This window comes from Danio rerio, chromosome 18 (assembly GCF_049306965.1).
Source record: "Danio rerio strain Tuebingen ecotype United States chromosome 18, GRCz12tu, whole genome shotgun sequence".
Lineage (NCBI taxonomy): Eukaryota > Metazoa > Chordata > Actinopteri > Cypriniformes > Danionidae > Danio > Danio rerio.
In genome coordinates, this window is record NC_133193.1 from 43,408,795 (window position 1) to 43,552,973 (window position 144,179).

Genomic DNA, 144,179 nt, shown 5'->3' on the forward strand with positions numbered 1-144,179 from the left:
AATTTTTTTACTTATTTTGACTTTTATTTTAAAATGCTTCCACGACAACCTTACCGTTTGACATGTGAAATTTAATTTAATTAAAGCAACAAATATATTAAATCGCAAGTACGACCCCAAATATGTAAAGTATGGTTTTACATATATTGATGACAAAAAAGCCTCAGTGTGCCATAAGTAGTGAGGTCCTCTCACAAGAGAGCAAGAAACCTTCTTAATTAAAAAGACATTTAGAAACCAGACAACATGCTTTATTAACTGTTTAGTTCTTGGTAACTGAACCTTTCCTTCCCCTATCCACTGTTTACAGTATTTGTCATTTTTACTTTGTAATATTTCTATAATTCGATAGATTTTGTTAAATGGCAGCAAAAATATCATTGGGGATGTTCTTATGATTTATCTGTCACTTCTTGTGTGTTAACAAATTAATACAAATGAATTATAATTCCTAAAATTGTATTATAGTTCCTAAAAATTTGAGTCACGGCTTAATGGCCATGTAAAAATGTGGGTCCCATGGCCAAACCAGTTGAGAACCCCTGCTAAAGAGTATGCATGTCAGTAGTATGAATGGAACGTGGACGTACTGCCAAAGTGCCGTTAAGGCAAGTCATTTCACTCACCGACCATCTTTGAAACGCCTCTCGGGTAGTATGCTTGGGCATTCTGTCTGAATGGGGAAACATCAAATTCTCCAAAACAGTTTGTCAAGCTTACGACTACATTACTGTACATTTTTGGAACCACCAATGAAATTAAACATCAACTGTCTCTTAAGTTTAGTTTCTAAATGTTCGAATCAAAGTAAATCTGCATATTTTCAGGTTGTCAAAGCTAATGCGCATGCGCACTTAAAAGCAATGAGATCACGACAACAATCTCATTTATGGTTCTACACATTATCATCCTCTGGATAACAATCGTCAGATCGCACTGGTCTTCTGAAGTAATTCACAACTTAGTGTTGATAAGGAATCTCCTCCAGAAATGACAATGACTCTTTGTTTACTAGTTTGTGGGCATTTCAGTAGTTGCTCCCATGTGGTGTGCTTTTGACAGGACGGACTGTACCTCGCGTTCGTTTCATACAGATTACAAAACTTTTTCAAGTGCACTTGGTTCATTTAAAAGTACAGATTTAAAGCTTTATGTGAATATATGTCTAATGTCTGTGAAGCAAGTATTCACTAAGATTCCAGTGCGTTTGTTGACCACTAAAAGTCTTTTGCTAACATTTTAGGGCAGCACAACCAATGATGAATTCAAAATTGCATATTTCCCTACCTTGTATGAAATGTAGAAAATGGTACAAGATCCAAGTAGTAGGCAATTTCAAAAAGTAGTAGCCAAGAATCTCCTGGCCTATTACTACTTACAAAATTCTTAAATGTACATTGGCAGAATGCATTTTAAAAAGCATCACATGATTAGCAGTTTCCTTTTGCTAGCTTAATGTGCTAGGTAGAGATGTGTTTTTATTTATTGTTTAAGAAAAAAATAATACAACTTTAAATACCAGACAAGTCAAATTTTCTTTTATACTTTAGATTTTTCAAAAGAAAAATCTCTGAGATACAAATGATCTTTTCACAAAGAACACTACATATTTTTATTGTAAACTTTAATATAATGAAATCAGCATACAACAGAGAATAGAATGCAGCATGTTACACCTTAAATGACAGCGCATGATTGCCACAATTTGCATAGATGTTTTGAAGACTACAGTAATAAATGCTATAATAATGCAAAAAAACTTTATTCAAGCCAAAAGGTTTGGAAGTGTATACATTCGTGTAGTTTAGCTAGTAATTTCAGCATAGCTGGGAACAATGATGCTGGCCCATTTATAGATAACAGGGATGAAAAGCAGAGCAGAGCCGAGTAGTGATACTAAGAGAAAGGCCCACAGGAAAACCCGGTCCAGAACCTGGGCCACAAACTTCCAGTCTTGAACAACCTGAAATGAGATATTACATTAGAATTTATTAGAAATTAAAGCTCATGCAGACATGCAGTTGAAGGCGAAATTATCAGCCGCCCAGGGAAATTTGAATTCGTTTTCAATTATTTCCAAAATTATGTTGCAAAATTATATGCAAGTGGTTTGATTTTGATTAAAAAAAAAAAAAAAACGATAGGCCATTTTTATCATTTGTGGCTAGCAAAACATACTTTACCTTCAAAATAAGTTGGGAAAATATCTTATTTTGGCTTCATAAGCTAGTGAATAACTAAAATAACAAAGTTATAACCAAGATATGTCACTATTTAGGTAATGTAGTGTTGCTATAAAGCATTACAATAGGTGAACAGAACACGAACAGTTTACGAGCAGTTTTTTTTTTTTTTTTGGATGTTTTAAAACACATCAGCAAATTGAAACTTTGCATGCATGATCATAACCCTAAATGTGAAGAAAGTTGCAATATATATATTTCAAGTGGACGATGGACGTGCAGTGCCCTCCAGCGCCTAGACTGCAGCTCTGCACAGGTAGTTTGGCCAGAGGAGAAATGGTTGTGCCCAGTTGAGCCTGGTTTTTCTCTAAGTTTTTCTCCTTCACTTCCGTCAATTGGTGAAGTTTTGTTCCTTGCCACTGTCGCCACTTGCTTGCTTTATTTGGCACTTGTGGAGCTTCGCATCGATGGATTTGCTCTTTAGTGTTTGGACTTTCAGCTGTGAAGTTAAACCTCACTAAACTGAACTTCAACTCTGACAATTGGACTGACACTGTTTCAATTTACTATACCTTCTAAGTTAAGCTGCTTTGACAAAATCTACATTGTAAAAGCGCTATAGAAATAAAGATAAATTGAATTGAATTTCAGCAATAAAACTGACATTAGAACAGAAGTTCAGATAAAAGGATGAGATCATCCACCTACTTTTTTTTCTGTCATGGTGTACATCCACTTGAAATGGTCCTGAATTTTGAAAAAATAATGTAGGGTTGTCTCGAATGAGGATGACAGAATTGTAATTTTAAGGAAATTGCTTTAGATCAACTTTAACTTTGACAACCTGTGAAAAAAAGCCTAAAAAGTCAAACTGCTGTGTAAAGTTTCAATAAACTAGTATTTTGACTTCTAAAGTGAGCGAAAGAATCTGCCACCCACAACAATTGCAGAATGACAATTAAAGTTGTTAAAATCTGCATGAAAATAAGTTGCTACAGACTTCTATTTCAACATGATAAAGTATTTTCCATTTAAATGGAACACTGAGTAGTGGGCGGGGTTTTATTTTTGCACTTCTTTCATCTTTCACTTATAGCAAATGGTTAATGGTTGGAAGGGGTGTGGCTAAGAAAATTTCACACAAACTGACATCATCAATAAAGAACTGCTATTCCAGAGTGGAAGCAAGTGGTAAGATTTTATAAAAAAAAAAAATTACCAAAACAAACATTGTTTTGATAAACTGTTAATTAATAAATAGACAATAACAATGTGTGCTAGCAAAATAAATGGGAACGCTTTAGGATAATGGTCCATTAGTTGTAGTTAATGTAATTACTTACATTAAGTATGAATTCTTGTAAAGCATTTATTAATCATATTTCAACATTAACTAAAGCACTATTAAAATCTAAAGTTGTGCTTGTTAAAGGCCCCATGAAATTAAAGTTTTTTAGATGTTAGTATCAGTATTATTCATTTTTAGGATATCTATAAGCTACAGTGGCTAAAAACAGCTCGGTAAAGTTGGTTTTAAGTTTGATACTTGCCAGACATTTGCAAACGCAATATTAGGGATCATTTGCAAATGACACAGACAGAACCAAAACACACAGTAATGCAAACCAGAAAAAAATATATTTCCAGAAGATTCTAGTAAATGGTTTGGTTCGAGGACAAATACATTCAAAGCATTCACCCAAAAAGCATTCCATGTGACCAGAAGTGAAGAAAAGTAATTATAGAGGGATTTTTCGAAGATTGTTTACTAAATAATAAAGTGCACATTCATTCATTTATTCATTTTCTTTTCGGCTTAGTCCCTTAATAAATCTGGTGTTGTCACAGCGGAATGAGCCGCCAACTTATTTAGCACGTTTTTATGCAGCGGATGCCCTTCTAGCCACAACCCATCTCTGGGAAACATCCATACACTCTCATAACTCTCATACACTACGGACAATTTAGCCTACCCAATTCACCTGTACCGCATGTCTTTGGACTGGGGTAAACTGGAGCACCCGGAGGAAACCCACGGGAACGCAGGGAGAACATACAATCTACACACGGAAACGCCAAATGACCCAGCCGAGGCTCAAACCAGCGATCTTCTTGCTGTGAGGCGACAGCACTACCTACTGCGTCACTCTGAAGTGCACATATACTCTACTATTTGGAAAGTAAAGTTGATTTCATTGAGGATTTTAAGATTTGTAAAAAATTTCTACTGGCTACAGTACTCTCCTAGTTACCCTAATGAACCTACTTAAGTATTTACTTTGCTCTTTAAACTGAATACTAGTATCTTGCAAACTAACTAGAAAAACAATATGTAATGTCAGCATAGCAAAGACAAAAGAAATTGAGTTATTACATGTTTTATTATTTAATAACTAGTTTATAATGTGTTAAATCTCCTCTCCGTTAAACATCACTTGGAAAACATTTGAAAAAGAATTCAAATTTCACAGTAGGGCAAATAATTTAGCCTTTCACTGTATATATCAAAGACATCAGCCTTACCTCTCTGACTTCATTCTCCTTCACCACATGACGTGTGATGTAGCGTATAGACTCTAAGGCCGCCTGCAGGTTGTGTTCTGCATCGAGCTGGTTGGTATCCTGACTCAAACTCTTCCCATAGCCCAGTCCTCCTGTTCGAGTCCCAGCGCTGGTGGCGTAACGGTCCACGTGGCTACGCATGCAGAGCAGTCTAGGCAAGTGGTGAAGAAAGATACGGCGGACCCAGGGAGCCATGCTATGATGGGTGGAAGAGGAGCGATGGTGGATGTTAATAGCAAAGACGGTGATGACAATGGAAAGTGTCACGAAGATCATAGTGAAGACCAAATATTCTCCAATCAGAGGAATTACCTGGGACAGGAAACAAGAGAAGCGCAAAACAACCATATGACAATGGAAATGCTTTTTGAAAAAGAATCTACAGTTGAAGCCAGAATAATTAAACACCCTGAATTATTAGCCTCCCTGTTTATTTTTTACCCCAATTTCTGTTTTTCAGAGAGCAATTTTTTTTCAACACATTTCTAAGCATAATAGTTTTTATAACTCATTTCTAATAACTGATTTATTTTATCTTTGCCATGATGACAGTAAACAATATTTTTACTAGATATTGTCCAAGACACTTCTATACAGGTTAAAGTGACATTTAAAGGCTTAATTAGGTTAAGGTTAGGGTAATTATGCAAGTTATAAGTGTATAATGATGGTTTGGTCTGTAAACTATCGAAAAAAATATAGCTTATAGGGGCTGATAATTTTGTCTTTAAAATGGCTTTTAAAAAAAATTAAGACTGCTTTTAATCTAGCCAAAATAAAATAAGACTTTCTCCAGAAGAAAAGATATTATCAGGCATACTGTGAAAATTTCCTTACTATGTTAAACATAATTTGGGAAATATTTAAAAAAGAAAAAACATTTCAAAGGAGGTTTAATAATTCAGATTTCAACTGTATTGTTACTTAAATTACACTAAGTGCAAAGAGACTGCCCTAATATTAAAGCTATTTATACTAACTCCGTCCACTTGTGTCTGGATGAGCCAGTCAGAATTACAAACATGTTTATCATTCTTGCTTATACTTTGTTTTTATTGCAAACATACAACACTGAGGTGCAAATTTCTGCCAATAAGTTTAAATGGGATCTACCATTATTACCAATTCTAACAAAGTGTAAAAATAATTTATCACTATTTACCATTTGCAAATGCTTTAATATTCATAATCATTACTGGAAATAATTTCAGTATGTGAAAAATATGCCAATTTATTGGTGCTCATTCATTTTTGGTGGGTGCTTCTACATTTTTTAAGTTAGGAACACCAGTGCTACCAAGTAAAAAAGTTAATTTTAAGCCCTGCATTAGACAAATACTATTTTTTTATTTATTCTTATTTTTATTTATTTATTAATTGTTTTTTAATTTATTTTCAATGTAAAATTATTACTTGTGTTTTTAATGTGAAAGATAATTTCACCTATTTTTAAGCACAAAGAGAGAAATGGACTATTGTTTGTTTTTTATTATTATTTTGTGCTGTATTAATTGGTTACTGAGCAGCAATTAACAGCACTAAAGTATGAGGAGTCTTTCTAAACTAATAAAAGCATTATAATCATGATAACCGTGAAACTGATTATTCCTCAGCCTAGAATCATACAACAAAAACCTATAATCGTTGCATCCCTATCCCAGAGTGGAAGCAAATAATTAGATTTTGATTAAAAATGACCACAATTTTACAGCTATTTTGATTAAATAGACAACAACAATGTGTGCCAGAAAAATAAATGGATAACAAATAGAATAATGATCCATTAGTGGATGTTAATGTATTTTTTAACATTAACTAAGTATGAATAGTCTTGTAAAGCATTTATTAATCATAATTCAGCATTAACTAATGGATTATTAAAATCTAAATTTGTGCTTGTTAAAGCACATGAAATTAAAGTACATTTTTTTATATGTTAGTATCAGTATTATTCGTTTTTTTTAGGATGTCTATAAGCTAGAGCGCCCAAAAACAGTGACAAAATTTGCATTTATAAGATATAACACTAATATAAACATGTAAAGCTTGTAGTTTCTCACCTCCGCCCAAATGGATCAACGTTTTTTTTTTTTTCACATCATCTCACACTACACTTTCTCATCACATCATAACAAATCATATGCTCTCTAGTATCTGACATGCCCCGCCCCCTTCAAGGCACTTCTTATTTGCTTTACATTTGATGCGCTTGAGCTCAACCACTTTCACTGGCAAAGCTGTGATAAAACGAAACACTATTGACTATGTTTCAGTTGAGATTACGTTAAACATTGAATAAAAATGCATATTTTCAAAGCATATCACCGTTAATATTAGTTAATGCACAATAAGTTAAGAACTAACATGAACTAATGTTATTAAACGTAAACTTATTGTTAACGAAGATGAATAAATACCATAATAAACGTATAACTAATTGTTTGTTGATGTTAATAAATACATTAACTGACCATTGTTTTAAAGTGTTACTAAATAAACATTGTACATTTTAACTAAATCTACTAGAATAATATAATTCAATAAACTTATATTTGATGTAAATCTTTATCGCACAGACAACCAACTGCTCACAAATTTACTCAAATAGTTTTCAACAATAATGTGAACTAATTCAGAATAGCGATGTGTGTGGCACACTGATGTACACTACAGATATCATTTAAATACATAAGTCACCTTTGAGGAGGAAGGGATGATCTCTTCTATCACCAGAAGGAAGACAGTAAGTGAGACGAGGACAGACGTGCAGAGGGAGATTTTTTCCCCTCCATTAGACGGAAGATAAAAGACAAGCACAGTCAGGAAAGACAACCCAATGCAGGGGATGATGAGGAAGAGTGTGTAGAAGAGAGGAAGACGTCGGATTATAAAGGAGTACGTGATGGATGGATAGAAAAAAGTCCCATCTCTTCTCAAACCCCGGTTACCAGTGGCCTTCACGATCTCCCATTCGCCATTGTCAAAATAGTCACGTTTGTCCACATGCACGTCTTCAAGGAGAATGTCGACCTTTAAAAGAAGAGGATTGTTCAATTGCTGCATAAATATTCATGTAATAACCATTATGTACGGCTGGGGATGTTTTCATCCACTCTGGGGTGATTTTGAGTCTTAATTTGGCCATAACATTTTTTTGTGTTTCAGCTAGCGGAAAGATTTTCGATGACACACCATATTTAGACAATTGTAAAAAAATTCAACGTGTCGCTCTGGGCAAATTTACTACCCTTTCATTATGTTTACTAAATTAAACTGCTGAAAAAATGTATCAGATAACAGTAATCAGATAAATGTATCAAATGTAACCAACCTAGGCTCATTCTGAAAACTTACAGCTATATATATATATATATATATATATATATATATATATATATATATATATATTTATGTATATATATATGTATGTATGTATGTATATATATATATATATATATATATATATATATATATATATATATATATATATATATATATATATATATTTATATATATATATATATATATATATGTGTATTTATATATATATATATATATATGTGTATATATATGTATGCCTGGAGAGAGTCAAATATGTCCCAGGAGCTAGTTTTTGTTTTGTTTTTTGTGCAGTTTTTGTTTTCACATATCCAAGAGAGGCTTTATGAGATCTCAAATTTCTCTCGCTAGTGCTATTTGCGCCCGCTGTTCTAGCGTAAATCCACCAGAGGTCACTGTCGACTGACTGACCGACCGATCAATTCTCCCCATCCTCCCCTTCCCTAAAACCAACCAATAGTGTTTCAAAAAACACAGATTGACCCGCCCACCCATGTCCCAAATTCCAACCGACAGTTTAAAAAAAGCAATCCAAAAAAGAAAAGCCCTCGTTAGATTTTTACAACATTTTCAGATTTTACCACATTTTCACCCTTTTATTTACTTGTTTATTTTATTTTTTGGCTTCTGTTTTTGTCTCACCCGCTTTCTAGAACCGTTCTTCAACTGTCAGTTCCTCTCTGCGTCTTAAGTCCATGGACGTACACGGCGAACTACTGGACAAACTGGTAACAGCGGGAAAGCCGTCCACATGAAGGTAAGCTGGTAACGGTGTTGGGCAGGTAGTGACGCTACTAGCTTAACTACATTTCTCAGTTAGGGTTGGCGGTAGCGTCGCTACTTTCTAAATCAAATAGCTTTTCAGTAGCAAAGCTTTTTTTTTTATCAGTTTTTTATCAGTTTTTTTCAGTTTTCTATCCACACAATCTACAATTACCGATTGCGGATCAATAAGTGATAGCACCAACATTCACGGAGCTGTAAGGCCGGCGTCTAGCCAATGAAAGTAAATCTATATGCGAGAATGACGATTTCTTCTTCTACCTGTTTTACGGTGGTCGACAACAAAAAATTTTGTGCGTTACTGACACACTGACACAATAGTGAAATACTCAAATTGATTTGTTGTGGTACTTTTTATTAAGTACTGTAGTAAATGCTAAAATATACTATGGTAATATTAGCTCATGATAGTCATGTAGTGTAATTCATTAATGAAGAGTTGTAAATAAATAGAAATAAATATACAATTTAATGCTCATTCCTAAATATTTCCATTTACTAAATTACTATGGTATTTTAAATGTGTAACACCTGGTTTTATTAGATTTTTAGTTTTAGCTGTTATATACTATAATGTGTTTCTGTTTAGTAAAGCATATTGTTTACAGTAAATAATTAAACTGAACAATTAAGCCTCATATGTTTCATTGACAGTTTTATTGATCACGAAAAGATATGACTGACTTGGTTTTAAGTTGCATTGATTAAAAATGAAAATTGCTAAAAATTGCTTAGATGTTGCTAAGTTAATTATGCTAAGTAGCTTTTAGCTTAGCTTGCTACATTTCTCAGAGGGTAGCTTTAAGTGTGGATAAGCCACATTATAGGTAGAGTAGCTAATAGCTTAGCTCACTACATTTTTCAAGTAGCTTTCCCAACACTGGCAGGTAAGCATGAAAAGAAACGGCGTCATACTGCCCCTTACCATTCGTTTTAAATATGAAGTGCAGCCATTTGTACTTCTGACTACATAACTCGCAATCTCCAGAAACATATATAGGCCTACAGTTGGACTATGTTTTCAGAATGAGCCTGTGTTGAATGTAACTGCATAAGGGCTAAAGAAACAGTCCATTTAAAAAAGGCTCATTTTACATTATAGTTTTCCTTTGGACGATTTATTTGTTTTATGTTTAATCGACTTAAATAAAAAAAAGGTAACAAACAATTTTTTTTTTTAGAAACAACATGAATTTGGCTTTTGGTGTCTAATAATAATTAAAAACATACCTGGGAGCCATCATAGGTCCAAGAACCGAACTTCATGGAGCAGTTTTGAAGGTCAAAGGGGAAGAAGGTCACATCAATGGTGCAGGCAGATTTATAGTTGGCAGGAGGAGTCCAGGAGATTGTGCCATCAAATCTCACCACTGCTTTTGTCACGGTGGCCTCGAAATTACCATCTGCACTGCAATCAATCAACCATGAGATATAGACAGGCTCCAAAATTAATACTGTGCTAAATTAACATGTCTGTCTTTTTCAGTGTAGCTTTTCAACATTGCAAAATGTAATGTTTTGTTTACATATACAAATGATTTGTTTATATTTTCTTCAAGGGAGCTGGAGTCAATAGTAAATAAAAACTGACCTATTAAAATGACAGTCTGAGCAATTATCTAATTATAATTGCAATGTTTTTAACATGTCTAAACTCTGAATATTATGAACATATACAAGATATAGGTAAGTCAGGGTAATTTGAAAATTCAGAACGATCATTTGTTCTGTAGACAATAGAAAAAAATAGCTTAATTGGGCTAATAATATTGACCTCAAAATAGTTTTTAAATATGTTTAAAAATTCAGAATAAAACAAATAAGACATTCTCCAGACATGAAAAAATATTATAGAAAATACAGTGAAAAGTTCCTTGCTCTGTTAAACGTCATATGTAAAATATTTGAAAAAAAAAATTTAATTTTAAATAATAATTTTGACTTCAACTGTATATTCCTCAATTTCCCCACAATTTTGTGTCTGAATTTTGCTGCTTAATATTATTATGTGCACTTACTGACAAATTGCAGTGTGACTTATAAACTTTCTAACACCACATACTTGTCATAGAGCACAATGTCAGGAATCCAGATGGAGTCTGAAGGCACCCTGATAGAGGTGATGCCCAGGTAATGATCCGGATCCCATCTGAGCTTCAAGTCTGTCCATTCCTGAATGTGAAAGAGATTGATTTGTCTCACACAAACAAAACTAAAGAAACTCTTTAACAAAATACTACCAGAACCACATAGAAAAAATATTACTGGATTATTAAGTACTGCTTTACCTGCTTCATCCACACATTGGTCGTCATCAGCTGGTTCTTCTCATCCTATTCAAGAAAATCTCAATTATTACTAGTAATTTACCTTTTTTTTTTTTTACCCTAACCATATTTCTATGTTACCCACAAACATGGCTAACACTAAATTTGGTTGCACTCTATTTTACTCTATTTCTTATGTTACAATGTATACTAGGTAGGTTAGTACCCAGTTTGTGTGGTGGGTGTGATTTTGCTAAGTAGGACACAATTGTGCATTTACATGTTGATTCTGGAACATCATTCCTTTTCAAAAATGTAATCCATACCTAATCTCTACCCCTTAACTTAACCCTAACTGTATATTATTCACAAAATCAGAGGGGGTTAATAGTTGCAAAGCAGTAGTCATGTTCCATCCAAAGGTGCATATTAAATTTATGCGCAAAACTGGAATATTGCATAAAACATTTGCAAATAAAGCCCTGTTTGAACCTCATCGTCCACCCAAACATAACTACCACTTTCAGCCAATTTCGTTGTCACATGATCTGCTGAAGCAAGATCACATGACTTTGATGCTGTAATTTCAGTAAATGCATTTGCATTATGCACATTGTTTCTTATCAGAAAAAAGGTTATCCTACTCATCATTTCCATCCAGTGTTTTGTTATTCAATACTCCAAACTGTGCATTAAATAGGTGGCTGGAAATGTGGCTAATGATGTAGAAGCATGTTATTCTAACTGTAAGCATAAGCTAAAACTGTAAACACATCTCTTAAATCTGATTTTTTTGATTGGAATATTGTTCTAGGATTACCATAGATGTTGATCCAGTAACATGTCCCATTTGTTAAAATCACACTAACCCAGTCTAAGTAATGATTATGATAAAAAGTAAAGTATGTACATGCGGAAATGGACTGTAAACAAAAATTCTCATTTAAAATATGTTCAAATATAATTATATTATGACGCTTTTGTATGAGAATGCTGTTTTAGGATCACTCACCACATCCACCAGCTGGGAAATTGCCAGGCCAAACTTTACTTGAATAGTTGTGTTTAGATCTTCGATTGGTCTCACCCATTTCTGGTAGTTGCTGAAGAGATGTTTAAACAGCTTGTCTTCAGTCTTGGCATAGGAGGACAGCATAGGAGGACCTTGAAGAAAACATTGACTTCATGTTAATCTCTTACATTCTGTTAAAACCGACAGGGACACTAAACAACAGTAATCAGACGGCAAAAGTCCCAGACACAAGAACCACAGGGCTTATAAAGGCATGACATTTCATCAATGAACATATTGATCGCACTCAAGACATATAGGTTTTGTAACAACCTTGCACCTGCCCCTTTTAGTGACGACAAACACAATTCAGATCAATATAATTAATCCTTATAAGGAGTATCAGGAAATCTTAGAGCTTGGGCTGCCTTGATGTAGGCATAGAATGAAGGCTGCAATAGTAACACTAAAGAGATCTCCCAACAATGACAATTTACTGTCTACTCACCCTCAAGTGGTCTCAAACCTTTATGAGGTTTTTTTCTTCTGTTGAAGACAAACAAAGTTATTTTGAAGAAAGCTGAAAATCTCTAACCTTTGACTTTCCCTGTATGGAATTCGAAATTTCTTCCTTTTTTTTTTTACAGAATAAAGAAATACATAAAGGTCTGAAAAAAGTAAATGATGACAGAATTTTCTCTTTAAATCTCTTTAAGTAACAATTCACACCATTTCCACCTCCAACTATTTCAGATGGAAATGATTTTTTTTTTCTTTTTTGCAGAATATAAAAGTTTTATGTCTATTTATGTATATTTTCTGTCTTTTGAAATTGTTCTACTCTGTAGCCTATTATACAAAACATTTGTTTCAGGGCACTGACAGCACAAGTAATAGGAAACTATATTACATTTTTGTGGATTGACCTAAAACTGTGGCCGTGTGAATGGGACCTTAGTCAGCATGCATCTAGTAGGGCTATTTTTTTAATTGGTTTTAATGGAAGTTGCCCTCCTATTTTGAAGGCTGGAACACTTCAGTCCTTGGAGGCAAGGAAGCACTGAGAGTGGTACTCCACTTAGTCTTCCAGGATAACAATTCCAGAACCTAATTGTGCCTCCTGGTATTACTACCTTTTGAAAGACAAGAATGTGCCTTAGTATTATTGAGGTTTGACAAATAGGACACAATGGATATTCTCCAGTCAACTGGTTTAGTGAATTCCTGCTCCTTAATATTTCCATCTGCCAAGCTAGCTTGCTGCAGTGATTATGTCACATGTATTTGGAAGTCATGAAATCTATGGAAATGAATTTAGGGATTTTAAAATTGTTGAGTTTAAATCAGGATTACGGCTGACAAAACACAGTAACACGACATTTTATGAATAGTAATTATTCTTAGTAATTTCTTACACTCTTACTGGAAATTGTAATATTATTACTGTAATATTTTATGAGTAAGACACTGCATGTGCGCGCACCATATAACAGAGTTTAATGAAGCCCAAACGGCGTTGTTATTGGATCTTCAGCAGCTGCTGCTATAATGCCAACTTCCTGATCAGATTTGCCGCTCAGGACCTCCACAGCCTGAGACACAAGGGAGAACTCAACGTGATTTGCTGGACACGTGCTCATCTCTTCGGGGGCGGCTAGACTTGAATGGAGATTTATGAATTTCTGTGTGAAATTGGTTTACATGGTCTGGGTAATGTTACCAGCGGTGGTAAGAAAGATGATCTTCACTGTGGTGTTTTATACTCTATAGCTTTGTTCCAATACTGCGCTACTGCCTACGTAGACAGCTGCATCCACACAAAGCATATTGGATTAAATGGGACCTCACAGGAGACTGATTTAAAATGCTTAACATATGCAGTACCTTTATGCATCCAATCCTTCTTTTCATGTGCTAATGAATGCTTAAGCACATTCGAGTTTGTCATACCCATGTTGTTAAATTTAACACCTTATGTGTGCACATTTTGAATAGACTGGCGTTTAATCTATTTTATTCACATTTTCCACAATATTAGGACATTGCTTTTTTATTTATTTATAAAGGAAGCCTCATTTTACAAGTCACCGAAAGTTACAGTTGAGCTTTTTTGAATTTGTTCAGCTGATCTCTTGGTCTGGCAGAAGCATTTTTAGCTTAGATATCATTGAATTGACCCCAACAAAAAAATATATTCTTTAGCTATATTGTGTTATAAGACCAACAGAAAATGAAAACTCGCTATTTTCTAGGCCAGTATGGCTATGAACCATACTAATATCATTGATTATTATTAAGTCCCTTGATTATTAAACCAAAATTTAGCCAAATCGACTTAGAAAAAGTTTCGTTTTTCAATTTCTTATTACACAATGTAACTACAGAAGGGTCAAGTTTTAAAGAGCTCCTATTATGCATTTTAAAAGGTCATATTTTGGTTTTGGGGGTCTCCAACAACAGGCTGATGTGCATGCAGGCTCAAAAACTCTTTCATTGTCTTATAATATGCATTTATTTGTACCTAGTTATCCCAGTGACTCCCGTATGATTTGTTCAGCGATTCATTTAATCCCAAACCCCTTCTTAGCGTGATGCTAATCTCCGCTGATTGGGTCGATGACCCAGTCTGTTGCGATTGGTCCACTGTGTTTAGCGCAAGAGAGATCCTGAGTGCATGCAGAGTATATGTGTGAGTCCAATGCAGTTAAACACCAGCCTATTGCTCTATTGTTACCAAAAGTAAAATCAGTGACACACATTCAGTATTAATCAACACAGTGACAAAAGCTGAACTATTCTGAAACTTGACCACCACACGTGTGTAGGAACAGCTAATGGTGGCCACAGCAATGACACGCTTCACGTTTTCAAAATGGCTTTAGATGCGATATGATAATATATAGAGTTAACTAGATACAATAAGAGTCGCGTGGAGTGATTGCAAGTAACAAAACAGTATTGAATACATAATTTGCAAGCATCGGTAACCATTTTAATCGCACTTACACTTGTGAACTGGAGGAAAAACCTGATCCATGAACTGTGTACTAAAAAAGATCCTGTCAAGCTCTGACAAAGTCCCATACATCAATAGTCTTTTCGGAGCCTTCCTTTAACAAATGGCAGACGAATCCCCCATTGCAGGGTAGATTATTGCATTAATCACCAGAATGTTCACTTATTAATGTTCACTCATCTTCAGTCCCGATCAGTCCTACACACCCATGCACTCTGCTAGAGATTAAAGGGAAAGGCGCGTTCACGTTTTACCGGATCCGGCACTTGATATTTGGAATTGTTTCATGTCGACGTCAATATGAACAGGCAAAAGATCCGGATGAACAATGAATCATTTAAACGAGACTGAGTCGAATCTTTTATTACAAAATCGATATTTCTAAACAAGGTGCACTTTTAGATTTAAACATCAGATGGATGTTTTCATTCACTTAGAGCTATGTTGCAGGTAATTTTAAGAACCCACAATAGAGGGCTCTATAAATAGAAAGTCTTTTGTTTTATTTTTTTGAGCAAGATATAAATAATCTAATGACCTATGCTAAGCTAAGCTAAATGTTCTTCCACCAGACAGAAGATCGGCTGAATGAATTTAAATATTGTCAAATTTAACTGTTTAACCCTATATGATGACTTGTAAAATTAGCCTTTTTACAATTATAATTTACTAAATTAGCTATGTAAAATTATCTATTTACATGTTTTAGAGCAGTGGTTCTCAAACTGTGATACACGTACCACTAGTGGTACACGGACCGGCTTTTGTCTTGTGGTACGCAGAGAAATCGCTGAATAATAAAAGAACAAAATGAACACACTTTTAACCCTTTGACACGTACAATAACACCGATGTGATCAGCACCGGCTGTTTTCTGGAGCGTACGATCACTGGTGTGCTTAGAATGTATAGTGCATCGCGTCTTATTATTGATTGTTTTAGTAAATTTTAGTAATTTTGTGTTTTTTTTTTTTTAGTCATGATGCATGTACTAGACCAGGGGCCTCATGTATCAACGCTGCGTACGCACAAAAACTTTGCGTACGCCAAGTTTCACGCTCAGAATCGCTCACGTTTGGATTTACTAACAATGAACTGAACGTGGGAATGTGCGCAGCTTCACGGCAGCTTTTTTTTACGCACATTTTTTGTGTGTGTCTGTTTTATTTCCATTGGCGACTCCTAGAGGCAGTTGTGTTAAATTCTTCTCTACAAAGTGTCTGAGCCTTGCAATGGCAGCTGTATGAGACGGGTTCATATAGTAGGTATGTAAGATTTCCATACCATACAGTTGACCAGCTAAACATTAAAGCACAATTTGCAGCAGTCGCCTGTTTTCCCAATGTAATCTGAGCAATCTACTGCACGCACATTGCTATAAAGACACTATCTGAAGATGAATTTGCATGCGTGAATCAGAAACATTTCCATTCAATAAATGTGCAAATAAAATATGATGCACAAACTTATTAATGATTCCTACTTGTCTTTCTTGTGATAAATAGTGGGCAAAATCTGATATGTAGCGGGGAAAAAAAGAAGAAAGAGTTCATCAGACGCTGGATTCGAGCCGAGTTAATGCTCGAACGTGTCAGTACATGATCACATGCTTCTTATGAGGTGCGCCACTGAGACTGCTAAGGGTACTGCAACATTTTACAGATATAAACCACACTATTTCTTTTTAATGCACTCAGTGCGATGTTCAGACCCAACTGTGTTAACCGTATCAGCTAAACTCTCCCACTCTATTTTTTTCTTTTGTTGTTAATTCCGGAGAACAAACTTGCAAATAACACCGCTTTTCTCCGGTCTACCTCCGAAAGCAGCACCTCCAATTCACATTCTGTTCAAAGCTTCTCTTTTTGCTTGATTTTGACATTGCTTTTTCGTTGGGTTTTTCCATTAGCACAGTCATTAGCATATTCATACGGGGGAGGAGGCAGGGAGGGTTTTGTGCTCGTGCATGTTGCGCTCAGTTTCACGTTCATTCAGATGTACAAAAGAATATGCGTGAGATTCGGCGTACGCAGTGTTTCATACATCTGAATTTTTTTCTGCGTACGCACATTTACAGCTTTGTGCGTACGCAATGTTTTAGTAAGATTTCCACGCAAGTCTTCGTACATGAGGCCCCAGGTGTGGGCAAACTTGATCCTGGAGGGCCAGTGTCCTGCACAGTTTAGCTCCAACCCTATTCAAACAGACCTCCCTATAGAGTTCAAGTGATCTTGAAGACACTGATTAGTTTGTTCAGGTGTGTTTGACTAGTGTTGGAACACATCTCTGCAGGGACACCGGCCCTCGAGGATCAAGTTTGCCCATCCCTGTACTAGACAGTCAAACCTGCTTTGAATCTAAACCAAATATAAACTTGTTTTAGGTGGATGTAATATAAGATAGAATCCATCATTTAGCTTCACTGACATTCAAGGGAATGATTTGACCCAGAAGCTATAAAACACTCCAAGAGTCTTTTTTCTCATTTCTGTCTAAAATGGAGGTTGTTGGCCACGGTACTGCATTTATCTTATAAAAAGTGTGGTAAGGCCTAAATGGCATTTATTGATTTATGTATTCAGTGCCTATTCTTTAGCGCTATATTTAGCTATTGATTGGTTTTTGCAATTTTATCCTCTCCCCAAAGCTCGGTTTCTGTGCTTATAAATCTTGATGTTCTTCGACTGGTCATTTCACAGACAACTGCAGATGGTTTTCCAGTTTCAGCCTGTTTCCCCATTGATCAATATCTGTGGTTTTGGTCTCCCTTAATCAATGCAGGACTGATTAGAACATGCATTAACCCGCCAGTCACACTGTTACATCTGACCTGGACTCTCTCATGAAGTGATAATCGGTGTGGGTGAACATAAAGATCATAGCTTAATAAAGGGATCTTTCACCCAAAATAAAAATCCTGTCATCGTTTACTCACCCTTTACTTGTTAAAAACCTGTTTTACTTGTTTTCGTCTGCTTATTCTCCCCGCCAGCCATTCCCACATGCATGTCACAGCCATAGATATCGCTGTTTTATCGCTAGATAAACATCACAGTGACAGACAAGAATGAAGCAGATCTCCCTTACTACAGAAAAAACTTTCCCAATGGTTATTTGATGTATTTGTTCTGGAGTTAATTCAAGCCTTTCTGCAATGACGAGTAACACACATTGTCGTTTTAAAGTACACAGCTTTGCACTGTTTTCGCACAGCAAATAGGACAGGATACACATTAATATACACTGCTTCATGGATATCCATTATGTTATTTACTAAATAAACCTGATTTAAGTCCACAAACAGATTTTCTTTTATAATCGTACTGACATGTAGCTCTGGGGATGAATTTACTGTCTTTGTTACAAACATGCACTGTTTTAAAATGTTTTAAACTTGAAAAACTCATTCTTGAAGTGCAAGTGATCACAGAGAGCTGAACAGATATTTTAATCCTGGTTACTTTGCGCACGTCCTGTCTTGTTGATATGATATCACATGTCTACAAAGACATGTTAATCAATTCAGTGGGCAGGAAAACCGTACTCCTACGTCACGTTGCGATGGGCCTCAAAATGGGATAAATTTGGATGCTATTTTTAACGCCAGGAACAAAAAAAAGAGAGACTTATTGTGTTTATATCACTCCAGTATCCCACTATACCACAGGTGTCAAACTCACTTCCAAAAGGGCCGCAGCTCTGCACAGTTTAGTTCCAACCCTAATTAAACACACCTGATCAAACTAATTGAGTCCTTCAGACTTGTTTAAAACCTACAGGTAAGTGTGTTGGAGCAGGGTTGGAACTAAACTGTGCAGGGCTGCGGCCCTTCAGGAATTGAGTTTGACACGCCTGCACTATACCTACACACAGTCCTGACTAAACAGCTTACAAAAGTTTATTTTCATTATAGACGCCCTGTAATTCAGTCTTGATTGAATTTTATTCAGATTAATTTGATTACTGATGACCATGAAAACATAGTCATTGTTTACTGCTTTCTTCAATATGTCTTCATTAATATTCAACATACGAAAGAAACTCGTAACGGTTTGGAACCACTTGAGGGTGAGTAGATAGTAAGTAAATGATCCTTTTTGGGTCAGCTCTCTATTTAAAATGATCTGAAACGGCTTTCTGCTGTTACAGTAGTCTTCAAAGAACACTTTTTCACATTTTTGTAGAATTACTTCTTAAAATGCAAAGTATAAATGCACAAACAAATGCCATATATATTGGTTTATCCAATATATATACCAATAAATAAAAAACACCATCTAACAGCACACATTTTTCACTTTTTTACAAATGTGACAATGCTATGACCCCAAGGGAGAAGACAAGATGAATTATTTCCTCAAGAGTGCTTTAAAATGTCATTTGAACTGGAATGGTCTGCTAGATATTACATCTTTGAGGTGAACTTTGTCCACAGATTGTAATCGAAAGTTTCACCTTAAAAAACGTATTTTATTCTCAGCTGTTACACATAAGTGCTCCGAAACAACATATTTTGGGAAACGACTAAATTCACAGGTGTGCTGTTTTGCACTTGATTTATAAATTGTGTTTTTGCGATCACTTATTAAATGTGCAGCATCCAGTTTGTAGCCTGATAGTACACTGTTAGACTTTTTTTTTTTCATGATAACTTACTGGCAGCATTGCTGTAAGCAACTGCTCCTTTACAGTAACTTACCTGTAAATGAGTTTTACAGTAGCAGGGACCTACCGCAATTAAATTTTACAGTAAAATAGCCCTACCACAACTTCCTTTTATAGTAAAATGCCCTTTACCATAACAATTTTTACAATACTTTTACTGTTATTTATTTTCATAAAAAAAATATTTATTTTATATAGAATAAAAAGTAAAATATTTATTTTTAGTATTTACTGTTGCATTTAATAAAATCCAAACATATGACAAGGTCATCTGCAACAGTATTCATTGTTATTATTTAGTTTTAAAAGGTTTACAAAAATAATTTTCATTCAACCCAGGCTTATTCTGATTACGTACCCATATATACATTTCTGGAGAGTGCCAAATACATCCCAGGAGGCGCGTATTTTTTTAATATTTGTTTTCGCAAATCCACCAGTGTTTGAGTTCTTAAATTTTTCTCATGAGTGCCTGGTCTTCTTTCATAAATCCACTTGATTGACTGACTGACTGACTGATCAACCGACTGACCGATCCCCCACCCAGCCCCTTCCCTAAACCCAACTAATAGTGTTTTCATAAGCATCGATTGACCAGCGCCCACCCACTTCCCTAAACCCAACAGACAGTGTTTTCGAAAGAAAATCTAGAAAAAGAAAAGTCCTCACGGCAGCCTGATTTTTACCACATTTGAAGATTTTACCATATTCTTACCCTGTGATATAGTTGTTTGTTTCCTTTTTTGTCTTTTGTTTTTGTCTTACCTGCTTTCTAGAACCGTTCTTCACCAGACTCAAACTCCGTCATCACGGTCAACTACGCTCTGCTTCCTAAATCCTCCGACGTATGCGACAAGCCACTCGACAAACTGCTAACAGTAGAAAAGCCGTTCATATAGAGGTAAGCAGACAGCTGATAAGTGCGAAAAGGTACGGTGTCAGACCGCCAAGTAGTGTTCGTTTTAAAGACGAAATGCTGATATATGTTCCTCTGGCTACATAATTTGTGATCTCCAGAAATGTAGGGGTACGTTTATAAAATGAGCCTTTGTTGTTTTTATTCATCAAACTATTTTAAATAAATTGAGTGATCAAAGATGTTAATTGAGGATTTTTGTCTTTACCTACAGTAGCAGTAGTCTACCTCATCACTTTGATTACACTAGAATACCGCAAACTCTTAAAATGCAGTAAATCACTATAAAAGTTTTTAAATCATCCACAGTGCAGTGCATATTACAGTAATTCACTGTAAAGTACGTATGTGGTAGTTTACTGCACATTGTTTCAGTAAATAACTGTAACTCTGCTGCAAAGTCTAACAGTGTATATAAAAAAAGATGTCTTTGTCCAGTCCGGATGATCTAGCCTCTCAGTGACTAAAATAGAGAAGACAATCCATTTTCTGAGTGTGATCTTTATCTCTCTGTCACTGTGATGGTCTCACAGAGAGGGACAGAAAAGGAAGCTGTTGTATAAACACTTAGTGAATCAGTCACATTTCATTTAAAAACTGACAATAAATTGATATTTAAATCAAAATAAAGTATTATATTATATAATATTATATAATATTATATTATATTATATTATATTATATTATATTATATTATATTATATTATACAGTATTATAAACAATGGCAATAATATGTGTGCAGCAATACCACACAAAAGTATCATATTCATAATGAAATTTTATCTTTTATGAATTGTTTTATATGCTTGGAAACTGCAGTGTTTACTCTAAGCTTTAAAATATAAAGATGTTATTAATAAATGGTGTTCACAAATGACTGTTGAGTAATCTCTATTGAAATGAGCATTATTTTTTTTGTAAATGTAAATATAAATGTCATAAAGCTGTTGACCTGTAATTTATTAACAATTTCAGCCAGTTACTAAACCATTCTATATTGGGAAAAGTGTAAAATATCTTTCCATGTGCAAGTTAAAAAACTTACATCATCATAATGTCGGAAATAGGAAATGCATCCCATCAGACTAGATAAAAAGTATCCCTTCAGGGGAAGAAATAGGAATAACTACTTAATGGTAACAAAAGCAGAGACACGGGAATCCACAGGCAAATGGCACCCTAATTAGTTATTATATTATATTATAATTTATTATATTATATTATATTATACTATATTATATTATATTATATTATATTATATTATATTATATTATATTATATTATATTATATTATATTATATACAACAATTAGAGTCCCAGCTGGGCCAGTTGACATTTCTGTGTGGAGTTTGCATGTTCTGTGGTCATGTGGGTTTACTTCTGGTGCTCCAGTTTCCCCCACAATCCAAACACATGCTTAATAGGTGAATTGGATGAACTAAATTGCCCGTAGTGTATGAGTGTGTGTGAATGAGAGTGTATGGGTGTTTACCAGTTCTGGGTTGCAGCTGTACGTGCGTAAAACATATACTGGAATAGCTGGCGGCTCATTCTGCTATGGCAACCCCTGATAAATAAGGGACTAAGTGGAAGAAAAATGAATGAAAATACAACAAACAGTGGTAATATCTTTTTTTTAATAAATTATTTCATATACCTAGAGACTTCAGTGTTTTCAATACATTTCTTAACTTATGTTATGAATGAATAGTGTTTACAAAGGCTGTTAGGAGAGTGTTGTTTAATGAAATAAGCAGTGTTTCATTAAATCAAAAAATATTATTAAACTTACACCTAATTACTAACCATTCTATTCATTAATTCATACGTTTTCTTTTCAGAGTCGCCCCAGCGGAATGAACCGCCAACTTATCCAGCATGTCACACTCATACACACGGACAATTTAGCCTATGCCCAATTTAACATGCAATCTCCACACAGAAATGGCAACTGACCCAGCTGAAGCTCGAATCAGCAACCTTCTTGCTGTGAGGCGACAGCACTACCTACTGCGCCACCAGGTTGCCCCTAACCATTCTATGTGAAGGAAAATTGTAAAATATCTTTTTATGTGCAATTTGGAAATCTGTCATTAACGTAACATCAGAAACAGGAAATACATCCTATTAGACTAGAAGAGATGAAAAGTATCCCTTCAGGGGATGAAATATGAATAACCAATTATTGATAACTAAAGCAGGACATGGAAATCCACACTGACAAACGGCACCCTAATTACTATTATATTATATTATATTATATTATATTATATTATATTATATTATATTATTATATTATATTATATTATATTATATTATATTATATTATATTATATTATATTATATTATATTATTATCCCTGCGTTCGAGTGGGTTTCCTCCGGGTGCGCCGGTTTTCTCTCATAGTCCAAAGACATACTGCATGCAGGTGAATTGGGTAGGCTAAATTGTCCATAGTGTATGAGTGTGAATGAGTGTGTGTGGATGTTTCCCAGAGATGGGTTGCTGCTGGAAGGGCATCTGCTGTGTACAAACGTGCTGGATAAGTTGGCGGTTCATTCAGCTATGGTGACCATGGATTAATAAAGGGTCTAAGTCGACAAGAAAATGAATGAATGAATTATTATATTATATTATATTATATTATATTATATTATATTATATTATATTATATTATATTATATGTTATATTTTACTATATTTTATTTTATATCGTTATATTTTAATATATTATATTTTATTATATTATATTATATTGCATTATGTTATGTTATATTATATTTTATGTAATATTTTATTATATTTTATTTTTATATTATGTTATATTTTATTATATTATATTTTACTATCTTATATTATATTATATTGCATTATGTTCTGTTATATTATATTTTATTATGTCATTATATTATATTTTATGTTATATTTTACTATATTTTATTTTTATATCATGTTATATTTTAATATATTTTATTATATTATATTGCATTATTTTCTGTTATAGTATATTTTATTATATTATATTATATTATATTATATTATATTATATTATATTATATTATATTATATTATATTATATTATATTGTTTTGTATTGTAGAGTTATCAGGAATCCTGTATTCTGAGTCATGCCATACAGCAGTAATCCTCCTATGTATCGATAAAATCAGCATTGTGAAAACTCTCATTGTTTCTAATTAAGTTGCCTTTTTTTTTTTTTTTTAATTCAACATGCTCCCATGTTATTTACTTTTTTACTTGAGCTCCCATTTTTTGTTCATAATTACTGGGCTGGTGTAAAGAACAGAAAACACCTTAATAAGATCCTTAATAATCCTTAGTAAGAAACTCTTTAATAATAAAAAAAAAATAATAATAATAACATATATATAAATAATAATAAAAAAACATATAAATGATGACTGGGAGATGACCAGCGAGGCTGGGAGCCCAGCCAAAACCAGCTATGTCCAGTTTAAACCAATCTGGTAAAACTGGATTTAGGTCCTTCCCCAGCCTGAACAGGTAAGACCAGGCTGGAAATGGCTGGAAACCAGCCTGGAAATGACCAAAATAACGAGCCTAGACTGGTTTAAGCTGTTTTTGGGGGAGTGCGGTTATAGGGATTTTCAAGGATTTATTATATTTTCTATATATTTTCCTTTATAAGGATTTTCTATATAATCTCTCCTTTCTTTCCATGAGTTGAAATATGACCCAGGCATGTTCTTGGCAGGTTTTGTAAGATCTCAGTCTCACCCAGGAACAGATGTTTGCTGTGGCGTTGAGCCAAGGTCAGAGTCACTCACCTATAGCGGAGCACAGGACAGCAGAGCAGACCAGCGGGAGGAGAGCTCTGACCAAGCTGAGAGCTGTTACCATGATACCATCAGCAGCAGCAGCAAAACCACAGAGAAGATCTGCAAACAGCCATAATAACACACTAATACATGCCAATCTGCTACTGATCTTTCACAAGCATGTTAAACATGTACATAGTAGCAGAGAAAATACTGCACATCCACCTGCATGCAGCATCCTCTGCACATTTTATCATGCGTGATCCCAAATACATAAACTATAATCACAGACAAGATTATCACTACATGTTCAGCATCATCCACACCTTTACACAAGCAGACAAAGCATGAATTTCTCCACCTGTCTGCTGAGATTACACACACATTCATCAGTCTGCAAACACCCATTGTCTCTCTCCAATTCTCTCCCTTGTTCCTTTCTTTTGATTTCCTTACCGGATTATGGACTGGAAGAGAGCAGAATCTTCAGAATGTCTGTTTTCCATTTGGTTGTCGTGTGTCCATGCCAATCAGCATGTGTGTGGCTGCTTACACACATACAACCGTCATGGTCTCCCGCTCCTCCTCCTCCTCCTCCTCCACCTCCTCCTCCTCCTCCAGAAAAGACAGATCCACCCCTCCTTGCATTTTCCCGCACAGAATAAAACAGCCAATCATAGCCATGAACCCCCTATTATCTTGTGAAGTCTGCCCTCTCCTGTTCAAAACATGCACACATGCTAATGAGCAAACAGCAGAGGTCTTCAACCTTTTTTTGACAGTGAACAGTTCCTTGATAAAGAACAAAGCGTAAATGACACAACATAAATTGTAAATCTGTCATAACAACATACAGTATATATTTATCATATTAAATTCATAATATTTATAATATTAAATCAACATGAAAATTGACCCTATTTGCTTAATGCGCTTGTCACAGTGTAAATGATTCATGTCTTGGTCTTTATTATTTTAATCAGAAAATAATAACTTTGCTTTTTCCATTATCACCACAGACTGTAAACATGTTTATTAATGTAAGTTCATATATCCACATGTGAAAGGTGTGTTATAAAATGTAACAAATTAATATAATTTAATTATTAAAGGGATAGTGGAAATTATGAATTATTACTCACCCTCATCTGAGTTTGGGAAGCTTTCTTGAGGCTGAAGATGAGGTTTTGGTTGATGAAGGGGAACTGTGCGGAACCAGTGGGGAAGGGAAAAGCAAAAACCTTTTGGTTGGACCTTTTTGGACCAGAAAACCAGTCAGTATCTGGTGTGACCACCATTTGCTTCATGCAGTGCATAACATCTCCTTCTCATGACTGGTGAGCAGGGTCGGAGTGGGACTCCTTTTCAGCCCTGGAGTTTCAAGCCTTAGACCGGCCCACCTCAGTTCACGACTGACTATTTTAAAATAACGTCATTTCCAATTCAGTTTTTAATGACACTATCACGTCTTTTTCAAGGAAACAGCTGCTTTAGAACTTCACATGCTTTTCATAATTATGAGAACATTAAAGGGTCGCTAAATCTCCAGCACTATTCTTTAAAACATCACTATATCTGGATATATGTTCTGTGCAAAATTCTTCATGGATATCCATTCCTTTGTAACGGTGATCGCACAAAAAATGAAAATAAAATATTTACACCTACCAAACAGTATTATACGTATTAACACACAAAAAACAAAATGATTCAAATGAGGTTTGAACACATGACGCTGGCGTTGCAACACAATGTGCTGACCACTGAACCACAATGGCATTATTATAATGATGTGTCTGGTAGTTATCAAGTTAAGTTAGATTTATTAATGTAATGAATCATCTAATTTTTATTGAGCAGGTGTAATATAACTTTACACTTGAAGGCCATGGATACTATAAAAAAAGAAAGCTTTAACATATGACATTCTCTCAGAAAGATGTCGACTAATAGGATCTCTGCCGTGTGATCCAAAAATTCTAATGACAATCACAACAAAAATTTCATATTTTAAATTAAATTACAAGGCCACTTGATACAACACTTGCTTGTTTGATATTCAGTGGCTCAGAATTGCAGAAACTTTTTCTTCAAGTTTCCACAGCTTGTTACAGCAAGCTAAAATAAATTGAATGTGGTTAGAGATGTTATATGAGCAGATGTAGAACTGGGCTGTTTATAGTTGCGTATCTTTTTATATGGCATCTGTATTATGTAAAAGCGTTAACCTCTTAGCCAGGTAAAGGAAGATGTTAAGGTTATGGTTAAATACAGCTTAGGTGTGTGTCACCGGTTCCCACAAAGGAAATAATCATTATTAATACTAGATGGGGTTTATCTAAAACTGTAAATATTTAGAAAGCTTTCTGGGAAGATTAGGATTAAAGTTTATGTTAGATCTGTATGAAAACACAGTATATGGCAGGTCACCACAAATGTATATGTACAAACGTTTTGAGTTCACTCAGAGACCAACTTTGATGATTTTATGTATGTTTGACCTGCAAATAACAACAACAACAAAAAAAATCCCATAATGTGTGCTAATACACCTAGCATACTGTACATTTGTAATAGCGGCAGAGACACTTTACAGTCAATTGCTTTGGCTAAAATCTTAAGTAAAATTTTTATTTTATTTACATTTTTTTATTTAGGTTTAGTTCTCTGAACAATTAGCTTATTGTTCACTTTAGAGTGGCGTTTCCTATTGATTTAAGCAAATTGCAAACGCTTTAGTGCATGTGTGCCAACAGTAAGAACAACTTTCTGCAGTTTGTACAAAAACTAATTGCGTATGGCTTGTTGATCAAAATTGATGAGTCGATTCTCATTTAAACTGTCAAACTCTTCACAACTTCTTGATAATTTTTCATCATGTAGGCCATCACACTCAAAACAGGCTATTCAGTCATCAAGCATTTGTAAAAGCACGTTTACACCATCAATATCTAATATTGACATTGTTTGTAATGTCTGAAAACTTTATAAATGACCTTTAATTGCTATACAATTTGCATCATCTGTTTGGAAGCATATATATATATATATATATATATATATATATATATATATATATATATATATATATATATATATATATATATATATATATATATATATGTAGTTGAAGTTAGAATTATTAATGATGTAGTAATGATTTTTTTTCTGTAGACTATAAAATATATAGCTTAAATGTGCTAATAATAAAATTTAAATTAAATTAATAAATTAATTAAATTAAAAAACTTAAATTATTTTTGTAAAAATTAAAAACTACTTTTATTCTAGTCAAAATAAAACAAATAAGACTTTATCCTGTATAAAAAAATATTATCAGACATACTGTGAAAATTTTCTTGCTCTGTTAAACATTATTTGGAAAATATTTGAAAAAGGAAAAAAAAAAAAAAAAGGGGGGGAAGCGAATAATTCTGACTGCAAATATATATATATATATATATATATATATATATATATATATATATATATATATATATATATATATATATATATATATATATATGTATATGTAAACTCTGCACAAAAATGTCCGCTGGCTTGGTAAGGAGGCTCTGAGGCAACAGTGCTAACCACTGGGCCACCGTGCCACCCATCTAGAAAAAGAGCAGTATTAGAGGTGGGGGATTCTTCAAAACGTAAATGACTGTGTTATGAAACCTATAGGGCACTTATAGTGGCCTAGGAATCGTCTGATTGGTGAAGAATAAATTGGATAACGCGGGGCAGCTGCAAGCAATCATAAGCACGTGATCCTCTCGAAATTGGTTTATAAATAAACTACACTTAAACAGTCTGCTGAAGTGAACACAGGATGAAAACCTTTTTTTTGTTCTAACTCTCATACAGAATATGAAACAAATAGATTAAACAATCTGCCTTACGATGTATATGTATTCAGTAGATATTAGAATAATCTTTACATTCAAATTATTCTGATGTATTCTTCAGTACATACAGAAATAACATGCTGTATTTATAATTGTTTTGACAATTCTATAATCACATTGTGTATTCTAAAACTGCACACTGTTTGTTGCTTTAACAAAATCTATAAGTAACCTTGTGTTATAAATCCTGAGAGCTGCTGAATGTTTCATTTACAACAGATATCGAATCCCTTTCGAATCACTGATTTTAAAACAAAATCAAATATGACAATAACAAATAGTATACAAATACAAAATGAAGCTTATAGAGCATACTATAATCAAACATGACAGTTAACAAATAATATTCCAATACAAAATGAAGCTTATTAAGCAAACTATGGTCAAACATGAGACCTAACAATGAATATTCCAAAACAAAATGAAGCAAATAAAGCATAGTATAATCAAACATGACAATTAACAAATAATAGTCCAATATAAAAGAAAGCTTATAAAGCATACTAAAATTGATCCACACACTAAAAACAAGTTTGCAAAACAGAAAGAGTCATGCTGCGATGAATGATGATATTGTACTACACATCACACTATTCATTGTACAGTACTAGGTTATCTGTGAAAAAAAAAAAAGTTTAATGCAGCTAGTCAGTGTAATTTTATATTGTATTATATATCTATTAAAGTGGAGAAATACATGATGATTATGTTTTTGTTTGTTTTTTCAAGATTGCATAAAATTCATCATTCATTAATCTTTTACAGAGCAAACTTACTGTAATCAGAGAAATCATTCTCTGAGGCAGCGCTGAGACATCATGGATGTTGATTTAGAGCAATAAAAAAAAGAAACAAAAATATAAACTTTATATAGGACATGATTAATGAAAGGCTTATACATTTATAAACTTGGAGTCAGTCAAAACATTTTTGTTGCTGTTGTTGTTGTTGTTGTTGTTGTTGTTGGCTTACCAGACAATGCTTCGTATTTCATCAGTACCAGCAGTATCAGGTTTGGGTGATACTAGAGTATAGATTTGTGGAAAAAAAAAAGGTTAAAATAAGAAAATACCCCTGAGTAACTTTGAGTACATTTCTTTGTAGTTAATTTTAAGGTACTTTACCCCTAAATGCTGACAAAAGTACCTTTTAGCAGATAAATATATAGAATAAGAGTTAAAGCCAAAAATGAAAATATGTCATAATTTACTCACCCTTTACTTGTTTTAAATATTGTTTACCTGTAACCAGGGCCGGACTGGGACGAAAATTCAGCCCTGGCACTGTTGCCACACCAGCCCACATTACCACACCGACACATCCCCATCCACGGACATGCACATTCATTATTTATTTTGGTGTAGAGATGGTGAAATTATATGAGATTCTTGCCAGATTTTGATTATGTCCGTGTAACCTTGGATTGGTTCGGCCCATGTTGAAAAGATGCGGCAGTTGCCGATTGGGCCAAGTTAACATTTATTATTATCATTTTTATTATTATCATCATAATATCACATCTAGCAAGAGATGAAAGGTGTCTGTACTTAAGAACAATACATACTAAAAAAAAACTGACCGGCCCAGATTTCAAAATTGGTCCGGCCCTTCTGGCATTTGCCAGAATTGCCAGATTGCCAGTCCGCCCCTGCTTGTAACTATTGACTTCCATAGTTTTTGTTTTTCAGAATTTGGAAGCTAATGGTTACAGGTTTTCAGCTTTCTTCAAAAATAGCAAAAAATAAATAAATTATATATATATATATATATATATATATATATATATATTAGGGTTGTAACGGTATGAATTTTTTACGGTATGATAATCGTCTAAAACAATACCACGGTTTGACGGTTTCGCGGTATACGGTATTAAATATTAATTCTCATAGCAAAGACCCTGAAAAGAATAAGAACACGTTTTCTGACTGAACAAAGGTTTTTCTATGGGGGGAAAAAATGCATTTACTTACTGACAATGTATTTGCCCAAAAGGTCTGGGAATGAACTAAACAGAAAAAAAGTGTTACAAAATAATAGAACAGTGAAGCAAATTTGACTTTTTCCAAATAATATATTTTCAGTTACTATAAACAACACCACTTACAATGAACAAATAAAAAAATAAGAAAATAATAAATAATGTGTCAAAGTCCAAATAAACATGGTGCAAATCCTCAGTAAAAAAATAGATATAAATATTTACTATACTATAAATAGTTACATAACGAAACTAGATTCAATATGGAACATCCTTAGGTTTTATGTGCCAGCATGGATATGGTTGTCTATCGATATGGATTTGGATATGGTTGTCTGCAATGCAGACAAACAGCTGCATCTTCATTTGTGTCTTTTGAAAACAGCAAGAGCAGCAGTTCGTCTTTGCTGTGTCACTGTTTTGTCATGTTTCTGTGCTGCTGTGCATGCAAAAGTACTTAGTATGAGAATTATTTTATGCTAAACTTTTTTTTTGCGTTTTATTTAGCCGCGCATAAATGTATGCCTATCTCTCATTCCGTGTTGTTCAAAAAGCTCAGTGTTGGTCCACAAACAAAAGCGAAACCTATGCTTATTGGTTGTGATATAGCGAGTTTGAACCAATCTGGGCATGGAGGAGGGACAATGCATCAATGTATCATGTCTGGTTTGTCCGGAGACACAGTGACGAGCGTTTCTTTGTCAAATCAGCGTTGTCAAATTTTGATGACGTAACTGCACTGATTCCGGAGCCTCTGAAAGTCCGCGAATGTTATGTGATACAGCACTGGAAAGCTGAGATTCTCTTCTTTATGCCAATCTTTGAATTGTATGAATGGGATCAGCGGATCAAAAGTTATTAAACATTTAAGAGCAATACTTATTTTTAGCCGCGGGCGGCTGTCTCGGTCTTTAAGAGTTAAAACCGTTGATATGCAATTGTTCATGGTATGATAATCGTGCACGTTCAAATCGTGGTAGACCGTCATACCGGTATATTGTTACAACCCTAATATATATATATATATATATATATATATATATATATATATATATATATATATATATATATATATATATACATATATATATATATATATATATATATATATATATATATATATATATATATATATATATATATATAACGGTTTGGAACCACTTTTTTCTCTCATTAATTAGTATTGATGAACATGGAATAGGAATAGCAGAAACATGGAATAGCACATTCAACTTTACTTAGATTTTATAGTTTTTTTAGAATAAGTATTTTATGTATTACAAGTTATATATTATATTTAAGTTAAATATTAATTTAATATTTACCAAAGAAATTCAATTATAGTTCATGCTCTATAAAAACATTATTTTACCTTAGAGTGAATGTATTTTTCCCTTGAACACAATAAATATTTTCAACATACGTATGTACAAACGTAGCCCCATATCCATTTCTGGTGATTGTGAATTATGTAGCCAAAAGTATGTATGTCTGCATTTAATTTTTTAAACGCAAACTATGTGAGTTGGAAAATCTGAACTTCAGCTGATATTTGCCCCCTAATCATAAGCTTTGTCTTGTAGGGATGTGATTATAACGTATTGCCTGTTGTCGATGTCCAAGGCAAAAATACTCCTGACAACACCGAACAACAATTCATCAAACTGGGCTCGGCTCAGTCTGAAGCATCGCTGAAAGCTTCCATCATCCAGGTATAGTTTTAGTGGGAGTTCATAAACTAATAGAGATGGGTGCACCTTTGAATGGATCTAGCGCACTCAGACAAGGTTCCAAACAAATCGACACTGTTTTTCAGTCTTCCTAATGCACAAAAACACAGCTTTTCTCTCAATAAAATCCATGTTAGGCATTTAGCAATAAAGCTAGATTCACCGGGTAGACAGAAGCCCCACCCATGATGCGAATTTGCACCTATTTTGAAGGGAATTTGACGCATAAATGAAGAGGATTTGATGAGCGAATGAAGCGAGTAAACTTAAAATGTTCACGTGTCTTTTTATCTGCTTGTACTGCATCTGGTGTGAACACAGCATAAGGCTTTGTGTGAATGTAAAAAATTTTCTTGACCACAATAAATATTTGATTGGGACTAAATTAAAATTTAAAGTTTGAATTAAAGTTAAGTCACGCTCTGATAAAAACTGCAAATTTAAGCTGCAACAAATTACAGTCATTTATTTAAGTTTGTTCAAAGTTTATATATTTTTCTGTGTGACCTTATTGCCCCATGTGGGATTAATAAAGTGGTTACTTAACAACTTTACGCTTTAACTTAACAACTTAAACTTTTGTATTCAGCCAGCCCACTTACACCCCTTCTCCTCCACCCCATTATACTACTGCCACTGCTTAAAATAGTTCCATTACATCTCCATTTAGTGTAAAAACATTAAATGAATACCTTCATAAATCACTTCTGTTTGTTCAAGCTCTGTCTCAATCCTCAAAGATCTGTTTATAAGAAATGCATTGTAAATGGTCTATAATATATTGTATATTTTATTATATCAATGAAACAAATCTGAAATAAAACAGACCTTTTCTTTCCTACAATACACCCTATGAAATTGATAAGAAAATTCAAAATTATATGAGTGTTAAGATTTAAGCAGAACTTTTAAAGAAGTGAAACCTGTAAACATTTACTGTAGTGAAAGTGCCACATTACCTTGTTTTTGGATGAGGAACCAAAGTCCCAGCAACAGAATTATCAACATTATCATGCCGTATGTTAAGATGATTATGACTGTGGAAGTGCTCCTATCAGACTCCGCTGTCAAGGAAAACACATTTTTATTTTGTCAGTTTAATTATTTGTATATTTTAATACTGTAGTTACACACACTTTAAATGTGGCTTTATTGAACAGACTTTAAATCATAGAACATATTTATATAAGTATTTTTTCAATGTTTAACGTATAATACTTTATTTATATTTAAGAAAAATTGGGATTTAAACAGACTGATCTTATGAGAAAATGTAAGTGTTTTACGTTTTGGCTAATTCGTACGAATTCGTACAAGTTCAGTCGTACGAAAATGTACTATTTTAAAAAGGAGGCATGGCACCTAACCCTAACCGTCATTGGGGGATGAGCAAATCGTACTAAATTGTACGAATTAGAGTGTACGAATTCAAATTAGCCACTAAATAAAAAAGTTACGAATTGCTGTGAGATTGTGTTGAATTTAAAGTACACTTTTATATTTTATAAAGAGTACTTTTGCAATTAAGTGAATTTAAAAGCTGCACTTTTTAATGTGTTTTTGTTACAGTAAATATTATTGGTCACACTTTATTTTGATGGTCCGTTTGTTAAATTTAGTTTACATTTCATCTACATGCCACTAATTCTCATCAGATTATAAGTACACTGTTAGGTTGGGGTTAGGGTTAGTGTAAGTTGACATGTACTTGCAAAGTTGCTTATAGTCAGTTAAAAATTTGTTGATGGAGCAGTATATTAAGCAGACAGTCTATTAATGTACCATAAAAATAAAGATACCATTAGATAGCAGCATGTAATCATGCATAATTAATCGCAATTACTATGGTAAGTACATGATACGTGTAAGGACACTTTAAAATAAAGTGTCACATGTACTGAAATCAAAAGTTTAAATGAATATTACACTGTAAAATCCCAAGAGTTAAGGCAACTCAAACCATTTGAAGAAACAGATTGCAACAACCATTTAAGTTCAGAACTAATCCTAATGAGTACTGTCAACTTAATCCATTTGAGTAAATTAAGCAATTTGAGCACATTACAACCCAATACATGAGGACAACTCAATCCAACTGAGTACTGTAAAACCCAATATAAGGCAACTCAAACCGGCTGAGGAAACCGTTTGCTACAAACCATTTGAGTTTAACTGAACTTACTCCATTTAAGTTGAAGTAGTGAGGTGTTTAAATAACTCATTACTTTCAACACTGAGTTCAAAACTTTTTAAATGAGTAGAATTAACTTTCAGTACATTTTGAGTTAACAACACTCATTTAATTAGATACAATTGACTGTTGGATTTATAGTGTATGATCAATTATTAACTGCAGTAAGAGTAATCATACTAGATACTTAAATGTTTCAATTTCGACACAAAAAATGTAATGGGAACAAATATGTTTAGTCTGCTTTAACTTATTTTAATAAGTTAATCAGATTTCAACTAATTTGTTTTAAGGTGTACAAAGTTTAACTTCATATTTTAGTCTGTTTAATTGTTGTTGTAAGTTAAATTGTAAGTAAATTGAAACTGTGTTTAGTAAATTAAAAAGTTTTGTTTAGTTCAGTTCAGTGTGGTTTAAATTTCACTGCTGGAAGTCCAAAGACTGAAAAGCAAATCCATTCATGTGCATCTCCACAAGTCACAAGATGACTAGAAAAGTTAATTTGATAAAAAAAATAAAAAATAAAAATAAAAAAAAATGAAGACTGGAAGAATTTACAGTAATCACAGCATAAAGTTGAGTTTTTTTATTTATTTATTTTTTTAAGTTTTTAATTCTAATTGCATGTAGCTTACACTGTAAATAATTCATTTGTGTTGGGACAACATGATAAGTAAACTAGTTAGTTTTTACAAATGTAAGTGGATTAAACATAAAACAATTGAGTTGTTGCAAAGAAAAACTCAAGAATTGTGTTGTTTTAGCTTATTTTAAATAAGTAGTTTGAACAAAATGCAAATATATATATTTTTTTGGTAGCACTAAAATATTGGTTCATTAGTTAATGATAAGGTAACTGTTTATTTTGATGGTCCATTTGAGTATTATTTAGTAGACTCTCTGCTTAATATCTGTTGATACAGCTCCTTCAACAGACATTTAACTGACAGTAAGAAACTTTGCAAGTACATGTCAACTTACACTAACCCTAACGCCAACACCAATTAGTCTAATTATAATCTAATGAGAATTACATGTAGCTGCAATGTAACTTAAATTCAACAAACGGACCATCAAAATAAAATGTGTAATGAGTTAATTACATACCTCACTACTTAATCGGTTTCCTCAAACAGTTTGAGTTGCTTTGACTTATTGGGTTTTACAGTACTCAGTTGGATTGAATTGGATAAGATTTGTACATTATTATTGCTCTCTGATCACTGACTCATGATATTTGATATATAATATATGACAAAATTTTGTACCATTGTTGCATAACATTGCCTTAAGGCAACAAAAAATATTTTGGGGTTGGAGGTTCAAACCAAAAACAACTTTTAACAATAAAATGTTCCCAAAGGAGCCAAAAAAAAAAATAAAAATCATGTGGAATAATTTTTGTCATGTACCATTAAAATACGTGCAGTAGAGGGATAAGAAACTCTGCAAGTACATGTCAACTTACACTTACCCCAATCTAACAGTCTAATAATCTAATGAGAATTAGTTGGCATGTACAGTAAATATTATTTAAGTTAAATGGCATTGGTTCATGTTAACTCACTGTGCATTAACTAATGTTAACAAGCAAAACTTTGGATTTTAATCATGCAGTAGTTAATGTTGAAATATGGTAACGAAAATGAAAAACTAACTATAATGAATGCTCATTTGCTTCTTTTTCACAACATATATTCAACAACTATACTGGTTAAATAATCACAGTAGGTATACATGGCATTATTGTTAATTACTTCACATGATGTGTGCTAATATACCTAGCACTAAAACGTTGTGCAAACTTTCCATCAGATATAATTTTAAACAGTCTACTGAAGTGAACACAGGATTGTTTGTTGTTGTTCTAATTCTCATACAGAATATAAAAAATAGATTAAATAATCTGCTTTACAGTTTCCTGTGTGTATACAGTCTGAACCATTTAATCTATCTTTATATTATTAATTATTTAATTCTCTTGAATTAAATCTCTTGAATTAATTCTTTTGACTTTATATTATTAATCAAAGTACTTTTTGACTTATTAAAAAAGTGCAAAACGTTTTGTTTGTCTTACCAGCTATCTGAAAGTTGACTTTATTATTTTGCTTAAATCTTCTTTCATGGTGAGGAAGCATGTTTAATAACACAGCACAACTGTACATTCCAGCATCTTCCATCCTGACGTCTCTAAGGGTGAACGTCGTCTTCATCTCCTCGGTGTTCCAAATGTTGACTTTAACAGGCTTTTCATTTTTAATGAGGTAAGCCAAAATGATGTTCTTGGACTGTGTTTTGTTTAAAGGACTTGATGTTGAACAGATAAACTCAGCATCACTTCCCTGTAACACCTCAGACTTCTCCACATGAATATATGTGTTAATCAGAGATTCTGTGGACAGGAAGAGAAAATGCATGGTTAATATTAATAATTAAAACACGTTCTGAAGAATTCTGTCTCATTAGAAAGGTGATTTCACACAATAGTTTGTATATTGCTGTTAGTTTGAAGTGGATTACACTAAATAAAAGTAAATCTACTGTGTCATTCATTCAAAGTACTGTACAGTATATTTTTACAGTGGAAGGAAATGTAGTTTTGACAAATGAGTGAACTGTTTTTGGAGAGATATGAGCTTTTGCAAGTGAGCTATAGTGTTGCGCTAAACTGTAATATTGTTTTGGCAAATGATCTTAGAATTTTGAGAATGTAATTTCTGTTTTAAGAAATGAGTCAAACCAATGGAGTAAAACTGTATCCTTATGAGTCATTTCTCTGCTAAAAAACATCTTAAACCAGCATAGGCTGGTTTTAGCTGGTTGGCAAGCCTGGTTTTAGAGGGGTTTTGGCCATTTCCAGGCTGGTTTACAGCTACTTCCAGCCGGGTCTTAGCTGGTCAGGCTGGGAGATGACCAGCTAAAACCAGCTTGACCGGCCTAACCAGGCTGGAAGTCCAGCCAAAACCAGCTGTGTCCAGCTTAAACCAGACTGGTCAAGTTGGTTTAAGTTGGTTTTAGCTTGTCATTTTCCAGCCTGACCAGCTAAGACCAGGCTGGAAATGGCTGAAAACCAGCCTGGCCAAAACCCCTCTAAAACCAGGCAGGTCAACCAGCTAAAACCAGCTTCGGCTAATATTATATTAAAATGTCTTAAAACAGCTTGCATAACATACAATAAATTAGAACACGACCAACTTTGTTTAATAAGTTACATTTAACTAAAAAGATATGTTGTCATGACTAATTGATCATATATTTTTTATAGTGTACAAATATGTGTGTAACTTAATGCTGGTTTTATAGTTCAGGCTCACAAATTTATTCAGAAATGTCAGAATATCCTACCGGTCACATTGATGAAGATATTATTTTGACCATATCCCATAACTTTAGTTATCTTCAACTTCTCTTCTGAAAACACACAGCTGTAATTGCCAGATTGGTTTATTTCCACACGTTCTATTTTAAAGAAGACATCTTGTCCATATTGCACATCTACAGCGATACCGTCTGTACACAGATAGATATAAACTGCCTTTGTTGCCAGACCAAACGCACTGCACTTAACCTCCAGTTTTCCCCCTTCTGGCACTTCTTTGTTTTGACTGAAAATCTTAGCTCGTTGAATGTTTTGACCTGTGAAAGAAAGAACTATTTACTCATCCTGATAATGTTACATAAACTGCAGGGTTGTTTATGGTTTAAACATACCTTGACTCGGAATGAAAAGATTCACTGACATATCTTAAAAAAGGAAAATAAATTGATAAAAATTCCTCCTACAGCACTGTGTAGATTTAATATATTGATTAGGTCAGGTATAGATTTTTACATTTCAGTACTTACATGCAAGGAGAAGCACACTAACCATGACTGCTGATCAATGTCTTTACACACCACAAGATCATTTAGTTTCTTTTGGTTTGCATCCAATATGCTGTTACAAAGTCAGTACACTAAACAGAACAGAGAAAAGGGCAGTGCTTTCACTGAGGTAGAGCATCTCTAATAATCATGCTGTAAGGGAATTATTAAAGCGGAAACATGCATGCACAAACGCACACACACAAAACAGTTCTAAGAATTCTATCTTAGGCAATTTGTCACCTTAGCATTATAAGGTTCTGTCTGACATTTTTGTCAAAATTGAGTTATTGACATTATTTAAATGACAGCTTTTTTACATTATGTGATGTATTTTTATATAAGTTGTTTACATTAAGACCTTTTATCTAAAAAACAAAAATTTATTTATATATATATATATATATATATATATATATATATATATATATATATATATATATATATATATATATATATATATAAGACCAGGCTGGAAATGGCTGAAAACCATTTATATATAAAGTATTATTAATGCTCAAAGTATTATTAATGCTCAAAGCATTCTTAAATAGCATTAAAAAAACTAAAATTCAAGCCTCTCGTTTTCTCTAATTAGCTATGTTTTTTTAAAGGAGACAGCTGTGCTTATTTTACTCAGTACTGAAATTCAGTGTCATGACAATGTCTAATATAGAGAAGGAATCAGTTCGTTAATTTGAATTTTACTTGGATATTTATCAATAATATTTGATAAATAGCATCTGAAACTGTCAGGCTCAGGGATTGAACCACAGTCTCTGGTGTGGGAGTGTGGACTCCTTACCACTGAGCAACCAGTAGCTGAAGAACTCAGCAATGACACACTATCAGATTCCTTGAGGAGTTTTATTAGCAACAAAAAAAAAAAAACAATCTTCAATGGAAGATGAAAAAACAGTTAACAAAAACAGGAAACTTCAGGTTTCAAAAGGTTCATCAACTCAGACAGGCAAAAACTTCTGAACAGAAAAAATCCAAAAAAAAAACTTGGAATATTAGATACAAGAGAACTAGCTTAAATAACAAGAAGGAAAAACTCACTGTAGGTGACAGGCATTTGTCTACAATAACCGAGCAAAGAACAGAGGAAAAAGGGTTACTTTTATACAAACAACTAAGCAAGGCACATGTGAAACTGATCTCGGTGATTACAGGTAACCAAAAAAAAAATGAAAAGTTGAAATGGCGACATCTAGTAGTGAATAAAAAACATTACATGAAAAATTAACCAAAAACCCTGACAGAAACATGTGATTGGGAGAATGTTAGCTAACTACTTTTTTCCCTTAACTTAGCTGAAAATGAGATCCAATATCCTTTTTTATTTTCACTTGAAAATAAATAAACACAGTGAAATAAACATATATAATAATGGTGATGATATAAATGATCATTATAATAATGAAGTAATATAAATTTGTGTCGCTTTCTCTTCCCTGATAAGCTATACAGGCAGGTTCACGTTCCTGTGTAACAGGCAATACTTCCGGGTTTTTTCCCACTGCAGCATTGATTTCGCTTTTAAAAATGGCAGCCACGTAAAGTCAGTCTATTATACAAGACTCACTTTTATAAGAGTTGTGTGGCAACCATCTGTAAATAAACAGCTTCAGTCAGCAACAGTCAGCTTGTAATAGTAATAATGTATACATTAATTTTCTTTAGTATTCACTATTCATAAAAACAGTCTGCAGAAGCACTTTGACATTCTCCCTATGTACATGTGAAGTCTGAATTATTAGCCCCCCTGTTTATTTTTCCCCAATTTCTGTTCAACAGGGATTATATTTTTTTTCAACACATTTATAAACATAATAGTTTAAATAACTCATTTCTAACTGATTTTTTTAATCTTTGCCATGATGACAGTAAATAATAATTTACTAGATATGTTTCAAGACACTTCTGTACAGCTTAAAGTGAAAGTTAAAGGCTTAACTAGGTTAATTAGGTTAACTAGGCAGGTTAGGGTAATTAGGCAAGTTATTGTATAGTGATGGTTTGTTCTGTAGACTATCGGAAAAAATATATAGCTTAAAGGGGCTAATAATTTTGACATTGAAATAGTTTTAAAAAATTAAAAACTGCTTTTATTCTATCCGAAATAAAACAAATAAGACTTTCTCTATTATAAAAAATATTATCAGACTTAATGTGAAAATTTCCTTGCTCTGTTAAACATCATTTGGGAAATATTTTAAAAAGAAAAAAAAATTCAAAGAGGGCTAATAATTCTGACTTTAACTGTATGTGTCATCAGAAGGGGCATAGTGACATCTCTCCCTCATTAGCATAGAACATTTAAATCTGCCACAATCTCATTTGAATTTAAAGCAACAGTAGCTAAAATGGCACGGTTCAAAACAAAGCCTAAAACGGGCAGTTTCAAAGAGTTTAAAACTTACTTTGTTTGGTATTTTACACTCTAGAGACTTCTCAGAGTTATTTTACATCTTGGAAAAAGGGGCATTATAGGTGCCCTTTAATGAAGAAATATTATAGGTGCCCTTAGTGAACTATAAGGTATAGTAAAAAATTCAGCCACAGACTACACACAAACTACAAAAGATCCAAAATACAATACATTTTATCCCTCCAACCCTCCTAAACTTAGGTCTAAAGTCTAATGCCAGGAGGGAGGTTGGTTAGCAACACATCTGAAGCCTTTCACCCTGAAGTCACAATAGAAGCTCTGGGGGAAGTGAAAATGGTGTGTGTTTTCATGTCAAGGAAAAGACAGAACTGACGGGCAGGAGAGGGGGACACAGTTGCCCTTAATATATGCAGCACTATTGTGTAGAGTCAGTGCAGCATGATAAAATGGGGCAAGTGAGGGAGAAAAAAAAGAGGAGAGTGTGGAGAAAGAAGACAAGGAGGGAAGCACATGCATTAGTGGGGTCATAAGGATATGAGGGTACATGTCTCGTGGATATCCATCTTAATCAGGCGTGTTTCTTTAGCTTACTTAACTGAGAAGTACCTGCAGAAATATTCGTAAAAACTACAATCTTAAAACTCGTCTTCCAGCTTTCTGTTATTCAAAAGACTGCAGATAATGTGGTGAGGAGACAGAATGCTTACAGCATCTCTTTCTTGGGGTAAAAACCACACCATGTGCTTTTCTGATTGCTGATTGGAGCTTTGATCTGTCAACTGGTGCATGAAAATACAAGCTGAAAAAAGCTAGTCTGAGACCACAAAAGGAAAGAAGCTAGTAGAGGTAAGAAAAATACCTGTTTTGTATACCTGTTTGAGCTTATGTATGAAATGTGTGTTGATATGAGCACTTTTGTTCAATTTAGGATTTAATTATGTCAGGAGAAAAAAGCAACTAAAACAATGCATAGGGACATGAAGCCACACCCAATTCAGATATGAAAATAAAAACAATCAAATGTTATTTAAATGCATGGTTACAGTATGTACTGTATTAATACTGAAAATTACATGTAACATTTTATTTAAAAAATATTTAAGAAAAGATAGAAGGTAAAGAAAAAATTAAGAAAGACGTGATATAGGTGATGTTTTCTGAAAATGACAAAATTCGGTAACACTTTATTCTGATGGTCCATCTGAGCATTAGTAAACTGTCTGCTTAATATCTGTTTTACTGCTCCTTCAACGGACATTTAACTGACTATAAGAAACTTTGCAAGTACATGTCAACTTACACTAACCCTAATCCCAACCCTACCCCTAACCTAACAGTCTACATATGATCTAATGACAATTAGTTGGCATGTAGATGCAATGTTACTTAAATTCAACAAACGGACCATCAAAATAAAGTGACACAAAATTTAATTAAAAAAAAATCTATTTTACTCAACCACATTAATCTTTGTTACACCTCCAAACATCATAATATCCAGTCCCGAGATGTTTTAAACTGTCACAGTCACACTGCTCACAATCCCACCAGGCTTTCAATAATTGTGTATAATAGAATATTGTAATGTGTAATATGATTGAATGCTGGTCAATTATAATTATATATTACATTCATTCATTGATATTCTTGTTGGCTAAGTCCCTTTATTAATCCGGGGTCGCCACAGCGGAATGGACCGCCAACTTATCCAACACATTTTTACGCAGCGGATGCCCTGCAGCTGCAACTCATCTCTGGGAAACATCCACACACACTCATACACTACGGACAATTTAGCCTACCCAATTCACCTGTACCACATGTCTTTGTACTGTGGGGGAAACCAGAGCACCCGGAGGAAACCCATGCGAACGCAGGGAGAACATACAAACTCCACACAGAAACGCCAGCTAAGCCGAGGATTGAACCAGCGACCATCTTGCTGTGAGGCAACAGCACTACCCACTGCGCCCTTATATATTACATATAATTATTTTTTTTTATTATTGTGGCATTGCACATTGTGATATTGATGATAATGAAATGACATATTGTGTATTTTGCAGCCCTAATACACATACACACACACACGCACACACAATTATGGTCAGAATTTTTAAACCCCCTGAATTATTAGCCCCCCCGTTTATTTTTCCCCAATTTCTGTTTAACGGGGAGTAGATTTTTTTCAACACATTTCTAAACACAATAGTGTTAATAATTAATCTCTATTAACTGATTTATTTTTTCTTTGCCATGATGATAGTAAATAATATTTCACTAGATATTTTTAAGACACTTCTATACAGCTTAAAGTGACATTTAAAGGCTTAACTAGGTTAATTAGGTTAACTAGGCAGGTTTGAGTAATTAGGCAAGTTATTGTTTAACAGTGTTTTGTTCTGTAGACATTTAAAAAAATATATAGCTTACAGGGGCTAATCATTTTGACCTTAAAATGAAATCAAAACTGCTTTTATTCTAGCCGAAATGAAACAAATAAGACTTTCTCCAGAAGAAAAAAATACTATCAGACATACTGTGAAAATTTCCTTGCTCTATCAAACATCATTTGAAAAATATTTGGGGGAAAAAATTCTAAGGGGTGGAATAATTTAAAATCATAAAAGGGGGTAATAATATTGACCTTTTTTATTTAATAAATAATTTAACTATTATAGTTATTTACAGCTGTCCAACTAAAAGAAATCAGACTTTCTCCAAACAAAAAAATTAATAAAAGGAAATACTCTTGCTTGTTAAACAAAGTAAAACACCAATTTTCATTATATATATGTGTGTGTGTGTGTGTGTGTGTGTGTGTGTGTGTATGTGTGTGTGTGTGTCTGTCTGTCTGTACCTGCAAAAGGATACAATAGTGTGGTGTGTGTCTTATATAAAACAGTTCACCACATCCTGTAGACTTCACAGCTTGTATAAGACTTATAAAAGCAGTGTCTCATCACGGTTTGACCTTTGCAGGTGTGATGCATCTTTCTATGACACTTCAGGTGTTTTGACCGGTGTGGAATGATGGCTTTGGCTTTGACCTACCTGTGTGCCGTGGTCCTATTAATCTATCTGCCAATATGTCAAGCTTTTCTGCCCAACTTCTGGTCACGCGTATTAACATTGTCCTGGGATTCATATACACACCAGCACATGACGGAGCAAGCTATACTCAACATCACAATGGAAACTGTGAGCAAAATGATGGAAAGTCAACACGATGTAGATTATGAGGAGCTGGTAGGTACTGTATTATTCTGGTCAAGTTTTTAGTTCTTGCTTTTTTGCTGCTCACTGCAATTGATTCATCTAGTAAGCAAGTAAGTAAATATTTATGTATATATTTATTTATAAATTTATTTATTAGCTATTTCATCTGCAGTTGAATTTACCATTAAACAACTAAATTATTTTGTTAGCCCTTGGCAAATAAATTGTTGCCTTTCACTAAGCAGTGAGAGTTAAAAGCTATAAAATACACTAGCACAAATATTTTTTTGCTGTATTTTGTGTCTTGTAATCACCTTACTATGCCCAAAATAGAACATTCTGACTGGGTATTTGACAGGAAAATATGCATTAGCTCATTGCCGAGGGTCTGAATAAAAGTTGGAAGTGGGAAAACTGTGAACTGGACCACAGACAGTTTTGAAGTTGCATTTCCCCTTTTTATAGTGCATTACTCACCGTCATCAGATCATTGCTTAGTGTGTTTAATAACATGCAAGAATCTCAACAACAAGATTACATATACAGTTGAAGTCAGAATTATTAGCCCCCCTGTTTAATTTTTCCCCAATCTCTTTTCAACACATTTCTAAACATAATAGTTTTAATAACTCATCCCAACTCTATACAGCTTAAAGTCACATTTAAGGGCTTAACTAGTTTAATTAAGTTAACTAGGCAGGTTAAGGTAATTGAGCAAGTTATGGTATAATGATGATTTGTTCTGTAGACTATCGACAAAAAATAGCTTAAATGGGCTAACAATTTTGAGCTTAATATGGTTTTTAAAAAATTAAAAACTGCTTTTATTTTAGCTAAAATAAAACAAATAAGACTTTCTCCAGAAGAAACAATATTATCAGACAAACTGTGAAAATGTCCTTGATCTGTTAAACATTGTTTGGAAAATATTTTCAAAAGAAAAGAAAAATCAAAGGGGGGAAAAATAATTCTGACTTCAACTGTATATGTTTGTGCATGTGTATTAAAAATAAATTGTTTATTCTTTGTTATATTGTTCTTTTTTTCTCTCTCATTAATTTACAAACAGAAAAACAAACTGGAATATCACATGGTCCTAAGTATTCAGACCCTTTGCTCCGTATTTACTAGAAGCACTCTTTTAATAGAGCCATGAGTCTTCTTGGAAAAGATGCAACAAGATTTTCACACCTGGATTTGGGGATCCTCTGCCATTCCTCCTTGCAGATCCTCTCCAGTTCTGTTGGGTTGGATGGTAACAGTTAGTAGACAGCCATTTTAAGTCTCTCCAGAAATGCTCAATTAAGTTTAGTTCAGGGCTTTGGCTGGGCCATTCAAGAACAGTCACTTGCTTAGGCTGATTGTCTTGTTGGAATGTAAACCTTAGGCCCAGTCTTGACCGCATTCATCTTTCCCTTGATTCCAACCAGTCGTGTCCTGTCCCTGCATCTGAAAAACATCTCCACAGCATGATGCTGCAACCAACATGCTTCACTGTTTGGACAGTCGATAATCAGTGCATCGTTATCTCCACACATATATCATTTAGAATTAAGGCCATACAAGTTCTACCTTGGTCTCATCAGACCAGAGAAGCTTACTTCTCACCGCCTTGGAGTCCTTCAGGTGTTTTATTTAGCAAACTGCATGCAGGTTTTCATATGTTGGACCACTTTGCCATAAAGCTCTAACTGGTAGAGGGCTGCAGTGATGGGTGACTTTCTGCAACTTTCTACCGGCTGCATCTCTGGAGCTCAGCCACAGTGATAGGGATGGGTAGACCTACCCAAATTAAAATGGCAACAGTTCTTGACCACAGTGAGCTACAAACACAAATTAGGTATCCTTGGATCATTGAGCTTAACCATGGGACATCTAAATTTAGATGTTTCATTCATTTATTCATTTTCTTTTCGGCTTAGTTACATCATTAATCCAGGGTCGCCACCACGGAATAAATCGCCAACTTATCTAGCACATTTTTACGCAGCGGATGCCCTTCCAGCCGCAACTTATCTCTGGGAAACATTTACACACACTCATTCACACTTATACACTACGGACAATTTAGCCTACCCAATTCACCTGTACCACATGTCTTTAGATTGTGGGGGAAACTGGAGAACCTGTAGAAAACCCACGCAAACACAGGGAGAACAGGCAAACTCCACACCGAAACGCCAACTGACCCAGCCAAGGCTCGAACCAGCGACATTCTTGCTGTGAATTGACAGCACTATCTACTAAGCCACTGCGTCACCCAGATTTAGATGTTTAATGGTCAAAAAAATGAATAGCTTTAGATGCTAAAGTAATGTGAAAGTAATATTAATTTTTTACCTATACAAACATGTGACATCATTCTAGTAATAATCTATAAAATATGTATTGACAGCCAAACATCTCATGAGTTTTTACTCCAAATTTGATAAAGATATTATGTAAAATGAGATAACTGCAAAGAATCTTCCAAGACTATCGTGTCCTTCTCTCCCTCACCATCAGAGGCACTCTTGGCCTTCTCAAACCAAAACAGTAACAGTTGCTAAATAATTTGGTCTACATTCATAGTTTAGGTATCTTTGGAAAGATTTGTAGGGCAATAGAAAATACAGTTTGTACAGTATAAAAACCATTAAGCCTATTAACAGTTCCCACAATTTATGAACAAACAACGTGTCTGTAAAGTAGGCAAAAAAATGTTCTATCCGAACGCAAATCTGTTTGTTTCAGTATACTGGACTCGGTCGGGGGTTTTGGCATGCTGTGGGTGAAGTAGCAAGTGCTAACGTGGCTATGGACTTCCTGAGCTCCACGCGTTCTGATCCAGTCTACCACTTTGACTCTGAGAGAGTGGATGGAGCCATACAGATGCTGCGGGAGTTCTGGGCTCAGACGATACTGCTGACCCAGGCTAAAGAGTACCAGGGGGCCAGACGTAGCTTGGGACAGCTATTCCACTCATTACAGGTTAGCTAAAACATATATGTAACAACGCTTTTGGTATGGGTGAGGTGTAAATGTAATGTACCACAAATGTCACAAGAAATGTCACATGTTTTTGAAGATGGTTTAGAATAGTCCCACTTCAACTTACATCACTGGTGAAGCCAGGTAGCTTTGTTAGAGCCCAGAGCCTCATTAGCTACACTGTAAAAAAGATACCATATAAATGCTACAGAATAAATCCGTATTCCACAAAACATGAGATATCCGTAGAATTTACAGTTAAAAACCGTAATTAGCTTTACGGAGTAAGACCTTTTTAACAGTTAAAAACATATGAAAATATGGTTTATTGCATCAAAATTAACAATATACTGTATTATCCCTATTAGAAAATTTATGAATTTCATGTGCTATAGAATTTAATGAGCAAAAATGTGTTTTGGAACATATTTGTGTGAAACCTATGGGATCACATGTTGAAAACCCATGAGATAACATTGTTATTATTTTGTTAAAAAAAAAATTTAAAAAAAATTTGGATTTTAGTCAATGCTCTGTAAATAACATTTGGAAAAAAATGCTTCAACACGCCTTGAGTTTTTCTGTAATCTGTACAAATTAGAAATGTATACTTTTCCAGCCACATATTTTTATGTGTATTTTGGAACAGCACAAAAAATGGAAAATGCTCATAAAATGTGTGCACAAAACTGAGTAGGATAAACTTTTTATTCGATAAGAAAAATGTGAGTAAATAATAATGAAAACACATACATTTACAGAATAAATTCTAGCATGCACATCAAAGAGTCTGATTAAATTAATTTCGATGAAATAGAATGTGATGGGACAGCATTAATGGATAAACCAGTAGAACTGACCACATTACACAATATCTGCAGAGTTGTTTTGCTCATTCTAATTCCTTGGCTGATCATCAAAGTGTTTCGTTATACCTCCAGGCTGGGTCTTCAAAAGTCTTAAATCCACTGAAATATTGTGTTGTAGGTCTTAAATCATTTTAAGCAGGTTATAATTTTGTTTTATCAAAGTAAAGCTATTCAATCAGGCAAACATCCATCCAATGACCAACAATACATCTCAATAAAGTATCATTTTTAATATTTAAGTTTTGTTTTATTGCAGATACAATTCACAACAGCTGTTTTTTACATTTTTACAGCACATTCCCTAAATTAAATTCCCCAATCAAGGGGAAAATCTAAAACCAATTACACAATTTTTCATTATAATACTAGGCCATTAAAAAAAAAATCATTAGTCTTTAACCCTGTATAAGTCTAGAATTTTATTCTTAATGGTCTTAAAAGAGTCTTAAAAAGTCTTAAATTTGACTTGATGAAACCTGCAGAAACCCTGTATCTTCCAAAGCTTGAATGACTGCATCCAAAGAGCAGTATCATCTCCCTTAAATGCTACCCCACAATCTTTTGCATTTCATCTTTACTGTCTGAGAAGCAAATAATTTATTATATAAGACAAAATGTCTACAATGGCTTCCCTAATGGCAGCAAATTCCCTTTTTCTTTTTGATATTTGACACCAGTTTACCAGGGAGTGACAATTTTTTTTCTTTGACTCACTGGATGGAAAATGTACTTTAATCACAAATATTTTTTGATGTATTTTACTTTTTTCCTTCTGAATAATTAGCCCCCCTGTAACCCCACCCCCCACCCCACCCCCCACACACACGCACACACATTTAAGTTTAGCAGAAAGAATAGCTTTTTTGACACATTTCCAAACTATATAGTTTTAATAGCTAATTTGTAATAACTGATTTATTTTACAATATCTCTGCTATGATGCAAGTACTTAATATTTAACTAGATATTGTTCAAGATAGTATTCAGTTTAAAGTGCCGTTTATAAGAATGGCCCACTCGATATCATATTTTAAACTTTAGTTGATGTGTAATGTAGCTGTGTGAACATAAACAACATCTCTGAATGTAAGATGCTCAAAGTTCAATGCAAAGGAAGACATTAGCTGCGTCCCAAATCGCATACTTATGCACTATTCTACGCCATTTTGTAGTATAAATAGTGTAAGTAGTGTGTTCACATTGAAAACTCTAAAAATAATAAGTGCACTTTAATTACCCGGATGATGCACTCATTCAGCCGCTAAAATGAAGTGTGGAATGATAAACACTTCACGCACTCAACGACCGCAGGTTTGCTTACGTAGCGGAAGGGACGGAGCTATCGTACGCACATGTTGAATAACTTTATTTATTTTGGATGGTGAAAGCAAAATTCTCCTACGAGAGTGATTATAGCGCCTCCCGATGGTGAATGTGGCAACACTCACGGCAGGTAATACTTGATAATTCGGTCGTTTATTTCACTGATTTGGCAACCGTCAAACGTCATCAGGGAAACGGTTTGAATTTCCACTTAGTAAAAAAACATTAGTGTGCCATTTGGGACAACACTACATACATATACTATCCTGTTGAGTGTGTAAGTGCATAAGTACATAGTGCATGAGTGCATAGTGTATAGTGTGCCATTTGGGACGCAGCTATTGGCTTTTATAGAGTTAGCTTAGCGAAGCCTACAGTGAACGAAGTTTGGGGACCACAAAAATACATCCGGGTTAATGATGTCTTAAACCCTTAAGGTTATGTACATAACCCAAATGCAGTGAAGTTGTGGTGTCCAGAGGCGCTGTAATGTTATAACAAAGATGCTTCCTGGTGATGTCGAGCTGATCTGTGAATCACAACACATTATGTTAGCTGACCAATCAGACCCTCATGATGGCGAACTTTTCAGAGGAAATAGGAAATATGACAGCTATTTTAATGTTAGCTGGGTACCTGTATATAATCAAAGTAAGATATATGAAAAAATAACCAGATTTTTTACAAATGAAGCATGAGCACACATTGCTTTGTACCCCGTAAACACAACAAAGCCTTAAAAGTACACTCTGGACCACCCCTTTAAAGGCATAACTGGATTAACTAGGTAAACTGGCCAAGTGGTTTGTTCTGCAGACAATCAAAAAAATGCTTAAGGTCAATAATAATATTGGCCTTAAAGTGATTTTTAAAAAAATAACAACTTTTTTTATTCTAGCTAAAATAAAAAAGAGCTTCTTCATACCATAAAAAAATTATTGCTATTTTAAATATCATTTGGGATATATTTGAAAAAGAAAAAAAAATCAAAGAAAGGATTATAATTTTGACCTCAAGTGTAAATCTAATTTACATTTTGCTAGATGGAAACAAAGCTACTGTTCACACGGTTTAGGAGAATTCTAACAATGAATAGCTCACTTATAGTTATCTAGTTTGCCAGAGCCATAACCTTGAGTAAAGCCCTCCAATGTATAGCCCCACTCTGCTTCAGTTGACCTGAATTCGAGTCCAATGTACTCAACCCTGTTCCTGGGGATCTACCTTTCTATAGAGTTCAGCTCCAACCCTGATCAAACACACATGAACCAAATAAATAGGACCTGAACAGCACATGATAACTACAGGCAGATGTGTTTGATATGGGTTGCAACTAAAATCTGCAAGAAGGTAGATTTTCAGGAACAAGATTGTGCACCCGTGGTCTAAGCTTCGTCTCATGGTGGTGCCATATTCCATCAATTCCTGTTTCTAGTTCTACTATAAATCAAAAATAAAGACCAAAATGTTGCATATCGGGTCACCACAGCAGAACGAACTGCCAAAATGTCACATAAAAACAACATAATCACAGTTAAAATACAAACAGATTACAACTCTATTATTCAATGGCATATTTGCCTTTTAAACTGTAAATATATAACTTAATTTGAAATTATATAAAATTACAGCTACATTTACAGTTAGGTCTTCAACTATTATAGCAATTTAGATTATTGTTAGAAATAAAAAATATGTTTGCATGTATGCGTGTGCTTATGTTTGAATTTAGGACTTCTACAGTCACAGTAATTGGGTAGAGATGGGTCAGCAAACATTGTACCTCCACCTTCTGCACCCAGAAGAGCCTTCAGTTCCTGTAGCCTCAGGTGAGTCTATCAGGAAAATGTTTTACAGTACGTAATAAAGCAACCATAAATCAAACAGTTAACAATAAATCTTCTGCTTTATTTGGTTGTCCTCAGCGGACACCCCTACATGTGCAGAATGCTACAGATATAGCTGTTACAACAATCTGCTGAAGGAAATGATTCATCAGACAAAACCATTGCTGACTACTGGCTATTTCAGCAATTACCCTGTCAAACCACCAGGTACTGGCATCAAATGAAACCAAATGTCCCCACAAGTATAGCAATACCAGTACATTTTTACCTTTATTTGGTTCTCTATGGCAAAAACTGCTTATAAATCCCACAGAATAACGAAAATGTAATTAATAACTATGTTTTTGAAAATGTAAAAATGTTGAATGTTTTCAGGGAGGACTGGGTTTAGGGTTAGGGTTGGGGTAGGGGGTTCAAATATACAGTTTGAAGAAAATAAAAAGCATTAGGTCTAAGATAAGTCCCTGTAAAGATAGCTGTACAAGTGTGTGTGTGTACAGTATATGTTATATGTATCTTATTACTTTTTGTATTACATCTGCAGAATTGTTCATGTTAATTGTTAATTGCTTGCGATGTTCATTCATTCTATTGATTTATTAAGAAGAAAAGTAAAAAGCAGTGTATTGTTTATTAAAGGCAAGTGCAGCCACGGTGGGATTCTGGACAGTAGTCGTCACCAGGGAGCTGAGGGAGGAATAAACAAGGACAGCACATCTCCGTTGTTTTCCCCTCATCACTTCCTCCATAAAGAAGCTGCTCATCTGGCTTCCACAGCAACCCTCAGAGTCCTCCAAGACCTCCGCCATAGGGTGGGGCCAGAAAGCTTCCTCAGGTCAGAGGTCACTTTCATTTAAGTTAAATACAGCTTACAGTGATATATGAGGCAAGACTGAAATTTCTTTAGACACCATTAACTCTTTTCCACTGAAATGGTTCACATTGTGGAGCCTGAACATGCTCTTGTCCAGGCTAACTGGAGCCATGAAACAAAGACTTGGGGAACAAAAGATGCTTTACAACAGCTACGTGTTGTTTATTTGACAGTTAACCAGTCTGAAGAAAAATGACTGCATGTCCTGGTATTTCTGCATGTAGTTTAGCCCTTCTCTTCTGCTGTCCATAGCACTGGGAGTAATTCACATACACTCACAGGTTGCTGGTTATTTTTTATAAAAATTGAGCTTTTGATTCACTTAGTCTCTTACTTCGAGTTTTACATGTTTTGGAAAATCATACTCCAGTTAAAATACCATTACTTGCCAAAAAATATAGTGCAAGTACACTACCTGACAAAAGTCTTGTCGTCGATCCCAGTTGTAAGAGCAACATATAATAACTTGACTTCTAATTGATCATTTGGAAAAGTGGTTGAAGGTAGATATTTCCGATGAGTCATCTCTTAAACTGCATCCCAAACATCACAAATACTGCAGAAGACCTATTAGAACTGCATGGACCCAAGATTTAAACCAAAAAGTTTTGTCTAGTTTGGTGAAGCAAAAAAATCTAGATTTGGGGATACATTCAGTATGGGGGCGTGTAGATCCTCTGAGTGGATGACAACATCAACAGCAAGGTATCAAGACATCTGTGCTGCCAATTACATTACAAAGCACAGGATAGCGCTCCTTCTCATACTTCAGCCTCCACATCAAAGTTCCTAAAAAGACAAAAAAGGCCAATGTGCTCCAGGATTGGCCAGCCCAGTCACCAGAAATGAACATTATTGAGTATGTCTGGAATAAAAAAGGAGGAGACATTGAAGATGAATCCAAAAAAACTCTGGGAGTCCTGCAAGAACACTTTCTTTGGCATTCCAAAATGCAAAGATGTATGGATGCAGACTTCCAAGCTCACGGGGGTCATACACACTATTAATTCTTCTTCCACTGCATCATGACTTTATATTCTAAACTTGCATTATTTCTGTTAAGTGACAAGACTTTTGTCTGGGCAAAGTCAAACCTTACTGTCTTAATTAAATAATTAAAAATTGAGGCATGATTAAATTTTATTTTGGTAAAATAAGCGTAATCTAGAGGCCTTTGTCTTTCATGTAAGCCACTTCTACTAACTAAAAGTCACATTATTTGTTGTTTCTAAAACTTGGAATGGCAACAGGACTTTTGTCAGGTCGTGTAGAGTAAAGATTTTGGTTATAAACACTACTCAAACAAATTAACAAAACAAATATAAATTAAATCAGTGGCATTTTCTTTTAAGAGTGTTTTTAAGTGTAAGTTAAATTATTTCCCAATTATTTGCAATGACAATGCATAAACACTTTCGAGTATGGACACACACCTTAACTTTCCTATAGTGAAAGGGTCTGCATGTGTGCTGATATTGAGTGCTTGTTTAAAGGTTGGTCGCTCTCCATTTTGCATTTCTGTTTCCAGGCTCTTCAGTGTCCAGCAGCCCCCAGCATTGGTTTTTGTCATGGACACCACTGGTAGCATGTTTGAAGAGATCACAGCTGCCCGTCTCCGAGCCTTCTCCATTATACAAGCCCGTGGAAAAAGCAGACGTACTAGTCTTCCTGGCACATTCGTTCTGGTGCCTTTTCATGATCCTGGTTAGACCCATCTTCTGCCTGATACAAACACATCACACCTTTGAAAAAACCCTAATCTGTGTTAAAGGTACTTAAGTCACTTTGATGATGAAGTGTATTACAACTCAGGTTTTGGGCCGGTGATGGAAACAGATGACCCTGATCGGTTCATGCAAAATTTGGAGAATCTGACAGCTCTTGGAGGTGGGGATGAGCCAGAGATGTGTCTCTCTGCACTTCAGGTAAGACAAATCTTTTATCTGAGATCATTTATTCATTCATTCCTTTTCTTTTCAGCTTAGCTCCTTTATTAATCATGGGTCGCGACAGCGGAATTAACCACCGACTTATTCAGCACATGTTTTACACAGTGTATGCCCTTCCAGCTGCAACCCATCCCTGGGAAAACACCCACACACTCACAAACACCATGGCCAATTTACTTTATTCAATTCACCTGTACCGCATGTCTTTGGCTTGTGGGGAAAACCGGAGCAAACCCACGCAAACACAGGGAGAACATGCAAACTCCACACAGAAAGGCCAACTGACCCAGCCGGGGCTCAAACAAGCTGCCTTCTTGCTGTAAGGGGATTTTGCAACGCTCATCGCCACCGTGCTGCCACTAATCTGAGATCTATTTTAACAAATGTACTACTGATATAACTAAAAGGAATCCTCCACCTTTGTCAACGACTAATCAGAATTTTGGGATGAGTAGCATTACTTTGTATTTCTTTGTAAATTGGTATATCATTTTAAGTAAAAAAAAAATATACATTTCCCTAAAAATGTCAAGCACAATTAGAATGAAATCATGAAATTGAAACATTGCAGTAATAACATTGGAGGAATAGACAGGGAGGTGGAGGGATTTTGGATTAATTGTCACAAGAACACAGGGTGGGTTACCACATTTTCCAAACAAAACTACCCCAATAGCCAATCAAAACTAACTCAATAATATAAAAACCAATACGTAAAATACATATTTTACATTACTGTATACATTATACACAGTTGTTTTCTTTCAAGATAACTATACATCAGTAATTATGAAGAATATCATAACACAATCATCTTACACAATCATCTAGGCAGCACCCTTAGAATTATTTCTCTCATATGACTGCCATGTGCCTCTAGTTAAAAACACAATGAATGCGGTCAAATGCAGAACAACTCTAGTGGAAATTAATTTTAAATTAAAGATATTTTAAAAATCTCAAACAAACATCCAATAGGTTAATAAATTGACAGACTTTCTTCTGTAATTACATATACTTCATTAGTTTTTTATTCAGCAACAATCCTGTAAAGTCCTTAACATTGAAATGGAAATAAGCACACCACACACTCTCTCACCTCTAGAGCCTTTGCACCTCACAAAAGTATGTTTACTTAGTTTCATCATCCTATCACAGTTTATATCATTACATCATCAATTAGGGTATAAAATGAAATATTTCAACACATCCATATTAATATCATTGATGCAATATGTCAAACTTTTTAACTTACATAATAAAAAAAAAATAGTGGCAAGTAATTAAAAGTAGCCCAATTCTGCTGAAAAAAATTGCAGGAACAGCTCAAAGACTGCAGCTTATATATGTTTAAAATAATGATTAAAAGTATTAAGATTAGGCTTCTCCAGAATCTATGCTTTGACCGTAAATGTAATTTTTATGTGCCACCATATACAGTATTCTGCCAAATACGCTACTGTATATGGGTGTAAATGAAGAGTTCAGATGCAAAAACCTCTAAATATCATCTGAAATTTTCTTCCAAAATTTGCATTTTTATTAGGCTCATGTGTGTATGTTCCCTAATATCACTTTTATGGCAAAGAATAAGTTCTTTTAATGGTTTTTAAAGTAAAATAACGCAACATGAAAAGGAGGGTGAGAAAAAGATTCATTTTAGATGGAAATTTCAGACAGCACTTATAGGTTTTTGCATCTGAACTCTTCAAATATTTACTTGTATAATTTACAGGGTGGGTCGTTTATATGGATACACTTTAATAAAATGGGAATGGTTGGTGATATTAACATCCTCTTTGTGGCACATTAGTATATGTGAGGGGGCTTGTAAATAACTCATGAAAAAAATAAAGTTTTGTTATAACCAAGCACACCAATGTTTTTTTCTTGTGAAATTCCCAATAAGTTTATTAAGGTGTATCCATTTAAATGGCCCACACTGTATAGGTAAAATGCCAAGGTTTATATAAATAAAATCAGTTGATTTCTACAAATGGCAATACTGTGCATTTAAAGAGCTTCTCTGTGTGTTTTTCATGTGTATGAATGTGTTTGTGTGTCAGTTGGCTCTGACCCATAGCCCTCCGTTGTCAGAGATATTTGTGTTCACCGATGCCTCTCCTAAAGATCGTCATCTGCAAAGTGCAGTCCAGGCTCTTATACTGGAGAAGCAAACAAAGGTAAATCACCACCTGCAAAGTATTTTAAAAAAGCAATTATAAATTCATTAAACATTTTGATAGAAATAGTTGAGTCTAGTTACATTGATAAAGTAGGCCTTTTTTCTGTATTTTTATTCCTATTAAATGTGTTGTTAATATAACATCATGTAAGTCCCAAACTTTCCTGAGTGAAAAGAGACATGTGCTGCATATTTTACTTTAATAGTCTACTATTTATAAGGTTGGGCAGCTTTAGGTTTGGGAACACTGTTTTCATGCATCTAATCTGAGTAGGCTACAATTACTAGGTGAACTTCTTGCTCACTGAAGATCCCAACATTGGAGGAGGAGGAAAGGGGATGAGAAAAATGAAAAGAAGAGAAACTTTATCTCCTGGTAGATTCTCTCTGTATTCTTCTCTTTCATCTTTGTCTGGAGGAATGACCATCTTCACTTCAAACAAAGACATTCACAAAGCGTCCGCCATTGTTGAAGATACCACCACCTCCAGCAAGGTACAGTCAACAGTGTTGAAACAAAAGGACCAAAAGACAGCATCTATCTATATTCAAGTTCTGTCATGCATTGTGTTTCTTTCTCTAAATAGGTGACACTGTTTCACACAAATGTTGAATCGAATTCATCAAACTCCTTCAGAGTGGACAGAGCTGTGACAAAAGTGATGCTGCACATTACTGGTCAGCTCACAGATTGTGAGCTTGTCAGCCCATCAGGTACACACACTATTACAAGTAACATGACAGCCATCACTTACCTTTTTAACTAAAAATCAAATACCCTCCTATTTTATGCACATTTTGGAATATTGCATAAAAAAATGTAATGCCAAGATGCAAATAAACTTTTATTCAGTTTAATTCAAATGTATTTGTATAGCGCTTTTACAAAGTAGATTGTGTCAAAGCTGCTTAACAAAGAAGTTCTAGTAAAGTCCAGATTTTAGAGTTCTATTCAAAAACAAAAACTGTGCATAGACTATTATACATATATAAAGATAGACATAACACTCAGACATACCCCATTTACAGAATATTCCAGTATGTGCATCAAAAAAGTAATGTGACTTTGTGATAGCTTAGATAAATCTGTGAAGATCATGTGAAAACAAAAACAAGTGCTGGGGCATGGCATTACTGGACAAACCAGCAGACTATCTGAAATGTTGTTTAGGTCATTCTAAAACCCCTTACCAAAAGTCTATCATCAAAGCAATTCATTATTATTATCTTGAGCAGCTGCACTCCCAAAGAGGACCCATTGGATGGAAATTGGGCTCTATTGTTAAATGTTTTGCAATATTTTAATTTTGTGCATAAATCTAAACTTTTGATGGAAACATACAGTGCATCCGGAAAGTATTCATAGCTCTTTATTTTTTCCACATTTTTTAGGTTACAGCCTCATTCCAAATTGGATTCAATTAATTTATTTCCTCAAAATTCTACACGCAATACCCCAGAATGACAAAGTGAAAAAAGCAAATTTACAAAAACAAATTTGCAAATTTATTAACATGTCCATAAGTATTCACCTCAGCTCAGGGACATTCTGTTTCCACTGATTATTCTTGAAATGTTTCAGCAGCTTAATTGGAGTTCACTTGTTGGACATGATTTGAAAAGGCATACACCTGTCTATATAAGGTCCCAGAGTTGACAGTGCATGTAAAAGCACAAACCAAGCATGGAGACAAAGGAATTGTCTGTAAACCTCAAGGCAGGTTCAAGGCTGGGGAAGTTTACAGAAAATTTTCTGCTGCTCTGAAAGTTCCAAAGAGCACAGTGACCTCCATAATCCGTAAGTGGAAGATGTTTGGAACCACCAGGACTCTTCCTAGAGCTGGCCGGCCATCTAAGCTAAGGGATCAGGGGAGAAGGGCCTTAGTACGGGAGGTGATCAAGAACTAGATGGTCACTCTGTTTGAACTCCAGCGTTCCTCTTTGGAGAGAGGAGAACCTTACAGAAGGACAACCATCTGTGCAGCAATCCACCAATCAGGACTGTATGGTAGAGTTTCCAGACAGTAGCCACTCCCGCCTGGAATTTGCCTAAAGGCATCTGAAGGACTCTCAGACCATAAGAAACAAAATTCTCTGGTCTGCTGAGGCTAAAATTGAACTCTTTGGAGTGATGCCAGGCACCGCTTATCACCAGGCTAATACAATCCCTACAGTGAAGCATGGTGGTGACAGCGTCATTTTGTGGGGATGTTTTTCAGCAGCAGAAACTGGAAGACTGGTCAGGATAGAGGGAAAGATGAATGCAGCAATGTACAAAAACATCCTAAATGAAATCCTGCTTCAGAGTGCTCTTGACCTCAGACTGGGGTGACGGTTCATCTTCCAGCAAGACAATGACCCAAAGTAAACTGCCAAAATATCAATGGAGTGGCTTCACAACAACTCGGTGAATGTCCTTAAGTGGCTCAGCTAGAGCCCAGACCTAAATCCTATTGAACATATCTGGAGATTTCTGAAAATGGCTGTACACCGTCGCTTCCCATCCGACCTGATATAGCCTGAGAGGTACTGCAAAGAGGAAGGGGCAAAAATTCCCAAAGACAGGTGTGCCAAGCTTGTGGCATCATATTCAAAAAGACTTGAGGCTGTAATTGCTGCCAAAGGTGCATCAACAAAGTATTAAGCAAAGGATGTGAGTACTTATGTACATGTGATTTTTCAGGGTTTTTATTTTTAATAAATTTGCAACAATTTCAAAAAATCTTTGTTCACATTGTCATTATGGGGTATTGTGTGTAGAATTTTGAGAAAATAAATTAATTTAATCCATTTTGGAATAAGGCTGTAATATAAAAAATATGGAAAAAGTGAAGCGCTATGAATACTTTCCGGATGCGCTGTAGCTAGTGACTCTTCATAAAAACATCATCTTATTTAGGCACTTCAATAACATTTATATAAGACAGTAATGTTGTCTTTTGCAATACTATTCATTCATTCATTCATTCATTTTCTTGTCGGCTTAGTCCCTTTATTAATCCGGGGTCGCCACAGCGGAATGAACCGCCAACTTATCCAGCAAGTTTTTACGCAGCGGATGCCCTTCCAGCCGCAACCCATCTCTGGGAAACATCCACACAAACACTCATACACTACGGACAATTTAGCCTACCCAATTCACCTGTACCGCATGTCTTTGGACTGTGGGGGAAACCGGAGCACCCGGAGGATACCCACGCGAACGCAGGGAGAACATGCAAACTCCACACAGAAACACCAACTGAGCCAACGATCGAACCAGCAACCCAGCGACCTTCTTGCTGTGAGGCGAACGTGCTACCCACTACACCACTGCAGTTTTTTCCGCACAAGCTAGACCACCAGTAACATTTTCTTTCCTCAGGTGAACATGTTATATTAGTGTCGATGACGTGAGAAGAATTTTGTCTGTTTTTGAACAGTTGTTGAACTTCACCTTCTATCTCTTTCCAGTCTCTCCATAGTGAATCGCTTACCTTAGAGTTCCTAATTACTCTGGATGACCTATATTATCTTTTTTTCCCTCTCAGGTGTTCACCAATCTCTTTTTGGTAAAGATGGACCTCTGGCAGTAATGGACTCATCTAAAGGTCTATATCGAATAAGCCTGCTGCCTCCACTAGACATAGGTGTATGGCAGCTTACAGTCAAAGCCATTGGACCAATTACATTTAATGCCTTAGGTAAAGATTCTGAGAGAAAATCCCAGTCTTATCTTATTTTGTAATTTAAATGTTATTTTTTTCCCAAGTTTGCATTAACTGATATTCCCCTTAGGTGACAGCAGTTTGGACTTTCTGTACTATTTTGCACGAGAAGCCAATGAGACCCATCCAGGATTGAGGAAAATTGAGGGCAGCCCCATAGCAGGTCTTCTCATTGTTCTTTTAGCCATCTGCAGTAAATCCAAATTCATTTTGTTCATGTTATCACTGTTTTCGGGATGTATACACTGAATAATTCCTACAATCATTTATTTTCACAGGAATTCCAGCGTTTTTGGTTGTTGCAGTGACAGGCCTCTCACCCAATGAGGAGGCCTCATTCAGTCACGTGACCCTATTAGGGCCAAAAGGGGAGAGCCTGCAGAAAGTGTTGTTAAACTCCTCATCTTCTCGTTGGTCTGGAGAGGAGCTAGTGGGTTACATGGATTCAGTTCCCAGGATGCCATTTAGCTTGCGTCTGTCTGGAAAAGACAGAAAGGGGAACCTGCTTGAAAGAGTTTCCACTGAGATGATTCAGCCAACACATGTACAGATACAAGTATGATTAGAATTACAGTAAATGTAGAATAATGACGTGACAAAAAATAAATAAATTTAAATAATAAAACAAACCTTCTAAACTGAACGTAACTTTCATCCCCAGGTGCACTCTGCTCCACAACTTCTCCCAGGTCACAGCTCGAATGTGCTGTTTGAGATATTTAATCATGGTCCAAACCGTCACTTCAGTCTTTTAGCAGAAGATGACCATGGATTTCTCACCCACCAAGACCAACAAAGGTGAGAACGGTAAAAAAAAAAATAGCCTGTTATAATATCACAATTACAACAAGTTCTACTGATGTAACAGACCTACAATAATGTTTGCTAGTTTAGTTGAAGACACAATAGATACGATTTTGTTCATTAAAATATCCAAATACCACTAGAACTCTGTTATACAGTATATTTTGCTGACTTACAGACACGTACTTTCATCATTATCACTAATGTTTTGAAGAAAATTCTAATCCAGACAAAAAAAAAAACAACTGTTGCTTTTAATCTGACATAGTCTGTGTCCTACAGTTTTATAGTAACAGAGAAACACCAAAGATACTATATTATAATGTATGTTTATTAGGCAATGCCCACGTGTACGCAGGTATTTTTATAAACAGGGTTTTCCCTGCTTTTGTTTTTAAAAAATCTCCATCCAAATGAAAATGGAAAAAGGCACTGGAATGCATGTTAAGGGTATGCCGAACCAACAGGTGGCAATAATGACACTTTTGGGAAGTTTTTGCACAAGTTAATTGCATACAAATGAGTGCATTCAAGAGAACGAGCCGATTTCCGTCCCATGCGCGATTGACATGAAACATGCAATGCGTTTGCTGCGAATGTGCAGAATTTGCCTCATTTCCATCTTCCATGTTTGGTGTAAACCCAGCCATGTAGGCCAATCAGAAAGGAGAAAACAGCACCCAAGCTGAAGTCCACACCATACCCAGAGATTTGGAAAAAGTTTTCAGGACGTTTCAGTCCTCTGACAATGTTTTCGTGTGGACAAGTGCTTTTGAAAATACCTATGTTCATGTGGACAGGGCCTTAGACTGTAACAGAACCTTAATATGTATTTAATACAATAACAAAGCCCTGCTTCCTCCCCTGGTGACAATGACCCGAAGAACTGAAGTGTAGGACTGCGGCATAATAAAAGCTTTGCTGCTTTCATTGATGAAATGACATGATAATACGTTTTTAATACTTAAGCTCATCCATGAACATGATCAAAACCACAGCTTATATGTACTGTACATGGTATACTTTTATATTATTCAGACGTGTCTATGACAGTTATTCAATTTTCAGGCTGTTTATTGGTACAAGGGGCTCTGTGAAGAGAGAGGTTGAGATAAGGACCCCTCATACTACTCAGACAGGGAAGGCCATCACATTGACCTTGACTGTTCAGGCAGAAGATTCACCAGACTCAAATTATGCAGTGGTACACCTAACAGTGATACCAGAGGTAAGAATATACAGAATGGTAAATTATGCGTAGATATGTCTTTACAATAAGGTACACTTTTATTTTGTTAATGCAGCACAAGTAATATCTAATGGGTGGGGGTTACAGTCTTTAATAACCTGCTTACTGGTTATTTTAATGGTAACATTTTATTTGATGTTTATAAGACTGTCATCACATCTATGCATGCCTATGGCAACTGATAAGTTTTACTAGCTCAGTTCTACAATTTCAAATGCCAACGTGACATTAAAATGTTTTTGTTACGATAACTTGACATGACCAAAGACATCCAAACCTGTTTTTGTCTTTGTCATAAATCTGTCATAACCAAGATCATCATGAGGTCATTTTGCCATTATTTTATTCCTGATAACTTCTGGAACAAAATGTATTTGTCATTAAAATATATCAGTGCGATTGTCAATACAAAACAAAACTCAATTTGGTAAACTGTAGTTGAGCTAAAAAAAAATATTAACAACACTGTCATTACATTCATGACCCAATTATAATAACCTCATGACAATAATGTTTATGCTAGATTTTTGACAAGATTGTGTTTGTAAATGTATTATGCCGTCTTGGAAATGTCAAGTTGTCATGACAAAGCCACAGGCAGGCTTTGAGGTATTAGATTATACCTCCCAAACAGTTTAAAATAGTTTTTGCATTTAAAATGGCATAACTGAGTGAATGACAATTAACGACAGTTGTCATATGCATGCATACATTCTCATTCATATTAATGACATGTGCCAACACCCCATCAAGTCACATTTTACAAATTTGGAATATACATTTGTCATTGTCCATATTAATGAGTTTTGAAAAAGTATAAATTGACTCTCCATATGCACCAGACACTTTCGTATCAACCTATCTTATTGACCTTTAAAACCTTTTGTTGAATATATGTTATATTGCAACTACGTACCAACTAATTCTCATTAGAGTATTAATAGACTGCAAGATTAGAGTTGATGTTAGTTGGAATGTACTTTCAAAGTTTCTCATAGTCAGTTTATTATCTGAACGGTGTAGTATCAGCAGGGCCGGCAGAAAGAAAAAAAAAAGTCTGCCATGGGGAAAGAAAAAAAAAAAGTCTAACTTTCACTATTCTTGAAACTAGTTGGTATTATGACTTATAAAAGAATACACCCACATTAATTTAACAGCATAGTGTGAAGCCTAATAAGTAGTAGTAGTAAATAATGATAATATAGCCTAATCACAACCCCCCCCCCCCCCATTGAAAAAGTCTAACTTTCACTATTCATGACTTATAAAAGAATACACCCACATTAACTAACTGCATAGTGCATAGCCTAATAAGTAGTAGTAGTATTAAATAATGAGAATATAGCCTAATCACAACCCCTCATTGCTATGTTATCTATCATTTGAAGCTATTTGTTGTCCCATATTTTTTACATCCCAACGCTGACAGGTATGGCATAACATGGTTGCTAATCAATAAATAGCTATAGTGCTTCTGTTAGTTTTAATGTCAGCTAATGTTATGGAAGGGCATAGATGTTATGGAAAATAGTAATGTAACCTCATCACTCCTTCCTCAAGAAAATGTGTAAATATTAGATCTATTCAGCAGCATTAGGTGTAATAACGTTAATTGCATTGGCATATTTATCTGACGTTTTCCCAGCTTGTAGTAGTCAATCAAAAAGCTATTTAGTTTCTTATGACTATATGTACACCAGCAGTGGAATTTACTGCGATGTGAAGTGGCACCACCTGAAATCTTACCTAGTGCGCCAAACTGGATAGGGCCAGACCTGATTATCAGCAGATATTAAGCAGACCGTCTGCTTAAACTCTGAGAATTAGTTTCATAACTTATAGTCAACAAAATGTTTAAACACGACCATCTAAATAAAGAAATACCAAAGCATCTGCTAAATAATTAATTGTAATCTGAGTTTGATTACCAACCTGAGGTCCTTTACAACTAGATGTTGACCATTAATTACATATTTATGCATATGAACATAACCTAAAACTCAATTCATGTTACAATTCCAGAAGCCTGATAAAAATCCTCCAGCATGTTCATCTCTGCATGTAGAGTCCTCTTGCCCGTCTCTGTGCTCTCAGGGCAACTGGAAAGTCTCACTGCTAGCAAAAGACAGAGGCCACTCTGGACTGGCATCCATAGAGCTGACACAAGGAGAAGGCAGGCTCATTCTCTCTGAAATGACTACACAGAGACACACAGAACACTTCCCAAAGCTTCACAAAGAGTCCACAGGTGGAGTATATCTCCCTTTGCTACAGCCACAAAAGAACTCCTCAGAAATCAATACTCATGTTGGAACAGAAGTACACCATGGACAAAGGCTGGAAGGTGTTCAGTTGATGTATGGGGATCATCCAGCGAACATCAGTGAATGGACAAAGGGGAAGCCCATATTAATGCATTATTCATCAAGCTGCTGTGCCCCTCATGCAGAGCTATTACTGTTGGATAAAGCAGGTAATATGAGACGCTGTCATCTCAAAGCTAGTCAGCAGAGGGCACTACGAGAAAACAACAGGGCACACAGTGGGGAATCTACCTCATGTTTACCAATGTTATTGGGACACTTAGTATTAATAGTGCTGTATGTAAGTTTTTGACTCTTCTAAAGCATACAAATACCATAATATGTTTGCAAATATTTAAGAAACATGCCAAGTAAACATTCTTGTTTATCTGTAAAGCAATGCTGAAGTCAGTCTTTCTGCTTTGAAAATGTCTGTAACGTGCTGGAACGTCTGTCTTTGTTTTGGTTTGGTCCCACTGGCAGTTAAGCCAATTACAGACATCCCAAGTGTCTCACATCTCACCCTCCAACCCACTCGCTCTTCAGTTATGTTGCTTCCCTGGCTAACTCCCGCAAATCATTTCTATTTTGGGATGTCAGCAATCATATTTCAGCACCCAGGGTTGCTTTCATTGAAAACAGCGTATGTCATTCATTCAGTCAGGAAGGCTCTCAAAGGATGCGTCCATGAAAGAAATGCGACCTCCGGTGGACAGTAACAGAATCTATAATGAGATGCAGATTCAGAGTTCCACATGAGGTTATTAATTAGCAAATAGTATGGATGTAAACATTAGGTATGCAGGTCACAACAAGCTACGCAGCGATATTTGCAGTGATAAGCAACTTGGTTGTTTATACCAGAAAAAAACACCACAGAAATTTAAATACAGCCATTCAGAAGCACAAAATATGCACTCACTCAGGAAATGGTAAGGTTTATAATCTAATTAAAACATATTTAACCTCTTTAACATTATTAAATGTACATGCTAAATCACTGATATGTGTTGGTTTGCACCGAAGCACAGTTCTAAAGTGTAATTTCAAACGGTTTATTTTATTTTTAAGATCTGAGGTGAGCTATCTGCTGCTTTCAGTAGTATGGGAACAAATGTCAGGTAAAATGGCATTCAAACTTCCATTGTTAGCATTTAACACTGAATAAAGCACATGAGGTGTACCTGAGGTGCTATATTCTAATATATGATTTATTCTATCAATATCCAGGTGTTAGAACAAAAACTCTTTTATATGGAAAATGTTCCTTTTGCCGCATACCGTTGCTTTTATATACAACACTCGCTCTTGTTAGTCATTAATCTGGCAACCTGCACTTGCGTTTGTTTTGAAAATTGTTGATGAAATTTCCTTGATTCGTTATTTACTATGTAACTGTGTGGCCTCAGATGCCACCAAAATTGAATTCAAGGGTAGTTAATACCAAAGGTTTCCTAAAAATTGTTTACATTTTGTTCCAAAAACAGAAAGATTGGTTTTGGTGGCAAAAGTATCTACATATTCGTGATAATAATGAGGTGAAAAAAATAGATTGGGAATGACCCTTAAAGACGTTCTTTTTAGTGATTTAAAAACTGTGGAGCCACAAAATTGGCTGTTATGAGTTACACATTTCTAGTGAATCAAAAAATATTCTAAGTATTGCTGAGTTAAATACTGAATTGCTCACCAGATTTGCCAGAATAATAATAATTAAAAAAAAATTAAGCATTACTGAATTAAACACTGAATCGCTTACCAGTTTGTCCCAGACTTTAAATTTGGTACTTCATGTCTGACTAAATTAACCAAAAAGTCATACTTGGTTACATTTAAATAAAGCAATATTTAAATCAAGTACAATCTGACGTCAGTTTACAGGTTAATAGGATCAAAGCTGTTATTAGTTGAACCAAACACTTTTCAAGATTTGACAAAAACGGACAGTCCTAAAAATAATTCTTTAAAAAGTTAAGCATTTGTGAATAATGTAGTCCTCGTCTAGATGTTGAACGCTTTGTTGAAATTTGATATTGAATGTTGGATTCCTCAAGTATTTTCTGTAATCTGCTCATCACAGTGCACTCTATATTGTTTGTCTTTTTAAATGTGATTTCATATGTACCCACTGTTTTAGTTGTGATATGGATTGGGTTTTGTGCCATATTAAAAAAATAAATAAAATCTGTCTGTAAAAGGTTTTATCTTTTGATTCATCTTTTTTTGCCAACCAGACCTCCCTAGAAAACAAACATGCTTCCTTTGATATTATGTTGTTTGTTTTGGTTTATACTTGGTCACAATAGTTTCCAATGCAAAACAGCATACTCAAAATTGAATCGAAATTCAATTGTTTACCTCTTATATGTATATATATATATATATATATATATATATATATATATATATATATATATATATATATATATATATATATATATATAGTTTGATTTGATTATATATGATTGATTATATAGTTTGATTTGATTTGATTACTGTGCTCAAATTGCTTCTTTTACTCAAATGGATTAAGTGCACGGTGCTCACTTGGATTATTTTTTGAACCTAAATGGTTTGTTGCAATTGGTTTCCTCAAATGGTTTGAGTTACCTTAACTTTTTGGTTTTTACAGTGTATACAGTTGAAGTCAGAGTTATTAGCCCCCCTTTAATTTTTCAAAAATATTTCTCAAATGATGTTTAACAGAGCGAAGAAATTCACAGTATGATAATATTTTTTCTTCTGGAGAAAGTCTCATTTGTTTTATTTCAGCTAGAGTAAAAGTTGTTTTATTTTTTAAAAAACCATTTTAGGGTCAAAATTATTAGCCTCTTTAAGCTATATTTTCCTATATATAGCTTCCTATATATAGCTTCCTACTATAGAACAAACCATCGTTATACAATAACTTGCCTAATTACTCTAACTTGCCTAGTCAACCCAATTAACCTAGTAAATGTCCCTTTAAGCTGTATAGAAGTGTCTTGAAAAATATCTAGTAAAACATTATTTACTGTCATCAAGATAAAATAAACCAGTTATTAGAAATGAGTTAATAAAACTATTATGTTTAGAAATCCCTCCGTTAAACAGAATTTGGGGAAAGAAATAAACAAGGGGCTAATAATAATTCATGGGGGCTAATAATCCTGACTTCAACTGTATACACACACACACACACACACATATATATATATATATATATATATATATATATATATATATATATATATATATATATATATATATATATACATACATACATACATACATACATACATACATACATACATATTATGAAATGCCATTCAGGAAATTTTGAGTATATGGAACGGAATGAAAGTCTGAATATATTGAATGGAACTTGAATATATTGAATGAAAGTCTGAATATATGGATTAAAGTCTGAATATATAAACTTAATATCTAAATATATGGAATGAAAGTCTGAATATATTAAATGAAAGTCTGAATATATTGAATGAAACTTGAATATATTATATATTGAATGAAACTTGAATATATTGAATGAAAGTCTGAATATTTTGAATGAAAGTCTAAATATATTGAATGAAATTTGAATGTATTGAATGAAAGTCTGAACATTTTAAATGAAAGTCTGAACATACTGAATAAAAGTCTAAATATATTGAATGAAAGTCTGAATATATGGAATAAAAATCTGAATATATTGAATGAAACGAATAAACTTTCATTCAATATATTCAAGGTTCATTCAATATATTCAGACTTTCACTCCATATATTCAAGTGTCATTCAAATTAAATTCATTTATTATAATTTTTTTAATATTCAGGCCTTTTAGTATGCTAATCATGGAAAGGACTACATAATACAAAGTGCAAACTTCAATCAACTTGGTTTTTTTCTGATTAAGATTAAAATGTGTATGTGTTGTAAGTATTTGCAGCATGTTTTTATGTTGTGATACTGCAGTGCGTTTGCTATCAAACCAATGATGTCTTCTTAATTTGCTGGAGTATTTTTTTCTTTCCTGATTTCACGTGTTTTCTTAAGTTACACTGTGTTAAGCTTTCTCAGCAACTGTAAATTATGCCTTTGCTTGCTGCATTAATGTCTTCATGAAATGGATGCTATATTTTACATATTGAGCGATCAATTATATCAGTCACTTTTGTTTTTGTTTTTTCAAGTTTAACCTGCTCATTAGATAAAATAATATATATTTTTTATCAGACCAAAAAAGATTATTTACACAGTCCTTTCTTTAAAAAAAACTAGTTAGCTGGGGAGGATCTGTCAATAAATAGCTTGAGACATTTGTACTTACTTCTGACTAACTTGAATGTAGTACAACAACCGCCATTACAGAATTTGCACAGCCTGGAAGCGTGTGAAAATTACAACACAGCATGGAAAGAATAAATGGAGAAATAGAGGAACGAGGCTACTGGGGCAGTAAAATGGAGTTTCTTCTGGCTGTGGCAGGAAATGTGGTTGGACTGGGTAATGTGTGGAGGTTTCCTTACCTCTGCTACAAGTATGGAGGAGGTATGACAAGCAGCAGTTTAAGATCTATACACTGATGCACTCATAAGTGCCACTTTAATCATTGCATTGTTGAACTGGTGTGTTCTCAGGGGCATTCCTAATACCCTACCTGGTGTTTGTGGTGACCTGTGGGGTGCCTCTGTTTTTGCTGGAGATGGCTATGGGACAGTACACTCAGCAAGGGGGTGTTACGTGCTGGCATCGCCTCTGTCCACTTGCTGAGGGTCAGAGTTGTAGAAATGTCTCGTTTTGAAATATTTAATTTTTAAAATTCTGTTTGTTAATCTTTTAACATGCCGTGCGGTTGAATATGCATGTTGTGGTGGCATTTATTTTATTAGCTATTTTCCTTTTGAAAACGTATATAATGATTTAGCAAAGCTTCACTAAATAAAAACTCTAGGAAGAAACCATTTGGTTTAATAAATAATCAGTGGAAAAAGACAAAACTCAAAGTGCATCGTCAAAACCACATTTGCATTTTACTGTAGTGGGTGAATAATCTTTTAATTGTGGATTTCAGACAGTCTGTTTCTCTTGTCAGGCATTGGATATGGAGGACAACTGATTCTGCTGTACAGCTGCATGTATTATATCGTCATTCTGGCCTGGGCGCTTTTCTACCTAATTTTCTCATTTAAATCCCAATTGCCATGGGCCACCTGTGACAACACCTGGAACACAGGTGATCATCCTACATTAATGATGATACAGTAATATTATTACATTAACTCTCTACTGCATGGTGTTCCCATATGGCAACATGACATTTATGTTCATTTCCTTTAAGACCAGCGTTCAATTTTTGTTGTTGTTGTTGTTGTTGGAGAGACCTTAGTTTAGCCAATGATGTGCTTTGGTTAAGTTACATGACATGCAGTGTTTTCTGACAAACTAACATTCATTGTAAGTAGTTGCCAAATGCAAATGAAAACATCAATACAAACAAAAGACCTACTCATGTCAGATTCACAAAAAAATCTGAAACGTCAGCTCTAGTAAGTTATGATGACATATTCACAACTCAAAAAAGTTTTTTATCATATTCGTTTTCTGTAAATGGATCAAATGCATGTGTTGCCAAATGGCAAGACTGTGCAATATTGCGATAGGTTAGCTAGCTAGCAAGGTCAGCTGTGATCTTTTAAGCTGTAGCAATAACATCATGAATGCTAGTAATATAATGTTGAATAGTCATATGTTAATAGAATTTGCATTATGAATAAAATAAAATTTTAATGGCAATAGTTTTGATTAGATATAAATACAGGGAACAGTCTAATAGTCAGGACCATCATCTTCTTCTTTGTTTGGTGCAAGAAGAAAAAGACTGGCTCTTTCTGCAGATAAAAGTAAGGATGAGATGGGTTTTAACAAAATTATTAATTATAAGGAAAGTTATAAAATAGAAAATTCTCAATTACATTCACTATTGAACATTGTTGCCATATGGAAACATATCATAAAGTACCTTAAAAAAATTCCCTAAACTTTTTACAGCACTTCAAGTAATGCCATTCTAAGAAAAACAGTCTTTTTTAATATAAAGATCCATCATAACGTGTGCAGTAAAGCCTTAACATTATACCTTAATAAATTCATAAAGAACAAGTGCTAGCTTCTAAAACAAATAAATAAAATCCATTTTTTTCTGTTTTAGATGACTGCATAAATCTTGTCACAAAGAATCTGACCATCAACCGGACATCTCTGATAAATTCAACGCCGGCGGCTACTGAGTTCTGGGAGTGAATAAATAAGACATTGTTTTTTTGTTTTTTTTTTGCAATAACATTTTGCCTTTGCAAACTTCATATAAATAAATCAATGAAATAAAATTTAAATGATTATTCTATACATATTAAATTTTAAAAAGCTGCTTTTTTATATGTGTCATCACAGACGCAGAGTTCTGTCTCTCTCTGGGGGTATTGAGGACATTGGTAAGATCAACTGGGAGATACTTCTGTGTCTCATTGCAATGTGGATCATATGTTATTTCTGTGTCTGGAAAGGAGTCAAATCTACAGGCAAGGTGTGCAAGAATGTTGCTTTACATGTGTCTATTAGTATTTAAAATCTTATTATTGCTATTTTTACTGATGAAAAAAATATGTATAATGTATAATACATTTCAGCTATGTGGCAGAAGAACAACTGAAAACCTTGATATAGTTATAACGCTTTTGTTTTTGCCATGGCATTAACAGATTTTTTTTTTATTTTGAGCCTGTAGGTGGTGTATTTCACAGCTACATTTCCTTACGTGATGCTGCTTGTGTTGTTGATTCGTGGGTTGACTCTTCCTGGAGCTCTTCAGGGGGTTGTGTTTTATCTGTACCCTGAACCGGCCCGTCTTGCTGATCCACAGGTAACTCCACATAACAAGACACTGACTGTGTCATATTTTAATGTACTAATACAGTATACTGCTACAGTCAGGTCTATAAATATTGGGGTATTGAGACAATTCTAATATTGTTGGCTTTATACACCAACATAATAGATTTGAAATTAAACAAACAAGACGTGCTTTAACGGCAAACTGTCATGAATTTGAGAGTATTTAAATCTAAATCAGGTGAATGGTGTAGGAATGACAACAGTTTGCATATGTGCCTCCCACTTGTTAAGGGACCAAAAGTAATGGGACAGAATAATTATCATAAATCAAACTTTCACGTTTTAATACTTGGTTGGAAATCCTTTGCAGTCGATTGCAGCCTGAAGTCTGAAATACACAGACATCACCAGACGCTGAGTTTCATCCCCTCGTGATGCTCTACCAGGCCTCTCATGCAACTATCATCAGATCCAGCTTGTTTTTGGGGCATTTTTCCTTTATTTTTTGTCTTTAGCAAGTGAAATGCATGTTCAATCGGATTAAGGTTAGGGGATTGAGTTAGCCATTGCATAGCATTTCATTTCTTTCTCTTCAAAAACCCTTTGGCTGCTTTTGCAGTATGCATTGGGTCCATCTGCTCTGTGAAGAGCCATCCAATGAGTTCTGAAGCATTTGGCTTAATATGAGCAGAAAATATTGCCTGAAACACTTCAGAATTCATTCTGCTGCTTTTGTCAGCAGTCACATCATCAATAAATACAAGAGAACCAGTTCCGTTGGCAGCCATACATGCCCACGCCATGACATTACCACCACCATGCTTCACTGCTTAGGATCATGAGCAGTTATTTTCCTTCTCCGTACTCCTCTCTTCTCATCACTCTGGTACAAGCTGATCTTAGTCTCAACTGTCCATAGAATGCTGTTCCAGGTCTGAAGGGTTGTTTTATTTTTCAGCCTAATGATGGCTGGCTTGACTGATAGTGATAGCTCTTTGGATCTTATCTTGAGAGTTGACAGCAACAGATTCTAAATGCAAATAGCATACTTGAAATGAACTCTGGAGCTTTTATCTGCTCATTGTAATTTGGATAATGAAGGAAAACGCACACCTGACCATGGAACAGCCAGCCTGATCTCACGAGGAAACGTAAGTATTTTACGTTTTGTCAGTTAAGTGGCTGACTCGTACAAATTCAGACGAGTTCAGTCATACGAAAATGTAAGATTTTAAAAAGGAGGCGTGGCACCCAACCCCACCCCTAACCCCAACCGTCATTGGGTGATGAGCAAATCGTACTAAATTTTACGAATTAGATCATACGAATTAATACGAATAAGCCACTAAATCAAAAAGTCACGAATTGTTGTGAGATTGTGTTGGAACAGCTGAAAAGTCAGTTGTCCCATTATTTTGGCCCCTTAACAAGGGGGAGGCACATGTGCAAACTGTTGTAATTCCTACAGCGTTTATCTGATTTGGATGTAAATCCAAAACCCTCAAATTAAAGCTTGCAGTCTGCAGTTAATGCACATATTATTATTTAATTTCAAATCCATTGTGTTAGTGTATAGAGCCAAACATTTTAGAATTGTGTCGATGTCCCAATATTTATCGACCTGACTATTAACTGCATTGTTTTTGTTAAAAACACAACGTAATTGAATATATTTTCTAGCTCTATTACAGGGTTAGTTCACCCAAAAATTTAAATTCTGTTATTTATTACTCACCCTCATGTTGTTCCAATCTACTGAGACCTTCTCTCGTCTTTAGAACACAAATTAAGACATATTAATTAAAATTTGGGTCCCACTTTATATTAAGTGGCCCTAACTACTATGTACTTACATCAAAAAATAAATACAATGTACTTACTGTGTTAATAATGTATTTGAGAACACTTGTGGTGCTTTTGAGTTGGGATAGAGGTTGGGTTATGAACAGGTTTGGTGGCATGGTTAGGTTTAAGGGTGGGTTAAGGTGTAAGGGATGGTCAACAGTGTATTTACAAATGCAATTACAAAAGTTAACTACAGATGTAACTACATACAGGTATTTAATCAAGCATAAGTACACAGTAAATACATGTATTTACACAATAAATACATTGTAACAAACTATTATTTCCTATGTAAGTACATATTAGTTAAGGCCACTGTATATAAGGTTGGCCTAAAATTTGATATCTCCCTGATACTCCATAGACAGCAATGGTCCCTAGACAAAGCGCAGAAAAGAAACCAAAACTATTATCGAAACCATTCCATATGACATTAGTGGTTAACTGTAATCATACAAATCTCCAAGACTAGTGCTTCAAAAAAAACTTCACTTTATATAATAAAAAAATCTACCTGTAAAGCCACAGTACTGTTCAAAGTTTTAGGCACTTGTGTAAAAATGCTGTAAAATGTGGATGCTCTCAAAAATAATGCATAAATACATTTTATTTATGAATTAACTTGTTCATTTTATCATTCATTTTTCTTCATCTTAGTCCCTTTATTCATCAGGTGGAATATGTTTTACGCAGTGGATGCCCATCCAGTGCTGGGAAAATATTAATTAACTTATATTAATTAAATCAAATGAACATTTGGTTTGACCACACTTTACATTTAAAACAATTGCCCATAGTTTTTCAGGTAGCTTTGCCGGTAAGTTTTTTAAAGCATCTTCTAGATCAGGGTGTCAAACTCGATTACTGGGGGGCCGCAGCTCTGCATAGTTTAGTTAGAACCCTACTTCAACACACTTACCTGTAGGATTTAAACAAGACTGAAGGACTAAATTATTTTGATCAGGTGTGTGTAAATAGGGTTGGAACTAAACTGTACAGAGCTGCGGCCCTTCAGGAACTGAGTTTGTCACCTGTGTTATAGATGTTACAAACGTTCTAGATTTAGTCTGTCTCAGTTTGTTCTGTTTCTTTATGTCATTACAGACAGACTGGATGATGATCAGATCTCTGTGTGGAGCACTGGGTGTTGTTAGACTCCTTGTGCACTTGATATTTCCAAATGGCGTGCTACAGAGAACTAAATAAATTTATTTTAAGTTTTTTTAAAACTTTAAACTTTTTTTTTTTTAGTTTGGATTTCGATGAATTGTTGCCATCAATGAAGGGTCTTAGATGTCATCCAAATATCTTATTTGTGTATGCTAAAAACTAAGGTTTTGTGTATGCAGGTTTGGTTGGAGGCCGGAACTCAGATCTTATTTTCCTACAGCGTGTCTGTCGGCAGTATCACCGTTTTAGCCAGCTACAATAAATACCACAACAACTGTTACAGGTTAGTACTAGTGCTTTCAATACAATTAGATTACCAAAAAAATGACATTTAAATGAGTGTGTGTGTGTGTGTGTGTGTGTGTGTGTGTGTGTGTGTGTGTGTGTGTGTGTGTGTGTGTGTGTGTGTGTGTGTGTGTGCATCAGGGACTGCTTGGGGCTTTGCCTTCTTAACAGTGTCACCAGTTTTGTGGCTGGTTTTGCTGTGTTCACAGTCTTGGGCTTCATGGCCCAGGAACAGGGTGTCCCCATTGAAGAGGTAGCAGAGTCAGGTACTCCAACATTTCATAAAAACACAGAACATATTATAAGACATCTAAAAGTATGAACTGAAACATATCACACTTTTTCTGTATCAGGTCCCGGACTAGCATTCATTGCTTATCCCCAGGCTGTAGCTATGATGCCCTTCCCTCAGTTGTGGGCTGTTTGTTTCTTCATCATGATTATTTTACTAGGCCTAGATACACAGGTAATTTTAAACTAACACATGTACAACAAAACAATAGATATATTTACAATAGGAATATTTATTTTTTCATGATGCATACTATTTACTTAATATTACTTAAATCTATGATTATAACTTATGCAGTGTATATTAGGGTATTGCCAAAAATTATACAGTGGTGTGGAAAAGTGTTTGTCCCTTACTGATTTCTTTTTTATTTTTTGCATGTTTGTCACTCTTTAAAGTTTCAGATAATTGAACCATTTTAAATATTATGAAAAGACACGTCATGCAGTTTTTAAATTAAGGGTTTCATTATTAAGAGAAAATCAGATGGAAAACTACATCGCATTGTGTAAAAATAGTTTTCCCCAGACTTAATAACAGTTTGGATTACACTTGGGTTACAGCAACAACTGCAATCAAACATTTAATAACTTGCAATGAGTCTGTTACAGCACTGTGAAGGAGTTTTGGGGAATTCATCTTTGCAGAATTGTTGTAATTCAACCACATTGAAGGGTTTTTGAGCATGAACCTCCTTTTTTAGGGTCATGCCACAGCATCTCAATTGTATTCAGATTAGGGATTTGACTAAGACACTTCAAAGTGTTCATATTGTTTGTCTTTAGCTATTCAGAAGTGGATTTCTGGTGTGCTTTGGATCATTGCCCTGCTGCAGAAGCGAAGTTCATTTCAGCTTAAAGTCACTAACAGATGTCTTCCAGGTCCTGAAGCAACAAAAAAGCCCCAAACCATCCTTCTACCACCACCACATTTTACTGTTGGTAGGATGTTCATTTTCTGAAATGTGGTGCTAATTTTATGGCACACATAATGGGACACAGCCCACAGAGTATGTTCATCAAGATTTTTTATGGCTAAACTGAGATGAGCCGTTATGCTATTTTTACTCAGTGGTTTTTATCTTTGAACTCTGCCATGCAAACCATTTTTGCCCAGTCTCTTTGTTATGGTGGAGTCATGAACACTCATTTCACCAGCATGGACCACGCCACACTTTGAGCTAAACATTATTGTAGGGATGAAGGGGATGGTAAGAGAACAGTGGGATGAATGGGAAGAGAAGAGAATAAACAGTAAACAGGTAGGTAGGTTGATCAGGCATCCTACGATGATGCCCAGAGACTCAGAGTGGGGGTACAATCTCTGTAATATTTTGTAGAGTGATTTGACCGTTCGATTCAACCTAGGAGTGAAGAGAGGGTTATAGGATTGTGAATGGGAAGCGAGAGGGAGGGTTGGTTCAAAAGAACAAAAAGAACAGTGGTACAGAGCTGGTCTGCCTTAAATACGTTTTAAATACGTAGGTGATTGGTTAAGGAGACAAAGTGAGGGGTTGGTTCAACGCTAAACCTTTGTTAACAAGTTAACTCCATATTAACTGAGTCAAGTGAGACCTGCAGTTATTTGGATGCTGTCAGGGGGGTTTGTAACCTCTTGTGATAATTTTGGTCTGTCTGCCAATCCTGGGAAGGTTATCCACTGTTCCATATAACAAAAACCTTAAATAATACTACAAACCTTAATTTAAAAACTGCATACTGTGGTTACGTGTGCTATCTTTAACTAATATGTAAATTTGTTTGTTGACAAACACCACTTTTTCACACCACTTTACCTGTGCAAAATAAGATGTAATTTTGTAGTCCATTATCCAAAATGTTTTGTAGTCCATTAAAAAATGTCAAAAAGGTTAGTAGAAATAGCAAGCCCAAATTTCATTCATGCTGCTACCCACATTAATACAATACAGAATATACATCTCCAATGATTGGGAAGTACACATTTTAAAGAAATTCAAAATCGAATGTAGTACCAATGCAAGCTGTATGCGATTTCGGATGCAGCTCATGTACCTTGATGCAGGTCATTTTTGCATAACTTATTTGCAACATTGAAATACCTGTCATCATACTGACCAACATGATGTTGCAAACTTGTCTGAATTTTCCATCAAAGTTTGTTTCAATGGAAGCTGTTGTGACGTCAGTGATGGACATGTTTCCGGTGGTTCTCCGCAGAGAAGGACGGCGAGAAATCTTACTCCTGTTCTTTTGTCTCACTTGCTTCTTTGGCCAATTCATCATGGTTACAGAGGTTAGAAGCGTGCGTGTGTGTGTGTGTGTGTGTGTGTGTGTGTGTGTGTGTGTGTGTGTGTGTGTGTGTGTGTGTGTGTGTGTGTGTGTGTGTGTGTGTGTGTGTGTGTTAAAAAGAGAAAGAGGGAGGCAGAGAGTTAAAAAACAGGATAATTGTTTATTTAGATTTATGCAGATATAAAATGCCAGAAGGGAGGAGAGGATTGTAAATCCACTCCTTCACTATCCCTTTAAAAAAGTAGGCAATGACAGTTTTATATAGTATTAATAATAAAATAAAATTATCCTACAATAAAAATACCCCAGCTATGCATAGACAACAACACATTTCTTTTTCCTAATTCAAACTGTGCTGTTTTTCAAAATTATTTTTTTAAGTTATTTTATTTTATTCATAGTTTATAGTAACTTATTTATGTTTTAACTGACCAAACATATATATATTTAAACTTTGCAAAAACTCTCCAAGAACTGTAAGACTTTGTGTTGTCTTTTACTAAGGCCATGTTGCTTTTAATCTGTAATGTTGTATCATGACCTGCAGGGGGGGATGTACGTATTCCAGTTGTTTGACTACTACGCCTGTAATGGAACCTGTCTTCTGTTCCTGTCTGTGTTTGAGTCTCTGACCATGGGATGGATATTTGGTGTGTTTCTCATAACAAACTGTCAACAAAATACATGCTCACAATGCCATAAAACATTGAAGCTAAAAACTTTTCACACCACAGGTGCTGATAGACTGTTTGATATAATTGAAGACATGACAAAGTCACGACCTAACTACATTTTCATGCTGTGCTGGAAATATCTGACTCCTCTTGTGTCCTTGGTGAGTAGTTCTGCACTTCACTCATTGGTTTGGGTCTGTTTTGACTGATCCTTGAGATATTTATTAAGCCTAAAGTATAATTCCATAAACAACAGTTCAAATACCTATATATATATATATATATATATATATATATATATATATATATATATATATATATATATATATATATATATATATATATATATATATATATATATATATAAGCGTTTATAAAATGACCCCCACAGTTAAACTTAATTTTTTTTTCTCCCTTTTCACCATTTTCTCTTGTATTCTGTTTAAACTCAGGTGTGTTTTGTCTGCTCTATGGTGGAGTACCAGCCTCTGACTTTTAACCGCTGGTATGTGTTCCCAGACTGGGCATATGTACTGGGCTGGTTACTGGCTCTGTCATCCATTGTGCTTGTGCCTGGATGGGCACTGGGCCGACTGTGCTCTGAAAAGGGGAGTTTAAAACAGGTTAGGATGTTTATCTTTGACTTTTGAAAAAAATAAACCAGCTACTAAGACATTGGTTCTCAATCCTAGTTCTTGCGGCCCCTCGCTATGCATGTTTATATGGACACCAATACTCTGATTTTTATGTGATTAACACAATACTCTGATTAAGAGTCTCCTATGTAAACTGAGATTTTTGATGACCTTAATTCAATTGAAGCCATAATTGAATTAAACACAAATGGAATTAAGACATGTGGAGTATTCCTATTTTAGTCATATTATTGAAGGGCAGTACAGACATGTACAGAAAACACCTTAATCAAACTATTACCACTGTTTATGACTTGGATAGTCCATACACACATGACTGTTTAACATTATCCTCTGCACCTACTGAGCCAGTCCAGGACACACACATCTCTGAGTGCACACATACACACAGTGAAATTCTGAAGTCTCATCACATCTGCTATCATCATTACCAAACACCTTTTCTAAAATGCTGAAATTTTCTTTAAATTCAGTATAAAGTTCCATGAAAATAACCCTCTTCCACAAGTTCTTCATACTCTCATTTATTACCTCAGAGTTTGTCATGAGAGCATAAATAAATTGTTGCTGAATGAAAGTGAAATTGCCGAATTGCAATTAAAGTAAAAAAATGAAACACCTGAAATTACATAAAACTTAGGAAGAAACATTGAATAACATGGTGACACAACGTTAATTGATCTATTTGCTATAACGTAAAACAGGAACATTCTTACAGCAACTCCTATAAACCCCTTAATCATATTATTGCCTTATTTACATTAAGGTAAATAATTTGATTACTAATGTCCATGTACAACCCCAAATCAAAAAAAGTTGGGACCGTATGGAAATCGCAAATAAAAAACAAAATAGTGATTTCCAAATTAACTTTTACTTGTATTTCATTGTAGACAACATGAACACAAAAAATTTCATGTTTTGTCCAGTCGACTCCATTTCATTTGTAAACATCCTTTTTTGTTAATCAGACCTGCGACACATTCCAAAAAAATTGGGACAGGAGCCATTTAGGGCTAGTAATCAGGTAAACTGGTTAAATAATGATGTGATTTAAAACAGGTGATGTCAACAGGTGATTGTAATTATAATTTGGTACAAAAGCAGCAAGGTCTAGTCCTTTAGGAGCAAAGATGGGATGAGGATCACGAGTTGACCATCTATCTATCATTCATTTATTCATTCATTCATTCATTCATTCATTCATTCATTCATTCATTCATTTTCTTGTCGGCTTAGCCCCTTTATTAATCCGGGGTCACCACAGTGGAATGAACCGCCAAATTATCCAGCAAGTTTTTATGCAGCGGATGCCCTTCCAGCCGCAACACATCTATGGGAAACATATACACACACACTGAAACACACATTCATACACTACGGACAATTTAGCCTACCCAATTCACCTGCACTGCATGTCTTTGGACTGTGGGGGAACCCAGAGCACCCGGAGGAAACCCACGTGAACGCAGAGAGAACATGCAAACTCCACACAGAAACGCCAACTGAGCCGAGGATCGAACCAGCAACCCAGCGACCTTTTTGCTGTGAGGCGAACGTGCTACCCACTGTGCCACTGCGTTGCCCATTACCATTAAATATATGAGAAAATTTTTGAACTGTCTAAAAACAATGTTCCTCAAAGAAAGATGACGAAGACAGAATCTTCGACAAAGATGAAGATAACATTTGGATATTTTACCTTCAACAGTGCATAACATAATTAAAAGATTCAAAGAATCTGATTTTCAGTGCAAAGAACAAGGGCTTAAGTCTAAGCTGATCCCTCAACCGGCACTGCATCACGAATTGTCAATCATCTATGAGCGATATCACCACATGGCTCTACTACTTTGACAAACCTTTGCCAAGTACCAAAATATGTAGTTACATCCACAAATGCCAATGAAAACTGTACTGTGTCAAAAGGAAACACTATGTTAACAGTGTCCAGACGTGCTGTTGACTTCTCAGGGCTCAGAGCAGTGGCGGATTTAGGCATGGGCAATGTGGGCGATCACCCAGGGCAGCATCTTGCTTGTGGCGGCATATAGTTCGATTATGACCCTAATCATATTCAATTAATCAAAAATCGCTGTTTACATGTTTAACTCTTAATCTAAGTATTGTCATAATTGCTATAAATCTAATTATTGGTGCCCATGTAAATATACTCAGTGTCAGTGTCTTTTTAAGCTCCGGTCACACTGGACTTGTCTCCCGATAGACTTAAGTTTTGCAGGTTGCTGCAGTGCAAAGTTCAAGCTTAGTGATCTCTGACCTGCGAAATCGAATCGCTTGACTCGCTTGAGGATCAAAACATGACCTTTCTGGACAAAAATTAAAAAACATGTAGCAAATCTCTCGCTTTTTTAATGTCTAATCATCATGTTTAATCTCGCCCCTTTTCGCAGTGCCGTACAACAGAATTTTGCACACAAAAGTTTAGTGTTTAGAGCTCTCTTCTAATGGGCTTGTTATCTAAATTAGGTGTGCTAAATAGTACATGTAGAAGTAGGGGGATAAAGCGCAGGATTGAGAATCGCTGCTATCCAAGACATTGCCTTGGATAAAAACCATGGCTGTTTTTCAATTCCAAGAATGCAGAGAACGAACTTGTATTCTTGTGAAGACCGGTCTTGCCAGGCACGAAACCATGAGAACAGAGAACGCATCCTGTGAGAAATGAGATGCTGCGTTCTTCCTGATGGTCACATGACCTTCACACATTTTAAATGGAAAACTATTTAGACATTACAGCATTCATAAAGTGATTTGTTGTTTTTCTCCTTTTCAAAATTTATACTATGCATAAACACATTATAAATGTATGTCGCACAATATAAATAACCAGATTTTAATACGAATTTCAGCAAACAAACACCCTTAATGTGTTTATTCCTTTATTAAGATGTCCATGGTAATGTTTATATTCACCATTTCATTTAGTGAAACTCTTGAGGTAAATAAGTTATATCTCTGAACTTTAATAATAAATCTACATGAAATGCTACGCTTCCCACCTCCAGACCTCTGAAGAACGCATATTGAGAAACAGCCACTGATTAAATCCATATCTAACTACAGGATTTAACTACCATATAGAGAAAATCAATCTAGTTGACTTTCACGTTTAAGTAATAATTACCTAAAACCTTGTGTTTGTCTGTCTTCACAGCGCTGGCGCCGTTTGTGCAGTGCTGATAAAGACCTTCCACTCACCTGTAAACAACGAGCTCAATTAAAGGAAACGGCTTTCATGACAGAAATGGAAGACTTAGTTAGGGCAAGCACAGAGCAACATGAAATCTGAGAATGGTCATTATTTTGCAGTCGGTCCTTTCATTACTATTTTAGTAAATAGCCACTAAGATTTAATACAAAGCTGCAGAAACAAAGTATGTCCTAAACCAAACAAGTTGTTTTAGACAAACTGTCTATTTCTCGTCTCTGTTCTTTAATACACCCCAATAAAAACTACTAAGTAGAAAATGTCCCACTATTCTTTGTTAGTCCTTGTATTGTTCTAGTAACTGAATAACTCTGGAATGATTATTTCAGGTCAAAGGGGGTATCAGGGATGTTAAAAAGTGATTTGTGGATTACTGGAGACGCGACCATCTGATGTTTGATTTGGTGAACGGGTTCAACAGGTCCACCTTGAAGATCCAGTTTAAAATAATAATTCATTCCAGAATCGGCCATTACTAGTTTGTGTGTGTGTGTGTGTGTGTGTGTGTGTGTGTGTGTGTGTGTGTGTGTGTGTGTGTGTGTGTGTGTGTGTGTGTGTGTGTGTGTGTGTGTGTGTGTGTGTGTGTGTGCGTGTGTGTGTGTGTGTGTGTGTGGAGTGTAAAAGTTGTTAAACCCAAATTACAAAGTTGTACCATATACACACTCCATACATATGCACACATGTCTTTGGCATGAAAGGTGAGTGACATTACCACTGAGCTATTGGAGATAGATGAAAACAGCCATGTATATGCACACAGCAATGTTCACACACGATAAACTCCATGCATATACACACATGATACACTTCATACATAAGCACACATGATACATTCCATACATATATACACTATACATGTACATACTGCATACATTCAATACATATACACACGAAATACATTCAATACATATACACTCTTGGTACATTCCATACACATACACAATACACTCCATACATATGCACATATTATACACATACACTCCATACATATGCACACTTCATACACTCCACACATATACAAACATGATACAATATATACATATGCACACAAAACACTCTATAGATATGCATACATATACACACATGATACATTTCATACACATAATAAGCACACATGATACATTTTATACATATATGATACACTTTATACATTCCGAACAATAATACTTTATACATAAGTACTTCATACATATAGACATGATACAGTCCTGTCAGTGTCTGGGATAGAACCTGGGTCTCAGGCATGAAAGGTGACTGATATTACCACTAAGCTACTGGAGGTTAATGAACACAGCAATGTTTACACACATTATACACATACACACATGATACACTATATACATTGTATACATATGCACACAATACACTCTATACATACCTTACATATGCACATATGATATATTCGATACATATACACACTATACATATACACACGATACATTCTATATATGTGCACACATAACACATTCCATACATATGCACACATTATACATTCCATACATATACACATGATACATTCCCTACATATGCACACAATACATTCCATACATACATTAAACAAGTATACACACTTGACACATATAGACATAATACACTCCTGTCAGTGTCTGGGATAGAACCTGATACCCTCCATGCATATTGACACATGATACATACCTTACATAAGCACAGATGATACATTCTATACATGTACACACTCCATCCATTCAATACAAATATTGTACATATACACTCATGATAAATTTCATACATATACACACATGATACATACAGTATACACAGATTATACATTCTATAGGCATGAACACTGTATACATTCCACACAGAAACACAAAATACATATGCATATACATGATCAGTCCTGTCAGTGTCTGGGATAGAACCCAGGTCTCTGGCATGATATATACACATACACACGATACACTCCATACATATACAAACATGATACGCTATATACATTGTATACAAATAAACCCTATACATATCTTACATATGCACATATGATATATTTGATACATATACACACTATACATATACACACATGATACATTTTATACATGTACACAAATAACACATTCCATACATATGCACACATTATACATTCCATACATATACACACATGATACAGTCCATACATAAGCACACATGCACATGATACATTCCATACATACATTATACACTTTATACATATGTACACACTCGATACACAGAGACATGATACACTCCAGTTAGTGTCTGGGATAGAACCCGATACCCTCCATGCATATACACATTTGATACATATACACTCTATACATGTACACACATAACACATTCCATACATATGCACACATTATACATTCCATACATATACACACACGATACATTCCATACATATACACACATTATACAGTCCATACATAAGCACATAATACATTCCATACATATGCACATGATACATTCCATACATACATTATACACTTTATACATATGTACACACTCGATACACAGAGATATGATACACTCCAGTCAATGTCTGAGATAGAATCCAATACCCTCCATGCTTATACACACATATACATTCCATACATATGCACACATGAAACATTATATACATGTACACATTCCATCCATTCAATACAAATATATACACACTCATGATACATTCCATACAAATACACAGAATATACATTCTATACACGCTACATTCCATACATATAAACAGATTATACATTCTATACACATATGATACACTACATACATACACATTGTACATTCCACTGAAACACAATATACATATACACATACAGTACATGATACAGTCCTGTCAGCGCTCCTATCAGTGTCTGGGATTGAACCCGGGTCTCTGGCATGATAGGTGAATGACATTACCACTGAGCCACTAAAGGTTGATGAACACAGCAATGTTCACACAAGATACACTCTATACATGAACACATTGTACACATATAGAAACATGATATACTATGTACATTGTATACATATGTACACAATACATACGCACACATGATACATTCTATACATGTACACACACACACACACACGATACATTCCATACATAAGCACACATATTACATATGTACACACTCTATACATATAGACATGATACATTACTGTCAGTGCCTGGTATAGAACCAGATACCCTCTATGTATATACACACACAATATATTCCATACATATGCACAAACTTATAGAACTTATATATAGAAACTTTCTATATATGCACACACTCCATCCATTCAATACAAATACAATCATTATACATATATACACACTTTAACCATATACATGCATGATACATTCCATACATATGCACACATAATACATTTTATACATATACACAGTTTATACATTCTATACACATACCCTCCATACACATTATACATATGCACATACATGATACACTCCTGTCAGTGTCTGGGATTGAACCCGGGTCTCTGGCATGATAGGTGACTGACATTACCACTGAGCTACTGGAGGTTAACGAACACAGCAATGTTCACACACGATACACTCCATCCATAAACACACATTATACACATACACACATGATACACTCCATACATATACAAACATGACACGCTATATACATTGTATACATATGCACACAATACATACGCACATATGATACATTCGATACATATCCACTATACATGTACACACATTATACATTCCATACAGACATTATACACTTTATACATATGTACACACTCGATACACATAGACATGATACACTCCAGTCAGTGTAAGGGATAGAACCCTATAGCCTCCATGCATGTACATTCCATACATGAAACATTCTATACATGTACACATTCCATCTATTTAATACAAATACAAATATCATACAGATACACTTTAATCATATACACACATGATACATTCCATGCATATACACACATGATACATTCTATACAAATACACAGATTATACATTCTATACACATACACGATATATTCCATACATATAAACAGATCATACATTCTATACACATATGAGACACTCCATACATATATCCATACACTCCTGATACATTCCATACTTATGCACAGATTATACACTCTATACACATACACAAGACACATTCCATACATATGCACACATGGAACATTCTATACATGTACACACTAAATCCATTCAATACATATAAAAACATAAACACTCATGATACATTCCATACAATACATTCCATAGATACAAACAGATTATACATTCTATAGATATACACTTTTTTATACATTCTATACACATACACACATATTCTATACACACGGACACTCTATACATTCCACACAGAAACACATTATACATTTGCACATACATGATACACTCCTGTCAGTGTCTGGGATAGAACCCGGGTCTCTGGCATATATACACTATATACATTGTATACATATGCATACTCTATACATACCTTACATATGCATATATGATACATTCCATACATATACACACATAATACATATAGACAGATTATACATTCTAAACACATGCACAAATGATACATATATATATACACATGAACATTATACATTCCACACAGAAACACAATATACATATGTACATACATGATACAGTCCTGTCAGTGTCTGGGATTGAACCCGGGTCTCTGGCATGATAGGTGAATGACATTACCACTGAGCCGCTAGAGGTTGATGAACACAGCAATGTTCACACATGATACATGAACACACATTATACACATATAGAAGCATGATATACTATGTACATTGTATACATATGCACACAATACAAACGCACACATGATACATTCTATACATGTACTGTACACACACGATACATTCCATACATATAAACACATGATACAGTCCATACATAAGCACACGTAATACATTACATAATACATATGTACACACTCTTTATATGATACATTACTGTCAGTGCCTGGGATAGAACCAGATACCCTCCATGTATACACACACACACATGATACATTCCATACATATGCAAACATGAAACATTTTATACATATACACAGTTTATACATTCTATACACATACACTCCATACACATGGACACTGTATACGTTCCACACTGAAACACATTATACATATGCACATACATGATACACTCCTGTCAGTGTCTGGGATTGAACCCGGGTCTCTGGCATGTTAGGTGAATGACATTACCACTGAGCCACTGGAGGTTGATGAACACACCCATGTTCACTCAAGATACACTCCATACATATAGAAACATGATATACTATGTACATTGTATACATATGCACACAATACACTATACATACGCACATATGATACACACATGTTAAATTCTATACATGTACACACATAACACATTCCATACATACATTATACACTTTATACATATGTACACACTTGATACACATAGACATGATACACTCCAGTCAGTGTCTGGGATAGACCCCGATACCCTCCATGCATATACACACAATACATTCCATACTTATGCACACATGAAACATTCTTTACATGTACACACTCCATCCATTCAATACAAATACAAAAATCATTCATATACACTCATGATACATTCAAAAACATATACACAGATTATACATTCTATACACATACACACATATTCATGGACACTGTATACATTCCAGAAACATATGCATATACATGATACAGTCCTGTCAGCGTCTGGGATAGAACCCAGGTCTCTGGCATGAGAGGTGATTGACATTAACACTGAGCTACAGGAGGTTAATTCACATATAATACACTCCATGAATAAACACACATTATACACATACACACATGATACATAACAAGTCTTCACACATGATCCACACAAGTCACACACACTCGATACATATAGACATGATACACTCCTTTCAGCGTCTGGGATAGAACATACATATTTTTATTTTTAATGCCTGTATTTTTTATACATGTGATGAAATGTATTTTAAAAGTAGCCTAACCCTCCCACCCCTACTTGTAATTAATATTTACCCAGGTGAACTTCCCAAGACACCTTAGTCAGCAATTCCATTAAATTATAACTTTTAAGGGCAATTTATTAGCCACTAATGTCCATCCGAACATCTGTTCTTGTGACATTATTGAATGTTGTGAACTAGCTCTGAATGTGTGAAACATAATTGGATTTCAATTTCTGTCAATTCCTATTGCCATTTCTTGCCAATACTAACATTAGGGGTTTCATTTGGGAGTCTCAATAACCACCCCAGCTTCAGTCATGAGCCAAGAGATTGATTTATCCAAGGTTGCAGCTCATCACCTTTTGGGATTTCTCAGTAGTACTCTTTGGACTGTGTAAAACACATTTTGAGCCACTATTTACCCACTGGTACCCCCTTTTCATCAAGGCAGTTTAAGTGTTGGTTCATAGCCTAGTTCCAAATGGATTATTTGGCAATAAATACCCAAAGCACCAACTCTGAACCAGGAAAAGTAGCACTGAAATATTGCTGAGCTAAAAGTAAGAATTACATGCATTAGGGGCTGAGGGCAGTGTTACTGTGACAAACAAGATGAATAAAGGCAGTGCTCATCACATTATTATTGATTGTATCTAACTTGATGAGATGTATTCAGTCATGTCAGACCTGGCTCTCTGATTGCTCCCAACCCCAAGGAAAAGCAAAATGTTTTTTTATTTATTTATTAAAGGTATTTTTGATTTATTTATTTCAACTGGGAGGAGTCATTTATTAAGTAGCTTCATAAGTAGCTACCTAGTACAACAGTCTGGTAAGCAGGGTCAGAGTGATCGGGTCAAAACAGAAAGGATGGGCAAAGTAAAAGGACAAATAGAAGAGAGGGGGAACTGGGGCAGTAAAACAGAGTTTATTCTAGCTGTGGCAGGGATTGTGATTGGACTGGGTAATGTGTGGAGGTTTCCTTATCTCTGCTACAAGAATGGAGGAGGTATGAGACACCCCAAATAAGCAAAAATTTGAGATTTCATTATTTTTGTAATTACAATGAATACTCTACCAAAGCTTTCTTTAACATACCGTACTTGTGTGCTCTCAGGGGCATTCCTAGTACCCTACCTGGTGTTTGTGGTGACCTGTGGGGTGCCTCTGTTCCTGCTAGAGACGGCTATGGGACAGTACACACAGGAAGGAGGCATTACATGTTGGCATCGCCTCTGTCCACTGGCTGAAGGTGAGTTAAAATAATTGCTGTCTTGCAATTACTGAAAGCAATTTTAATAGGTGCAATATTTCATGTGGAAATATGAATAATAATAATGATAATAATAGTTGAAGAAAAGATAATAATATATAATAATGTGTAATAAACAATGGTCCTATGATAATAAATATTGTTTTATTGACTGACGACAAAACTGAAATAATGAAGAATATAAATTGAACAATTTACTTAAGGTTAAGGGTAAAATCCATTGTGCTATCCATCAGTGGCGCCTGCAGTCCAAGGTACTGTTGTACGAATTAAATTATAGCCTATGCACCAATAAGCAAGTCAAATCAATAAATAAATAAAATAAATATGGATTCTTAAATGTTGGCAATTCACAATTTTTTTACGATTCATTAAATATAAGTTGGAAATTTATGGGGCCACGTAACATGTTTCTGTGTTTTTTTTTGTTTTGTTTTTTTTATCTCTGCGATCTTTAATATATACTGGGTAGCTACGCAAAATATTTTCTTATATGTCAAGCAGGAATTTGTCTATAGCTTTAATTATAAAATTAATTATTGTCTTATAAAATTAAGACATTAAAATATTCAAAATAACAAAAAAAAATTTAAAAAAATACAAAGATAAAAAGAGCAGAATTTTGCTAAATTCTAAAACAATATTCGTTTTTATTTCACTTGATGCATTAGTTAGTTAATGTATGAATACTGAAATAACAGCCATCGGAAGGGGGTGGGGTGGTGCTGGATTGTGCATACCTTGGATAAAAATCCTGCAGGCGTCCCTGTTATCCATGATATAATCTTATCCAGGTATATATTATACAATACTTAACAAGCAGCAGCATGTGACAGACATGAGACACAAGGCACAATAATAATTACTAAACACATTTTCATTGCAGATAGAAACCCATGCAGAGCATTACACATTTGTGTGTATTTGATGCTTTACATACTGTATGTACTGTATGTTGATTGTCTGCTTGGGATGTGGTGTGTGCGGTTTTCATTTTGCAGGTATTGGTTATGCTGGACAGCTGATAGTGCTGTACAGCTGCATGTATTATATCATCATTCTGGCCTGGGCGCTTTTCTACCTCGCATTCTCTTTCAGTTCCCAACTGCCGTGGGCCAGTTGTGACAATATCTGGAACACAGGTGATCATATGAAGCAAAATCCAAGTGAATAAACAACTGCTAATTATAAAACATTAACATGTCATTCCAGGGGAATGTAAACATTTTCATCTTTTTATAGATGCTTGTGTGAATTTAGCTGAAAACAAATTGAACCTAAGCACACCAATGCTGCTTAATTCAACCTCTTCCGTTACGGAGTTCTGGCAGTAAGAACATCATATTATAATGACAGTTTTGCAAGTGCAATCTACATTATGAAATTATCCTTCATATATAATTTTTAATCACAGTAAAGTCTTGTTGTTGCTGCTCTTTCTCACGTTAAATTGTACAGGCATAGAGTGCTGGCTTTGTCTGGAGGTATTGAGAAGGTCGGTAAGATCAACTGGGAGATTCTTCTGTGTCTCATTGTGATGTGGATCATATGTTATTTCTGTGTCTGGAAAGGAGTCAAATCTACAGGCAAGGTGTGCAATAGTTTTAAAATAATGGATTACATGTTTTAACCCAGTATTAGAATTCATATCTTCTTGGTCCTTGTTTAAAGTGATAGTCCACCTACAGTAAAACTGGAAATTCTGTCATAACATACCCATCAGACACATGCAGAGACATGTTGAGCAGCAAGGACCCAAGTGGAATAAAGGGCACTTTTTTATTTATTTGTATTTTTATAAATAGAATATATTGAATGACAGTTCACACAAAAACTCAACATATACTCACCCTTCAGTGGTTCCAAATCATTCTTTTTTTTTCTTTTTTTTTTTAACAACAAAAAAAAAGTACTTTGAAGAACTTTGACTTCCATACTGAAAAAAAATACTATGGAAGTCAATGGCTATTGGCAGTCAACATACTTCAAAATATCTTCTTCTTTTGATCAACAAAAAGAAAGAAACTGAAAGACGTTTGGAACAGGTGGAGTGCCTATGATGACAGAATTTCATTTTTGGTAGGAACTATCCCTTTAATATAACTTTTTTTAATCCCCTCACGCACAATTGTAACTTATAAAATAATTCCATCAAACTCACACAAACAACTAGAATTGTTTATCTAAATGCATGTTGCTAATTTTTTTTTTCCATAAATGTTTTTATTTTTGACTAAAACATTATTGTGTACATGTAGCCTGTATGTTTTCTGTTTTTGTTTATTCAATGAGGATAAATAATCTGTTATAATCTAATTGCCAACACAGTGTTTTCCTCATTATATGACATTAGTATTTATTTATTTAATTTTATTACATTTTACTACCTCTTTTCTGTAGGTGGTGTATTTCACAGCTACATTTCCTTACGTGATGCTGCTTGTGTTGCTGATTCGTGGTTTGACTCTTCCTGGAGCTCTGCAGGGGGTTGTGTTTTACTTGTACCCTGAACCAGCCCGCCTTGCTGACCCACAGGTACTTTCTCCGTCTGCATTTTCCTAGCAAAACACTTCAATTCTTAGTTCACCCAAAAATGTAAACTTATGTTATTGATTACTCAAACCTCTGAAACCTGTGTTCGTCTTCAAAACACAAATTAAGATATTTTAGGTGAAATCTGAGAGCTTCCTCATCCTCCAAATACAGAAAGGTTCTTGTCTCAGTCACAGTTCAGAAATGTACCAAGTGAGCAATTAATAAAATAATACAAATTTGGGCTTAAATTAATGCTTTAAACTTAACACGACAGTAAGATAAATAGCTGAAATCAATATAGCCTAAATAAATTACATTTTTGAGCTTATTCCCAATTGTTCACCCTTGCTTTCCAAATGTAGGTGTGGATGGAAGCAGGAGCTCAGATCTTCTTCTCTTATGCTTTGGGTACAGCCTCTCTTACTGTATTAGGAAGCTACAATAAATATAACTACAACTGCTACAGGTTAGTTTAATGCTTTAAAATGTCTTTTGTTGTTGTTGTTGTTTGTTTGTTTCTTTGTTTGTTTGTTTATCTCCAGTATACTGCATATACTGCTGCCTTTCAATACCACATCAAATGTTGATCTTTAGGGTAGTATCTTAATCACATTAGATATTACCCAACAACTGTATATTAGGGCTGTCAAACAGTTGCAAAAATGTTTGCGTAATTTACCATTTTTAAAATTTATCAAGGTTGCACTGTAGTGAAACTGAAGTAAGAATGGTCTTTTAACATGTACTGTGGTTTAAAAAGTTTGAGACAATGGGTTCACTTTCACTATAGTAATGTTTTAGAGTAATACTGTAATGACTATAATGGCACTGTAGAACTCATGACTGTAACAATGTTTTTACTGCAAACCTTGGTTTTAAAACATTGTACATTATAATAACATTGTAGTAATACTGTAATAACACTGTAAGAACCATGACTATTTAGTAGCTGTTTTTATTTTGTTTGTTTGTTTGTTTGTTTTGTTTGGAGCATACTGTGGTTTCAAAATCATAGTTTTACTAATGGATTTAAAGTAAAACTATAGCAACTACAAAATGAAACAGTTTTACTACAGCATTTAAAGAAAAGCCATGTTATAAAGCCATGTTTTCCTATGAAATTTGAAGTAAAACCATATTGCAAAATTAACCATTGGTTTTATGGCATTTGAAGTAAAACATAGTAACTACATAATGAAGCATACTTTTATTTATTTACTTTTTATTTTATTTATTTATATTTTATTTATTTATTTATTTATTTATTTATTTATTTTGTTTGTTTGTTTGTTTGTTTCTATGTAAATATTTAGTTGCAACTCTTTTAATCATTGTAAAAACTGTTACCAGTGCTTTATGAATTGAACTTTTTTATTTAACTATAGTTATTTTTCTGAATCTTAATCCTGGCAGTAGTAAACCTTTTTCACACATGCGGTTTACATTCGCTTCCAAATAAGATGCAAATGATTTATATGTATAAGATATATCACGATTTTTTTATTGCATAACTTTTGTTAAATGTAATACAAACTGCTTTGTTTCTGGGATTCCTACAGTTATGATTACTATAGTGTTATCATAGTATTAGTGTTATCATAGTAGTGCTACAATATTCGTATAGTAATACCATGGTCTCAAAACCATGTTTTTTTTTTTTTTTTTTTGAAGTTACTATGGTTTATGCCATATGGTCATATACCATAGTTAACAATGATTAAACACAGACACACACACACATTAGGGCTGTCAATGTTAATGCGTAATTGCATGTGACATTTTAGGACATTTTATTAATATTTCATTAATGCAAATTAATCATTTGTTGAGGTCTGACCCCAACTTCTTGCCATCATCACAGACATAACATTGTGTGAGAAGGGTACAGCAAGTGCTGCCATATGATGGTTTAAGATATTATGTCTGGTGTGCTGAATGGAAAGTTTTATTATTAAATCCTTCCAGATGGAAGTTTGGATGAAACCAGAGCTCTTAATAAAGTCCACACCAAAGCACTTAATAGTGCAGAACTTCGAAGTACCATCTTCGGGCTAAACATATTTTTGCAGATGTTAGCAAAAATGCTAGTGCTGAGACAGAATCAACCAGCCATGCTGGTCAAAGGACACTGAATGAGTGCAGGCAATGCAAGCCTGTCAAAAGCAAATACAAAACTGCCAAGCTTACTATCTATCAGCAGATATCCACAGACTATTAACATTTTTCAGAACTGTAGAAAACATGAGCTGTAAGACACTGAAAAGCCTAAAAGAGTGACACTTATAGTTGGCAAACAACACTTTTATTGCACTTACTTGAGACCACTGGACATAAGTGAGCAACCAAAAATACCTTTGTGTAATAGCACCCCTAATCTGCACTCATTCACTTTAGGCAAGTTAAAATAATCAGAGTAAAAAAAGATAATAAAACTAGTGGATCTCTATTTTCCATATCAAGGTCCAGTTTATGGCTTTGCCTGCTGAACAGCAGTACCAGTGTCATAGCTGGTTTTGCTGTCTTCTCAGTCTTGGGCTTCATGGCCCAAAAGCAAGGTCTCCCCATTGAGGAGGTAGCTGAATCAGGTACTGTAACATTATTTAAATGAAATACTGTAGTACAACTTGAGAATATAAATACACAAGATAATATTCTCCCTCCCTCAGGTCCAGGTCTAGCATTCATTGCTTATCCACAGGCAGTAGCTATGATGCCTTTCCCTCAATTGTGGGCTGCTTGTTTCTTCATCATGATTATTTTGTTGGGTCTAGACACACAGGTGAGCGAAAACCGAAATCACAACAAATACTGCGTCTAATAAGATGATTTGTGTAAAGTTGTTAACAGATGTAATTTACAGAGAATCATTAAAAGCACAACATTTTAATCCACTTGTGTTCTTCTGCTTCCTTCAAAGTTTGTTGCTATGGAAGTTTTCATGACCTCAGTGATCGATCTGTTCCCCACGGTGCTGCGCAAAGCTGGACGTCGAGAAATATTCCTTCTGCTTTTCTGTCTGTTTTGCTTCTTTGGTCAACTTGTGATGGTTACAGAGGTGTGTATGAAAGAAAAAAGAAAAAATAATGTACAGCAAGTAAATATAATAATAATAATAATATCAATAATAATAATAATAATAATAACAACAATAATAATAATTCCTTGCAAATATATAGCACTTTTCTGGGTACTCAAAATTACAAATTGGGGGGAATCTCCTCATCCACCACCATATAATATATGTGATACTGCTTTTACTTAATAGCATGCCTTCATTTTAATTTATGCAGTATTAATACAGTGTTTGTACTGACTTAATAACAGGTGTTGTAATATTATTATAACCAAACACTATATTATACACACCCCCAAATAAAATATATATATATATATATATATATATATATATATATATATATATATATATATATATATATATATATATATATATATATATAATAATAATAATTTTTTAACAAACAGACACATGTGCTGCTTCCAAAATTCCACAAGTTTTTCTTCCCATTCTTGGGTCCAAATTAACCAAAAAGAAGTCCTTTTGACTTCTCCCTCAACATTCCGCTGGCCTGCAGATACCCATACTAGTGGATGCTGCTCTCTCATTGGCTGTAGGTAATTGCAGATGTTATTTTAAATCAGAACATATTTCACACGACATGATTTTAATCGCCGACAGGTCCTCATATTTATCATGCCAAGTATCTCCTGGATATCGGTGACTCATCTGCAATTTTCTCAGATCAAGTCTTTCATAGTTCACACTATGTGATTGTTACTCACATGAACGAGAACTAATTTGCCTGTGGTTTCAGGCATTTGTCAGCGATTTCTCAAAACCTGCCGGCAAGTCAAAATTGGGGCTAAAATCATGCAGTATGAACTTTGCATTAGCTGACTTAACTGAAGAGAAATGTGAATTTAAAATAAATATAAACTTTATTTTATTTTTTTAAATACTTTGTATTAGATTAAGTTATTGTTATTAATATTAAGTTAAATGTGAACCAGTTTTCTTCAGCATTGCTACTGCCATGCCTTTAAACTCCGCCCCCACAGCAAACAAACATGGTATATACTGTAGCTACATCCCTACTTAAAGGGAGAATTGAAAATCTTGTCATCATTTACTCACTCTTTACTTGTTAATAACATTTATGAAAATGTTTTTAAATATTTTGAAAAAAATATATAGTCATTGACTTAGTATTTGTTTTTTTCTTATTATGAGAGTCAATGGTTATAAGTTTTCAGCTTTCTTCAAAAATACGGTATTTCATCTTATTACTTAGTTCAACACAAGACATATACTCATAAAGCCACAACGACAGGATAGTTACACCCTGTGGTAAGGAGATGCACAAATTAGCATTTTTAGTCATTATTACGAATTTTACAACAAACAAGCACATGTTTTAATATATTCATAACCGCATATGTGTTTTACCGTCATGCTTGAAGAGCCCATATTATGGGTTTTTGAAAATTCCCCTCCATGTAGTGTATAACACAGCTCTAAGTGAAGTGAAGTATCCAGCTAAGGCTGAAATCTGTAAGAGTACAGTGTTTAAAACGGTTGATTCATCTATAAAAGAGTCGACTTATAGTGCTTCAAACGAAGCGCCTTGATACCGAGTCACTAGGTGTTTCGCCATGACGTACGAACGAAACCAAGTTATTCACGTGCACGCGCAAACCCGGGAGTTTTCAAACCTGAGGCCCCGCCCTCTGACGCAGAAACCCAGACACACACACACACCCACAAACACACACACACAAACATGCCGTTCGATTGAAGTCACACTGCAGATGGATATTATCGAGGTTCTACCCAAAGATGAAACATCAGCATTATAACCAAGCAGTTGGAAACTACTGGAAACTTCTGCTAACTACATGCTACAAAGAATACTTCATCAGCGTTTGTTAAAGGAAGGATCAGTAAAGAGTAACTTACTGATGGACGTCAGGATGGGTTTCTTCCTCCATTTCTCAAGTGTAAGTACGTGCGATTAAAGTTGTTGCCTCGCTGACTCTAGCTTGCAAATGTATTTAGTTGGGATTTGTTACTTGTAACCGCGTGTACTGTATCAGGTTAACGTTAACTGGCTATATTCTCTTATCGCGTGCAAAGTCACGTTAAAAACGCGACGCGTGCTGCTTGGTTTACGGAGCTCATACGAGGGTAGTGTGTGTGCGCGTGCGCTGTCGTCCGGAGGTATGTGTGTGTTTGTGTGTGTGTGTGCGCGCACATTGTCGTCCGGAGGTGTGTGTGTGTGTTTGTGTGTGTGTGCGCGCGCGCAAGGACGAGGGCAATGTGTGTGTGTGTCTGTGTCTGTGAAAAGAGCAGAGTGAAACAAGCTATGTGATCTCCTCGACAGTTTTTGGAGTTTTTGCTCAATAACATAGTCGTCTGAATTTTCAAGTTCATCGACTGTATTTACATCGACCCACTGGCAGCTAAAATTCACGCCTACACTATGGAGCGTGTATGAACTGTGATTACTTTTATATTGCTGATTAGCTGTTTGGCTTTTCACTTTGACTGAAGGCAGTCGACCAATGGCAACAGGCTGTCATCGGTCCAATCAGCGCAGATTAGCTTCCCGCTAAGGAGGGGTTTGGGAACAAATGAATCACTGGACGATTCATACAGGAATCGCTGGGATAATTAGGTAAAAATAAATGCAGATAATAAGACCATGAAAGTGTTTTTTGACCTTGCATGCATATTAGACTGTTGTTGGAGACCCTTACAACCAAGATATGACCCTATTTCATGTATAATATGGGCTCTTTAAAAAAAAAAAAAAAAAAACATTTTGCCATCTATAATCCCCAATAAAAACTCCTGTATAGCAGTCCCACAACATTCTGTCACTTGATGACACTCAAATACTCTGTCAGAAAAGTCTAGTGGCTGGGAATAAACTTTTTACAGTGTCTGCTATAATCTTAATGTTCTTTTTGTGTGTTTACATTGATGAGTATGGCCACTGTGTAAATGCACAGTTAAAGTTACAATCTTTTTGCCACATTATATCGTTATGACAACATGATATATCCCTTCAGTGATTTTCTGAAGATAAACACCAAAAATAGCATAACTGGAATCACTACAGTAGTTGCCATCGTCTGATCTCATATGAAGCAAGAGATCGCAATGACATGAAGACGTGTGCAGGTGTTGTAGTGCTGTCCCAATTCTTAGGGGTAAATTTTAAAGCCATTCCCCTGCACCCTCAGTTTTAAGGGCCGAGGGGAATGGGTACAAAAATAGAATTGGGATTGGGCCTTATTTTGGGGTGAACTATCCCTTTAGCACATTTGTTCTGCTTGAGTTGTAATGTTGCATTGTGATCTGCAGGGGGGGATGTATGTGTTCCAGTTGTTTGACTACTATGCCTGCAGTGGAGCCTGTCTTCTCTTCCTTTGTGTGTTTGAATCTCTAGCCATGGGTTGGGTCTTTGGTAAGTTGCACAGAAGCTACAGAAATGTGAACGTTCCAAAAGGAAAAAAAAGTATTTTAAAGACATCACTTTAAAGGTTCAAGACACCCTCGAGTTCTTTTTATTTAATAATTTCAACAGATTTGTGTGTGTTAAACATCAGTTAAGACAATGTTAGCACCTGTCAGCTTTTATTGAGGGAAAAACTGGATAATTTTGAGCTTTTGTCAGCTAATTTCAGCTTCCGGGTTTAAAATACTTTTTGTGGCAGGATCAAAATTAGTAACTTAGCGCAAATCTGCTAGTGGAGTGATGACGCGTCGGTTTCTCATTATTATTCATAGCAGAGATTACTTATCCTATGAGAAGATATTGCTTATTAATTATTCATGAGAGGACGTGCTTTCCAGAGGTAAGGCAGACCTGCCAAGCAGTGAGACCCAATGACTGGGTGAGACCGTGTCCGCAAACAGCAAGCATTTTTTTTTAATTCTGAGGTATACTTGAACTGAAAGAGGGAGGTTTCATGACCTTTTAAAGGCTGAAAATAATATGCAGAGAAAAGCTATTTCCTTTAAGCATTGTTAATAGCAAAAAGTCTAGCATGAAATCATGGCCAGCTCAACTAAGACATTAGCACCAACTAAATCTGGTGCACAGCTCAGAAAAAAAAAACAAAAAAACATTTATGCTAAAATAATTTAAACAATGTAAGCAATAAAAAATAATAAACGTGTCTGAGAGCCAGTGATGCTCAATTTTTCCCAACACACCACAGGAGCTGAGAAGATGTTTGGCATCATTGAGGACATGACAAACTCACGACCCAACTATTGGTTTATGCTGTGCTGGAAATACCTAACTCCTATTGTGTCCCTAGTGAGTGTCTCTACGCATTTCATTGGTTTGTTTGAGCTTTGTGGTTTGATAAAGGCCCAACTAATTTATTAATGATCATTATTTAGTTGCACTATGCATACATGGCTATAATTCTTGCATTTCCATCATCTTGTTCCTTGCAACTCTTTTTTTCTCCTCTGCCCATTTTCAGGCATCTTTTGTCTGTTCTTTGGTGAAGTACAAGCCCTTGACTTTTAACCGCTGGTATGTGTACCCGGACTGGGCATATGTACTTGGCTGGTTGCTGGCTCTGTCCTCCATTCTACTGGTGCCTGGATGGGCGCTGGGACGAATGTTTGCTGGTAAAGGAAGCATAAAACAGGTGAGATTAAACATTTTTACCCTTGATATATCATAAGGACGTATCTAATAAACTTATCTTGTGTCACTGTGTCTGTCTTGACAGCGTTGGAGTCACCTGTGTAGTCCTGATACAAATCCACATTTTGCCTGTAAGATACAAAATAAAAGACATGAAAAGACCCCTGTCACAGAGATGGAAGACTTGTTCAGGAGCAACACAAACTAAAACAATACATGAGACTGGACGTAAACACAGTTTACTGGAAAAAGACGACTGGCATAAACATAATTTACAATGCTTACTTTTTCTATGTATGTTTGTTATTACATCAGGTATTCTTCTCCTTCAAAGCAAAAAGACATGAAAAAAGTTTTTAAAATAAATTTTATTTTTTTTATATTGTAATTTTTTTTATTTATATCAGAAATACTTAACTTTGTTGCAAATCATGTATGCATATAAAAAACTTGGTAATAAAAATAAGTGTAACTACATGCATGACTATTTGATGCATTTGATATCCAAAAGTTTAAATCATTTACACATAACTGAGTGCTATATATATATATATATATATATATATATATATATATATATATATATATATATACATATGAGCAATATCACTCAAGTAGCAGTGTGATATGGCTGTATATCGGCACTGGTGGGAACCACATGCAGCTTTCTGACGCTACCTGCCGTGTGCATCTAAGTTTCCGGGAAATGCGGAGGGTTTTTTTCTCTCATTCGCTGTGCGGTATCAAACATTGCATGAAAAATACATGCTTAGAGCAGTTCCTCGAATCAAATATCTCGTTTGTCGCGAGGGGCATGAATGAATTCCGTGAATGAAAGAGCCAAACTGCAGTTTAAGTCCAACATTTAATAATTTGGCAAATAATTCGACTACAGATGTCCATGTAGGTTAAACACCATCACTTTCTCCTGTGTGTGTATTTTGACTCTGAAACTCAGCGTGCCCAAATAGACACTCCCACACCCTCCCACTTTAGTTCCTCCGACACTCCTCCCTAAACAGAGCTGGACACGCCCACTTTTCTGACTTTTTCCAAAGTAGAGGTGTGAAAACACCCTGCTGAAACGAGGGGGTTTCATGGCCCTTTAATTGTACTTGTGTGCAATACTCCTGGTGTGATGAATAATTTATAAAAATCAATGTGTGAATAACGGAAGTGTTAATCTAAATAGTGTCAAATAAATAATAAAAAGAACATAAGCACATAAGCAGCTCAGTAAAACTGCAGCAACAAGAGTAGCAGCAGTAGAGTCAATGGATTTTTTTTTCCAGAGGCTGTACCTTTCAAATAAATGCTCTCGAAATTTAGTTAAATATTCTACCTGAGGGTGACAATCACAATGAACAGTTAACTCTTTCAATGTTACTCGCCTCCACCAATATACAGTTAACACTGACAGAAAGATCATTGAAAACTGGAAGTGTTGGAGAGAAGAAATGAACACAATTAAAGGACAAACAGAGGAGCGAGGGTTCTGGGGCAGAAAAGCAGAGTTTCTTCTGGCTGTGGCAGGAAATGTGGTTGGAGTGGGTAACGTGTGGAGGTTTCCTTACCTTTGCTACAGAAATGGAGGAGGTATGATATAGCCTAAAAACAGATTTCATACTCTAAATACAGTAATTAAAATAACAGTTTTAAGTTGCTGTAGATCATCGTGTCCTCATCTAAGGATTGTAACATTTACTAGGTGGCTGTTTATTTTCAGTAAAGCCTGAGTTTGTTAATCGGAAATAGTTCTTTAAAAGACTTTTAGTGAAACATTGTCGCAAGCATTTTTCACTTTAGTCAATAGTCTGTGAGCTTGTGCCCATTTTATTGTATGCATTAAACAAGTGGTTTTTAATCCTGGTACAGGGTACCCACTGCTCTACATTTTGTCACCCTCATTTAGAACACCTAACTGAGTTCATTGGCTGGACTCCATGCTTAGTTGCAGAATAAGCCTAATGCAGGCCCAAAACATGTACACATAATGTACAGCAAATTGCAATACACATCTTTACATATGAAAAACATTAAAGGATTAAAATGTTAAAGAATGATTGTTTACTACATGAATATAAAAACCTACCTCCTCCTTTGCCTTCTGAACCTGAAATTTGTCTCTGTTGCAGTCAGTTTATTAATGACAGTTTGTATTTGTTTAATGTTGTTATTATTAGATGTGTTTTATTATAGGCATATTTATATTTGTTTTATAAAAATAACAAGTTTAGATTCGTCCACACCTGTCGAGTTTTGGACATTGGCATAGACAGTGGCATAACTGCTGCTACTTGTTTTTTGTTTGTTGGTTTTCCAATTTATCATAAGGGCATCATGATCATTTTTATAATTTTATATTTAAAAAAAAATTGGAACAAATTTGGTTTGGTGTAGTTTGTATCTTAATTTTAATATATTTTTGTTCAGTTTTCAACAAAGTAAACAAGAAGAAACATAGCTTATTAGTTTAAATTAATTCTGTTCAACAGCCAAAAAAAGAGCAAAGCACATACTGTTAGCCTAAATAAAAGTGAAATATTTACAAGCAATGTCTTATTGTTAACTGACCAAAAATTAGACCCTATCATAGCTTATTTATTTTTTATTTTTTGCGGTTAATAACAAAATCATCCACAGTGCCAGCGCAGTTTCACTTTGATTCGTTTGATCTAGTTGTTTTCCCACAATGAGCCAGGACAGACTTTCCAAATGTAATATTTTCAGAACAGCAATGCTTTTCTTTGTAAAGAAATTGTCCCTTACCCTTAAATAAGGAATTGAATGAGATGTTGTGAGCAAATGTTCAGAATTGTTAATGTTGATGTCACTTAAGAAGAACGTTTAAAAATGTAATAAGTTTGCTGTTTGATGATGCTTTTATGTTTTCTGTTCAATGATGCTTTTATGTTAGCTGTTCTTTTAAGTTTGCTGTTGCATGATGCTTTTTCGATGATTAACTATTTTGAGAGAAATTCTAAATGATTGTGAGAAATGCTTTATGATCCAGTTAGTTTTTAGTGTATATCATCAAAAAGTTCAGATTAAAAAGTTTGATAGTTTTTAAACAGAAATGCTTGACTGTAAAAAGTTATATTTCACATAGATTTGAGGGAAATGCTTTGTAAAAACAGGATGCTTTTCATATTTAACTAATATTAATCAGTTAATATTATCAAAACTGTTTACCTTTACATTCTCATTTGGTTTAGCTCATTTCTTGAAACATTTACTTTCTCAACACTCTAATATTGTTTTGTAAAACAGTTTTACAGTTTAGCACAACACACTTGCAAAAGCTCATATATTTCCCAAAACTGTTCACTCGTGTGTCAAATCTAAATTTCCTTCTCATTTACAGTTTTTCTCGATTGCCTGGATGTAGTTGTCAACTGAAACTCCACATTTTCAAAACAGTTAACACACAGGCCTAAACAGCGGCACTCATGGTCAAAATGACACATTTTGCTTGCAAAAGGCACATACCGTGTCAAAACATTTAAAATATGCAACAAAAGCTAGTTTTACCTTCAAACAACACAACTTGCAAACAAGTATATGAGCTCTTTCAGTTAATCATTCCACAATGGACAACAAAATACAGAACTCAGTTCACCACCTTTGCTTGTCATTGTAGCCTATTGCCAGTGCCATTTGTTGTCTTTCTGTTTGGGCTGTCAAATTTGCCTTTTTGCAAAGAATTGAATCCAGAATAAGAAATGCTTTGATTACATTTTTATTGAATTTATGAATTGAATTCAAACCCATGCAGTTTGCACTACGTCACTGGTTTTGAAAATGTATACATCACCATATAGGGGATATATATAGGAATTGGAAGTGTGTTTGGATATAAACAAATAAATTTTGATCACACTTCCTTAATATTGTACATTTATTCGTTTGCTCAAAATTAGAACTGAATTTAGAAATAGTTCTGAAAAAAAAATTTGCGCTTAACAAAACAATTAAATATGTAGACTAATGGATGTCTTCAGTGAAGTGAGTACACCAATTTTTTACCCCATTAAAGTAAAGGAGTAAAGTAAAGAGAAAGAGTAAACAGAAAGAGCAAGAATGGAGGTGGCTCATTCTTTATCTTTATGCAGATGGGGCTTTATTTTACAATCTAAGCACAAAATCTGAAGCACATGGAGCGAAAGCAATCATGTCCGATTTAAGGACAAAAAATATATGATCTGCGCTGTGGCACATTGTCTAAAAAGGATTGTGCTTTTTCTCTTAATAAGTTATGGGTGTGTTTTTAACATAACATGCATTAAATCAATCAGAGTCTCATCTCCCATTCCTAAGAAAACAGTAAACAGATAATCTGCTCAAGGATAATGAACAGGCCTCCTCTTTTCAGCCTCTTTACTTTCTCTTAACTTTCTTTTTACTCTTTAATTTACTCCTTTAAGGTCAGCTCACACTGTGAGATTTTTTAATAATCCTGGATGATTGTAGCATGTTAGACTGCACAAACATGGCTCTCATGTCACACTGTATGATCTCAGCCATCATAATGTCAGACTGAATGACAATGAAGACGTTGCAAACACCGAAGAAATCTCTCCCAGAGTTTAACGTCATCCACCCGCGACACTGTAGCGTGATCTGTAGCGTGTTAAAAGCATATAATTAAGACACAGCATGATAAAACCAGGAAGAAAAAAACTGTTTTGACATTTAGGTCATTTTAATTGTCACATGAATCGCGTCATCAAATTCAGAGCTCCTATTAATTCTTGGATTAACGCTCAATGCAGCTATTGTCACACTGCTGAAAAGTGTCTGAAATCTTCTGACACTGCCAGTACTTAATCGAAGGACAAATCTAATTATAACAGGCATAACAGGCTGGCTTTGAACATGTCAAACTAACGATTAAAGATCACAGATTTTAGCGCAGGATTTCAGGAATTTTTTAGGATTTCCCAAATTTATCTCAGATGACAAAATCGTGGCTGAACCCAATGTGAGCAGGGCTTTACTTTTGTGGAGTAAGGAAGCTGTGGAAACCCACTCCACTGAAGATTAGCCTAGATCATTTTGTAAGTTTAAGTCCAAAGATTTGTTTCAAAACTATTTCTAAATTCAGTTCTAATTTCCAGAAAAAAAAATAAATAAATGAACAATAATAATGAAGTGTGGTCAGAAAACAGTTATTTCCAAACACACTTCCTGTTGCCCCATATGTTGATCCCAAAACGCGACAGGTAGACAAATCTAAACTTGTTTTTATTAAAACAAATATAATTTAATAAATGCTACTACTACTTCTAATAATTATAATGCTAATAATAGGAATAATAATGATTATACAAATGCAAATTGTCACAAATACTATTACTTCGTTTTAAGAGAATAAAAAAACACCCTGCTAGACCACACTCTGGCCTTTTCCGTTCTTAAAATAGCAAAAGTGAATTTGGACATGCCCTTAATGCTTTTGCGCCATGCACTTTAGACATTGCACTTTGATTGTTAAAATACAGCCATATAGTTAACACTGTAATTGTATTCATCTCAATTTGAACTGTTGTGTTCTTAGGGGTGTTCCTTATACCCTATCTGGTGTTTGTGATGACCTGTGGAGTGCCTCTGTTCCTGCTGGAGACAGTCATGGGGCAGTTCACACATGAAGGGGGCATTACATGCTGGCATCTCCTCTGTCCACTGGCTCAGGGTTAGAGTCATAAAAATATTAATTTAAGAAATATTTATGAAAATATAATATGTTGTAAAGGATTAATATGATTTATGAACATATTATGACATTTTTGTTTTCATTCAAACTTTGTTTTTGGCACACTTAAAACTTTTTTCCATTGCCAAAAATGTATTTGCCATGTTTATGCATATAATCAGGTGTCATATGGCTTGTCAGCTCCACTAGCTTCTCCCCTGGCAGTAAATATATTTTTAAATATGTCATGAAAGTAATTTTTCAAGTTCCCAAATTTGCATTTGTCCTGGTACAATCAGTGTTGATTAATAACCTTCTCATTTCAATGTTTATTCTCTTCTAGATACTTTGTCTGTTTGCTTTTATCAGGTGTTGGCTATGCAGGACAGCTCATAGAGCTGTACAGCTGCATGTATTTTACCATCATTCTGGCCTGGGCGCTTTTTTATCTCATCTTCTCTTTCAGCTCACAACTGCCGTGGGCCAGCTGTGACAACATCTGGAACACAGGTGATAATAATGTTGTACATATTATTGTGTATAACTGAATATGCAGTTAAAACAGAGGCCAACAAGTACAAATAAATAACTTCCAGTCTTACTCCACTTAATTGAACAGATTTACAAACCAAATTAGCCCAAATCAGAGTTCAAAATTTCTACATTTGGAAAAAACAATGGCAAAACAAAAAGAACAAGGGGGCAACAAGGTGATGCAGTGGGTGGCACAATCGCCTTACAGCAAGAAGGTTGCTGGTTCGAGCCTCGGCTGGGTCAGTGGGCATTTTTGTGTAGAGTTTGCATGTTCTCGCCGTGTTGACGTGGGTTTTCTCCAGGTGCTCCAGGTTCCCCCACAGTCCACAGTAAATGCAATTTTTTTTTGTTTGTTAGTTTTTTATTAAAAAGTGACAAAACAATTTACACACTCATAAAAGTTGCAGGTGACGAAGTGGCGCAGTGGGTAGCACGTTTGCCTCACAGCAAGAAGGTTGCTGGTTCGATCCTTGGCTCAGTTGGCATTTCTGTGTGGAGTTTGCATGTTCTCCCTGCGTTTGCAAGGGTTTCCTCCGGGTACTCCGGTTTCCCCCACAGTCCAAAGACATGTGGTACAGGTGAATTGGGTAGGCTAAATTGTCCATAGTGTGTATGTGTGGATGTTTCCCAGAGATGGGTTGTGGCTGGAAGGGCATCCGCTGTGTAAAAACTTGCTTTATAAGTTGGCGGTTCATTCCGCTGTGACGACCTCAGATTAATACAGGGACTAAGCTGACAAGAAAATGAATGAATGAATGAATAAAAGTTGCGGGAGATGGTGTCTTGAACCCAGTGGATAAATATATTTTAAGAATCGCTGTAATAAACATTCTAAAACAACACTGTAATAAACATTCTCTCTTTCCTTATTTGTCTCTCTCTCTCTCCCTCTCTTTTAGACAACTGTGTAAATCTTGCTGCAGGAAATCTTACTTTCAACCGAACAACACAGATTAATTCAACATCTGCAGCTACTGAGTTCTGGGAGTACATAAACACATACAAGAACAAATCTAAATGCTTAAAAAAACTGTTAAATGGTAAATAAAACAGTTTGGGGAAAATTGCAAAATAGCCAACCATTACTCTCTTTACTGTCCCACTGTACAGACGCAGAGTTCTGTCTCTCTCTGGAGGTATTGAGGAGATCGGCAAGATCAACTGGGAGATTGCTTTATGCCTCTTCGTAATGTGGATCATATGTTATTTCTGCATCTGGAAAGGAGTCAAATCTACAGGCAAGGTGTGCAAGAATATTAATTCAAAGCAATTTGTCTAAAATAATATTTGAAATATGCATATACATGTAATTTTTATATCAAATTTATTTTCTTTTTTTTTTGTCTCACAAACTTTGAAAAATGTTTAGATTTAAATTAACATTTACTGTTTTTCAAGATAAAGGCCTGCTTTAACATTACCAATAATACAGAAGTAACAGTGTGATATGGCTGTGTATCAAAACTGCAGTGATTTGGCTTTAGGTAATTACATCTGCTGATATACAGCATACCTGTCAATCATCTTGTTTTTCCTGGGATTCTCCTGTATTTCACAATTTTTTCCAGTTATGATCTCGCAAAGGTATTTTTCTGTATTTTTAATTTGTCTATGAAAGGTGGCAATAAACATTAAAAAGCTGATGCTCTGTCTACGCAACCCATACCACCGAACCACAAGAGGTCTTGCTCTTAAATGTGAATCTGTTTACTGCTTTAATTTTATTAAGGCATTAAAACACTTTGAAATATAAAAAAACGTGGGACTCCCTTCCTTTCCATTACAGGCGTTATTGCCTTTCCAATGCAATCCTCACAACAGTCAGTTCATGTAGCGATGCGTGACTGTCAGACGCTCTCCATACTGATAAATAGATGCTGTTTCTCAAACGGACTCTGTACACTCGTTTGAAGTGGAGAAAAAGTGGACATCCCCAGTTTGAACAGACATATACACATACTACTAATAATAAATATAATAATAATAATATTAATAAGGGAGACGCAGTGGCACAGTAGGTAGTGCTGTCGCCTCACAATAAGAAGGTCGCTGGTTGGAGCCTTGGCTGGGTCAGTTGGCGTTTCTGTGTGGAATTTGCATGTTCTCCCTGCGTTCGGGTTTCCTCCGGGTGCTCCGGTTTCCCCCACTGTCCAAAGACATGTGGTACAGGTGAATTGGGTAGGCTGAATTTTCCATAATGTATTAGTGTGTGTGAATGTTTCCCAGAGATGGGTTGCAGCTGGAAGGGCATCCGCTGCGTAAAAGTGTGCTGCATAAGTTGGCGGTTCATTCCGCTGTGGCAACCTTGGATTAATAAAGGGACTAAGCTGAAAAGAAAATTAATGAATCAATGAATTTCCAATGTTGACAGGTATGATATACAGCCATATTTAAATGCTACTCATGATATATTAAATATATATGCAGTTTGATGCCACAAGTGTGTAAAAAAAAGTTTTTTTTGTTAAAAAAATGTTATTTGGCATCTAATACGGGTACAGTATTGTATTTTACTAATATATATATATATATATATATATATATATATATATATATATATATATATATATATATATATATATATATATATATATGTATGTATGTATATATATATATATATATATATATATATATATATATATATATATATATATATATATATATATAGTGCTTAGCACAATTGAGTTCACCCCATTTAAAAAAAATTATCCATTTCTCAGTGTATATAGGCAATATATTTTGGTGTATTTAAACCAAACAGGCTTCTTGAACATATTTATTTATTTAAATAACATTTTAGTCACCAAACATATTTAGAAATTGAAAGATAATACAATTAAATTCAAGCAAAATATTTTTTTAAATTTTGTATTTAATATTTTTCTATAGCATATACAATTGGGTGTACTGGATTTTTTATTTCAGTACTGACTAATCTAATGTACTGTATATGCAAAGTATAATACTGTATAGCTTCCAATTGAAAATATGGGTGTGAGCATATATAGAGAGTATATATTTATATAGAGAGTATATATTTATATATATATATATATATATATATATATATATATATATATATATATATATATATATATATATATATATATATATATATCAAAGCAGCTTTAAAAAAGATGATGCACATTATTGCATTGAAATTAAATTAGGGTAAAGTTACAATCAAATATAATTTATTATATACAGATGTGGCGACGCAGTGGCGCAATAGGTAGTGCTGTCGCCTCACAGCAAGAAAATTGCTGGGTCGCTGGTTCGAACTTTGGCTCCCTGGTTATTAGCTATAGTTAACGAAAACAAGCAAAAAAAACGAAATCTAAAATGTAAAATAATTGTCGTTAACTGAAATAAAAATAAAAACGAGAGTTTCTTCAAAAACTAGAACTAACTGAAACTGTATTGTGTACATACAAAACTAACTGAAACTAACTAGAATTATAGCAAAAACCTCCTTCGTTTTCGTATTTGTAAAGGTATTTAATACATAATCTTACTGTAAGCCTTTTAGAAGTAAATATAATCCGCCCTGCAGATGTTTGTGTTTGACCCTTTCGCACCTCAGAGTCTCCTGCTGCCACTGGCCAGATCGAGCCGGTTTTCCTCGAGTCATCCTTTCTGTTGCTCCTGCGACAACAACAACAAGTGGACATTACAGCAGCACGGTGACAGCATTAAATACAGAAACTATTACTTTAACACGTGAGCCCAATAATGGGTTTTATTTCTGTATCGCGATCGCGAACGAATCTTTTAACCAGATCTTACGTGAACCGGTTGAACTAGTTCACCAAATCGAACTGAATTATTTGAAACAATTCGCGTCTCCAGTAAGCACTTATCCACCCACTTCTTACTTAATAACAAGCCTAATACCCCCCTCTGACTCTAAATAATCCAATATACGCTCTCATTCAATTATTAGAACAGTAACATTACATCGAGAGGTGGTGAACCGATAATACTGCGCATGCGTAATTCAGTGAACCAAACACAACCAGTACAGCCTGCTGTATGACTGAACTGAACTTGGAACAACTGCAGCGCGGGTAAACCGAGGGCTTAAATAGATCTGTGCCCATAATGTCCATTGATTAATTTGGCCCTGCTCATCACTACTGTGTGTCTAACCTCACAAGCAGCCTTGCATACATATTGTATTTAGGGCTGCTATCTTGTGGGCTGCTGTATTTCAGTTTGAAGATGGGTAGATGATTGTGGTAGATGATAGTGTTCATGTGTCCTCTGAATACATGTTTCAAAAAATGTATGACTGCGTTTTTATTATACAATATTTATCCTGTTGATTTTGAATATTGTACCTAACAAATATTCTCATTTAGAAAAAACTGAAACTAATACTGAAATTAATAAAAACTAAACTAAAACTAAGACATTTTAAAATATAGAAACTAATAAAAACTAGGAAATCTGCCTCTAAAACTTATAAAAACTAATGAAATTAATGAAAAATCCAAAAATATTATAACCTTGCGGCTCAGTTGGCGCTTCTGTGTGGAGTTTGCATGTTCTCCCTGCATTCACATGGGTTTCCTCCGGGTGCTCCGGTTTCCCCCACAGTCTAAAGACATGCAATACAGGTGAATTGGGCTAAATTGTCGTAGTGTATGAGTATGTGTGATTGAGTGTGTGAATGTGTTTCCCAGAGATGGGTTGCAGCTGGAAGAGCATCGTAAAAATGTGCTGGATAAGTTGGCGGTTCATTCCCCTGTGGCGACCCCAGATTAATAAAGGGACCAAGCCGACAAGAAAATGAAGGAATGAATATACAGACATAGTTAACCAGCAATTTTATATAGGTGATGTCTGTGAACATGTTTAATGAAGTACATCTGTGGATAAAGTGTATGTGTAAAATTATATACATATACATATAATTATGTGCAATATAAATATATATATAATTTAATTAATTAATTTATTAATTTATTTATTTTTTACGTAGGTGGTGTATTTCACAGCTACATTTCCTTATGTGATGCTGCTTGTGTTGCTGATTCGTGGGTTGACTCTTCCTGGAGCTCTGCAGGGGGTTGTGTTTTACTTGTACCCTGAACCGGCTCATCTTGCTGACCCACAGGTAACTCCACCATCAGCCCTCTACTTCCAGGATACCTTATAACCAAATAAACAAGAACTCATTTGAAACCAAATTTGTGTTAGACCAATGGTCTCAAACTCAGTTCCTGGAGGGCCTCAGGTCTGCAAAGTTTAGCTCTAACCACCTTCAACTCACATGCGCTTAATAGTCTCTAGTAGTTATGAACACCTTGATTAGTTGTATCAGCTTTGTTTGATTGGTGTTGGAGCAAAACCAGCTGTGGCCCTCCAGGAATCTAGTTTAAGAACATTGTGTGAAACTCCATCATGATCTCATAACCCATTATATATCAGTATTCAATCTTCATTTTAAATTGTAACAAGACATTAAATAACTTTTGTTTTCATTTCAAATGTTCATTTATTTATTTTTTTGAGCTAATCAGGGGTGCCTTTCCCAACGATGTAATTTGTGGCTGAACTATCATAGTACGATGCATTGTTTGGGAATAGAACATTGTAGTGACGAGTGTTTCCCAAAACCCGTTGTTTCTCTGTCGCGGATCCATCATTTAAACCATGTTAGTTATAATGTAAAATGCCCATAATGATGCTCTAAAGTGGGTGGAGTAACTATACTTCTTTAGAGAAGAGCACCATTTCTTTGTGCAAATTATATTGTTTTACACACACACACAGATAAAAAAAAATCCAATATTGGTTTTGGTAAAAATATGCACTCGTTTTTCATATTAATTGAAATATAAGTAAATGGCAGATATAGGGCCTATGTTTCCTATATAAATATTAATGAGAATACTACATATTCTATTCTTAAACATTAAATCACTTACAAAAGCTAACACATATTCTAATATCATATATACATTAAAGAAATAAAGAAATAATGAGGCTATTTATAAAGAAATGAAATTTAATAGTTATTATTTATTAGAAAATGAAAAAATCCTACTTTAATAATAGTTATAATATTAATGATGATGATGATGATGATGATTAAGTAGGATATTGTTTATTTATTTATTTATTTTTTTAAAGTCTATGTTTACAATTTGACACATGCAAACCACAGCAGAAATGTTCTAACCACTAGGCCCATGTCATATACAGTTACACTTAATAAATAACCTATACTATAAATTAAAAGCATTAACGTATGCTGTTTTTGTGCCACCCCATACAAGAATGTAACTACTTAATACATAAAAAAAACCTACTTTTTTTCATCACAACTACATAAAAATGTTATTGACAGAAGGTTATTGGTAAGCACAATAACTGTTTTATCCATAACTACTTTTTGCAATAGCTATAGATTCTGATTGCTTTTTTTATTTATGACATTGGTTTTTTATTAATGGCATTTAAAACTTGAAGCTGGGTGTCAAGGTGACGCAGTGGGTAGCACGATCACCTCACAGCAAGAAGGTCACTGGTTTAAGCCTCTGCTGTGTCAGTTGGCATTTCTATGTGGAGTTTGGATGTTCTCCCCGTGTTTGTGTGGGTTTCCTCCAGGTGCTCTGGTCTTCCCCACAAGTCCAAAGACATGTCGTACAGGTGAATTGGGTAAGCTAAACTGGCCGTAGTGTATGAATGTGAATGAGTGTTTATGGATGTTTCCCAGTGATGGGTTGCAACTGGAAGGGCGTCCACTGCGTAAAACATATGCTGGATAAGTTGGCGGTTCATTCAGCTGTGGCAACCCCCAAATAATAAAGGGACTATGATGAAAATAAAATGAATGCACAAATTTGAAGCTTTGAAAATAGTCAATAATAAACTCTAAGTTGTGTGTTTGTTTAGGTTTGGATGGAGGCAGGAACTCAGGTCTTCTTTTCATATAGTCTATGTAGTGGTATTCTCATTGCACTTGGCAGCTATAATCAATACAGCAACAACTGCTACAGGTTAGTATTTACCATGAAAAGAATGAATTGATTAATTAATGCAGAAATTATAATAATTTTTATATATATCTATGTCCATCAGAGACTCCTTTTGGCTTTGCCTTCTGAACAGTGGCACCAGTTTTGTGGCTGGTTTTGCTGTGTTCTCAGTCTTGGGCTTCATGGCTCATGTGCAGGGCGTCCCTGTTGAAGAAGTAGCAGAATCCGGTATTGCACTATTTCATAAAAACACAGGAGGCTTTATAACATATTAAGACAAACCTACGGATTAAGAATGTAAAATGTTTAAAGATCTCCCTTTGTCTCTGTCAGGTCCAGGACTAGCATTCATTGCTTATCCACAGGCAGTGGCCATGATGCCCTTCCCTCAGTTGTGGGCTGTTTGCTTCTTCATCATGATTATTTTGCTTGGCCTAGATTCACAGGTGAGCTCCTCTATGTCCATTTAAAGCATTTTAACGTGTATTCAATTGCAGTTTATAAAACTAAAACTTAATTACACTTTTATATGATTATGTTTAAATGTCTGTTCTATCTATATACAAACCAAAATATAACTGTTAAATATACACTTAAATTGTAGACCGTAATCAAACTACAGCACTACAAATAACTTTTAAAGAAATAGATTACCCCAAAGATTTATTTTAATGACCCTTAAATTTTTGTACCACTTTCTGGTACCACTTTATTATACAACTGCATTAATGTGCATTAAAAAATCAGTAATACCGAAGGTCATAGAAAACGCAAGACATAACACTCATATTGTTTTAAATGGAGAAAAGTGTAATGATCAATATGGCAAATGAATCCCTGTCTACTAGTACAGGAGCCAATCATCAATTGCTATGGACTTATGTTCCTCTGGGACAGAAGCTCGGATCAGTCATGTGCTTTTACGACAGTTTTTGTGGTCAACAATTTCACTGAAATCTAAGCAAATTCTTACTTCACAGACATAAATATATTAAAATTTGTATATGTAATAGATGGATTTGTAATCTGTATAAAACGAACGTGAGGTACAGTCTATCTTGTCAAACACACATCACATGACAGCAACTACTAAAATTTCTACAAACTTGTCAACAAAGAGTCACTACTGAAGGAGATTTTTGAAGGAAGATGTGAATTACTTGAGAAGACTAGCGCAATCTGATGAAACATTAACCAGTGGATGATAATGTGTAGAACAGCCATTAATTAGTTTGGTGTCATGATCTCGTTCCTTTCAACTGCGCATGCTGAAATAAAAATTATGAGACAGTTATTCTTTAATTTTATTGGTGATTCCAAATATGGAATGTAATTGTCAGATTGGCTAACAGTTTAGACATTTAGACAGAATTCTCGAGCACAGCCTTCTGCCTGAGAGGCATTTCAAAGATGGCCACCGAGTGAAATGACTTTTAAACCATAGTTCTTAAACTCCTTGATGCAGTATTCCTTGAGGGCCACAGCTATGCACAGTTTTGCTCCAACCCTGATTAAACAGCTGATTCAACTAACGAAGGTGTTCATGACTCTTTTGGACACCTCGATTAGTTGGATCAGCTGTGTATGCTTGAAGCAAAAGCTGCGGACCTCCAGGAATTTAGTTTGAGACCTATGCCTTAAAGCAGGGGTGGCCAATCCTGTTCCTGGACAGCTACCTTCCTGCAGATTTCAGTTGCTACCCATATCAAACACACCTGCCTGTAATTATCACGTGGTGTTCAGGTCCAAATTAATTGGTTCTGGTGTGTTTAATATGGGTACTAACTGAAATCTGCAGGATGGTAGCTCTCCAGGAACAGGATTGGCCACCCCTGCCTTAAAGGGACTTTGCTTATACAAAGATAATCATGAGTTAATGCAGGGGTGTCAAACTCAATTCCTGGAGGGCCGAAGCCCTGCACAGTTTAGTTCCAACCCTGCTCCAACACACTTACCTGTAGGTTTCAAACAAGCCTAAAGGACTCAATTAGTTTGATCAGGTGTGTTTAATTAGGGTTGGAACTAAACTGTGCAGAGCTGTGGCCAGTTTGACACCTGTGAGTTAATGTATAACTCACAAAAACTTAAACAATTTATCAATAGTTTTTCAATTTATCAATCACTTATTACTGCATGAGAAACCAATAATCTATCAATTAAGCAATCTATGAATAATAGTTAAATGAGTCACCATGATGTATTAATTCCCAGTAACATATCATATTCACTAATAATGTAAAATCATACGTCAATTACCACAATAGTCAAAGGTATGTACTTTAACATTGAGTTGTCTGCTTTAGTTAAAGGTTCAGTAGGTGATTGTCTTTAGAAACATTTTCTGTTGTGCTGGTTAAAAGTCTCTTTCACATTCAAATAGTAATGATTACAGTAAATGATATAAATGTATTTGTTTGTATTTTTATATTCTGGGTGAGACAAAAGACTAAAAAATGCTCACCCAATTAAACATTGTCAGGCTGACATTTCCTTTAATTCTAATACATGGCCCAAACTGTCTGTCAGCAAATGTAGATTTGTACCAGTGCAGGTAATGTTCTGTTTAAAACTCATAGTCAAGCAGAGTTGATGTAGATTGTGTTGCGTAATGTATGGGTAACATGCACAGAAGTGATGTTCAGCCACTGAAATCTTCTGGCAAAAGACTGATTTGACTATTTTCAGTTTGATAAGGGCCCTTTTACAGCATCGATAATGTAGATTTCTATTTTAACAACAAAACATCAGTAAATAGTGCTATTCCCCCTAGCCTGCTTTACTGAGCTGAAGTTAGTTTTATATTCATATCACATTGATTCATTTTTGAAAAATGACAGCTTGTGACGTGCTCCCTATATTGTTTACCATGCTACTCTCAATATTCGCTCTGAAATAGCATGTAAGTATGGCTTATTAATAAGTGTAATTCCCTTACAGTCATTGGTAATTCCCTTACAGCTATTGGTAATTTTCTGTACCCAGTCGGTCAACCACTTACTACATTTCTAGCTGGTGAATGACATGAACTTCTGGTTGGTCTGCTGTCATCTTTACCGTGCACGTTCTTGTGTTGGGAGGCGTAACTTTAGACGGCAGGGGAGGAACTGTGTTTCAAAGATATTATGCTAACCGGTTAGCATTTTGGCAGATCACCTACTGCACCTTTAATTATTAGCTAAAGATTTGAAAATACCTAATGTTGAATACTGTTAACTAACTGGTTATGTGCTCTAAGAAGGTAGTTAGTCCTGTCTGAGCCTCAAGTCATAACTTAATTATATCTTAGAAAATCATTAGCTAACCAACCTATTGTGGCAACAGACACATTAATTTATACTATTATACTATATGCAGTAGCATTAAAGAGTTAATACATTATGACATATTAACAATTTATAGATTGCTAAATTATTAATATATGTTTTAGCACTTCATGAGCTGTACATTTGTCTTGAAAGAGTTCTACTTTAAAAATACTCTTTGATCTCAGCTGCAGAATAAGATAAAATAAAATAAACATAGATATCTGTCTCTTAGGGTGCTTTCACATCTGTAGTTTGCTTCATTTGGTCCGAACCAAGAGCAATAAATGATACATTGTTGCATTTTCTGTCGTCTTTGGGTCGTTTTCACACCACACTGCTGTCTTTGGTCCTAACCAGTTGAAAAGAACCAAAATGCAGTCATGTGACAAAATCCACACCTCTCATTTGCTAAATGTTGTTGAACATATTTCCTAAACTGCTTATCGATTAGTCAGAATTCACATGCGGAAAAATGCCAATGAACTTCTGCAAGTAAACACTTCAGCAGACACAAAATGTAGCTTTTTATTATGTAGCAACAACTGCCCAGACTGATTGTATCCCTGCTTTAGACAAACTATACATTTTAAGAATGAAGCGCGGCTGCGGCTGGAAAACAATGTTTTAATGCATTGCACGTCACTTCAGGAAGAGGTGTGAATTAATTCAGCTAAACTGCGACATGGTCATCTTGCGGAAATATTACCAATGATCCATCAGGTAATGTTTTTCCCTCTCTCTCTCTCTCTCTCTCTCTCTGTTGGTAAAGCGCTGTCAACAAATATTTTTCCTCCATATCCCATAATGCACAGTGCATCAGCCTATGACAGCTGGATTAGTCCAAAAGGCACAGTACTTTTTGTGGTATCATTCTAATCATAAACGAACCGCTCCAGGGTTCGTTTGAAACTGTACCGAGACCACCTCTCAAGCAGGTCTTGGTACGCTTTTTTGGTCTGCTTTTGGTGCACACTTGGGTGCGATTGCTACATTCACACCTGCCCAATCGAACCGCACCAAGAGGGAAAATAAACTCTATGGCGATTCAACCAAACTAAATAAGTCAGTTGTGAAAGCACCCTTAAACTTCTATCACAAAACGTGTCAGCCTTAACACTCTATTATAAATAATTACAGCAAATTTAACAGGTTATAGTAAATATTATAGTAACTTTTTTTATAGCATGTGCTAGATGACTTTTTATCATAAGTTCTAACATTTGGAATGAATTATCTTTTGTATCCTTCAAAGTTTGTTGCAATGGAGTGTGTGGTTACATCAGTGACGGACTTGTTCCCTGAGGTGCTGCGCAGAGCTGGTCGTCGGGAACTGTTTGTCCTGCTCCTCTGTCTCACATGTTTCTTTGGACAACTCATCATGGTTACAGAGGTCAGAGAAGTGTGTGTGTGTGTGTTCGTTCGGAAATTTGTATAATGTCATAGGTGTGACCCACGTATTACAACATGGAGGTGGTTTATGAGGACATGCCTTGTGTTCCTGTATTTTAAAATGCTTATAATCACGATATTTTGCTGTGAGGGTTAGATTTAGGGCTTGGGCCTTTTAATAAGCTGTTTTTACCACATAAAATACATTACGTCTATGTAGAGTCCTCATAAATCACTTATACTGACACAAACCGATAGACCCCTAGACAATGAGGCTATGAGAGAGGTGAGTATTAATGAGTCCTTGAAAATGAAATAAATTGTAACACATTTCGTTGAGGGAGAGGCAGGGAGAGGAAAGTTGATTACCATAGGCTAACCATGTCCACATGAACAGTTATGATTTTTGTCTGGGAAAAGGTTAGCAGATCCAAAATCATGTGAACCTCAGGATAAGGACAGATAGGCTAACATGAGCGTAGATGCAGTTTAAATTGTAGTGTCTTTTTGTTCTAGGGTCTGGTAGCCCTGATTATTGCTCAAGTCCAGGTTGAAACTCAGCAGTCATGCCAGTCTTCAAGCAGGTGTTTTCGAACTTTTAGGACAACATGTTTGTAAAATATGTTTACATAGGCAACAATACTTTTAAGTATTTTATACCATTAAGACAATACTCTGATTAAGAGCCTACCGTGTAATCAGCAATTTTTTATCACCTTAATCCGACTAAACTGAACTAAACAGAAATTAATTAAGATATGTGGAGTATATTTTCACTATAGGCCTATTTTGTGACAAGATCCACACACACAGCTGTAAGTAAAGGGCTGCAGACACACACACACACACAACCACACACACACACACACACACACAAACACACACACACACGCATCACAAAATGCTGAGTTTTTTTCTTTCCATTCAACGTGTGGTATCAATAAAAGCAACACTCTTCCACCAGTCCTTCATATTCGCGTCAAATACCCCATTTCTCTCATGAATTAAATATTCTTACGTAATTATATTATTGTCGTATAGATTAAGGCAAATAACTATTACTGATAACCATGTAAGGGTAGTCAGTAGTGTCTTCAAAGTTAGTGAAACATCCAGTAGGCCATCCTGTGATTTGATTCAGAAGGCACTTTTTTGTCAGATGCTCACCGGTTTAACTTTCGTTCAAACTCTGTCATTAGTTTTATAAAGCACCTGCTCCATTTTATTTGTGTATTACTGGAATGCATTAACTTTACAGGTGCCTGATAATTAGCTGTGGAGATAACGTTAATCATATTATTCCCTGTGCGCCCTACAGTTTGAAAACCTCTGTTCAAGAACCATGTTACTACCACATCCTGAAAAACGCATATTACACAGCATCTATTAAACAACTCAACTCAGAAATGTGACTATTGTCTGGAACACAGTTAATATCAAAGTAATCTTCCTCCATATCTAGTAATTTTGCATTGTGATCTGCAGGGGGGGATGTATGTATTCCAGCTGTTTGATAACTATGCCAGTAATGGAGCCTGTTTTCTGTTCCTCTCTGTGTTTGAGTCTTTGACCATCGGTTGGATCTTCGGTGAGAGTCAAACAGGCGGCAAAAATAATTTACAGACTACATAACTAAAAGAATATAAACAACACAGTAAACCTAACAATACAAAATGTTAAGAGACTGCATTAACTATTTTTGCTCATTTTTTTCTGACACAGGGGCTGAAAAAATGTTTGACATAATCAAGGACATGACAGAGTCACGACCCAACTACTGGTTCATGCTGTGCTGGAAATACTTGACTCCACTTGTGTCCCTGGTTTGTATCTATAGCTGGATTTCACAGATGTTTGCTTGATCACAAAATGAACCATTAGTTTATTTTAATAGTAGTCATTCAAATAGTAAAGAATGGTATTAAAAACTACAACATCATGGATTTTATTCTCAACAAAAACACCATGCTTGAACCAATAACAAGGGGGTAGAATCTATGAAGCCCTAGCATAGAAAAAAACACTAGCATTAACGTTACTATTATTATCATGAACTCATTGAGTAGCGAACTAAAGTTTATGTGACTTAACCTTTTTTTTTAAAGTTCCTTATGTCCACCTTCTTTTTTTTTGCTGCCGCCATTCTCACCTGCATGTGTGAACCACATCACACACCATATTCTTGTACAGTGAAAACCGCCACACAGTTTGGCTGCTGTTACATCTAAACATAGCCATCTCACATTACAACAGGGAAAGGCACAGGCAATCACAACATTCATATTTTTTGGGGGGCAGTAAGACTTGAGTAAAACGTGATTTAACCATAGACTGCAAGAAAAGTCTGCATATCTAAGTTAATGTTGACAGTTAAATTTTAATTTAATTAAATTACTGGTTGGGAACGGCATTTCCTGTAGTCAGTGGATATTGGTGGGAACTCATCATCTCCGTCCATGCTAACGGCTGGTTTATACTTCTGCATTACGCACACATGTATGGTCCAGCACAGTCTGCTAATGGTTGCGTAACACGCGGTGGCTGGTGCTGATGTTCACCTCTCAAAAAATTTAACTACATGTCGCAACGACATGCAGTGCAAGATCTGTTATTGGTCGGCTTGGTAGCTTCAGATGGAAACTTTTGTTTTTTGTTTATCCTTTAATTTAAGTTGTTGCACATCTGCTAGTTCCGAGCGAGTTTTAGCTTCTTGTACATTAAGGTAGCGTTTAGAAAAAATTTTTTTGAATGTGTTATTGCAGAGCAACATTAACAGCAACAGAAGTATAAATGCACAGCTACTACGTGCAAAGCATGTGCCGTGGGTCACTGCAATCACTTGACACAGAAGTATAAACCAGGCTTTATTCCACACCCCTAACCAAAAAAAAATATGGGTAACACTTTATCCAAAATATGCTGTAAATTCATTTAAGTTTATTTGGATAAAATGTTACTGAATGCATAAATATAAATGTAAAACCTGTATTTGTAACACATTTTTCTCTGTTTATTTCTAGACGTCTTTTGTTTATTCTATGGTGAGGTACACACCTCTGACTTATAACCGCTGGTATGTGTACCCGGACTGGGCACATGTACTTGGCTGGTTACTGGCTCTGTCCTCCATTCTGCTGGTGCCTGGATGGGCACTGGGCCAAATGTGTACTGGTAAAGGCAGCCTGAAACAGGTGAGACTGAACTTGTTTCATTCACGGAACATTTATCCATCCATTGGGTTTAAACATTTAGGAAATCTGAAAGTCTGAGAAATTTTGCAAATTAATTATTTTACCCAATCAAGCAAAATAATTATATTAATTTTGATACTTATTTTTAATGAAGTAAATGTGCCTAAAATTCTAATGTTCTAATCTGTATTCTTTGGCAGCGTTGGGGCCACTTGTGTAGTCCTGACACAAATCTCATGCTCTCCTCTATACAAATACAGGAACAAACTGCAGAGATGGAAGACTTAGTCAGGAGCAGCACAATATAAAGCATTACATGGGAGCACAAAAAGTTTCTGAAAAATAACAAATGTTGTGTTAGTATATATACATATGTTAGTATATATATATATGTGTGTGTGTGTATACACACATACAGTCGAAGTCAGAATTAATGGCCCATCTTAGATTTTTTTTTTCTTTTTTAAATATTTTTTAAATTGTGTTTAACAGAACAAGGAAATTTTCACAGTAAGTCTACAGAATAAACCATAGTTATACAATAACTTGCCTAATTACCCTAACCTGCCTAGTTAACCTAATTAACCTATTTAAGCCTATAAATGTCACTTTAAGCTGTATAGAAGTGTCTTGAAAAATATCCAGTAAAATATTTTTTACAGTCATCATGGCAAAAATAAAATAAATCTGTTATTAGAAACGAGTTATTAAAAAGATAAGAAAAAATACGTACAAAAAAGCCCACAATGCTTGCCCCGCCTTCAAGCTCTTTTTAATAGCCCATTGTGCTAGAACAGAACGCAAAGGGATGGTTAATATCAGCTGTCAATCACTCAGTTCCGATGACAGGGTGCCACAGGCGCGAAAATGTAAAGGGCTGGATCCAAGAAAATGAAAACAACGCTGACAGATTTAGTTTTAGAAACCAGCTGGAGTTACAACTAATGACGCATCTGATTAGTGATCATGTGCTGAATGTCAATCCAGCATTTACACTTTTCGAAGAGTGGATAATAGACTTCCAATGGTTAAAGTCCACTATAAAAATGACTAAAGCGTTCACCGTGAAGGCGGTGGGACAGAGTTTTCAGGTAACGTTAACTGTGTTTGCCACTGAATCTACAAATTTTAAGCACGAGATGTTGGAACGTTATTAAATCCTTCATTTAATCATCATGGTGCTGTCAACCGTGCGACACCAAGTTCACTATCACCAAAGAGCATGCATTCACTGAGAAGAAACTAATATTGCTGCTCATGAAAAGACCGGTACTACTATTAAGAATAAGTTATAATGTTCTCAACCGTAAGAAGTGCACAGTTATTATTGTTAATTCAGTTAATCTCATTCACGTCAAGCAGTGCGTGCAGGGCCGGTGAGCACAGCAGATTTTTGTTTATTTGTTAGTTGCAATTAGAGTGTTAATATATAATAGAATCTGTTATTATAAAACGTGTAGTATTGGTGCTCATCATTTTTGGTGGGTGCGACTAAATTTTGTCTGGTGCACCTAAATTTTTTAAGTTAAAAGCACCAGTACTACCAAGAAAAAATCGGTAGTGGACATTTCGGGTTTTAAGAAAATGTTAAATGTAATAGAGCCCCGTTAAATTATTCCTTCATAAGCCCATTTGGGTCAGATAATTCCTGCTTTCAGATCCACTAAAATGGCAGGTGAGAGTAAAATCAAGCAGATCTGTGCTTTCTGAAGAGAAGGTGGACACTCATCTTTCTGAATATAAAAAAAAAACTGAGTTCCATATAAAAACTAAATTGTTCTTTTCTTTTTATTTGTTTAACTACTGCAATATTACATTTATTTTTTTAAAAGCGGCTTTTTGGTTTTGAGAATAAAGGATTTGTTTTATTTGCTGCTAAGCAGAAACCCCAGAAGTATAGCTCTATCTGATTAAAGTAAAAGAAAAAAAAAACGATCATAATTTTATGATGTTAGTTTTAATACATTAAAAAATTTCAGTCAGAGAAATCCTCTAGCTTTTTTCTTTTCTGCTGTATCTAAAACGTACCGAACCATGACACCATTGTGTCGTAAGCATCAGACGCACACACGTAAGCATCACACGCACACACACACACACACACACACACATATATATATATATATATATATATATATATATATATATATATATATATATATATATATATATATATATATATTTATATATATATATGTGTGTGTGTGTGTGTGTGTGTGTGTGTGTGTGCGCGTGTGATGCTTATTAATCAAATTAAAGGGAGTACTTAAATGTTTCAAATAACTATTTACAAATATCATAACATGGGTAATTTTTCACCGTCAATCAACACAATATACAGTTTCTAATTGTTAAATATTTGCATTCAAATAGCTTACACAAGGTGTTTCAAAGAAGAATGAGAAAGTATAAATATCTTAAAAACACAATTAATTTGTATTACATGCCTTTCAACCAGGAGGGAGCCCTGGGCTCAATTATCTCCTAGTTCAGGGGTCTCTCCCTGGACAGCATGTCGAACTTGGTAATAGTATCGACCAAAATCTAAGTGTGAACTATTTATATAGATTTTTTTTTTCTAAATATGGCTGTCAAGAATTTTTTGTATATAAAGTCTTGTTAAATTGAGTGACATTTTAGTGGGTGTCTTATGTTAATCACGATAAATTAGTTTTGGATAATAATTATATTTTTGCTCAAAAATTAAACCACAGAAATAAAACTAACCTGGTTACACACACACACACACACACACACACACTTTTTGTGTTCATGTGTTATGGGCAAATAGACCAATAGACCTAATGATTTGTATGTAAAGGCTCAAATTTAGCTACCAGTGTCCTTTATAAATCTGTCTGAAATCTGGAAGACTAATAAAAACCTCTGTATTAATCTTATATGATTCTGTCCTGTTTTGGTAACTTCATTTTGATACAGTACATCATTTTAGACATTTTCTTGACTGTATATAGGCTACTGGTTGTTTCGCAAGGTACTAATCCATTTTATGATATGTAATTTTTTAAAAAAAAAGCTTTTGAGATTTAATCGGGTCAAGGAATGTGTATTTCTTTAACCAAAGCTAAACTGCATAACAAATCAAGATTAAATCAGTTTAACAGTTTAATGTTTAATTGGGTGTGTGCAGTGCTTAATTTGCAAATGAATAATTCCCAGATCAATACCAGGAAATAAAAGTTAATGTGTCCGATGTCCACCAAACTATTTCAGTTTTGACGTCATTCTTGATGTCATTAAACCTTGATAAGAGCATTACATTTCTGAACTTTAATTATTTTCTGTCTCATATTATTTTGTGCCATATAACGTTATAGGTCAGTCATGGATATTAAAAACATGTAGCTACAAACATTAATTGTATGAAAAATCATTATTCAGTTGACTTCATTATTATGTGTCAAGTGAAAAAAATAATAATTAAAAGACACCCAGTCTAATTTTCAAGAACAGCCCACTGTTAGCTTCTCTGTAATGTTTTCTGTCTAACTTGACTCGCTTTGCTTCTGTCTCTCGATATCCTAATCCATAATCGCAGTTTCATCTTCTCAATATCTTGTTTGATTAGGCTTATTATCAGATTTTCTTGTGGTTTTAACATATGAAAAAATGTGTGACTGCCTCTTTGCCATTTTAAAAATATAAATATTATTTAGGTTGGCCTTTATGCCATTATTTATTTTCACTGCTCACTGTGTGTGAAACAATCACCAACCAATGAGAGTGATTGTAAACGTAAGAAAGCTGATTCGCTAAAAATATTGTTGAGGGCCAATAATTAAACATGACTTTTTCTCCTACGTCATGTTGCGGTCAGCCTCAAAATGGGAGGGGTTTGGATCCTATTTTAACATCAGGAAACTTTTAATAAAAGACTTATTGTCTTTATCAGCCCAGTATGACTGTGAACACACTATACCTACACACTGTTCTGTCCAAACAGCTTACAAAAGATAATGTTCATCATTGGCACCCTTTCAAGGGAGGACAGGTGTTGCTCCAGTGCATTCATGGGGAGTTTCATAACACATATAGTTGTGATTGCATGATCACCATGGACCAATGGTAGTCCAAGGGTTTTTAAAAGCCAAAACAAACTCCCCCGAAAGTTTGCTTTGGTGAACTGTTTCGAAATATGGAAACTAACTCAAAATGAACTTTGTTCCAAACAGATTTTGCTCGAAGTAATGTCACTTGTAGCAAAAAGGAACCAGTGGTGTAGCGCAAAATGCGGAGGCCCCCCTGCAGGGATCGCTGACGGGGCCCCCTGATGAAGTCGGGGGGGGGGGATACGTCATACGTCAATTTGCATATCACTGACGTCATCACGTTCTACCATTTGTTTGTTTTTACAGCCTATGGTTAATAAAGGGGTATTTATAATTGCACTACACTTTATATAAGCATGTTTATTTAACTAAATTTATTGCTGTTTGAATACATTATATAATCATAGATGTGTAACGTTAGTGAATGTGCAGTAATCTCTCATATGTAATAAACTCAGACAAGAAACTGTCACTAAAATATCTGTGATTTTGAACAAAGAAAGAATAAACGGTCCACATAAATTGTTAAAATAAAGGAGAAGTAGATCGGTTTGACTGTACAAGGGAAATACCTTCACACTGCCTGTGCTAAATAATTTGTCGTCGGTACGCAAAGGGGTGATCTGCTCTCAGGCTGCAGGTGGGAGGGGCTGCTGTAGAGGACTGACTGGGCCGCCTGTCAGTGCTGTGAGGCGGGGGAGGGGCCGGTGGCATCACACGCAGCTCTTTGAGAAGAGTAGGGACGGTACAGTATGGACAAATGACAGTCTAAAAAAAAATCTCCAATAACATAAAAAAAGTCGCTAGATTTGTTGCTAGGGGGGTCTGAAAAGTGGCCAAAAGTCGCTAAGTTGGCAACATTGGCGGCAAGCAATCGGAATGAAGTAGTCCACCGCTTGAGAGGTGTTTAGAGAACACAGACCTGTGAACTTTGGTTCCGACCACAGTTGTTCCAGAGAGTTTGATTATTGCGGTTGCCGGATTTTCAATTATTGAAAATCGCGACGACGCAGGCCCGTCCGCTACGCCACTGAAAGGAACTTGTATCAAACTTATCAAAATATCAGAACATAAATATGAGCTATCTAGGGTTAGTGCTGTTAGGATACACCTTAGTAAAACCTTAAAGCTGCCTCCAGAGAATTTGTTTTACATATTTAAATTTTTTTTAAACTAATTATTTAGTAAAGCATATTTTACCTAAAGCTCACCTGTCCATCAACCTTACAAATTTCTGTCATCATTCATCCTTCCTCACTTCTATACAGTTACAGTCGACATCGAAATCAGTAGAAACTGGAAGCGAAGAAATTAACCCAATTCAAGGAGAAATAGAGGAGCAATGGTTCAGAGGAAGCAAAGCAGAGTTTCTTCTGGCTGTGGCAGGAAATGTGGTTGGAGTGGGCAACGTGTGGAGGTTTTCCTTACCTCTGCTACAGGAATGGAGGATGTTTTTAATGGAGCAAGGATATTTTCACAGTATTTTCTGCCAGTTTTTAAATGTGTATCAATCAGTTTTAACATCAATATTATTAGGCCCCTTAATATTTTTAAACATTAACTTAACTTAAATTACTGGCCTAGTTAGTTCTATTTCTTTTTTGGATGTAATTATTTTAAATTATTAAATTATTTAAACTATATATTTTAAAATATGCACATATTCACATTTATTTTTGTAATTTGTAATGCATCAGTGGATATAACTCTTGGGTCCTTTAACATTTAAAACAACCTACTGTACCTCCCATCTATTTCAGAGTTAAACTGACAAGCACTTTGTACAGAAATTCATACTCCACCTTCAGGGAACCACAAACCCCTCCTTCTTGAATTGTACAGTTTTTTACCAATAATTTGACTTTTAACCGCTGGTATGTGTACCCAGACTGGGCATATGCACTAGGCTGGTCAATGGCTTTGTCCTCTATTCTACTGATACCTGGGTGGGCGCTGGGCTGAATGTTTGCTGCATGGGAAAGGAAGCCTGAAACAGTTGAGGATGAAAGCACATTCATGCATTTATCGGGATTACACATCTAACGTTTATGGTAATTGTTTCATTCATTCCTAGTGGAATTAAACAGGGAATTCTGCAAAAGATGCAAACTAACAATTTAAGCAAAGCAAGCTTACCAAACCAAAAATAAATGTCTAAAACCCTGATATTGTTTCTTTTGTCTGTTTTTGACAGCGTTGGCACCACTTGTGTAATCCTACACAAACAAATTTTTACTGCAGAGATGGAAGACTCAGCCAGGAGCTATTCCAACTAAACATTTATGTACCTGAAAACTAAATGATGCAAAAAAAAGTGATGATAAAATAACCATAGCTATAATGTTTCTGGATGACACTTTGTCTTTTCTTCTATATGTTTGAGTTTTTAGCCATGGGTTTAATTTTTGGTAAGTTTCAAATAAACTAATAATTGTAATAGATAAATAAGTATAGTAATTGCAGAAAAAAACATTATAGTAGCTACCTTTCAGAGTGAAGTTTTGAAATGTAGCCTGTCTAGTGGGAAAGATCAATCTGAAAATAAAGCCATACACAACATAAAAGCTCATTACCGTTTTATTGTAATTTATATGACCATTGCAGATCATTTATCCTTTACAACTATTAAATATGCTTATAAACCTACAAAGCTAATGTTAAGAGGTAAAAACATAAGCGATAGAGCACAAACATAAAAGACCTATGATGCAAATCAAAAGTTTTATTGAATGTCAAAACATTTGTGGATCATGAGCTATATCATTTATTAAAATATGTGGCACAGTGGCTCAGTATTTTATTTACCTATTTATAATTAATGTTCAGAGATATAACCTTTTTATCAGGAGTTTCCCTAAATGAGAATCTGAAAGTACACATTCACATCATAATCCTAATAAAGGTACATTAAGGGAGTTTATTTGCTAAAATTCATATTTATATCTGTTTTATTTGTATTGTGCAAAATATTTTCATAAGGCTTCTGTACATGTAAGGGCCAAAAAACTTTCTTCTTGAAATCTTCTGCATCATCTTAATGAGATGATCAATGAGGTGTGCTTATGTTGCACTTTCATTCATTCATTTTTCTTTTGACTTAGTCATTTATTTATTAAAGGGTTGCCACAGCATAATTTTATTTATTTTTTTGCATTTTAATATTTCAGTTTTAAATAATGTACTGTTTATAAGCTTTGATATGATGATAGCTGAGCTAGGCCATGGCTTCTGCTGCACAATGGCAATTACATTTGAGTTTTGACCCTCTGAGATTCCTCTAGTTCTGGGTTTATCAAATCTTTTCTGCCATTTCCCATTTTAGAGGTAGAGATGGGCTCTGTGCCCCACCTTTTCCCAATCACACAAACAAAATGGTCTGTTTAGTCTTAAAGTCGTTCATCAGTAGGTCGTGTGCATGAATTGAGGCACTGGTAAGGACAGTGATGAGCTTGGTTCACTACACATTGGTGCGCACAGAGTATGAAAAAATGAAACATGAAAACATCTTCATTGTACATAATCAAATGTATAAACAACAGCAGAACTAATAATTTAAATATATTTATTTACTACATTTTTAAAAGAACATAACTAAATTCTTGATAATTATTCACTATTTATATATATCAGGGGTGTAACGGTTCACAAAAATCATGGTTCGGTTCGATACGACACAGTGGTGTCATGGTTCAGTATTGTCTGGGTTTTTTCTTACTTCTCTGTCTCCCTCTTGTGTATTGTCATTTATATGCAGTTTCACCTGTTATCAATTCGCTTGTTTCCCCCTCCCCATTGCTCTCACCTGTTCTCCCTGATTATTTAGCTATTTAGTCTCCCCTTTTCCCTCGTTCTGTGCTTTTTAATTGATTCTGTGTTCAAAGAGCTACGTGTGCTACTGGTTCTCTCTGTTCAAGATATCTATGCATTTACAATCCGTCTAGTGTAGTTCAAACCTGGCTTTTCTCTTTTATAGTATGGTTCATTTCAGCATACACTACCTGACAAAAGTCTTGTCGTTGATCCCAGTTGTAAGAGCAGCAAATAATAACTTGACTTCTAGTTGATCATTTGGAAAAGTAGCACAAGGTAGATTTTTCCTCGAGTCATCTGTTGAACTGCATCCCAATCATCACAAATACTGCAGAGGACCTATTGGAACTCATGGACCCAACATTCTGACAGAAATAAGTTAAGTTTGGTGAAGGACAAATCATGGTTTGGGCTTACATTCAGTATGGGGGTGTGCGAGAGATCTGCAGAGTGGTTGGCAACATCAACTGCCTGAGATGTCAAGACATTTGTGCTGCCCATTAAAATGCAAACCACAGGAGTGGGCAAATTCTTCAGCAGTGTATCACTACTTATACTTCAGCCTCCACACCAAAGCTCCTGAAAGCAAAGAAGTTCAAGGTGCTCCAGGATTGGCCAGCCCAGTCACCAGATATGAACATTATTCAGCGTGTCTGGTGTAAGATGGAGTAGACATTGAAGATTAATCCAAAGAATCTTGATAAACTCTGGGAGCCCTGCAAGAACGCTTTCTTTGTCATTCCAGATGACTTTATCATTTGAGTCATTGCAGGCATGTATGGATGCAGTCCTCCAAGCTCATAATAGTCATACACAATATTAATTCTTTTTCCACTGCACCATGACTTTATATTCTATACTGTACATTATTTCTGTTAAGTGACGAGACTTTTGTCTAAGCAAAGTCATACCTTACGGTCCTAATTAAATGATTAAAAATCAAGATGAAATCATTGTTAATTTGGTGTGTTCTCAGGGGCGTTCCTGATACCCTATCTGATGTTTGTGGTGACCTGTGGGGTTCCTCTGTTCCTGCTGGAGACAGCTATGGGACAGTTTACACAGCAAGGGGCCATTACATGCTGGCATCATCTCTGTCCACTAGCTGGGCGTGAGGCACATACATTTTTTTTAAATAAATTAATTAATTCAAAATCTTTTAAAATGTGTTTTTTTTTTTTTTTCTTTCCTAACTAAATTTACCTTTAATAATATATGTGCATTATTGCAATAATGCTGGTTAGGTCCACAGCTGCTTCCCCTTAGCTGTATAATATGCAAATATAAAAATATTTTAAACTCTCATATTTGCAATTGTTCTCAAAAATTTAAGTTGATAAATTAATTTGTTGATTTTATTAATAAGTGTGTTTCCTTTGTCAGGTATTGGATATGCAGGACAGCTAAAAGTGGTGTACGGCTGTATGTATTACATCATCATTCTGGCCTGGGCACTTTTCTACCTCATCTACTGCTTCAGCTCACAACTGCCATGGGCCAGCTGTGACAACATCTGGAACACAGGTAAATCATTATATGCAAAAGAAATCAACTGTATCATTACTAAACACTTTAATATATAAAATTTAAAAAAATACAATTTTAACTTTTATTTATTGTTTACAATGCAAATCCAATTAGATCTACTTGTTTGGTAAACAAAGCAAGTCTCTCATATATCAACTAAAAGACAGAAAATATTACTTTACAAACAGTATTGTAAATTAATCATATAAACATTTTAATATTACTATTATAGCACAGTGATATCAGTGAAAGTAACCTAAAACCTGAACAAGTATAAATTTATACACATATACACAAGTGAATACATAGACTTAATGATGAGCTGAAAATCTGTGGATTTCTGCGCGCTCAGATGTATGATCCATCTCTAGAACTAATATTGCCATGCTCTTTTTATTGGTCCGTGTTTCATTTTGCAAATGAATACATTTCTGTTTACTCAAAGTGAGCTGAGAGAGACTTTTTGATCAGTAAGAATATATTTGCATAGCTACAAGAGATGCTTCATTTAAAGAACTGGGCAGAAAAACCTTCTTGAGGTTACATCATTCATAGTTTTACGTGAAGCTGTATCATTAATATTTCCCAAAACTTTCTTTAAGTATACCATCTTTAAGTCATTGCAAAGAGATGTGTCTTTAATCTTGTTTAAAACTGACAGTATCTACTTCCCGAACTGTGCTAGCAAGGCTTTTCCACAGTTTAGGTGCCAGATATGAGAAAGATCTACCACCTACAGTTGATTTTGATATTTTGTGAATAAAAAATTGTCCAGAATTAATTGAGCATAGTAGACGCGAGGGGCTTCAATACACCTGGAGCTCCCTCAAATACTGGGAGGCTAAGCCGTTCAGGGCTTTTTAGGTAGTCAATAATTTTTTTTTTTGAATTCATATGATATTTGATTGACAGCCAATGCAATGATTAAAGCGCTGGTGAACAGTTCGGATTTATACCTTCCAATCCATCTCAGCATGAATCAACATTTATCCTTTTCTCATCATCTTGTTTCTCATTATTTTTATTAAATACAATTATTTGAATGATTATTCAACTTTGAATTGATTTAACTAATGAATAAGTTAAGCTGCTTAATGTAAGATTGTTCAGTGTCCTTGCTCCTCTCTTTGCCTGTCTATTTTAACTTTGTTTGCAGCAGACACACAAAAACCAGGTCATAGGTCATGGAGATCTCTCTCTCTCTCTCTCTCCCTCTGAACGGGATTACCAGTGGAAAAGAAAAAGACCTTTTCTAGTTGTACTGATATTGTCTACAGTAATTTAGCTTTGTTTGATTGATCTGTTTTGATTGTTAATTCTTATTAAAGTAATTCCTTTTGTAGGTAGATACACTGTGTGTGGTTAGGATATTGTAGCAGACTGTTGATGGAAACAGTCTTGAACCAGTTTTATTAAACAGATGAACGTACAAGAAACATCCTTGAGTTTCCACCACAGATTGTCTCTTGCATCTATTGTGCCCCTGGTTTAGCTTTTCACAGGTCAGAGATCAGCTCTTAAGAACTTAGGGTCGACCTAATCCGCAGGAACCATGTCGCCATCCATATCTGGAGTTAGATATAATTCTCCTGTGATGCACACAATTAGGCCATCCAAACTTCATTGATGCACTCATTTAGAATGGTCTATTTTTGCTATACAATGAGAACTGTTTACCTGGATCCCATCTTTTCTGGACTTGTGTAAAGAGTATAATTGCTGCATTGTTGTACGGTAAGGCAGAGCGATCTAGGAACTCATTGCGAGTGTTGAAGCTGGCTTCTGCTGATGAAACTGCAAACTATCTTCAGTAAACTTGATTTTTATTTATTTAAATCTCTGACTCCGGCTCTTCATCTACCAGACTGGTCATTCTTTGGGTCAAACTGTATACCATCCCTACCCTGGAGTAATATGATCATATGTCTTTGTTCTAGAAAGCATTCTAGCAGCTGCATTTTGAACTAGCTGAAGTTTAGCAGTTAATTAGGCCAAAAGGGCAACCGCCTAGTAACCCATTACAATAGTCCAACCAAGAGATCATAAAAGCATGAATAAGCTTTTCTGCATCAGACATTGATAGCATATGTTGAAGTTTGGCAACATTTTTAAGATGAAATAAATGCAGTTTTGAAATCTGGCCTTCAAATGACAGGTTGCTATTAAAAAATCACCCCCAAATTTCTGACTGAGGATGAGGACTGAACTAAGAATCCATCAGGGGTTAGACAGTGTTCTAGGTTTTTACATATGAGTTTTTTGGGTCCAATAAGCAATACCTCATTTTTGTCTGAATTTAGTAATAAGTTATTAGCCATTTAATTATTAATATCTGCTATACAATCTGTAAATTTATACAAATTATCTGGTTGAGAGGAAATATAAAGTTGTGTATCTTCACCATAACAGTGGAAGCTAACTCTGTTTTTTAATGATATTGCCTAGTGACCCACACCCACACACTTTACTATTCTCACACTACGGCAAATCATTTTATCTAATTCATCTATTCCACATGTCTTTGGCCATAGAGGGAAAACAGAGGAAAACCACACAGACACGGGAAGAACATGCAATCTCAGCACAGAAAGGCCTTCTGATCCAGCTGGGACTCAAACCAGCAACCTTCTTGCTTCTTGCTGTGCTATCCTAATAAAACTGACTAAACAAAAAAATATAGATGTGGACTGTTGGGCTTTCAATTAATCTTCATGATCAATTTTCTAAATGAGTTCCACCTGTCACATTTAAGGCAAAACAAGCAACTGTTTGTTGATACACTTCACCCCTCATATGTTTCCATTAGGTCTCTGCATGAAATTAACGGGAGTTCCTAAATCAGTGAGAATCACAAGATCAATGGGCGAGAGGGGCATGTTTCAACACATTACCATATTGGTTCACATTAGGTTTTGTCCAGTTCCATAATCGATTCTATGATCAATTCCGTGGTCTGTTTAAGAATTCTGTGAACGTGCACTTTTCCTGGCTAGAATGTTCTTGACATAGCGATACGTTCTTGTCTTGGATCAGCAAACCTTCAACAGACTAAACCAAGATATAATGATTAAACTAGATCAAGCTTCACTTTTTCTTTTATATTGGGTTCATGCAGAAGAACGCAGGAGGACTTTTCATTTTTCAATAACCTAAGTTAAACGCTTCCGGTGAACGGTGTACGGTTACAAAATAGGTGTATTTAAGGTCTGTTTTCTATAAAAATCAACGATCTTCATTGCCTGATTGATATACGATAGAAAGTGGGGCTCAGAATGTACCAGAAGCACTGCATTAAATAAAAATAAAAAAATTTACCATGTTTTTAAAATATGAACATTTATTTTTTCCCCAGTATTCTCAATGGAGCTTCTCCACTAGCATGCTGTTCCTGACTGGCGTGTGCATGTAAACAGCTTTTTATCTTGTTTTACGCTTGAACAACTAAATGAATAATAAAGTCTATTTAACTGATTGAATTTTTATTACATTACATCATTGATGCTGTAAAAGGAACCGTATAAAATTGTAAAAAGTCACATTAACCATTCACCAGAAGTTTATCTGTATGGTAACAAACACTAGCTGCGCATATACCCTATTGGCTTTCTTAATTGTACTTGTGTGTAATACCCCTCTGGTGTGATGAATAATTGAAAAACATTCTAACTAAAACAATACACCACTGGGTGTGAATACTGAAAGTGTTAATCGGAATAAAATAATTAAAGTAATAAGTGTGGTTTATTTTTAAACTAATTTCGAGAGGATGACGTGCTTATGATTGAACACAGCTGCTACTGCATCAGCTCTGTATATTGCACCAATCAGATAAATATAAATAACCAGTATAAATACACTATACATAATACAAACACTACACTATTCAAACACTATGAATAACCAGACATTTCCACTCAAGTCATCTTCGTCTTGAAGGATCTCCCCTTCTGCCTCTACTCATGCGCTTCTCCTGATAGGGCGGCATGGTGGCCCAGTGGTTAAAACTGTTGCCTCACGGCAAGAATGCCATTGGTTCGGCCCCTTACCAGGCCGGTCTACATTTCTGTGCAGCGTTTACATGTTCTCCCCGTGCTCGCATGGGTTTTTCCCGGTTTCCTCCTATTGTCCAAAGACATTTACCATAAGTAAATTGAATACTCCAAAGAAGCATCTTAAATTAATCTCTTAGCCAGCAATATCTCAGAGCGTTCACAAGCAGGGGAGTTCTCGAAAACTACCTGAGCTCAAACTCCCTTTTCGCCTTAAAAGCAGGAAGGAGATTTGTTGAGGATATTCTGAGCTCAGGGCTCTCTCCCAGGACAGCATGCCAAATACCCTTTATTATTAATCATCAGCTAATGTGTGAACATCAGCTAAGTGCTGTACCTTTTGCATATTTAAGTGTTCTCAAAGTAGTTACATATTCTATCATAGGGTGACCATCTTAATGAACAATTAACACTTTCAATGTTACTCGCCAAATCCTTTTTTCTTTTTTTCTTTTTTCAAATTATATCTGTCATCCTCCACCATTGTACAGTTGCCACAGACAGAAGCATCATTGGAAACTGGAAGTGTTGGAGAGAAGAAATGAGCACAATCAAAGAAAAAATCGAAGAGCGAGGGTTCTGGGGCAAAAAAACAGAGTTTCTTCTGGCTGTGGCAGGAAATGTGGTTGGACTGGGTAACGTGTGGAGGTTTCCTTACCTCTGCTACAGAAATGGAGGAGGTATGATAAAGCCTAAATACAGATTTCATATTGTAAATTCAGTAATTAGAATTGGTTTCTAAATGTCCATTCTGAGTTGCTAAAGATCATTGTGTCTACATCTAAGAATTATAACATTTAACATTTAACAGGTGGCTGTTTATTTTCTGTAAAGTGCCAGATTTTTTGCCTATTGCCTATTTGTTTTTAATCCTTGTACTACTATAGGTACTCAGCGCTTGGCATTTTGTCACTCTCGAACACATTACTGAATTAACTGACTGGACTCCTTAATTGTAATGCTGTAAAACTTAGATCCCTATCATACACTTGGCGTGATAAGACACGGGGCACATGATTTTTTGCTATTTTCAGACCGGCGCAGCTATCATTGTCATGTTTTGCACCAGATTGTGTAAAAAGCTAATTCGTTTGCGCCACTTTATTGACTCATGGGTATGCTGGTCTAAAAAGGAGATGTGTTATTGCACATTGTTGAAGCAACACTACTTTTAGACCCCCCCCAAAAAAACTAATCTCAAATTAGTGGCACAAAATGTTTTTTGTATTATTTATTTAAAGAGCTCATTAGTTACCTAAATATTTATGTATTAGTGATGGGTGAATCAGGGTAATTTTTTTACAACTCGCGGGTTGCTTTTATGAAGTTATTTGACCCGCCATAGCCCATTTTTACAACCTGCCCTTCACCCACAAACATTAAACAGGCATATAGGCAATTTAATACAAATTAAAAAAGCTGTTACCTAATCCTGAAAAGTGCTTGGAAACATCATTCTGTAAACTGGCAACATCAAGGAAGTGCTCCTTACAATTTAGGTAGTTCCAGTGTTAACAAATACATATTTTTAAACAACAGAGTGTGACAGAAGGTGCATCAAAGCACACCCATTTGCTCTCTCGCAAGGGAAACTGTTGTATTTTTAAAATTGCTCTTTTATTCAGTTTTAATATACTAATACTTGTTGTTTGTTTGTTTTTCATTTGTCATGAGGGCATGATAATTATTGGTAACACTTTATTTTGATGGTCTATTTGAGTATTGGTAGACTGTCTGCTTAATATCTGTTGATACTGACAATTAACTGCTCCTTCAACAGACATTTAATTGACTTTAAGAAACTTTGTTAGTACGTGTCAATTTACACTAACCCCAAACCCTAACAGTTTACTTATAATCTAATGAAAATTAGTTGGCATGTAGATGCAATGTAGCTTAAATTCAACAAATGGACAATCAAAATAAAGTGTGACTTAATTATTTTTATAACCATATTTTTTAATTGAAAACAATGCTCTTTTTGAACAAATTTAGTTTGGCATATTTTGTTATTTACAAAAAAAAAAAAAAAAGAATGAATATCATTTAAGGTTAAAATTAATAATTAATAATAATTAATAAATAATTAATATTTAAAAATAAACAAAAGTTAATTATTCTGGAATAATGCCTTATTATTAGCCAAATTTAAACAGTAGCTTATTTTAATCATTTTCTGATTGGTTTAATTCAGGTTATGCTCATAACACACACATTGCAAAGTCCACCCAGTTCTACCCAAGGCCCAATGAAGGTGTCCACTGGTGGATGAAGGTTCACTGCATGTTCGGCCCTTCCAGTGCACAATGTTCTTTCAGTTTAACTTTAACTCATACAGTATCAGACTCCATTTTTAATATGAGGTGGTTTAGAATAGTAATATATTTATCTGTCATCTTTATCTGACTTTAATAATAAAACATTAAGAAGATTATGTCAATATATAATTTAGATAAATGTTTGAACCTTTTGTCTTCACTTATTATTACATTTTTTTTCATTCCGGTGCTCACGTCGCTCAGAGGAATTGCTTCGGCCGATGGCGTCCCTCATGGTCACACTCTCGTCAGTCTTGATTATTAAACAGAGGTAATTGACTAATACTTTTAGTTGGCCGCTCCTATGCTTGCTTATTCTAAAGTATTTTTGATTAGTCCCCTTAGATGTACACAGTAAAGATAATGTCATTTCTAATCAGAGGTCAAAGCTATTATAAAAAATGAAACCGACTACTGTTCTCTATAATAATTTTGGTTTAGCCAAGCCCATGGTTTTCCATGTACACTTGATTTACAATATTATTACTTTAAGACAAGGGTCAGGCACCCTATCTAGGTCGGTCGTGCAACATCTTGTTGCCCTAGACTGAAATAAGTATAAATATAATGGCTGTTTCTCAATTCCAAGAACGCAGAGAATGAACTCGCATTCTTGTGAAGACCGGTCTTATAAATTTAAATAGTGTTGTGAGAAATGCACCAAAGTGACTCAGAAAAACTGTAAGATGTCCATGGTAATGTTTATATTCACCGTTTCATTTAGGGAAGCTCCTGAGGTAAATAAGTTAAATCTCGGAACTTTTATAACAAAACCCATATGTAATGCTGTGCTTCCCACCTCCAGTCGCAATGACTTTTGGGACTTCTAGAGCAAGTTCAGTGCTTAATTCTGCATTGTTGCGTCCTCAATATCAAGAACACATCTGGGAAGTTTCACGTTTTCACATTTCTGTTCTTGCGGTCTTGAGTTTTGGAACAGAACTTTGGCTGCTGATGATGACATGTTACATGAGAACACGAGGACACAAGACCACTGAAGAACGCATATTGAGAAACAGCCAAAGAGTCAGTAAGATCCCTAAAATACAGTTAGTGTGCCCAAAGCTCCATCTCAACTGGACTTTAGTCCGTCTGTTGACCTGACGCAGGAAGTGCGGAAACAAGGATACAGCTTAATCTACTAAAATGAACAATTACAGAGTAAGCGGAATCCGTTCAAGCATAACAATTTATTAGTCAGGTAAATATGTAAACAATCAATACAAGACATCAAATTCTCAAAGATAGATCCAAGATCAAAAGATGCATATACTGTACCTGACTTCAAAATATACTTAGTATAGAGCAGGGGTGTCCAAACTCGGTCCTGGAGGGATGGTGTCCTGCATATTTTAGTTTTAACCCCAATCAAACACACCTGAACGAGCTAATCGAACTCTTTCTAGGTTTACTAAAAACTTCCACGCAGGTGTGTTAAAGAAAGTTGGAGCTAAACTGTACAGGACACCGGCCCTCCAGGACCGAGTTTGGACACCCCTGGTGTAGAGCATGAGAGCTCCACACTATGGGCTGATCTGGTTACAGAATCGCCCTGAACCTCTTGACACTTCCCCTTAAATAGTCAAACCAAGAATCTCCTTCAAGGAGGGGTATGTGTGGAATAGCAAAAGGCATTTGCATTTAGTGGCATGTTCTGAAGAGTTACTGCTTGTAGGGAACAAATCATAATTTCAATGGAAGCCTCCTAAGTAAAGACACACCCTTAGCTGTGGTTCAAAAGATACCTGAAGTTATACATCTATTGTTTTGATTATGTCTGTTTCTAAGGGAATGAGACTATAGTACCAGTCGCAGTGAGACATTTCAAATGATGATAGATAGTCACTTGGAATGATATAGAACATTCATATATTGAGATGACCATTCTGTGTGAGATGAAGAGGAGGGTATGAACAGGGGGTTGCGGGAAATGCTTCAAATGTAAATGAAGGAAAGGAGAAGAGTGAACTTTCCCGCATTACCACCTGGTGGGTTGTGGAGCCAGCTCATGCTTGTATTTTCAAGTACATCAAAGTATCTGTGGTATCTCAAATCTTACACCATGACTCATTAAGAGAATAAGCACAACCCTTTAAGACCAGGCACTGGCACACAGACCATATTTTTTCCATTCTTAAAATAACAAAATTGGGTCCCACTTTATATTAAGTGGCCTTAGCTAATATGTACTTACACAGGATGTATTGGATTGTTACATGTACTTATTGAGTAAATACATGTATTTAATGTGTACTTATGCTTGATAAAATACATGTATGTAACTACGTCTGTAATTAACTTTTGTAATTATATTTGTAAATACACTGTTGACCATCCCTTACACCTTAACCCACTACCCATACCACCAAACCTGTCCATAACCCAACCTCTATCCCAACTCAAAAGCACCACTAGTGTGCTCAAGTACATTATAAACACAGAAAGTACATTGTATTTATTTTTTAATGTAAGTACATAGTTAAGGACACTTAATATAAAGTGGGAACTAAAATTGGACATACCCCTAATGCTTTTGCGCCATACCCTTTAGACATCACATTTAACTTGTTCAAATAGAGCCCCTATTTCTAGTGCTGTAACTCTATTTATCTTCATTTAAACTGGTGTGTTCTCAGGGGTGTTCCTGATACCTTACCTGGTGTTTGTTGTGACCTGTGGGGTGCCTCTGTTCCTGTTGGAGACGGCTATGGGGCAGTTCACACATGAAGGGGGCATTACATGCTGGCATCGCCTCTGTCCACTGGCTCAGGGTCAGAGTCATAAAAATGTTATTTAATTATTTATGAATATATAATTCTTTGTAAAGGTCTAATATGATTTATGAACATTTTATGACATTTTGTCTTGTTGCTAAAACAATATTTGCCGTTGTGCATATAATCAGGTGTCATGTAACTCGTTAGCTCCACTACCTTCTCTACTGGCTGTATGTTGTTTTTAAATATATAATAAAGTTAATATTTCAAGTTCTCAAATTGCATTTTTCCTGGTACAATGAGTGTTAACTAATAACCTTTTCATTTCAATGTTGATTCTCTTCTAGTTACTGTGTCTGTTTGCTTTTATCAGGTATTGGCTATGCAGGACAGCTCACAGTGCTGTACAGCTGCATGTATTTTACCATCATTCTGGCCTGGGCACTTTTCTATCTCATCTCCTCTTTCAGCTCACAACTGCCGTGGGCCAGCTGTGACAACATCTGGAACACAGGTGAGAATAATGTACAAATTATTGTATATAACTGAATATGCAGTTAAACCAATGGCAGTTAAACCAATACAAATAAATAACTTCTAGTCTTACTGTTTTTATTTCCATTGAATTTAACAGAATTACTAACCTAATTAGCCCACAGTTCAAAATGTCTACATTTGGAGAAAAAAAATGGGGGAAACACAATGAATGTACACAAGCAAACAAAAAGAATAAGCAGAAAGGGGCAAAACATTGTGTTTGTGTCTATAAATGTGAATTTAAGATGTAAAAACACAAGGTTTTCTTGCTTTTCCTGTCAAAGCACATAATATTATGGGATTTCAAATAGAAAACTGTATCTTTTTTATGTCAAGTCAGGTATATTTTAAATTTACTATCATGTATTTACAAAGACCACACAAACACAGAGAAGTATCAAATTAGTAATACAGTAGATTATTTGCGTAGCAATGTAATTATGTTTTGCATCGATATGTAATTTGGCTAAATTGTACCATCTTTCAAAAGGAGGTATGCCAGCAGCTCCACCCCAGAACATAGCTAAATATAGCTTTAGAGATATGAATTAGTAACTGTCTCAACTTATTTGTAATATTGTGTATGTCTTCTGTAATATTTTGCTGGAAGATGACTAATTTGGTGAAATATTGCCCAAAATGTATTCCATAGTAGCATAATACTGTTTAATTGTAGTAATTTAATTGTCTAAGCATCATACATTCCCAATACTTCCCAATTAATCCCAATTAGCTTGCTCTCTGCAACTCACACATGGTCACCCACTGAAGCAAAGCAGTCAGTACCTGGATGGGAAACCACATGGGAAAGCTAGATTGCTGCTGGAAGTGGTGTTAGTGAGACCAGCAGGGGTTTCTCAATCCGCAGTTTGTGTGGTTCCTAATGCCCCAGTATATAGATTGAGATTCTATACTGCTCAGGGAGCACCGTCTTTTGGATGAGACATTACTCCGAGGTCCTGACTTTTAGTGGTTGTTAAAAATCCCACGGCATCCTGGCCAAATCTGCCCACTGGCCTCCCTCAATCATGGCCTCCTAACCATCCCCATATTATAATTGGCTTCATCACTCTCTCTCCTCTCCACCAATCAGGTGGAGAGTGTGCAGTCTAGTGCAATATGGCTGCTGTCATGTCATTCAGGTAAATGCTGCACATTGGTAGTGGATGAGAAGATTCTCCCCAATGTGTAAAAGCACTTTGAGCGTCCAGAAAAGCACTATATAAATGTAAGCAATGATTATTATTAATGCTAACGGCTAATACCACATTCAATTTTGTCGGTTTGCAGAGACTTGTGTATGTCTTCTGTAATAAAAGTGTTCACACAATGTTACACATTAATCGATCTATACAATCCTGGTTCACTTTCGCGAACGCTCACGCTCAATCTGCCCAGTTGGTGGAATGAACTCCCTAACTGCATCAGAACGGCAGAGTCACTCGCTATTTTCAAGAAACGACTAAAAACTCAACTATTTAGTCTCCACTTCACTTCCTAATCTGCAATTGCCTCTTTGAATATCACACTAATTGTACAAAAAAAAAAAAAAAAAAAAAAAAAAAAAAAAAAAAAAAAAAAAACTACTAACACTTCCCTTCTTAGACTTTACAGACCTGAAACTTGCCTTTAGTACTTCTTCATTGTTGCTCTTAGTTGTGTAAATTGCTTCCTTGTCCTCATTTGTAAGTCGCTTTGGATAAAAGCGTCTGCTAAATGACTAAATGTAAATGTAAATGTAAATGAATATCAGCACTATTTTAATAAATGCTTATAGGTTTTTGTGTTTGTGTGTTAAAAATGACAAACGACCTACGTACTTACATATAATTTGCAGGAGATGTTGTCTTGGACCCAGTGGACAAATATTTTTTTAAGAATCACTGTATTAAACATTCTAAAATGAAACATTCTCTCTCTTTCTTTATTTCTCTCTCCCTCTCCCTGTCTCTCTCTACCTCTCTCTTTTAGACAACTGTGTAAATCTTGCTGCAGGAAATCTTACTTTCAACCGGACAACACAGATGTTGATTAATTCAACATCTGCAGCTACCGAGTTCTGGGAGTACATAAACACAAAACTACAATACATTTAAATGCCATACAATAACTCTAAATGTTTGGGGTTTCTTTGGATAAAAATAGCACAATAGCCAACGGTTACTCTCTTTACTGCCCCACTGTACAGACGCAGAGTTCTGTCTCTCTCTGGAGGTATTGAGGACATCGGCAAGATCAACTGGGAGATTCTTCTGTGTCTCATTGCAATGTGGATCATATGTTATTTCTGCATCTGGAAAGGAGTCAAGTCGACAGGCAAGGTGTGTAAGAATATTGATAGAAAGTTGTTTAAACTAATATTTGTATTTATATAAAAGTATAATAAATGTATAAATATAATATTTATATGAAATATATATTTTTTGTCTCACAAACTTTGAAATATGTTTAGATTTAAATGTACACTTACTGTTTTCAAGAAAAATTATTGTTTTAATATACTTTTGTTGTATAAAGGTAATATCACACTGCTGTGATTTGGCCTAATTGCCCCTGTGCTGTGCCATATTGCAATGCTACTCATGTAATATTGCGTTTATACAACAGCCTATTCCACAAGTGGGTAAAAAAAAAATATAGCACACTTTTGAGTGAAGAACTACCCACATAGCAAAATTTCTCTGGCCCAGCTCTGGCCCACACAATCAGGTTTTGCTTGGCCCACATGCCGCAGTGAATTACGGTACATGACTGGACCAAATCTGGCTTCCAGACAAGGGCCAAACACAGACCATATCTGGGCCAAGTCTCAGCCAAGTTAATAACTCATAACTGGGCCTGAACTGGGCCAGATAGATTGGCGTGTCACGATTGCAATGAATTTGATAAACCTATGGAGTGATGCTCTTTAGGCACACTATGGGCACGCTTTTTCTTAAAGTGACCTGATTGGTAGATTTTTTTTTTCTTTACTCAAAAATTATTTTAGTGTATTTTAAATGTGGGTCAAGACTGGCCAAACTCACATGGCCCACTTATCAAATTTTTAAATCTGGGCCAAATACTATGTTTTTCATCTGGCCCAAATATTGTGTGCCGCCTTAAAGACGGTACCACCTCCTTCAAACCAGGGCCATGTTACTTTCTTCCTCCATGTATTGATCTGAAGTTGACTATATTTATAGCCAAGGGAAATCTTCCGTTGTAATTCAAAAACACCACTTTAGAATAAATACTTGATTTCACAGCATCTTGTGGAGTATTTTAATGTCTTGCAATGGCATAAAATATAATCAGAAGTAAATCAACAGAGTTATTTTTGCATTACCAGTGAAGGAGCTAGAATTTGTTAGTTAGGGTGGCCAGAGGCAATTTGGAGGCATCCAAACAAGCACACTTTAGAATATTCATACAGTGTAGAGATTCGATCAAAGAATGGATCAGTGTGAAAAAATGAGTTAGTTGAACATTAGTTTTAGTTTTAGTAGAACAATAGCTAGTAAGCTTTCGAACGAAAGAGATAATATACCGTGTCTGTTACACATTCAGAAATAAAGGTACAAAAGCTGTCACGGTGGCAGTACCTTTTCAAAATGTACATGTTTCTACTTTAAAGGTGCACATTTGCATCTTAAAATAATATTTTTGTACCTAGCCTATACTTTTGAACCTTAAAGGAACTGTAAAGTACACATTTGTACTTTTAGGTATGTGTGAAAGACTGTTCTCACTCTCAGCTCACATCATTCAAAAGAAAAGGTCGACATTGTCCCCCGATAATGTCAACAGACTGGACTGGCTTAGCAACTGGCTGAATGTAAAGAAGGACTAAGAAAAATTGTTTCTACTTTATAATTAATTTTCTTAACTCACAGCGATACAACTTTACAATGAGTACAATTGTTTGTATTTAGTACTTTATTAATATTATAATTTTCCAATTATACGACCCTCTCACACTTAGTACTTTACTAAGGTGCTTGGACGAGATCAAAATATGGCTGTCCCACAATTTTTTATCATTAAATGAGGATAAAACAGAGTTCATTGTCTTCAGCCCTACTGAAAACGTTCAGGCCTCTTGCCTAGATTTGGGCTGCTTATCTGCCTTCAGATCGCCCTGTGTCCACAATCTGGGTGTCATTTTTGATGAGTCATTGAAACTCTACAAACAGATCAGTTCGGTTATTGGCTCCAGTTTTTATCAACTACCTCTGCTGTCTAAAGTTAAACACTTTTTAAAGTGTTTTTTTTGTGGCATGTCAAAATCCCAGGTTTCTTGCCTTCAGCTGGTCCAAAACGCTGCTGCTAGATTTATATGCAATTGCCGAAAAAATGACCACATTACCCCTTCTCTAAGAGGCCTTCATTGGCTGCCTGTGAAATCCAGAATTGATTTATAAAGTGCTTTTACTGGTTTATAAATCCCTCCATAATCTAGCCCCATCCTATCTCTCAGAGCTGCTTCATCCTTACACTCCTGTGAGATCTCTTAGGTCAAGTGAGCAGAATCTCAGTTCCACAGTCTAGGCTGAAACGTAGAGGGGGCAGAGCTTTCTCTATGGCAGGTCCTCGGTTGTGGAACACCTTGCCCCTTGAGATTAGAATGGCTCCATCTTTATCCATTTTTAAATCACTTCTTAAAACTTACCTTTTTAGCTTGGCTTTTTAAGATTATCTTAATAGTTCGTTCTACCGCAAACTTTTTACATTTTTACAGACGTTTCACTTGCTTTATTTCTATGTTTTATATTCTGTCTTTTTAATTTTTTTATCTTGTCTTATGTACAGCACTTTGGTCAGTTTTGTGACTGCTTTTAAATGTGCTTTATAAATAAATGAACTTGAATGAACTTAAATTTACAAAATTTGCAATGCCTGTATTTTGGATTTTTTTTATAGTCCACTTAGAATCCAACATGCAAATGTTTTTTTTTTTCTTTATTGGCATTGATTGTTTTGAAATTCAGATGGCATTTACAGTTGAAGTCAGAATTATTAGTCCCCCTGATTTATTAGACCGCTTGTTTTTCCCCCAGATTTTTTCAACACATTTCTAAACCTAATTTTTTTTTAAATAAAAAAAAAAAAATTTCTAAACCAGATATTTTTCAAGACACTTCTTTACAGCTTAAAGTGACATTTAAAGGCGTAACTAGTTTAATTAGGTTAACTAGGCAGGTTAGGGTAATTAGGCAAGTTATTGTATAACGATGGTTTGTTCTGTAGATTATCGAGAAAAAAATATAGCTTAAAGGGGTTTATATTTTGTCCTTAAAATGGTGTTTAAAAAATTAAAAACTGCTTTTACTCTAGCCGAAATAAAACAAATAAGAGTTTTTCCAGACGGAAAAATGTTATCAGACATACTGTGAAAATGTCCTTGCTCTGTTTTATTTAAAAAAGAATAAAAAAATTCAAAGAGGGGGCTAATAATTCTGACCATCTGT

At 35.1% G+C, this 144,179-nt stretch overlaps 7 protein-coding genes across 23 annotated transcripts in view; 5 read left to right on the plus strand and 2 right to left on the minus strand.

Moving 5' to 3' along the window:
* Positions 1 to 1,522: 1,522 nt before the first annotated feature.
* On the minus strand, positions 1,523 to 25,086 carry chrna5 (cholinergic receptor, nicotinic, alpha 5). 4 transcript variants are annotated; one of them, XR_012393683.1, is made up of 9 exons: positions 25,000 to 25,086; positions 24,553 to 24,663; positions 12,147 to 12,298; positions 11,156 to 11,200; positions 10,930 to 11,039; positions 10,098 to 10,275; positions 7,443 to 7,775; positions 4,707 to 4,941; positions 1,523 to 1,963 (listed from the first exon to the last, which is right to left on the minus strand). XR_012393683.1 is itself a non-coding variant. In XM_073929107.1 (9 exons), the coding sequence occupies exons 5-9, from the start codon at positions 10,934 to 10,936 to the stop codon at positions 1,805 to 1,807; spliced, it is 1,023 nt and encodes a 340-aa protein (XP_073785208.1). In that variant the 5' UTR covers positions 10,937 to 11,039; positions 11,156 to 11,200; positions 12,147 to 12,298; positions 24,553 to 24,663; positions 25,000 to 25,086; the 3' UTR covers positions 1,523 to 1,804.
* A 3,232-nt stretch (positions 25,087 to 28,318) lies between these two features.
* Positions 28,319 to 39,320, minus strand: LOC141378765 (uncharacterized). Of its 6 annotated transcripts, none has more exons than XM_073930047.1 (11): positions 39,286 to 39,320; positions 38,228 to 38,315; positions 38,071 to 38,103; positions 37,705 to 37,995; positions 36,437 to 36,751; positions 33,125 to 33,229; positions 32,994 to 33,015; positions 32,858 to 32,907; positions 29,427 to 29,478; positions 29,231 to 29,262; positions 28,319 to 29,070 (listed from the first exon to the last, which is right to left on the minus strand). In XM_073930047.1, exons 2-11 carry the CDS (start codon positions 38,265 to 38,267, stop codon positions 29,045 to 29,047), a joined length of 966 nt encoding a protein of 321 aa, XP_073786148.1. In that variant the 5' UTR covers positions 38,268 to 38,315; positions 39,286 to 39,320; the 3' UTR covers positions 28,319 to 29,044. The 6 variants fall into 6 exon arrangements, with proteins under 6 accessions (XP_073786148.1, XP_073786150.1, XP_073786149.1 ...); XM_073930049.1 differs by having other exon boundaries at positions 38,071 to 38,146; XM_073930048.1 differs by having other exon boundaries at positions 38,206 to 38,315.
* Positions 39,321 to 41,099: 1,779 nt separating this feature from the next.
* vwa7 (von Willebrand factor A domain containing 7) lies at positions 41,100 to 66,117 on the plus strand. Of its 3 annotated transcripts, none has more exons than XR_012394093.1 (17): positions 41,100 to 41,464; positions 43,601 to 43,867; positions 46,571 to 46,807; positions 50,732 to 50,828; positions 50,925 to 51,053; positions 51,486 to 51,681; positions 53,249 to 53,424; positions 53,533 to 53,645; positions 55,736 to 55,852; positions 56,129 to 56,349; positions 56,442 to 56,568; positions 59,385 to 59,537; positions 59,632 to 59,724; positions 59,840 to 60,117; positions 60,223 to 60,359; positions 61,434 to 61,593; positions 63,637 to 66,117. XR_012394093.1 is itself a non-coding variant. In XM_003200478.7 (17 exons), the coding sequence occupies exons 2-17, from the start codon at positions 43,649 to 43,651 to the stop codon at positions 64,228 to 64,230; spliced, it is 3,033 nt and encodes a 1,010-aa protein (XP_003200526.3). In that variant the 5' UTR covers positions 41,100 to 41,464; positions 43,601 to 43,648; the 3' UTR covers positions 64,231 to 66,117. The 3 variants fall into 3 exon arrangements, 2 of the variants coding, with proteins under 2 accessions (XP_003200526.3, XP_073786141.1); XM_003200478.7 differs by having other exon boundaries at positions 56,143 to 56,349; XM_073930040.1 differs by having other exon boundaries at positions 56,143 to 56,349; positions 59,840 to 60,105.
* A 2,095-nt stretch (positions 66,118 to 68,212) lies between these two features.
* On the plus strand, positions 68,213 to 81,487 carry si:ch211-132b12.1. 2 transcript variants are annotated; one of them, XR_012393518.1, is made up of 14 exons: positions 68,213 to 68,450; positions 68,540 to 68,674; positions 68,995 to 69,135; positions 70,111 to 70,198; positions 70,353 to 70,485; positions 70,687 to 70,821; positions 73,988 to 74,091; positions 74,235 to 74,359; positions 74,447 to 74,559; positions 75,171 to 76,659; positions 77,203 to 77,305; positions 77,390 to 77,490; positions 77,782 to 77,952; positions 81,164 to 81,487. XR_012393518.1 is itself a non-coding variant. In NM_001083064.1 (14 exons), exons 1-14 carry the CDS (start codon positions 68,312 to 68,314, stop codon positions 81,296 to 81,298), a joined length of 1,761 nt encoding a protein of 586 aa, NP_001076533.1. In that variant the 5' UTR covers positions 68,292 to 68,311; the 3' UTR covers positions 81,299 to 81,454. The 2 variants fall into 2 exon arrangements, 1 of the variants encoding a protein (NP_001076533.1); NM_001083064.1 differs by having other exon boundaries at positions 68,292 to 68,450; positions 76,522 to 76,659; positions 81,164 to 81,454.
* A 6,447-nt stretch (positions 81,488 to 87,934) lies between these two features.
* On the plus strand, positions 87,935 to 99,090 carry si:ch211-132b12.2. 3 transcript variants are annotated; one of them, XM_073929540.1, is made up of 15 exons: positions 87,935 to 88,117; positions 88,226 to 88,489; positions 88,559 to 88,603; positions 89,142 to 89,523; positions 89,624 to 89,711; positions 89,840 to 89,972; positions 90,782 to 90,916; positions 91,279 to 91,382; positions 93,377 to 93,501; positions 93,583 to 93,695; positions 93,834 to 93,971; positions 97,302 to 97,404; positions 98,162 to 98,262; positions 98,435 to 98,605; positions 98,690 to 99,090. In XM_073929540.1, the coding sequence occupies exons 4-15, from the start codon at positions 89,325 to 89,327 to the stop codon at positions 98,810 to 98,812; spliced, it is 1,533 nt and encodes a 510-aa protein (XP_073785641.1). In that variant the 5' UTR covers positions 87,935 to 88,117; positions 88,226 to 88,489; positions 88,559 to 88,603; positions 89,142 to 89,324; the 3' UTR covers positions 98,813 to 99,090. The 3 variants fall into 3 exon arrangements, with proteins under 3 accessions (XP_073785641.1, XP_073785640.1, NP_001038688.1); XM_073929539.1 differs by lacking the exon at positions 88,559 to 88,603 and having other exon boundaries at positions 88,289 to 88,360; positions 89,383 to 89,523; NM_001045223.1 differs by lacking the exon at positions 88,559 to 88,603 and having other exon boundaries at positions 87,972 to 88,117; positions 88,226 to 88,360; positions 89,383 to 89,523; positions 98,690 to 98,812.
* Positions 99,091 to 99,264: 174 nt separating this feature from the next.
* si:ch211-132b12.3 lies at positions 99,265 to 121,751 on the plus strand. Of its 3 annotated transcripts, none has more exons than XM_073928696.1 (14): positions 99,265 to 100,200; positions 104,162 to 104,296; positions 104,763 to 104,806; positions 105,730 to 105,817; positions 105,941 to 106,073; positions 109,815 to 109,949; positions 111,734 to 111,837; positions 111,920 to 112,044; positions 112,150 to 112,262; positions 116,374 to 116,511; positions 117,996 to 118,098; positions 118,233 to 118,333; positions 119,531 to 119,701; positions 119,902 to 121,686. In XM_073928696.1, exons 2-14 carry the CDS (start codon positions 104,265 to 104,267, stop codon positions 120,007 to 120,009), a joined length of 1,395 nt encoding a protein of 464 aa, XP_073784797.1. In that variant the 5' UTR covers positions 99,265 to 100,200; positions 104,162 to 104,264; the 3' UTR covers positions 120,010 to 121,686. The 3 variants fall into 3 exon arrangements, with proteins under 3 accessions (XP_073784797.1, XP_073784796.1, NP_001076419.1); XM_073928695.1 differs by having other exon boundaries at positions 99,821 to 100,200; positions 104,640 to 104,806; positions 119,902 to 121,751; NM_001082950.1 differs by having other exon boundaries at positions 99,996 to 100,200; positions 104,666 to 104,806; positions 119,902 to 120,217.
* An 11,370-nt stretch (positions 121,752 to 133,121) lies between these two features.
* zgc:158427 overlaps positions 133,122 to 144,179 on the plus strand; it is a 20,699-nt gene continuing 9,641 nt past the window's right edge. The window contains exons 1-6 of one of the 2 annotated variants that reach the window (XM_073929573.1): positions 133,122 to 133,837; positions 135,680 to 135,746; positions 138,112 to 138,246; positions 138,566 to 138,706; positions 140,701 to 140,794; positions 140,918 to 141,050. In XM_073929573.1, the coding sequence (XP_073785674.1) occupies positions 138,183 to 138,246; positions 138,566 to 138,706; positions 140,701 to 140,794; positions 140,918 to 141,050 (432 nt within the window). In that variant the 5' untranslated portion in view covers positions 133,122 to 133,837; positions 135,680 to 135,746; positions 138,112 to 138,182. The remainder of the gene's footprint in view (positions 133,838 to 135,679; positions 135,747 to 138,111; positions 138,247 to 138,565; positions 138,707 to 140,700; positions 140,795 to 140,917; positions 141,051 to 144,179) is intronic. The other variant, NM_001080077.2, reaches the window with a different exon arrangement.

What these genes read in the sequence shown, in the direction of transcription:
- chrna5 (XM_073929106.1), bottom strand. Translation starts at nt 24,625, where the DNA reads ATGGTAACAGCTCTCAGCTTGGTCAGAGCTCTCCTCCCGCTGGTCTGC. An exon ending in TTTCCCAGCTGGTGGATGTG is followed by an intron (nt 11,201 to 12,146) that starts GTGAGTGATCCT and finishes TTTCTTGAATAG; the next exon opens with GATGAGAAGAACCAGCTGAT. An exon ending in AGGAGAATGAAGTCAGAGAG is followed by an intron (nt 1,964 to 4,706) that starts GTAAGGCTGATG and finishes ATCTCATTTCAG; the next exon opens with GTTGTTCAAGACTGGAAGTT.
- LOC141378765 (XM_073930047.1), bottom strand. Translation starts at nt 38,267, where the DNA reads ATGATCTTGTGGTGTGTAAAGACATTGATCAGCAGTCATG. An exon ending in TATCTTCATCAATGTGACCG is followed by an intron (nt 36,752 to 37,704) that starts GTAGGATATTCT and finishes TCCTGTCCACAG; the next exon opens with AATCTCTGATTAACACATAT. An exon ending in AGTCAACTTTCAGATAGCTG is followed by an intron (nt 33,230 to 36,436) that starts GTAAGACAAACA and finishes TTTCCTTGACAG; the next exon opens with CGGAGTCTGATAGGAGCACT.
- vwa7 (XM_003200478.7), top strand. Translation starts at nt 43,649, where the DNA reads ATGATGGCTTTGGCTTTGACCTACCTGTGTGCCGTGGTCCTATTAATC. An exon ending in TTCAGTTCCTGTAGCCTCAG is followed by an intron (nt 50,829 to 50,924) that starts GTGAGTCTATCA and finishes GGTTGTCCTCAG; the next exon opens with CGGACACCCCTACATGTGCA. An exon ending in GGTGCCTTTTCATGATCCTG is followed by an intron (nt 53,425 to 53,532) that starts GTTAGACCCATC and finishes ATTACAACTCAG; the next exon opens with GTTTTGGGCCGGTGATGGAA.
- si:ch211-132b12.1 (NM_001083064.1), top strand. Translation starts at nt 68,312, where the DNA reads ATGGAAAGAATAAATGGAGAAATAGAGGAACGAGGCTACTGGGGCAGT. An exon ending in CTGCTACAAGTATGGAGGAG is followed by an intron (nt 68,451 to 68,539) that starts GTATGACAAGCA and finishes GTGTGTTCTCAG; the next exon opens with GGGCATTCCTAATACCCTAC. An exon ending in GACCATGGGATGGATATTTG is followed by an intron (nt 77,306 to 77,389) that starts GTGTGTTTCTCA and finishes TTCACACCACAG; the next exon opens with GTGCTGATAGACTGTTTGAT.
- si:ch211-132b12.2 (NM_001045223.1), top strand. Translation starts at nt 87,979, where the DNA reads ATGGGCAAAGTAAAAGGACAAATAGAAGAGAGGGGGAACTGGGGCAGT. An exon ending in TGACAATATCTGGAACACAG is followed by an intron (nt 89,524 to 89,623) that starts GTGATCATATGA and finishes ATCTTTTTATAG; the next exon opens with ATGCTTGTGTGAATTTAGCT. An exon ending in TCCGTTACGGAGTTCTGGCA is followed by an intron (nt 89,712 to 89,839) that starts GTAAGAACATCA and finishes TAAATTGTACAG; the next exon opens with GCATAGAGTGCTGGCTTTGT.
- si:ch211-132b12.3 (NM_001082950.1), top strand. Translation starts at nt 100,062, where the DNA reads ATGAACACAATTAAAGGACAAACAGAGGAGCGAGGGTTCTGGGGCAGA. An exon ending in TGAAGAAGTAGCAGAATCCG is followed by an intron (nt 112,045 to 112,149) that starts GTATTGCACTAT and finishes TGTCTCTGTCAG; the next exon opens with GTCCAGGACTAGCATTCATT. An exon ending in TGCTTGGCCTAGATTCACAG is followed by an intron (nt 112,263 to 116,373) that starts GTGAGCTCCTCT and finishes TATCCTTCAAAG; the next exon opens with TTTGTTGCAATGGAGTGTGT.